General features: G+C 48.4%; 2 protein-coding genes across 5 annotated transcripts in view; both read left to right on the top strand.

Annotated features, from left to right (window-relative positions):
- The window catches only part of LOC140421291 (mitogen-activated protein kinase kinase kinase kinase 4), a 404,363-nt gene extending 368,843 nt beyond the window's left edge, over positions 1-35,520 (top strand). For both annotated transcript variants that reach the window (XM_072505898.1, XM_072505897.1), the window contains 3 exons: positions 11,278-11,437; positions 22,204-22,343; positions 29,058-35,520. In XM_072505898.1, the coding sequence (XP_072361999.1) occupies positions 11,278-11,437; positions 22,204-22,343; positions 29,058-29,141 (384 nt within the window). In that variant the 3' untranslated portion in view covers positions 29,142-35,520. The remainder of the gene's footprint in view (positions 1-11,277; positions 11,438-22,203; positions 22,344-29,057) is intronic.
- Positions 35,521-67,810: 32,290 nt separating this feature from the next.
- On the top strand, positions 67,811-142,866 carry radx (RPA1 related single stranded DNA binding protein). Of its 3 annotated transcripts, none has more exons than XM_072505894.1 (17): positions 67,811-67,912; positions 70,141-70,805; positions 74,883-75,025; positions 86,302-86,494; positions 94,450-94,558; positions 97,711-97,802; positions 97,899-98,021; positions 102,960-103,073; positions 105,561-105,728; positions 113,622-113,779; positions 115,056-115,237; positions 117,330-117,398; positions 117,513-117,587; positions 130,519-130,616; positions 132,729-133,019; positions 137,718-137,906; positions 142,514-142,866. In XM_072505894.1, the coding sequence occupies exons 2-17, from the start codon at positions 70,166-70,168 to the stop codon at positions 142,636-142,638; spliced, it is 2,769 nt and encodes a 922-aa protein (XP_072361995.1). In that variant the 5' UTR covers positions 67,811-67,912; positions 70,141-70,165; the 3' UTR covers positions 142,639-142,866. The 3 variants fall into 3 exon arrangements, with proteins under 3 accessions (XP_072361995.1, XP_072361997.1, XP_072361996.1); XM_072505896.1 differs by having other exon boundaries at positions 67,812-67,912; positions 70,163-70,805; XM_072505895.1 differs by having other exon boundaries at positions 67,816-67,950.
- Positions 142,867-144,179: the final 1,313 nt, after the last annotated feature.

Raw genomic sequence — 144,179 nt, 5'->3', positions numbered from 1 at the left:
AAAAGCGAGTCGGCTGCTGGCCCACCAGCTTCGTAAGAGGATAGCGGCGAGGGAAATAGGGGGAGTTAGGGATGAAACGGGAACTACGGTGCAGAGTGCAGGGAAGGTAAATGAGGTGTTTAAGACCTTTTATGAGAGGCTATATAGGTCCCAACCCCCGTAGGGAAAAGAGGGGATGCAACAGTTCTTGGACCAACTAAGGTTCCCGAAGGTGGTGGAGCAGGAGGTGGCAGGTCTGGGGGCGCCAATCGGGATGGATGAAGTGACTAAAGGGCTGGGGAACATGCAGGCAGGGAAGGCCCCGGGACCAGACGGGTTCCCGGTGGAATTTTATAGGAAGTACGTGGACTTGTTGGCCCCGCTGTTGGCAAGAACCTTTAACGAGGCCAGAGAAGGGGGGACTCTACCCCCGACAATGTCGGAGGCGACGATATCATTAATCCTGAAGCGAGATAAAGATCCGCTACAATGCGGGTCATATAGGCCTATTTCGCTCCTGAATGTAGACGCCAAGTTGCTGGCAAAAGTGCTGGAAATGAGGATCGAGGATTATGTCCCAGGGGTGGTGCATGAAGACCAGACAGGGTTTGTAAAAGGGAGACAACTGAATGTTAACGTGCGACGGCTGTTGGGGGTGATAATGATGCCCCCAGCGGAGGGGGAGGCAGAGATAGTGGCAGCGATGGATGTAGAGAAGGCATTTGATAGGGTAGAGTGGGAGTATTTATGGGAGGTGCTGAGGAGGTTTGGGTTCGGGGAGGGGTTTGTCAGTTGGGTTAAACTCCTCTGTGGGGCCCCAGTGGCAAGTGTAGTCACAAATTGGCAGAGATGGGAGTATTTTCGGTTACATGGGGGAACAAGGCAGGGGTGCCCTCTGTCCCCATTACTGTTCGCGCTGGCAATTGAACCACTGGCCATAGCGCTGAGAGACTCTAGGAAATGGAGGGGGGTGGTTAGAGGGGGAGAGGAACACCGAGTGTCACTCTTCGCAGATGACCTACTGCTGTATGTGGCGGATCCTGTCGAGGGGATGACAGAGGTCATGCAGATATTGAGGGAGTTTGGAGATTTTTTGGGATATCGGCTTAACATGGGGAAGAGTGAGCTTTTCGTAGTACACCCCGGGGATCAGGGAAGAGGGATAGACGGCCTGCCGTTAAGGAGAGCGGAAAGGAGCTTCCGATGTTTGCGGATCCAGGTAGCCAAGAGCTGGGGAACTTTACACAAACTCAATCTGACACGGCTGGTGGAGCAGATGGAGGAGGATTTCAAGAGGTGGGATATGCTGCCGCTCTCATTGGCGGGCAGAGTGCAGGCGGTCAAAATGATGGTCCTCCCAAGGTTTCTTTTTGTGTTTCAATGTCTCCCCATTTTGATCACTAAGGCCTTTTTTAAGAAAATAGATAGGATTGTTATGAGTTTCGTGTGGGCAGGGAAGACCCCGAGGGTAAGGAGGGGTTCCTGTAGCGCAGCAGGGACAGAGGGGGACTGGCGTTGCCGAATCTGGACGATTATTATTGGGCCGCCAATGTGGTGATGGTTCGCAAGTGGATGAGGGAGGGAGAGGGGGCGACGTGGAAGAGGCTGGAGATGGCGTCCTGTAAAGGAACGAGCCAAAAGGCGCTGGTGACGGCGCCGCTACCGCTCTCCCCGAAAAGGTATACCACAAACCCAGTGGTGGCGGCAACCTTAAGGATCTGGGGGCAATGGAGGCGACATAGGGGTGTGACGGGTGCCTCGGTGTGGTCCCCGATCAGGAACAACCATAGGTTTGTCCCAGGAAGGATGGACGGAGGGTTCCAGAGCTGGCATCGGGCAGGAATTAGGAGATTGAGAGATTTGTTTATCGACGGGATGTTTGCAAGCCTGGGAGCGCTGGAGGAAAAGTTTGAGTTGCCCCCGGGGAATATCTTTAGAAACATGCAAGTGAGGGCGTTTACGAGGCAACAGGTGAGGGAATTTCCGCTGCTCCCGACACAGGGGATCCAGGATAGAGTGATTTCGGGGGTCTGGGTCGGGGAGGGCAAAGTGTCCGAAATATATCAGGAGATGAGAGACGAGGGGGAGGCGCAGGTAGAGGAGCTGAAGGGAAAATGGGAAGAAGAGCTGGGGGAGGAGATTGAGGAGAGTCTGTGGGCTGATGCCCTAAGTAGGGTAAATTCCTCTTCCTCGTGTGCCAGGCTTAGCCTGATACAATTCAAGGTTCTACACAGAGCACACGTGACGGGAGCGAGGCTGAGCAGGTTCTTCGGGGTGGAGGACAGGAGCGGGAGGTGCTTGGGAAGCCCGGCAAACCACACACACATGTTTTGGTCATGTCCGGCACTGGATGAGTACTGGAGGGGAGTGGCAAGAGTGATTTCAAAGGTGGCGAAGGTCCGGGTCAAGCCAGGTTGGGGGTTAGCTATATTTGGGGTAGCGGATAAGCCGGGAGTGCAGGAGGCGAAAGAGGCCGATATTCTGGCCTTTGCGTCCCTGGTAGCCCGGCGAAGGATCTTACCCATGTGGAAGGAAGCAAAACCCCCCGGCGTGGAGGCCTGGACAAACGATATGGCAGGGTTCATGAAGTTTGCGTTGAGGATCGGTTCAGGGGTTCTCCAGGCGGTGGCAACCGTTCCTTGACTATCTCGCAGAACGTTAAGGGAAAATAGATCGGCAGCAGCAGCAGCCCAGAGGGGGTGGATGGGGGTGGGGGGCAACCTGTTTGTTCTGGTTGGGGTGGAGGGGGGGAGCACTATTTTTTGTTACTTTGTTAGTTCACTATTTTATTTATATTATGTTATCTATTAGTTATTGCGTTATCTTTTTTGTTGATTTGTAAGGTGGAAAAATTGTGTTTGAAAACTTTAATAAAATATATATTTTTTTTAAAAGGAGAGTAGTACTACTCAGTAGAGTAGATGTGTGAAGAGATCAGGGGCGGGATTCTCCGACCCCCTGCCAGGTCGGAGAATCGCCGGGGGGGGGGGGGGGCGGGGGGGGCGTGAATCCCACCCCTGCCGGCTGCCGAATTCTCCGGCGCCGGAGATTTGGCGGGAGCGGGAATCGCGGGAGCGGGAATCGCGGGAGCGGGAATCGCGCAGCGCCGGTCGGTGGGCTCCCCCCGCCGATTCTCCAGCCCACGATGGGCCGAAGTCACGCCCGTTCTATGCAGGTCCCGCCGGCGTAAATTGGAGTTGGTCCCTTACTGCGGGACCTGGCGGCGCGGGTGGGCTCCCCGCGGGGTCCTCGGGGGGGGGGGGGGGGCTTGGGCCGATCTGGTCCCGGAAGGTGCCCCCACGGTGGCCTGGAACGTGATCGGGGCCCACCGATCCACAGGCGGGCCTGTGCCGTGGGGGCCAGATGCAGCCGCTGACGCTCCCGCGCATGCGCGGACCTGCGCCGGCCAGCGGAGTCCCTTCGGCCCCGGCTGGTGCGGCGCCAAAGGCCTTCCACGCCGGCCGGCGGGGCGCAAACCACTCTGGTGCCGGCCTAGCCCCTGAAGGTGCGAAGTGCTTCCTGCCACTTCACTGCGCCGTTTCTGCCCGCCCTGCCGATTCCCGGAGAATCCGTCAGCCCCTAAGAGGTTCATTTAGGAGTTTTTCCTTGTACTGGTGTGGATGCTACCTCCTACCCCCGCCCCCCCCCCCCCCCCCAACCCAACCCCCTCTCGCACCCCGTCCTCTGACTCTTCCACTCCCCTCCCTTCCCCCCCCGCCCGAAAACTAGTATTATTAACTATATTGTGTTGTCAAGACTAGAAATGAGTACTGGTGCTGACAATGAATCAATGCATATTCAGTCATGTGGCATTTCTCTGCCCACTACTTTATCTTAAACAGGTAAATTTTTCATTGAATTAGTGGCAGAGGAATGTCACACGATGTATTTAATTGAAACTTTCTGCATCTCCAGTGCTCAGTAGCAATCAATATTGACTATCGAAAGCAAGTGACTGCTTGTACCGCACTTCCTTTTAACAAATTCTCGCACTCTGTTAATGTTTTGCAACGCACAAAGGATGCTTCACTGAATTCATTAAGGGTTTGTCCCGTTCTGTCACTGTGCACTGTGAGAAGTGAGAATTTGACTCACTCCCACTCGTGCCCTGTAATTAACTTTCTTTAACACATCAATGTTCAGCTTGCAAACAGCATGTGGGAACCAAAACTGTGTTTTTAGAAACTCCATGCTGAATGTGCAACTCCCGCTCACATATTATGACCATTTTATCTTCCCAAACTCCCTCTCCCACTCCCCAATTCTCTAAAATGCCTGCCACAGATACATAGGAAGAGACATTGGCCATTCAGCCCCTTGAACCTGTCCTGCCATTGAATTAGATCATCGCTAATCTTCATCTTAACTGGGCTGATGGTGATATAATGGTAATATCAATGGACGAGTAGTCTAGAGGCATAGGGTAATGCTTTGTGATCTTGGGCTTATCTCTCAACACAGAAGCTGGTGGAAGTTGAACTTAATGAATAAATCTGGAATTACAAAGCTAGCCTCAGTAATGGCAACTACTGTTGTAAAAACCCATCTGGTTCACTGGTGACCCTTTAGGGTAGGAATTCTGCCAACCTTACCTGGTCTGGCCGGCAGCAATGTGGTTGGCAGTTACTAGCAAAGCACTGAGTTCAAGGGCAATCAGGGAGGGGCAACAAATGCTGGCCTTGCCAGCAACACCTACATTCCAATAAAGAGGTAGCATTGTTGCTTCACAGCGCCAGGGTCCCAGGTTCGATTAATTCAAAGGAATAGACAACAGCAACTTGCCATTATATAGCATCTTTAATGTAGGTTAGGTGGATTGGCCGTGCTAAATTGCCCTCAGTGCCCAAAGGGGTTGGGTGGGGTTGCTGGGTTACAGGTGTGGGCTTAAGAGGGGTGCCCTTTCCAAGGGCCGGTGCAGACTCCATGGGCCGAATGCCCTCCTTCTGCACTGTAAATTCTATGTCTATGGAACATTTCCTGAAACAATTCATCAGAGGGTTAGGAAGCATACCTTGGCACCAAACCACATAAGGAGATAATCTAGGTGGGCAAAATGTAATTTTAAGAAGTGTCTTAAAGGAGGTGGAGAGCCGAATAGTTTAAGGAAGGAACTCCAAAGCTTTAACTGTATTTGATGTTGCATTGAAGTAAGTCTCGCTGTTTTGGTGCAGGAAGTTGATTTTCCATTGAATACCAGGCTATTCGTTTGCAATTCATTTATTCGGAGAAAGACGCTCATCAATAACTCAATTATCCAGTAATTGAGCATGTTGACTACATTCATCACAGGAGCATGAGTAGGCCTTTCAACCTTTCAAACCACCTCTGACATTCAGTGAAATAATCGTTGCTAGTTCTCTTCAAAGCGATTCACCCACCTGTGCTTCACATTCCTTAACTCTGCCCATCTCGGCTCAGTTGGTAGCAGTGCCCCTGTTAGTCGGACGGTTGTGGGAACAAGTTCCTTTTCTGAGACTTTCATAGATTTCATAGAATTTACAGTGCAGAAGGAGGCCATTCGGCCCATCAAGTCTGCACCGGCTCTTTGAAAGAGCACCCTACCCAAGTCCACACCTCCACCCCATCCCCATAACCCAGTAACCTCACCCAACACTAAGGGCAATTTTGGACACAAAGGGCAATTTAGCATGGCCGATACACCTAACCTGCACATCTTTGGACTGTGGGAGGAAACCGGAGTATCCGGAGAAAACCCACGCACACACACGGGAAAACATGCAGACTTCGCAAAGACAGTGACCCAAGACAGGAATCAAACCTAGGGCCCTGGAGCTGTGAAGCAATTGTGCTAACCACTATGCTACCATGCTGTCCCTTGAGCACACATTCCGATGAAGTACTGTGTAGTGGGAGGTGCTGTCAAAGAACAAAGAACAAAGAACAAAGAAATGTACAGCACAGGAACAGGCCCTTCGGCCCTCCAAGCCCGTGCCGACCATGCTGCCCGACTAAACTACAATCTTCTACACTTCCTGGGTCCATATCCCTCTATTCCCATCCTATTCATGTATTTGTCAAGATGCCCCTTAAATGTCACTATTGTCCCTGCTTCCACCACCTCCTCCGGTAGCGAGTTCCAGGCACCCACTACCCTCTGCGTAAAAAACTTGCCTCGTACATCTACTCTAAACCTTGTCTCTCTCACCTTAAACCTATGCCCCCAAGTAATTGACCCCTCTACCCTGGGGAAAAGCCTCTGACTATCCACTCTGTCTATGCCCCTCATAATTTCGTAGACCTCTATCAGGTCTCCCCTCAACCTCCTTCGTTCCAGTGAGAACAAACCGAGTTTATTCAACCGCTCCTCATAGCTAATGCCCCCCATACCAGGCAACATTCTGGTAAATCTCTTCTGCACCCTCTCTAAAGCCTCCACATCCTTCTGGTAGTGTGGCGACCAGAATTGAACACTATACTCCAGGTGTGGCCTAACTAAGGTTCTATACAGCTGCAACATGACTTGCCAATTCTTATACTCAATGCCCCGGCCAATGAAGGCAAGCATGCCGTATGCCTTCTTGACTACCTTCTCCACCTGTGTTGCCCCTTTCAATGACCTGGGGACCTGTACTCCTAGATCTCTTTGACTTTCAATACTCTTGAGGGTTCTACCATTCACTGTATATTCCCTACCTGCATTAGACCTTCCAAAATGCATTACCTCACATTTGTCCGGATTAAACTCCATCTGCCATCTTTCCGCCCAAGTCTCCAAACAATCTAAATCCTGCTGTATCCTCTGACAGTCCTCATCGCTATCCGCAATTCCACCAACCTTTGTGTCGTCTGCAAACTTACTAATCAGACCAGTTACATTTTCCTCCAAATCATTTATATATACTACAAACAGCAAAGGTCCCAGCACTGATCCCTGTGGAACACCACTGGTCACAGCCCTCCAACTAGAAAAGCATCCTTCCATTGCTACTCTCTGCCTTCTATGACCTAGCCAGTTCTGTATCCACCGTGCCAGCTCCCCCCTGATCCCGTGTGACTTCACCTTTTGTACTAGTCTACCATGAGAGACCTTGTCAAAGGCCTTACTGAAGTCCATATAGACAACATCCACTGCCCTACCTGCATCCATCATCTTAGTGACCTCCTCGAAAAACTCTATCAAGTTAGTGAGACACGACCTCCCCTTCACAAAACCATGCTGCCTCTCACTAATACGTCCATTTGCTTCCAAATGGGAGTAGATCCTGTCTCGAAGAATTCTCTCCAGTAATTTCCCTACCACTGAAGTAAGGCTCACCGGCCTGTAGTTCCCTGGATTATCCTTGCTACCCTTCTTAAACAGAGAAACAACATTGGCTATTCTCCAGTCCTCCGGGACATCCCCTGAAGACAGTGAGGATCCAAAGATTTCTGTCAAGGCCTCAGCAATTTCCTCTCCAGCCTCCTTCAGTATTCTGGGGTCGATCCCATCAGGCCCTGGGGACTTATCTACCTTAATATTTTTTAAGACACCCAACACCTCGTCTTTTTGGATCTCAATGTGACCCAGGCTATCTACACACCCTTCTCCAGACTCAACATCTACCAATTTCTTCTCTTTGGTGAATACTGATGCAAAGTATTCATTTAGTACCTCGCCCATTTCCTCTGGCTCCACACATAGATTCCCTTGCCTATCCTTCAGTGGGCCAATCCTTTCCCTGGCTACCCTCTTGCTTTTTATGTATGTGTAAAAAGCCTTGGGATTTTCCTTAACCCTATTTGCCAATGACTTTTCGTGACCCCTTCTAGCCCTCCTGACTCCTTGCTTAAGTTCCTTCCTACTTTCCTTATATTCCACGCAGGCTTCGTCTGTTCCCAGCCTATTAGCCCTGACAAATGCCTCCTTTTTCTTTTTGACGAGGCCTACAATATCTCTCGTTATCCAAGGTTCCCGAAAATTGCCATATTTATCCTTCTTCCTCACAGGAACATGCCGGTCCTGAATTCCTTTCAACTGACACTTGAAAGCCTCCCACATGTCAGATGTTGATTTGCCCTCAAACATCCGCCCCCAATCTATGTTCTTCAGTTCCCGCCTAATACTGTTATAATTAGCCTTCCCCCAATTTAGCACATTCATTCTAGGACCACTCTTATCCTTGTCCACCAGTACTTTAAAACTTACTGAATTGGGGTCACTGTTACTGAAATGCTCCCCTACTGAAACATCTACCACCCGGCCGGGCTCATTCCCCAATACCAGGTCCAGTACCGCCCCTTCCCTAGTTGGACTGTCTACATATTGTTTTAAGAAGCCCTCCTGGATGCTCCTTACAAACTCCGCCCCGTCTAAGCCCCTGGCACTAAGTGAGTCCCAGTCAATATTGGGGAAGTTGAAGTCTCCCATCACCACAACCCTGTTGTTTTTACTCTTTTCAAAAATCTGTCTACCTATCTGCTCCTCTATCTCCCACTGGCTGTTGGGAGGCCTGTAGTCAACCCCCAACATTGTGACTGCGCCCTTCTTATTCCTGATCTCTACCCATATAGTCTCACTGCCCTCTGAGGTGTCCTCCCGCAGTACAGCTGTGATATTCTCCCGAACCAGTAGCGCAACTCCGCCTCCCCTTTTACATCCCCCTCTATCCCGCCTGAAACATCTAAATCCTGGAACGTTTAGCTGCCAATCCTGCCCTTCCCTCAACCAGGTCTCTGTAATGGCAACAACATCATAGTTCCAAGTACTAATCCAAGCTCTAAGTTCATCTGCCTTACCCGTAATACCTCTTGCATTAAAACATATGCACTTCAGGCCACCAGACCCGCTGTGTTCAGCAACTTCTCCCTGTCTGCTCTGCATCAGAGCCCCACTGTCCTTATTCCCTAGTTCTCCATCAATGCTCTCACCTTCTGACCTATTGCTCCCGTGCCCACCCCCCTGCCATACTAGTTTAAACCCTCCCGTGTGACTTCAAATGTCTTCAAATGAGACGTCAAAATAAGGCCCCATCTTCCCTCTTAGACACAAAAGATCCCATGGCACTACCTAGTGTCATGTGAGGGTACCTTTAAGACATGGATGTTTAAGCAATGTACCTTTAAGAAAACAGTGATGTCAGAGAGTGGGTGGAGCTGGGCTTTAGGTCAGCCATTTTGGCAGGATTTTAGTTTCAGTTTAAAAACAGCTTGTGGGTGTCTGTGCGTTTCCAGAGAGCTGCAAGTTTTAAAAACAGCTCGTGTGTGTCTGTGTTTGCAGTGAGCTGTGATGTCTGCCATAAAAGACCATCTCTGGATCATTTGGGTGATTTAAACTTATAATAGTGAAGCCTTTAACCTGATGTGATTTTGTTTAAAGGTGTTAAGTCTCTTGGAAGTTTGAAGGAACATTTTAAGGAATTATTTACTGTTGCAATATTTTCTGAGTTATCTTTGAAGTAAGGGGTGTTAAGAGATCCAATGTTTATTGAAGATGTTAAGTTGAGTTCATGGAATAAACAGTGTTCTGTGTTTGAAAACCCACGTGTCCATAATTGTAATCCCACACCGAGGGAACAAGCCGTGTGCTCGGAAAAGCAACAAATCCATTAAAGGGAGACGTTGGTTGAACTCCATGATACATTTTGAGGTTCTGAAAACGCCTCGCCCATAACACTAGCCTGGAACTTCTTCTCTATATCTTGATCAATATTATCCCTCAACTAATGTCACTAAAACAGGTTATCTTGGCCGGGATTCTCCGCCGGGGTGATTCTCCATTATGCCGGCGCCCGGGGGTTTCCTGGCGGCGTGGGGCTGCCCACAATGGGAAACCCCATTGGCAGAAATGTGGCGCGGCGGGGCGGAGAATCCCACCCATAATCATGAGCACATTGCTGTTGGTGGGATCTCACTGTGCAAATTGGCTGGTGCATTTCCTACATTACAACAGTGACTCCATTGACTGTAAAGCGCGTTGGGCTGCCTTGAGCTTATGAAGGGTGCTATAAAAATGCAAAAATGTTTGCTCTTTTCTTACCTGAATAAGATAGCTCCAATTGATCCAGCATCTGCAACCTTTTGGGTGAGGAGAGTTCTAAGTTTCTGTCTACCCTTCTTGTGAACAGAGTGCACACTGTTGCTTCACAGCGCCAGGGACCCGGGTTCGATTCCCGGCTTGGTTCACTGTCTGTGCGGAGTCTGCACGTTTTCCCCCGTGTCTGCGTGGGTTTCCTCCGGGCGCTCCGGTTACCTCTCACAAGTCCCGAAAGACGTGCTTGTTCGGTGAATTGGACATTCTGAATTCTCCCTCAGTGTATCCGAACAGGCGCCGGAGTGTGGCGACTCGGGGATTTTCACAGTAGCTTCATTGCAGTGTTCATTCCAGCCTACTTGTGACAATAATCGAGATTATTATTTTTAAGTGTCTCCTGGCTTTCGTTGAATGGGCGAACTCTAAGTTTCAGATTCTGTCCCACTTGCTGTGCCATAGGGGAAATCTGCAGTAAGGATGGTAAATGAGAGTGTGTCATTGCGTCAGGTGAAAACATTGATTTTGCCGAATGGAGCAAGCAAGGGACAAATCTTTGCACTGTCTCCGGCCGACTTAGTTTGCTACTTGTACCACACAGCGCAGACAGAGTGGAAGAGTTAATTTTCCCCGTGTGCACTCAGCACAGATTGTGCAGCACAATTGGCTGAGGCGGAATGATTCGTCGATCTGCCCTCCTTATTACCAGGGTCCCCACTTGGCAGCCTGGCTGCTTCATGAGGTTCTAAAAATAAAGCACCCCCTCGGTGCCTTTCATGTTGCACAGCATGCAGCTTGCGGGGCCTGCTCTGGTGACAGGGTATATTGTTTTGGGAATCACCTGATGGAGAGCAAGCCTTTATTAAAGCTGGCTCACTGTCGAGTGTTCCAGTTTTGTTTGGAAGCTCGGCGATTGACGTTCAGGCATTCTCCTGCCTTCCTCACACACTTACCTCATGAGAATAACGAGGCAGCGGATGAAAATTGCCCTCCGACTGTGGATGCCGGTTCTGATGCTGAGGATAGTAGTAGCTGAAAAATGGGCTTCTGGTGGCAGCTTAAACACACGCAGCCTGGCAAGTAGAGAAAAATAAATTGGGTCTTTCTACAACCCTGTTTGCTGCAAATGAGACTTTGTTTTTGAAAAAACATTCATATTTGAGTACCCAAATATGAGGCTTCATTATTGTAACACGCTTGTGAATTCTAATGCCTGATATGTTGTGGTTCTCTCTCCTGTGTGACCAATGTTTTTTTTTAGCATGAGTGCATTTGCTGTGGAGAAATGTTTCTGGCTAAATAGTAATGTTTTCACGTGAACCTTCGTTCAGATCCAGGGCTGCATTCATCCGCATGCAATTGTTATCCTTCCGAACACTAATGGGATGGAGCTGTTGGTTTGCTACGAGGATGAAGGGGTCTACATAAATACCTACGGTCGGATCACCAAGGAGATGGTCGTGCAGTGGGGGGAGATGCCCACCTCGATTGGTATGTGTACACTTTCCAGCTCCTGTGACAGTAAAAGTGTTTCATTTCCCGGCTTCAGTGCTGCCTGATTTCCTAACATCTGTTTCTGTCTCAAAAATCAGTTGCTGACTCGTGCGAGGAGATTTCAACTGAGTACCGACTGAATACCTGGCCTTGTATCTGTCCACAGACTAACTTCTCTCCCCACCCCCCCTACCCAGATCAGCTTAAGTTATGCATTTTCATTTCATCTCCCGCATGCTTAAGAATATTTTGAAATCTGGATGGGCTCCTGTCTCTCACTTGCCAGGTTTATAATAATAATTTATTGTCACAAGTAGGCTTACATTAACACTGCAATGAAGTTACTGTGAAAATCCCCTAGTCGTCACATTCCGGCGCCTGTTCGGGTACACTGCGGGAGAATTCAGAATGTCCAAATTACCTATCAAGCACGTCTTTCGGGACTTGTGGGAGGAAACCGGACCACCCGGAGGAAACCCACGCAGACACGGGGAGAGCGTGCAGACTCTGCACAAGCCGGGAATCGAACCTGGGACCCTGGAGCTGTGAAGCAACACTGCTACCCACTGTGCTGTCACGCTGCCCAGGTTTCTCCTGAGGTAAACTTCTGTTTATAGAGCTGTAGTGCACCTAGGTTCAATTCACCGCGTGTCCACCCATGAGTCAGAAAACTGAGGTTTCCAGCTTTACCGGCCCGAGATAGGTCAAAACGTTTGCTTGCCTGGCTTTTCCTACCAGATCCCATGGTGCAGTGTTAGATGGGGATAAGTAGTTTGTGAACAAAGATACATAACCTGGCTTGGCGCACAAATGATTCTTTGCACATACATTGTGAGTGGGACAGTGGTCACTGGCGAGATGAGCTAGAGTCTTGAATCTGTCTGATTGGACGCATATTCCTTGGCTGCACTTTAATTGCAGTACAAAACATTGAAATAAATGAAGCTATCTCGCAAAACGACAATACAAATGGAAAATGCTGGAATACATTCAGCAGGTCAGCATCTGGGCAAAGAAAAACAGGGGCAACTCATCAAAACTTTCAGCAGTGGGCGAATCAAGGGTTATGGGGATAAGGCGGGAGAGTGGAGTTGAGGGGTGGGATTCTCCCATCCGGCAGCAGAGTGTCCACGCCGTTGCGTTTCATGACGGCGTGAACGGGCCGCTGGGAGTACCGTAGGGGCCAGCACGGCGCTGGAGTGCTTCACGCCGCTCCAGCCTCCCATCCCGGCGTGAACTGTGCGCCGCGGGATCCGCGCATGCGCAGTGGTGCCAGCGCCAACCCGCGCATGCGCGGTGGCCTCCCTCAACACAAGGCCCCAACGCAACATGGCGCGGGAGTTCAGGGGCTGGCGCGGAAGAAAATAGGCCCGGGGAGCGAGAGGCCAGCCCGCCGATCGGTGGGCCCCGGCCACAGGCCACGCCCTATCAGAGGCCCCCCTCGGGGTTGGAGCCCCCCCCACAGGCCACCCCCCCCCCCGACCCTGCGCGCAGAGTTCCCGCAGGCTGCGACCAGATGTGGACGGCGTCGGCGGGACTCTGTCTTTTTAGAGCGGCCGCTCGGCCCATCCGGGCCGAAGAATCAGCGGCCTGGCCGCGTAATAGAATCGCGTGCCGCCGTCAGGGCGGCGTGGCCCGGTTGCGGGGATTCTCCAGCCTAGCCCCGGGCTGGGAGAATCCGGCCCGAGGAGTCCCCTATCAGATCAGTTATGATCTCATTGCGTGGCAGAGCAGACTCGATGGGCCTGATACCAATCAATCCAGTCAAAATGGTAGTTAACAAGAACTGTGGTTTCAAACAGCTAGAATGTGCCCACCAGAAGCTTCTCCCGCACTGAGAGGCTGTCCCGGATCGATGGGTTATATACCTTCTCAGAGGGGCGGAGCCACAGGCGGAGCCAACAACAACATCAACACAATAACAGTAACAGTGAGTAAATACAATAATATATACAACAGCCATACGTGGCTCACCACAGGGTCAAATGGCCTACTTCTGCTCCTATGTCTTATGGTCACAGATGATTCCCGTCGAACCTGCTCTGCCACTCAATACAGCCATGAGCAGGGAGTTGGCTTAATGTCCTGGTCAACTTCCATCCCTCAACCTGCAAATACATCAACTCGTCACACATTTCATCCGCAGTTTCTGAGCCCTTTCTGTGTATAAATTGGCTGCTGTCTTTGCCTACATTACTACAGTGACTGTACTTCAGAAGTAATTCATTGGACTGTGAAGTGTTTCCTGAACATTCGACAAGAGCAAGTCGTAAATGTCGTTAAGTGTCCCAACAAAACACAGCGCCCTCAATGGCGATATGAGGGCAGATGACCAAAAGCTTAGTCAAAGAGGTGGGTTTGAAGGAGTGACTTAAAAGAGAAGAGAGAGAGCAGAAGGTAATTCAGTAGTTTGGGGCCTGGTGGGCTGATGGCACAACTGCCAATGGTGGAGCCCTGCTACATTTAGAAAAGGTGCTCTATAAAGTGCACACAGCCTTTATTTGTTATCCCCTCGTCGCCATACCGCATAAGGACACAAAATTAAAGATTCTAGAGGGGCTTGACAGCATAGGCACTAGGAGGTAGTTTCTCCTGGGGGAATCTAAAACACAGGGCACAGTCTCAGGGTAAGGGGTTAATCAAGTCGGGCTGAGATGAGGAGGAAATTCTTCACTCAAAGGGTTGTGGAGTTCTCTACCTCCGAGGGTTGTGGAAGCTCCATCGTTGAATATGTTTAATGCTGAGGTAGACAGAATTTCGTTTTCTCACAGACTCGGGGGATATGGAGATCAGGCGGGAAAATGGAGTTGAAATCTGAGGTCTGTCATGATCGCATTGAATGGTAGAGCAGGATCGAAGGGCCGAATGGACTGCTCCTGCTCCTACCCCTTACACTTTCATCATAGAACTGTTACAGCGCAGAAGAAGGCCATTCAGCCCATCATATCTGTGCCGGCTCTCCATAGTAGCAATTTAGCTAGTGTCACTCCACTTCCTTTCCCCCGTAGCCCAGCACATTCTACCTTTTCAGTATGTTTGCACAAATATAGTTGCCTAATAATTATCATTATATTTTGCTGTAGGTCTCTTTTCATGTGTCCTAACATTGTACTGCTGGTTAGAAACTCTGTGACATTCTCATAGGATGGGAATAGAGGGATACGGACCCAGGAAGTGTAGAAGATTTTAGTTTAGACGGGCAGCATGGTCGGCACAGGCTTGGAGGGCCGAAGGGCCTGTTCCTGTGCTGTACTTCTCTTTGTTCTTTGTTCTATTTGCCAGCAATATTGCTCTTTGGTTCCAGTTCTGCTCAGAATCATAGAGCACGTAACATACAAACATACAAATGAGGAGCAGGAGTGGGCCATTCGGCCCCTCCATCCTGCCCCGCCATTCAATACGATCATGGCTGATCTGATTGTGACCTTAACCCCCATCTTCCTGCCTACCTACATGACCTTTCACCCCTTTGCTGATCAAGAATCCAACTAACTCTGCCTTAAAAATATTCAATGACTCGGCTTCCATCACCTTTCCCAAGACTCCCAGCTGCCTGATCGAAAAAAAATATCCTCACTTCTGACCTAAATGGGCGATCCCTTATTTTTAAACAGTCATCCCGAATACTAGGTTCTCCCACAGGAATATGGGCAGCATGGTAGCATAGTGGTTAGCAGTATGGCTTCACAGCTCCAGCAATGGTTCGATTCCCAGCTTGGGTCACTGTCTGTGCGGAGTCTGCACATTCTCCCCGTGTCTGCATGGGTTTCCTCTGGGTGCTCCGGTTTCCTCCCACAAGTACCGAAAGACGTGCTGTTAGGTAATTTGGACATTCTGAATTCTCCCTCTGTGTACCCGAACAGGCGCTGAAGTGTGGCGAATAGGGGATTTTCACAGTAACGTCATTGCAGTGTTAATGTAAGCCGCCTTGTGGCAATAAAAATTATTATTATTATTCCAAGAGGAAACATCCTCTCCACATTCACCTTGTCAAGATTCCTCAGGATCTTATATGATTTAATCAAGTCACCTCTTACTGTTCTAAACTCCAGCAGATACAAACCAAGCTTGTCCAATCCACCATTCTGAATATTAATGTAGTAAATCTCTGAATTACTTCCAAAACATTTACATCCTCCATTGAATAAGGAGACCAATACCGTACACAGTACTTCAGTTGTGGTTTCATCCAATGCCTTGTACTTAATCATAGAATCCCTACAGTGCAGGAGGCCATTCGGCCCATTGAGTCTTCACCAACCCTTGGAAAGAGCACACCCAAGTTCCCGCCTCCCTCCACCCCGCACTGTCACCATGCCACACTTATAACTTAAACATAACCTCCCTACCTTTGTATTCAATTCCCCTCACAAAAAATGACAACATTCTATCATGTTTCCTAATACCTGCTGCACCTGCACTCCGCTAGCCTTTATGATTCATGCACCAGACCCCCAAGGTCCCTCTCTATCTCAGGGCTCTGCAATCTCTCACCATTTAGATAAAATGTTTCTTTTTTATTTATCCTGCCAAAGTGGACAATTCCACACTTTCCCACTTTGTACTCCATTCGCCAAGTCTTTGCTCGCTCACCTAACCTATCTGTATTCCTTTGTGTGTCCCCATCACATCTTACTATCCTACCTATCTTTGAGCAAATTTGGTAACAACCCCTTGAGGACTGAAGCAGGCCATTCGGTTTGTCTTGTTTGTACTGACTCCATGAAACAACTATCCAATCAGTCCCACTCCTCCCAGCTCTTTCTCTGTAGCCCAGTAATTGTTGACCTGTCTGTGTCGAATTCCCATTTTAAAGTTATTGTCTAATCTGGGGCGGGATTCTACCCTACCCGGCGGGGCGGGGGGTTCCGGCGTAATGGAGCAGCGGGAACCACTCCGGCGTCGGGCCGACCTCCGCACCTTTAGGGGCCAAGCCCTCACCTTGAGGGGCTAGGCCCGCGTCGGAGTGGTTTCCGCTCCGCCGGCTGGCGGGAAAGGCCTTTGGCGCCACGCCAGCCGGTGCCGAAAGGTCTTTGCCGGGCGACGCATGCGCGGGAGCGTCAGCGGCTGCACAGGGGAGGGGGTCTCTTCCACCTCCGCCATAGTGAAGACCATGGCGAAGGCGGAAGAAAAGGAGTGCCATCACGGCACAGGCCTGCCCGCAGATCGGTGGGCCCCGATCGCGGGCCAGGCCACCGTGGGGGCACCCCCCGTGGCCAGATCGCCCCGCGCCCCCCCCAGGACCCCGGAGCCCGCCCACGCCGCCTTGTCCCGCCGTTCAAAAGGTGATTTAATCCACGCCGGAGGGAGAGGGTTGACAGCGGCGGGACTTCGGCCCATCGCAGGCCGGAGAATCGGCGGGGGTGGGCCCGCTGACCGGCACGGCGCGATTCCCGCCCCCGCCGACCGGTGTGCCACGATTCCCGCCCCCGCCGAATCTCTGGTGGCGGAGAATTCGGGACACGGCGGGGGCGGGATTCACGCCAGCCCCCGGCGATTCTCCGACCCGGTAGGGGGTCGGAGAATCGTGCCCCTGTTTCCACCACTGTTTCATGCACTGCAGCCGGGCAGCCCGTGGTCATCTGGGACTATGCCGATTTTACTTATTGCATCTTAGAACATCATAACTCACTGCGTAATTTGTTGTTGATCAAATTAGGTGATGACACAGTTGGCACGGCAACGATTCATGTACTTTGAGAAAAAAATAGTAGGGTTTCTAGTTGTGGAGCAAGTTAGTGACACTGATGCAGAAATAACTCAGTGACTCATTGAGTCTTTGATTTATTTTGTTTATTTCTTCCGTCTGTCTTCACTGTCTGTATCAGTGGGATACAGTGATACTGTCTGTATCAGTGGGAATTCTCAGTCGACTCGCAAGTATTTACCACGGGAATCAAATTTTAGCTCCTCGTTGTTCTGCACTTTAACTGTTGAAATTTCTGGTCATACTCTGTTCACCCAGAAGGACCATGATTGGCAACCACTCTTTACCCTTGGAATGTGATGTGACTAAAGTGGTTTGCCAGGGCACTTGTGAAGATAGTTAAGAATCAGCATTGGGTTTGCGATCGGTCACGCACAGGTCAGACCAGATAAAGGTGGCAGATTCCCTTACCTTAAGGACATAATATGCACATTTGCACTTTTTATAATATATTAACGAATGCTTTGCAAAAGCCAAATACTGCATATTCTGGAAATCTGAAATAAAGGCAGAAAATGCTAGAACCGCTCAGTAGTTCAGTCAACATCTGTGGACAAGGAAAAGCTAACAATTCGGGGCGATGACCTACTTCTGTGTCTTGACCCCATTCAAATTTTTTGACTCCATTTCCTGCCCAGCAAATGGCCAGATTGCGAAGCTGACTGGGAACAGGGCAAGGAATCCTGTAGATAGGACGCAGCATCTGGGAATCCTTGGGACCATCTATGGCTATTAGAGAGGATTGGTGGGGGTTACACACAGGGCATGGCACAGAGGATGGGACCAATTGCAAGGAGGTGAGATTACAAGTGGGGAGAAGAGTTTGTGAGGTGACTGGGAGGGCTGGGGGGGAAGGAGAGCTCCCATTGTGAGAGGTCCCAGGGGTGGGGGTGGGGCGGGGGGTGGGTGGGGGGGGGGTGTTCTGAGTATCCAGGGGTGGGGGATTCCACGAGATCACGGGAAGCGATCATCAGATCATGGAGCCTGGTAGTTTGAGGATTTTAGAGGTGCGATATTGGAAGACCGTGGGAGCTTTGCTTGAAGGGTTTGGCGGGATGCACTCTTGCTCCTTCTGGCCCACAAGCATTGCTATAAAAACATTCACTCGCTGAATCCAACGGTTCTTGTCTCCCTTCAGTTGCTGAGTCCTGACAAATAGGTGCTGGAGGTGTTAAATTTAAATTGCTGAAATAATTACTGACCTTCTCAGGAACAGGTTCCTCCTCCGAGCCCAAACCAGCCATGCTTAAACAGGACATAGTCACGTTTCCATTAAATTGGGGTCAAAGGTTCCATTTTTAACAACTTAACCTCCCTCCCCAACACTGTCCCGTTCATCCAACAGGCAGTGGAATTACTCCTGTGGTCTTCACTTCAATGGAATCAAATGCTGCTTACCTCTTGACAACACTTTATAAGCTTGAAGGTCACTATAAAGTAGCAATTAAACCGATTTAGCGCTGATCTTTTTCAAAAAACAAAAACTAATGTCTCACTCCATATTTGTAACCCCTTATCCCTGGTGAATATACCCTCACACATTCCTTCTCTCTGCTTCCTACAGGGAGTGTCCATTCTCTAGTCAATAGAACCGTCAACCCAGGCTGTCTGCACTTTTGATGGCCATCTCTTGTCCAGGATTACAAAATTACATTAAATATATTTTAAGTTACAGGTCCTTGTTCAAGAAGTTTTACTCAAACATAAACTTCCAGATAAGTGCACAATGACATACATCATCTGCAACGTCTCGATGGCCACAGGTTTTACTCCATTGTCACAATATTTGTAACGATTTAGGTATCAGAATGTCAGTCATATTCCTGGCAAAGGAATTGGGGTTTTTTTTTTTGCATCTGTTAGTTTTGTCTGATGTCTAATATAAGAGATGATTGTTGGTGTGAAGGAAAGCTGCTGGATTGGTTCAAGGATAGACATGATGGTGGATTTTCAGATCTGGGACACAAGAACTAAAAATACCAATTTATATTAGTCTTGTATACTTAAATCTTATTGACCTATTCATTATTTAGCGATATGAATGGACAGAATTTGAGCCACAGGGAAATTAAAATGTAGAGTGAAACCAAGCGGATTTTATAGTGTTACATTCCTCTCTTCCTTGATCCATTAGAGCAGTGTTTTTCAAATATTTTTTCCCGAAAGTCTACTTTTACCAACTGGCCGACCTTTGGGATCCACGTCACATTCGCGTACCCAGTCTATCCTAGTGTTTTGGAATCTAAAGTTTTCTTGCCCCAGGCAATGGAGGAGAAGAAAATCATCTCGTCTTCCTGTTCCTAATCACTAGCCAGTACCCCCTGGTGCATTGAGCTTACGTCAGCATTGACTGAGGACAGCATTAGACATGCCTGTGATGTCCTCCCATTTATAAAGGTTCACTCTCCAGCGTCACACATGAAGAATAGTTACTCATGAGAGATACTGGCGAGCCACCAACAATTGTGGACCTGCATTCATCGCTGGACACTGCCCCAAGGGGAAAAAAAGTGAATGAAGAAGACTGAGGAGAGGAGAACAAAGAACAGATATCACTGGGAGAAAGCCGTATGTGGTTCTTGCAAATGAAACAGCCATAATTTTGAAGATAGTGATGTTGAAATATTGATTTATTATTGGCTTAATTGCAATTCAATTACTTGACGCACGTTTATTCAACTTCAAATTATACAATTAGAAACAAGTTCATCAATATTGATGAATGCTGACAACACTAAAACTGACCCACAGAAAACTGATAAACTAAACGTTCTGGTCGTCATTAATCAGACAAAATGGACATTGAATAAGATTTTCTTAGATATTCAATTGTCGCATCATGATAAGCTCATGTCTCCCCAGCCAGAGGACATGCCATTGCAGTCACTTCATGGAGGCTGTTGGCTCCAATAATGTAGCACTTGCTGCAATGGCAGCCAATTCCCTCCCACTGAACGTGGGTCCATGGCGTCGCTCACACACGCGCTGATGGTCCCTCAGCAGCAGCCAGACTGCAAGAGGATCTGCAGAAAATCTTCAAGCTATTTGTCTGCACAGAGACATTGCCTTGGATATATTGTCGTCATCACTAACAACACAACAAACACAAAGACACACGGGGAATCCTTGTGTGCTCCCTCACTGAGGGCTCTGATGTACTCTGACTCTTGAGCTTGCCGGTGAGTTCTCTGATCACCTTCTGATTCTTCACGGACTCTTTCTGCTGCAAAATGGTCTCCCGGAGGGGCAGTATGGTCCCCTTGATGTCGTCCATCCGACAACTGTCCTGCATCATGGCAGAGCACATGAGGTCCATGTCCCAGGAGTTGAACTGCAGATGGACCGCATCTGGGTGAAGTCTTGGGCCACAGCTTTGGCCAAGAGTCAGAAAGTCATAGAGTTGTACAGTGCAGAAAAGGCCCTTCGGCCCAAGAAATCTGCACTGACGATAATTACCCCTAATCTTGCACTATTCCCACTTACCAGCACTTGTCCCATATCCTTGAATGTGATAGTATTCCAAGTTTTTAAAAATTAATTTACATTAATTTTAAATGGTCGTCGCTAGTTAGGCCAGTATTTATTGCCCGTCCCTAGTTGCCCTTCAGAAGGTGGTGGTGAGTTGCCTTCTTGAACTGCTGCACTCCCTGGGGTGTAGGTACATGCACTGTGCTGTTAAGGGGGAGTCCCAGGATTTTGACCCAGCGACTGTGAAGGAACGGCGATATATTTCCAAGTTGGGGAGTTGAGTGACTCGAAGGGAAAGCTCCTGGTGGTGGGGTTCTCGGGTATCTGCTGCTCTTGTCTGTCTAAATGGTAGTGGTGGTGGGTTTGGAAGTCATTGTCTAAGGTACCTTAGTGAGTTACTGCAGTGCATCTTGTAGATGATACACACGGCTGCTGCTGTTCGTCGGTGGTTGTGAGATTGAATGTTTGTGGAAGGGGGAATAATCAGGCGGGCTGCTTTGTCTTGGATGGTGTCAAGCTTCTTAAGTGTTGTTGGAACTGCACACATCCAGGCTCGTGGGAAGCATTCCATTACACTCCTGATTTGTGCCTTATCGATGGTGGACAGTCTTTGGGGGGGTCAGGAGGTGAGGTACTCGCTGCAGGATTCCTAGTCTTTGACCTGCTCTGGTAGCCACAGTATTAATATGGCTAGACAAGATCAGTTTCTGATCAATGGTAACCCCCAGGATGTTGATTGTGGGGGATTCAACGATAGTAATGCCATTGAATGTCAGTGTCATTGATGGCCAATCCTCTCTTGTCAGAGATGGTAATTGCCTGGCTCATGTTTCAAGTCCTTGTCCAAGAGCTTTTAAACGGTTGTGAGGTTTCCAGCCACCACTACCTTCCCAGGCAGTGCATTCCAGATTCTCACCACATGGACAGCAGCAATTCAAGAAGGCAGCTCACTACTATCGTCTCAACTCCAATTTAAGATGGTCAATAATTGTTGGCCTTTTCAGTAAAACGTGTAGCCTGCAAAGGAAGACCAAGCAATTTAAAAATAAGAAAAGGCACGTTGCCAATGTAATTAAAATTCGAGATCTGCTAAGGGCCAAAATTGGTTGGGCACAGAGATCTGGGAGGGTTAAAGAGCTGGCGGGGGTTACGGAGATCGGGATTTGTCCAGCAGTATTCCTTTATAAGTCACATAGTGTACCAAGGCTCTCTGTCAAGGGACCACACGTTATATAAGGTGCTGCGGAAGACTGTCTCCTTTGGTATGTCCCTGGTCCCACCCAGTATGAATAACTGCAAGTCACGGCTCGGTTAATAGCACTCTCACCTCTGAGTGAGGAGATTGTGCTACTCTAGGAATTGAGGCTATGAATCAAGGCTGACACTCCGATGCAGCGCTGAGGGAGTGCTGCAGCATTGCCTTCAGGATGAGGTGTTAACCGGACGCCTGTTCTTTTTCACTGCCTTTCATTTTTGCTCCATCAAGGAACAAGTGAAAGAAAGTGGAAGGAAATTGATTCTTTTGTGAAGAAAGGAGAAAGACATTCTGATGGCACCAGGGATTGACTCTTTTCCTTTTATCTTGTAGCATATATCCAATCAAATCACATAATGGGTTGGGGAGAGAAGGCAATCGAACTTCGTTCTGTGGAGAGTGGACGTCTTGATGGAGTGTTTATGCACAAAAAAGCGCAGAAACTGAAATTCCTGTGTGAAAGAAATGACAAGGTAATCACCAGAATCTGCAGTGTTATATTCATGTATGAATGTTTGTCACATTGCTCTCAGGACTAGCGATTTCCAGAGTTCACTCATTTAACGAGCGGCACTTTAATAGTGTCTTTTTGATACTTCCTGCGAACTATTTACTATCACTGTGTTCTCACCAAGGACTCGAGGGTACTCTTAACCTCCTTCCCATAAGCCTTGGGTCGAGTTCATTGGGCCAACGCTTGTTGCTCAAGACAGGACCTCAAAACAAGTTATAAAAACAGGAAAGCCCTGGAAAGAAACCCAAAACACCTGCTGAGATGCTGCTGCACTTTTCCGTTCTCCCTTCATATTTGCAGAATCTGCAGTATTTTGCATTTCGCTCAAAACCAGCCTAACTTAGCCATTTATCCTAATGATGTTGTGGAGCTTCTGCAGTTCCATTTTCCTGCATAATGGAAGAATGGTACCGGGTGTCATGATATTCAAACACACACATCATGATAGACACACCAACAGACAAATCAGAACACACAACACCACAACCAATGACAGAAAGATATAAAAGCACAGACACGACCCCTGGTGGTTAGTAAGAGCTGCAGAGGAGAACCAGGACAGAGCTATTGCCAAAGACACTCAGGGAGACAGCACGTGCAGAGTATCCAGAACGAACTGTATTATAAGAGTTATAATAAAATAGAGTTGTACCACATACAACTGTGTTGGCTCATCTGTGCACCAGAGCACCCAACACCACATGGTACAGGAGTGGATCGATACCTGCCGGCATACCTCCGTGTACACAGACAACCAGCAGTGCCCAGGCATGATGTACGAGCTCCCGGTTCCGCAGGCGCTCCAGTGCGACGGCGACCTCCACGAAAACTGGCGGCGATTCCGGCAAATGTTCGAGTTGTTCCTGGCGGCAGCTGAACTCAAGGACCTGGATGATAAGGAAAAAATTGAATTTCTCCTCACCGTCGCCGGTGCAAGGGCAAGAGCAATGTTCAGAAGGTTCAGGTTCTTCAGGAGGCAGCAAAGGCACGATTACCAGGCAGTCATGGACAAATTCGCCAAGTACTGTGAAGAATACGCAATCCAATGGGGACTTAAAGGTAAGAAAAGCTGCAGTACTCACCTCGTGGCTGGGATCCCGGAGCCCGAAATCCCGGGCCTGAGAAAAGGCTGGGTCGAGGTCGGCGGCCATCTTGCTAAAGGTATAACGCTAGCACAGTTGCGCGAGAAGTGCGCAGAACCGGAAGTTTCGTTTGCGCATGCGCAATATGGTGCGCATGCGCAGTTAAGAAAACGGCCATCGGTAAAGGAACAGCGATCTGAGCATGCGCAGTCGCTTCCTACGTGCTACATACCGAGCGACAGGATGTCAGAGGCCCCAGACTGCACCAATTTAAAAAGGAAATGTCCCAAATCCAATTTAAAAGGGAAACGTCCCAAATCAAAAAAACAAAAATCTGTTAAAGCTGTAAAACAACCTTCCTTCACCTGGAATGACAGCACAGTGCCGCAAATTGACCCAGGAGATGAATTTTACCTCCGAAGAACCCTCCGACAAGCAGTTACCTACGCACAAGCCGATGATTCCGACCTTGAATACTTCGATGACGATTTTTACAGTGTTTCCGGACCTCGCGAGCCCAATGATAGCTCCGTGGTCCTATATGACTATGACTCGGACGAACCTTTCGTGTTGCACATTGGCGGCCCCCACATTGAATCCGACGCAGATGCGGATTCATTTTTCGGATTTGAGGATCTTCAACCCAGCAGATATGACGTTCCAACTTATCAGTACCGGATGATGCTGCAGCCTGACATTAACAGACAGGGAGCGGTGCAAGCACACGGAGAGTGCCCTGCTGCCACACAGAGCGTGGTCCACGTCCCGCTCAAAGTTCCCGACTCTATGAAAGACGACATGCAAGACTCCAGAGCGCAGTCCTCGCATGAACCAGAAGTGACTCCAGTGTCACAAGCCTCCACAGAGAGCTCGTGGACGGACTCCACGATGGAAGGAACGCAAGACTCCAGAGCGCAGTCCTTGCAGGAACAAGACCATGAGGGTCTAGCAACCTCTCCTGACCAACCAGCGGCAGACGATGCAAGTCTGCCATGCTCCCGTGAACAGCAAGAAGGCTATAACAGCCTACCATGCTCCACTACACAGCAGCATGACCATGACGGTCTCTCATGCTACAATAAAGGGCACAGCGCTGAAGACTGTTCAAGCCCAACTGAAGACAAGCCAAAGGAATCGCCTCGTCCAAGCCCGAAGAAAAAAGGTTTATGCGCTGACCTTCAGGATCATTGTAGCCGAACAGAGATTAATAATGCAGCACGGCCACAGAAGGATGCTGAGGATTTGCTAACGAAATTAATTGAATGTTTAGCTTGCAAGGAGCAGACTGAGAATTGCCAGTGTTTTAGTACGGATCGAAAAAATGGACAAGACATTGATCCTCAGGTAATGGAAATAACACAACCTGAATCATATCTACAGCAGGGACAAATGTCTCCCTTCAACACAATGCCGCAAAATCCCAACTTCGGAGACCAGCAGTTCGTCAGTAATGACTCTTCAAACCTGGAGGGGAACATTAATTGCATTGAACCTATACACACTCCACTGATTATTGAGCAGAACATTGGAGCAAGAATCCTGAGGACACCGACATCGAGTAGCCAGATAACGAATTTAAAACCCACAGCAGTTTCAAGTGAACCAAGTGTGCTTTCCACTAATGGTGAAGATGCAGATAAGGTCGACCCGATTATCCATTGTACCACACTAACCCTAGTGATTAAGCAGTTATGTATGGGGAGTATAATGTGGGCAATTGAGAACAGTAAAAGAGAGACTGTGACCATGCCAGTCCCAGCAAAATCAGACCCAGAGACCATGAAGGCATGTACATTAAACAAAGTTACATATGAGGTACCTGAGAAGAAAAGTGAAACGGAATGTTCTTTGGAAAATGGTACAATGTCGATAGAAACAGTGGATCCTGTATTCGAGACCATACATATGGGAGAATTTGGGGGTAATAAACAAGGTTCTGCAATGTCTGGGGGAAGATTTAAAGTTCCAAAGAAGAAAAGCCCAAATGAAGGACAATGGCAAGACAATGACAGTCCACCGACATGGTGTGCACCACCAGATGAAAACTCTGACAATTTACCCAACCCTAGTGAACAGCAAGCTGCTAATGACGATCTATCCACGGGATGTGAGACGAGTGACGACAGCATCCCACTTCCCATGCAAAAGGTGCAAGGTGACAGACCTCGCCTAGTGCGTACCGAGGCACTCAACGATCACGGTGGGACCACTGACGACTGCGGTGGCGGCGCACCGCTTCCACCCTCGATGGCTCGAGCCTCTCCACTGGTTGGTGCATTCCTGCATGTTCCGACTCCAGAAGTGCAGCTTCAGGGAATCTCGGCTGCCTCCAGTGAACCTGTTGGGACTCCGGACGGGGGGCATCGACGGAAGGCAGACCGGACTCCAGATGGGGAGCAGCCAAGCGCCGACTCTGATCTGCGCACGCCAGACCTTGCTCCGGACGGGCGGTGCCGCGGCCTTGGTGATGGCACGCTCAGGGTGACGGCAGATGCCACGGCGACAGGGAATGGATCGCGTGGCAGTCCCACTGGGTCGGCAGTGGCAACCAGCACCGGCGGTCCAAGATGGACACACCAACTCGCGCCATCGCCAGACGTTGATACGAGCAACAATTCTCTCTCCAAGGCGACATGCTTCGACGCTTCTCTGCGGAGTCGCCCTTCCGGCACAGCAGGTGGCTGGAACCAGCGTACACGGTCTTGGCCAACTTCCACATCTGGCACAGTCATCGCCTTGCATGATATTAGTGATGGTGCTACTTCGATGGCAACGACCCATCGGCTACAAGATGCCGTCCACCACAAACATAAAAAGAAAACAGACTCCACCTTGTTCCTGGCATGCAGGGCGGATGGATTGGTGCGTAGGCGCAATCAGCGGGCTTTGTGCCGCCTTCCACGCTCGCAACTGCACCGTACGCACACGCCGGATCCTCCACTGGTTCCCAAGGATGACTTCGTGGAGATGCCACGGATCATGCCCCTTCCATCGCCACCAGAACCAAACCACAGCCAGGGCACCACTAACAAAGATGTTGAATGTTATATTTGCAAGAATGAAAAAAACCAAGCACTGCATGAAGTACAACAAATGGTAAAGTAGAGACTTCGGCAACAGCATCACCTCCAACAGTCCAAGGTGAACCAGTGTGACCCCAAATCTCCACAGCTGAACCGGCTTGAGGACCAGCCCATTCTTGAGGCGGTCACCCATTAGACTGGACTTATAACGCTGTTAATACGTTCAAAAAGTCAAACACTTCTGTATTATAACCTGTTGTTGTTTATTGTTCCAGATATCGTCTGACCGGACCAATGTTCAAGTTTTTTTTTTCTCTCGCATCCAAGTTTTGTTATGGTACAACCTTGTTAGTGTGACGCACCCGACATCGCCCCATGTAAATAGTTACGTCATAAACACACGCTGTACACAACACAAACGCACACTCTTAGATGCACTCACTACACAATTATATTTATAACCACGTAGGCACTTGTCTTTGTAAAAAGGGGGGATGTCATGATATTCAAACACACACATCATGATAGACACACCAACAGACAAATCAGAACACACAACACCACAACCAATGACAGAAAGATATAAAAGCACAGACACGACCCCTGGTGGTTAGTAAGAGCTGCAGAGGAGAACCAGGACAGAGCTATTGCCAAAGACACTCAGGGAGACAGCACGTGCAGAATATCCAGAACGAACTGTATTATAAGAGTTATAATAAAATAGAGTTGTACCACATACAACTGTGTTGGCTCATCTGTGCACCAGAGCACCCAACACCACACCGGGGTTTCGGGACTTAACTTACGAAGGGAGATTATAGTGAAGCTAGGATTGTTCTTTCTGAGGTAAACATTGGCAACGTGAGATTGAATTGGGGTTTTCAAGTTATGAGGGATTTAGCTCGACTGGATAAAGAGAGATTGGGAAATGAATCGGTGGAGTGGGGGTGGGGCAGTGCAAATTTATGATGATTGGCAAACGAGCCAGCGGAGAACTGAGAAGAATCTTGTTTACGCAGTAAATTGTTACAATCTGGAATGTGCTGTCTGAAAGGATACAAATTCAGTTGTAACATTAAACAAGGAATTGGATATACACTTGAAGAGGGAGCATTTTCAGGACAATAGGGAACGAACAGGGGATTGGGGCTAATTGGTAGCTCTTTCAGACAGTCAACACAGGCACGAGGGGCTTAAGTAGTCTCGTTCTGTGCTCCATGATTCTATAACATGAAAGTTTTATAAAAATGCAATTTATCTCTCACAAAGATAGCATATCAATTACAACAGCAACAACTTGTATTTATATATTGCCTTTAATGTAGTGATTAAGCCTGATATAAATATCCTGGGTTGGTTGTATATCCATATACGATGCGGACAACAACCATTCTTTAATGGGTGCTGTGATACTTGACAATTTGATTAACAATCCCCAATGATTGAATTATAATGGGGCGGGATTTTCCGGTCATCCCCACCAGCGGGATCTTCCTGACCCACTGACAGCATCCCCCCTCCCCCCACTGGAAGATCCCGCTGCTGGCCCGTGGTGGGCTGCCTCCACCACCGCCTCTGCCAAATACAACACGGGGGGGGGGGGGGGGGGGGGGGGGGGGGGGAGAATGCCACCCATGGTGCACAGGTGAGCAGCAAGTTGAATAGATCTACAGTATGTTTTTTTTTAATTCTTTCCTGGGATGTGCGCATTCCAGAATTTATTACCCACCTCGAATTGTCCTTGAGAAGATGGTGTTGATAGTTCCAAGTCAGGATGGTGTGTGACTTAAAGGGGAACTCTCAGATGGTGGCATGCTAATTGTGCCCATTTATACGTCGGGGCATCAATCCTAATTATACAGGGGGCTGGATTCTCCGTTTCAGGGACCATGTCCCCACGCCGTCATAAAATCTGTGGCCTTTCATGCCAGAAAAACTGGCATGAAAAGGCTATTTATTCACAGCCCTGCAGGGGGCTAGCAGGGGCCAATCGTGAAACTAGCAGCTTCAGTTGCAGATACGGGCCCCCACACTTCCGGGTCAGAGGCCGCACATGCGCTTGGCGGCGGCCTCCAGCGGCAGCGCCGTGTTCCATGGTGGACTCAGACCGCGGAGCTGGACCTTCTAAATAGTGCTTCCGATCGGCCGCGTGCCCGACCCGGACCGCCCACCCAAAAATAGCCCGCCCCCCCCCCACCGTGGCGGCCGCGGACTGAGTCCACAGTATCCCGAGTATCCCGAACGGCAGGACCACATTAGATCCACGCCGTCAGGACTTCGGCCGGTCGGGGGCGGAGAACGGCGGAGCGGGCCTCTAGCAATGGCCGCAGGTAGGTGATACGCAGCGCAGCGTACTCTCTTCTCGTACGCCGCTTTTTGGGGCCTGGAGAATCGGGGAACCGGCACTGGTCCCGATTCCATGCGCAACAGTGGATTGTCCACCCCGGCGCTGGACGCGTTTGTGGTCTTGGGGTGCGGAGAATCCAGCCCAGGATCTCTATCAAAAGTAGTTCAGCTGCTTAACTGGCTCTGATTATTAACACTCTCTCCTTTTTCCTTCCCTTTTAGGTGTTCTTCGCCTCATCCCAAACCGGTGGAAGCAGTCAGATTTATTTTATGACACTTGGTCAAAACACCCTCTTGAACTGGTAGCCTCTGGGAACCTTAAGAACACTCTGTGCAAGTTCAGTTGCCATGAAGTGACCACCTTCACCTACTCGCAGTCCCATTGGCACACACTGCTCTCGACTAGTCATGGCCGTCTTAAGAGCAGCTGGTCTTCCATCTACAGCTGAGGCCGCAGCTGGGCACAAGAGCTTGCCATCCGTCTCGCCCATGAGTAAAACTGGTTTCTGTAATTCTACTGATTTACATTAGGGCCATTGTAGCATATTGAAAATATATTACTGTACTGTTCAGCAAAAAGGTAGCTTAGTGTGCCAGCTGTTTGCACATATACACATGCACAAGGTCCTTTGCACATCCCTGACTTTATCGCCTACTTTCTCGACAAGTGACAACTTCCAACATTTGACCCCAGTATTTTGTGTAGGCGGTATTTTAAATGGGTTTTATGTCAATAGTACTGTTATTAAGGCAGCGATGTACTGTATTTTGCGTGAAAATAATTCTCGAGCAACTTTTTCGATGGGACTTTCTGACCCCCCTCCCCCACTGACATCCACAGCTCTGCAACTGCTTGGCCTCTTGATAACATTGGAGTAGGCCAGTCAATCAAAAGCAGGCTTTTTTAGTGACACTCACCCGAATGCAGTGAGGGAGATTTTCAACATGTTGCCTGGGTGCAGAAGCACCAGGAACCAGAAGTAGGCCATTGAGCCCCTTAAACCTGCTTCATTATTCAATTAGATCATTGCTCATCTCCATCTCAGTTCCATGTTCCCGCATTTTCTCCATGTGCCTTGACACCCTGACCCAACAAAAATCGAACAATTTCCATCTTGAAAGCTCCAGTTCACCCCCAGCATCCACTTTGGGGAAATTAATTCCAACTTTCTGTCGCCCAGTGAGTGGAATTTAAAGCTCCCAGTAGGAGTAGGCTTGGAGGCTGATTAAAGCCCTTACGGGTCACTTAAGGGCCTCATCCCATCAATGCAGATATTCTACAAGTGACTGGCAGAGTCCACACCACCTGGGCAAACTTCCGGGTGAAGCCAGGCGGGCATGCCCGCAGCCTGATGGGAGACTCTCCTTCTCGGGCATTCTGTGCCCAGCAGAGGGAGTCACCAGTGGCAATTCAGGGGTCTCTGGGAAGAGAATCCCTGTGTGCTTTTCACCCACACACTCCGTTATATCGCCAGGGCCTCCCTGTGGCGCTGGGAACCCCGAAGACAGACAGCAGGCTGCCTGACTGGGACTTAATCCCAACGGGACTCCAGTAAAAGGCAGGGACGGAATTTGGTGGATGGATCGACCCATCACTGCGATCATAAAATTCAGCCCAATGTGTGATTTCACTCTTGGATGGTCTGGCTCGAGTTTTCAGGTTATACCCCGATATCCTTAACTTACTCCACCAAATGAAGCAGTTTCTTTTTAGCTAATCTAACAACTTTTAAAAACATTTAAACATCGCAATCTGACGTACGGGTCAGCCAGTGGAAATTTAAATTGGGCGGTCTCAATAGCAGGCAATCAATCCCCAACATCAGATTGAAGCCCATGTAACAAGTTGAAAGTCTGCCCTCAGGTTTTTGAGAAGGGTTTCAGTATTTTAGCAAGGGCTACAATCTCCCATCGCCTTGCCATTGTCCAACGTTAACGTGCATTTCAGTGCAAAATTATCCCACGAGGGATTCCAAACATTTTGGATCATAAATGCTTGGACAGGGATACTGGTAAAGTTCTGGCAAGTGTGCAGAAGAATTCACTACTCAATCCAGGAGAGACATTCCGTTTTACCAGAACCTTATCAACACATCCTTCCCTCTCCAAGTAATGTTCAGAAAAATTGTCTCACTGCTTTCCAACAATTTCATTAAGCAACCCTGATATATATTCTGATATTTTATCTTGTACGTACGATATAGGAAAACGTGGTGCAAGATCGCACCTGATGAATTGGTTTGAAGGGTGAAGCAAGGAAACAAAGCAAAGAGATTAGTGCACTTTTTTGTCAAGGGGTGGTGCTGTTAACCTGATGTCGCCCCTATTGGGGGGTTGCACATGTACACTTAGTGGCACTGAAGCTGTGTTTGACAGATGTGTCTCTGATTATTAGTCCTCATTCAGTGCCAATTGTTCTACTGATATTAGCAATAGCAGCAGTTTTTATAGGTTCTGTAGCCGTTTCTCCATTCCCCACGAACCCACAGGGATAATAACAATGAACAAGCCTATTAACAGCAAACCCCATAATTTCCATGGACTTCCTTTGCTAAGCTTCTGGCTTGCTTTGTGGGGCGATCACCAGTGCTCATTTAGTTGCTGAATTTGTCAAAGGATCTCGCAAAATGAAATGCACAAGTTCCCTTTTTTTTTAAAAAAAGAAAATGAAAATGACTTCTGAATACCATGACAGCCATCCCACGTCAGTTTGGAAAGCAGGAAGTGCTAAAAAATATACAGTACATCTTGTGAAAGATACACAGGCAAGCAGTAGCATTCGTAAAATGGATTAAGGAGACCTGGTTTAGCCAATGTGTAGTGAATCCAACAAGCGAGGGCAGGTGGTTCCGCACTTAGCTTTTGGGGTGAAAGTGGAAGGGGTTTCAGCTGGAGAACAGTTTGGTGGAAGTGATTATAACTTAGTTCGATTTAGGGTAGCCAAATCATAACTACATTTGCAGATGGTATAAAAATTAGCCACGTGGTTGATATTGAAGAAGAAAGCAGGAAGATATCAAAGGTCTTGTGTGATGGGCAGAAAAGTAGCAAATGGAACTCAATCCAGAGAATTGTGAGGTAGTACACTTGGAGGAGGGTAACAAGGCAAGGGAACACACAAGAAATAAGCATGATACTGAGCGGTCTAGAGGAACAGAGGGACTTTGGAGTGCACAGATCTTGAAGGTGGCTGGGCAGATCGATAAGGTGGTCAAGAAGGTGTACATTAGCCGAGGCATGGAATGAGGGTCTGGAGGTTATACTGGAATTATATAAACCACTGCTTAGGCCACAGCTGGAGTATGCCGTTCTGGTCATTGTACAATCGGAAAGATGTGGGGCGCAATCTACCCATCGCTTCCCGCCTGAACGGGTGCGCACACAGCCAGCAGATGCCGGGACAGACCTCACCCAACGTCCATTATGCCGCGCGAGATCTAATCAGATCTCGCGAGGTATTGTGATCTGTGGGCAGGACTCAGTCACGCACAGCCAGATCTAACCGGCTCCCAGCATCTATCGGCCTCCCCAGGGAGACCCCAGACTGGCACCAAATTAGTATTAGTCCCGCAATTGTGGACTGGCACCTGGGCAGTCTTCCAGGCCATTGGCGGCCCTTGGGTGCCCAGGGAAAGGAAAAGGTGGCCCGCTGACTCTCCCCCAGGCACCTTGGCACTGTCACCCTGGCACTGCCAAGGGTCGAGCCCTGAGTGGGGTCATGCCTATGTAAGGAGGGATGAGCGTGGTATGAAGGGTGAAGGGCGGGTATGAACTTCATATACTTGGTTAAATATGATTCCCTCCGGAAGGATGGGGTTAGTGAAGGGTGGGAGTCCTGGAAAGGGGGGGGGGGTGCTGAAAAGGGACGTGGGAAAACCTGAAAAGGGGAAGACGTCAGCGACCCCATCTGAGAAGCTAGTCTGGCCAGCGGATTCAGCTCCCCCGTGAAAACAATTCTATGGGCTTGCCCGGAGCAAAACTCGCCAGGGTCCGAAAAAGTGACTAAGTGTGGTTAGATAGCGGTGCGGAACTCACCGTTCGAGCTGGGGAGAACTTCCCAAACAAACCCGCCTGAAATGACACTTCCGAAACTTTTCCTTTAGGTCGCGCATGTGAAAGCATGAGAGAGGGTGCAGAGGAGATTGACAAGGATGTTTCCTGCGCGGGAAAATTTTAGTCATGAGGAAAAATTGGATAGGCAGTCTTTGGAACTGAGGGGAGGCCTACTGAAGTGTTTAAAATTGTGAAGAGTTGAAGTGGTGTCGATGAGAATGCCCTATTCCCCTGGTTAAGAGGTTCATGAGGATATGAGGTGGATTTGAGGGAAATATTTTTACCTAAAGAGTGATGAGATTAGGAACTTACTGCCTATGATGTTGTGATCCCTCACGTTTTACAAAAATGGATTAATGTTTCAGGCTTTAGATGTGTCTGCTATTTTACTTACTTTCCTGCTTCTGATACCTGGGAGAAATATTACCACTGTTCAGCAGATGACTTGACCTGACTATCCAGTCAGGTACAGCCTGAAATATCTCCTACACATTTGCCTCATCCCACCCTCAGTTTAAAAAAAAATGTAATCACAAATCTATGACCCATGGAGTTTAGAACACTCGCCTGAGAAACAAATAGAGCAGGAAACAAAAGAAAGAAATAGGGAAAAACGAGAGGGAAATGCGAAAAGTGACAGAATAAGGAAGAAAGAGAGCACACTAGCAGAAGAATATGGGGCAGGGCTTTGCAGGGTCAGTTTTAATGCTGGGAGCAGTGTTAGTTGCTTTAAGGTGGGACTTCTGCCCTTTCCTCAGGAGGACGTCCCTCTTGTAAAACAATCAGAGGGTCGTCAGCTCTGCAGCGCCACCGTAAGTGGTGGTTATTGCTAGGACTGCAGGCAGTCCCCAGTGCACCTTTGTAAGTCCGTGGTCGGGGACATCAGTAAGTGCTTTGCAGGGCCAGGTTCGAGAGGCTGGGAGGGGAATCACCGTGGCCAGGGAAGGGCGGGGTGGAGGGGGGGGTGGGGAGCCTGCAAAGGAAAACCCCCTTCCTGGTCTGACAACAGCCCACGCAACTAAAGCTGTCGGACCTCCCACACGCAGTGAGCCTCCATCCATTGAGGCCACTTAAGGGTCTCAATAGGCCAAAGGGCAGGCGCCACTTGGCGCCTCCTCCACACTCACTGGAAAATTTTAGACAGTTTGGGGGATGGGTGGCTAAGTGGCAGGAAGGCCATCCACTGCATTTTACACACCGCTGTCTTCAAATCCGCCAAGGTAGGGAACATAAAACCTAGCCAATTGTGTGAAACAAGTAGAGCCAGAATGACCAAGAAAGATTCGAGCTGAGGGAGAAAGAAATGTTCAGAGAAAGAAGTGAGCAGAGAGAGCGAGAGAAAGAGTTGGGTAGAGAAAGAGAGAGAGGAAGTGTTGAGACAGTAATAAAGGAAGAAAAAAAGTGGAGAGAAAGACAAGGATAAAGGAATGGACCAAAAGAAAAACAAGCACACGTGAAGAAAAAGGAAAGAGCACAGATTTAAGCAAGCAATGTGAGATTGGAATATCAGTGAGGTATAATGGAAGATGAGTTATGAGAGAAAACTAGAGGAAGATAAATTAATCAAAGAGAATGAAATACGGGGAGTAATATAGTCAGATTGGAGTTTTAATATACATCTTTGAATTATAGTCACAGTTTCAGCATCTTCATATTTTTATTGGTGAATTTGCACAAGTAGATATTGGACAAGGCAGGAGAGATGAAGGGCAGGAAGCGAAAGAAGAAATCTCTTTTGACGCAACCGCACATTGTTCATTCTATGGATCTCATTCCCAGCACAAATTGGTTTTATCTGTCACCAAAGAACAGACTGCAGAAAAAGGCTGTCTTCTTTGATGTCAAAGGATGAACTGATAATTCTGTGCTGTTGTTAAATCTGACTTCACTTCAATCAAAGACTATTATTGTGCTTGTACCAGTGCGGGTTCACATTTCAACTATCTACAGTAATCTTTCTTCCTTACCTTTTCCCAGACTTAATATTTTTTCTTACATTTTTAATTTATTCATCTTATTCCCTCTCAAGTTTTGCAATTGATTAAATTTCAATTGGCACCCATGCATGAACTCCACATGTTCTGAAGTGAACAAACTGAACTCTTTTGTGCTTCAATATGTATCCTAAATTATCCTTTGAACTGATACACTGATCAGAGGAGATCATTTTCCACTGTTCATCTCCTCATTAGATCAACCCTTGGTCTTCCTTTCTGCAATGATTACACGCCAGTAACATCCTCGTATTTCTCTGTGACACCTTCTCTCTGACTTCAATATACTTTCTGCTTCAGAACAACGCTGCACACAGTACTCCAAATACTGATTAATTACCTTGCTGCCTCAATGTCCTTGATCTAAATCTTGAGTTCTTCTTACCCTTCTTATGGCTTTTTCCATATCTGCTTCTCAAGAACAATGTTAGGTATATGCCTAGATCTCTCGGTATCTCTACATCATTGAGATTATTCTAATTCTATTCACAGTTCTCCTTTCCCAATATGTGCTAACTTTGCAATTATCCTTGTTGAACTGCATTTGCCCCTTGTCTACCCACTCTCCTAATTGTCATCAATCTGTGGACAGAGTCCAGTCTGTGGGTGTTTGATTCTATAATAAAATAGGAATAAGAGCGCTGTTATCACAGATTGCTTTCATCAGATTGAGGTCGCGTGATTGGCTAAATTGAATGGCGTGCTTTCAATTTCGAATCTTTGGGGTGCATAGTCAATGAGGATACTTAAAATTATTAATCTAATATTCTGAACTGCACAGGCACCAGGGAAAATTCCAAATCTTGCCTCTAGAATTAAGGCCTCAAACTCCACTTTTTTTCATGTAGCTGATCCAAGCAGGGAAACATCTTAAAATTCAGACGGGCCCCAAAGCAATGGGAGGTAAATTTCATTTGGGGCTGTCGTTCACAAGGACCCAGCCACATACTATTTATCTCTCCTGGTTTTCAATCCAACAACGTACCCTACATTGTAGCAAAGTGCGTTTTGGAAATGTCGCAAGAACATTTCAAGAATCCTATTGACCCGATTTTCCCTCAGAATCATTATGACGCAACTGATTTTTTTTTTAAGTTGCAGCCACGCAGAGTATACAGTAGGAAAAGATGATACTTGTTCATTGGGAGGCAAAATCACTAATTATTAGGGGCTGGTTTAGCACAGGGCTAAATAGCTGGCTTTTAAAGCAGGCCGAGGCAGGCCAGCAGCGGGAGTTCAATTCCCGTCCCAGCCTCCCCGAACAGGCGCCGGAATGTGGCGACTAGGGGCTTTTCACAGTAACTTCATTTGAAGCCCACTTTTAACAATAAGCAATTTTCATTTCATTTCATTTTCAGTCTACAGATAGGAATATTGCAGCTTCAAAATGCTGAAAACCATCACGATTATTAAGGGCGCATTCCACTAATTAGTGATGCAGTGGAAACTACTGTCAGTGATATTAATGACAAGATTTCTACATGGGAATCCATCATCTGATATTTTGATGGCGGCATAAGCCTTTGCAAATAATGAGCTAATGCTTACGGTTAAATAGCAGATGAAAGGATGCAGACGAGTTCAATTGAACATTTGCGAACTCCGTATTTCAGTATTATTACCTCTTATCTGGGAGCGAGACTTTCTGCACAGCAAGAATGGCTAAGGCCTCACTCCACTGACCTAAGTGTGGCAGAGGTCACACAGCTCTGGTCTGAGGTCAGCCAGACCACCACAAATCCCAGCGGCTAAGTCACGTGCGTGACCACCCCAGCCTGGCCCTATCCACCTTCTTTGTAACCAGGCAAGAAAATCATTTTTTTTTTTTCCATTACCCACTGGAGCCATTCTGCCAACACGAGCAAAAATTGGCAAGTCATGTTGCAGCTGTACAGGACCTTAGTTAGGCCTCATTTGGAATATTGTGTGCAATTCTAGTCGCCACACTACCAGAAGGATGTGGATGCTTTGGAGAGGGCACAGAAGCTGTTTACCAGGATGTTGCCTGGTATGGAGGGCATTAGCTATGAGGAGAGGTTAGATAAACTCGGATTGTTTTCACTGGAACGATAGAGGTTGAGAGGCGATTTGATAGAGGTCTACAAGATTATGAAGAGCATGGACAGAGTAGATAGTCAGATGCTCTTTCGTAGGAGAGTCAAGTACTGGGGGGCGTAGGTTTAAAGTGTGTGGGGAAAAGTTTAGAACAGATATGCGAGGCAAGTTTTTTACACAGAGTATGGTAAATATATGGAACGCGCTGCCTGGGGAGGTGGTGGGAGCAGGTACGATAGTGGCATTTAAGGGGCATCTTGACAAATATATGAATAGGTGGGAATGGAAGGATACGGACTCCATAAGTGCACACGGTTTTAGTTACTGCAGGTACCATGGTCGGCGCAGGCTGGAGGGCCTAAGGGCCTGTTCCTGTGCTGTATTATTCTTTGTTCTTTGAGCCATCAACCTATTATCCTGATGGTCAGGTACCCCACGGCAAACCTAGACCGAGCTTGCGCCAGAGTTCGACAGGCATAGATCTGTGTTGGAGCATTACAAGGGCAGAAAGGAAAAAAAATCCCTTCGAGGCCCAGGAGCTACATCCACCTTGAGCCCCCCACACTTTGATATGTTGGGGTGGACGGGTGGAGATATACAATCCATTTGTTTGCCATTCCCCAAGCCAATTAAAGGCCATCTAAGTGAAACAGAATTGGTTCCACTCCAATTTTCCTGAACCCTCACCTGGAGGAATACAAATGAAGTCCCAATAATTCTGAAGCCTATCAAGATAATTAATTAACTGCAAGGTCCAAAAATACGTTTTACGAATGTTTTAAATAGAATTCCAAGTATTAAATGCGTAAATCAATCTGCTGAACTCAGTGGATTGTCTCTGCATTCCAGGCCTGATATTTGGTGTTGTGAACTCCCAAGGCATCTGCTTCCTGTGCCAACTGCAATTTTTGGTTTACAAGTCAAAAGTTCCCAACAACCATTTGATAGGCAATTTAGCACCAAAGGTGTTTGTTTTTCAAATGTTTTCCGCCTATTTCTAGTTCTGCAAATAGCATTCCATCATTGTACAATTTCAACAATTTTTGCTTGGTGTGAGAAGCTAACAAATCCTTTAAAATGAAGGGTTTTGTGAAATTTCACTTCTGCAAAGAACTAAATAAAAGTTGGCTGTGAAAGCACTTTAAAGGAACAAGTCAAAGTACAAAGATTTTTCTAACTGTTGAGAGCCAGCATTGCAAGTTAGCAATTAGGGATAGTCTTATTTTTCAATCTGTAACTATGCACTTGAATTCTTTGTAGCTCTTAGAATGGCTAGGCCATTAATTTCTGAGGATCACAGTTCTTTGCAATGCCCACAGAAGGATATTGAGAATGGTAATCGCGTTTCCAGTTTGATCCAAAACTTTTAAACAAGACCTAAATCTCTGTAAGTCTTTGTGACCTTATCTTCCACTCAAGGCACGATCTAAATGGAAAGTCACCATGATAGTTCATTAAGTTTTTGTGAATACTTTTCAAATCTATTTTATCCTTCTTACTGTGGCACTCCGTGCTCACACGGTTAGATTGCCTGAGTGGCCTGGGCACTGATTGTCTGCTTTTCCAGCATGCCTCCCTGGTGGTGTGATCTCCTCTGTCCTTGCACCCGACCACCCTCCCACCTGACACGCTCTCGAGCAGAAAATATGCACTCCTAACCCTGGTGGACATCCATTCTCGGAATCATTTAAATATACCTGACAAGCTTCCCCAATGTAACCAAGGAGAGGAGGTAGAAATTTCCTGATGTGTTGTTAGCTTGTGAGTCAAACAGCGTTGGCATCGCGCTCCGTGGCTTGCTGAATTACACCCTTTAAAATTGATTGGATTTGTTGCAGCCATTGTTGCTTTGGGCCAAAAGGCAGAAAATACATCTGATGTACTTCCTTCGTTTCAATAGGACCGCAATATTTACCGCCACACGTGGACAGACATCGCTTCCGACAGGAAATAGGCAAGTTAAAGATGGGTGGGAGCGTAATCCGGATGTGTTTCCTCCTCTCGCTCTGTTCTGCTGAACAATCTGTAAGGGGAGCTGGAGAAATCCCGTTCAACGCCCTTTTCGTACAAAACCTTTAGACAAATGACAATATGAAATGGGTGTAGTTTACATAAATTAAAAACAGTGTGGGCTTTACACAGAAACTGTAAATCTGTGGTGACATTTTACCCTCAGAATTCTTACGGCAATTCAAGTTAATAAAGTGAGAGAAGGGCGTGCAATGAAAATAATGAAAATAACTTGAATTGCGGCTTGTTAGTCTAATTCATAGGAGTTGAAAAGAATTGTCCTTGGGGGCTGCTTCGATGCATAATTTAGAGCCTCATGCACCAAACGTATTGTTTAGATTAATGTTGCCATTAATGTTCATCGTCTTTCTTGGTGAGATTTACCCACGTGTAAGACAAGCGTGTGAAGAACGCTTAACGTTAAATTTTGAAGATGCCAAAAGTATAGGGCCTGGTCCTCATAGCTTTTAGTTAGGATTCTCAGAACAAATGTTTCCATGTTAACTCAGCAAACTATGGTCTTATCACTAATTTTTGACTCAAATAATGCCAGGTCCAGCTCACTGCTGGGCACCCCAGGCTGGATTCTTCATTGTTAGGACTATGTCCCCACGCTGGCGTCAACTGTGCAGTTTCACGCCAGAAAAACCTCATGAAAGAGCCACAAATTCCTAGCCCTGCAGGGGGCTAGCAGGGACCCGGTATAGATCTAGCAGCTTTTGCTGCAGATACTGGCCCCCGCACGTCCGGGTCAGAGGCCGCGCATGCACACGGCGGCGGCCTCCAGCGGCCGTGCCGTGCTCCATGGCGGACTCAGAGCGCGGAGCTGGACCCTAAAAATACCCCCCCCCCCCCGATTTGCCGCGCGCCCAATCCTGTCCGCCTGTACAAACATTTCCCGGCCGCGTATAAGCCCCCCCCCCCCCCAATGCCCTCCGATCGGCCCACCCCCGACCAGGGCGGCCGCGGCCACCCGAGTATCTCGATCGGCTGGACCACATTACATCCACGCCATCGGGACTTTGGCCGGTCGGGGGCAGAGAATGGCGGAGCGGGCCTCTGGCAATGGCCCCAGGTAGGTCCTAGGCGGCCCGCAGAATCAGGGAACCGGCGCCGGTCCCGGTTCCATGTGGGAAAATGGATTCTCCACCCCTGCGCCAGCCGCGATTTTGGGTGCGCAGAATCTAGCCCCCCATTTTATTTCCTTATTAAATTCTCCTTCACTCCAATTATTATTTTTGCGACAACGCAGAATCGCCGAGCAGAAACTTATAGCCAGGTTCCGCACACATGAGTGCAGCCTCAACCGGGACCTGGGATTCATGTTGCATTACATTCATCCCCCACCATCTGGCCTGCGAAATCCTACCAACTGTCCTGGCTTGACACAATTCACACCTCTTTAACCTGGGGTTACCCCATCTCTGGATCTGTAAAGATTTAATCACCTGCTAATGGTCGCATTCCAAGCATTGTTTGGCATCTTTGAATCTGTCTATATATATGTTTCTGGGACATATCTCTTCATTCACCTGAGGAAGGAGCTGTGCTCCAGAAGCTAGTGTTTGAAACAAACTGTTGGACTTTAACCCGGTGTTGTAAGACTTCTTACTGTATTCCTCTTTTAACACTTTTCGTCAGCATTAATGCTTTCTTCCCGTCTTCCATCCCTGACGCTTCCTGCCATCAATCTTTGTGCCTTCCCCACATCACACCAGAACTTGTAGCTTCACTCCAGTTCCTGCTTGTCTCTGCCCTCCCATTCTTCGCGGCGCCCCCATTCTTTCCCACATGCACTCCCACTCCAAGCAACCCCCTCCGCCACACTCAGCGTGACCATTGAGAGCCATCTTCCCAGTGTTCCCGATGAGTACTCTGACATCCAGCAGCCCCTGCCACTTAGCACAATCACGCTCTTCCATCCCAACCCAAGATCAGTCTTGGACCACACCAATCCCACAGGGTCCACATGCCAACACCACAGAACCACATGGTTAACCCTTGATTCCTCAGCACAATTCTTGTTCTGTCTGCCAGCGCATCTACATTCCGAAACATCGTCCTATCCTATTCCTCTGTACGCTGGCCTTAAATAAAAGGCAAGCGGTAAAATTAACAATGTCATGAATATGCAGTTAAGGCAGCAGTATACACATTCCATGAATAGATACACAGAGTCTTGAAAGTTAACCTGTAAAAACCACTAATACTATCACAATGCTGTGTAATAAAAATGCAAGTTAACTTATTTAATCATCAGCCCTGACAAGACATTGTATGACACATGAGGTAGAACCACATACCCTTCAACACGGTGTGACAATCCACTCATTCCTGTTTAGAACGATTCAAGATGTGCGAGAAGCACTTTGTATTCTCAGTGAGCATTCATCTTAAACGAATGTGACTGCTTTTTGTTATTTTCGCAAATGAAATTTACTTGAATAAACATGAATCCGATATATTTGAAAAAGTTGCTTGTGGTGGTGTTGATGTTGACAGTTTTAACATTATGCCTATCTATCCGGACTTACGGAAAGGATACTTTCATTTTCCATAGCAGGTTTCTCCAGAGATTTGAAATCCTCAATATTGTATCAAAATGTAGATTAGATTAGCGTGTAATAAGACTTTAAGATGTAACATAGTCCTGGAATTTCTATTCATTTTGTTTCCCGCTCTCTTGTGAATCAATGAAGTCCTTGCTTCAGAACATCTGTGTTTCTGTTCAATAGCTGAAGCATGGCAGGATGTGATTCGAATGCTTCCAATCAATTATCCGCTAACAATCCAATCAGACTCAATTTGTCAGCTAAGTTTGAGCATGAGATCTGGGCCAGGCACCCTCTGGAAGAGCTGAGTGGATGACCCACGGGTGCCCAGCTGCCGCTCCTCCGCCTGAAAGCCCCTGCATGTCTCCTTGAGGGGAAGTGGAATCTGGAGGGAGGTGGAGGTGCCCGTCCCCCTCACATGCATCTACTGCAGACTATCACCCGTGGTCCGTGTGCCTCACCGGCAGAAACTGCTGGATTAGGATCTCAATGGAGTCCGCCATCCTCCCCACGGAGACTTCCATGCATGCACAGGTTGGCACCACTTCATCTGGCAGCAGGCGGACAGACTCCTCCACCTCGCGAGCCACCCTGTCAGGGCTTCTGACACTTCTGCCTGATGTTCCCCAGCCCCTTGTTACCACCCCCAGCATCTCTTGGAAGGCCGATTCCAGAAGCCTGTCATCAACTCGAACCTCGCAGGTGCCTCTTCTACACTTGGGAGTTGCAGTCCAGTGTACTATGGCCATCTCAGCCCACTATCGCTGGGAATGGTGAACCAATCCAGGCAGGGTAAAGCCAGCTATCAGAAACCTGAACTTCCCACTTAAAAAGTTGGGACTTCCTCAGGACCTCCCAATACACATCAGCGACTTGGGTTGACTCACTCGCTGCTCCCCATATCAGAAGATTCCGGCCAATTTTTTCAGACAGGCAATCATCATGGCATGGAGGAATTTTAATCTACATGTCGATTGGTCAAACCAGGTCAGTCAGGGCAGCCTTGAGGAGGAGTTCATAGAATGTATCCACGATAGTTTTCTCAAATAGTGTGTAATGGAACCTACGATGGAGCAAGCTATCCTAGATCTAGTCCTGTGTAGTGAGACAGGAATAATTAATGATCTCATAGTTAGGGATCCTCTTGGAAGGAGCGATCACAGTATGGTTGAATTTAAAATACAGATGGAGCGTGAGAAGGTAAAATCCAGCACCAGTGTCTCGTGCTTAAATAAAGGAGACTACAATGGGATGAGGGAGGAGTTGGCTAAGATAGACTGGGAGCAAAGATTTTGTGGTGGGACAATTCAGGAACAGTGCAGGACTTTCAAAGCAATTTTCCACTGCTCAGGAAAAGTGTATACCAGTGAAAATGAAGGACTGGAGGAAAACGGATAAGCAGCCATGGATATCTAAGGAAATAAAGGAGAGTATCAAATTGAAAGAAAATGCAGACAAAGTGGCAAAAATTAGTGGGAAACTAGAGGATTGGAAAATCTTTAAAGGTCAACACAAAGCCCCAAAAAAAGTTATTAAAAAAAAAAGTAGGATAGATTGAGAGTAAACTAGCTCAGAATATAAAAACAGAGAGCAAAGTTTTCTACAAATATATAAAACGGAAAAGAGTGGCTAAGGTAAACATTGGTCCTTTAGAGGATGAGAAATGAAATGAAAAAATGAAATGAAAATCGCTTATTGTCACAAGTAGGCTTCAAATGAAGTTACTGTGAAAAGCCCCTAGTCGCCACATTCCGGCACCTGTTCGGGGAGGCTGTTACGGGAATTGAACCATGCTGCTGGCCTGCTTTCTGCTTTCAAAGGCAGCGATTTAGCCCTGTGCTAAACAGCCCCTGTCAAGGGGGATTTAATAATGAAAAATGAGGAATTGGCCGAGGCATTGAACAGGTATTTTGTGTCGGTCTTCACAGTGGAAGACACAAATAATGGGGGCAATAGTAATTGCGCTCGTCATAATTTATCAAATATCGCTGGACTCAGGTGGTTCCAGCAGATTGGAAAACAGCAAATATGATGCCACTGTTTAAAAGAGGAGGTAGATAAAAGGCGAGTAATTATAGGCCGGTTAGCTTAACTTCTGTAGTGAGGAAAATGCTTGAATCTATCATTAAGTAAGAAATAGAGAGACATCTGGATAGAAATTGTCCGATTGGGCAGATGCAGCATGCGTTCATGAAAGGCAGGTCATGTTTGACTAAGTTAGTGGAATTCTTTGAGGACATTATGAGCACGGGGAATCGGTGGATGTAGTTTATCTGGATTTCCAGAAGGCATTCGACAAGGCGCCGCACAAAAGGCTGCTGCATAATATAAAGGCGTATGGCGTGACAGGTAATGTATAAGCATGGATAGAGGATTGGTTAACTGACAGAAAGCAAAAAGTGGGGATAAATGGGTGTTTTTCTGGTTGGCGATCAGTGGCCAGTGGTGTGCCTCAAGGATCAGTGTTGGGTCCACAATTGTTTATAATTTGCATAGATTTGCACTGGAGGGGGTGCAGCGGAGATTCACTAGGTTGATTCCAGAGTTGAGAGGATTAGCTTATGAGGAGAGACTGAGTAGACTGGGACTATACTCATTGGAATTTGGAAGAATGAGTGGGGATCTTATAGAAACAAATAACATTATGAAGGGACTAGATAGGATAGAAGCAAGGAGGTTGTTTCCACTGGTGGGTGAAACTAGAACTAAGGGGCTCAGCATCAAAATAAGGGGGAGCAGATTTAGGACTGAGTTGAGGAGGAACTTCTTCACCCAAAGGATCGTGAATCTGTGGAATTCCCTGCCCAGTGAAGCTGTTGAGGCTACCTCGTTAAATATTTTTAAGGCAAAGATAGATAGATTTTTGAACAGTAACAGAATTGAGGGTTATGGTGAGTGGGCGGGTGAGTGGAGCTGAGTCCACAAAAAGATCAGCCATGCTCTTAATGAATGGCAGAGCAGGCTCGAGGGGCCAGTTGGCCTACTCCTGCTCCTAGTTCTTATGTTATTATGTTTATAGTATATGACTAAATTACCCAATATTAAACTTACATTGGACACTTGTTAAAATTCATTGGATTTTGGCGTCGCCGACTGGGTCAGCATTTATTGCCCATCCCGGGGGGCATTTAACAGCCAACGACATTGCTGTTGTTCTGGAGTCACGTGTAGGCCAGACCAGGTAAGAACGACAGATTTCCTTCCCTCAAGGACATTAGTGAACCAGATGGGTTTTTACGACAATCAACAATGGTTTCATAAACTTTAAGTTCCAGATTTGACTTGAATTCAAATTGTACCATCTGTTTGGTGGGATTCTAACCTGGGTCCCCAGAGCATGACTCTGGCTCTCTGAATGACTAGTCCAGCGACAATACCACTGCCTCCCCCATTACATTAGATGCATTAGTACCTTCATTATGCAGATTTACTATTTAGGATTGGATGAAATTGTCAGGTAACCAATCAGGATAACTGCTTTAAGTTGTGAGGCAGGTCGGCACCGAGCTACATTCCAGTGTGAAACACATATTATCATTGGCTGCATAATTCAGTTTCCTGGCAACCTGAAATCATGTTTTTCAGGTTCAAGACCTACTTTTATTTTTAACCCAGGTTAACATTCTCAAGAAACTTTGAAATTGTTCCAGAGCTAAGTTTACAATCTTGACATTTTGCATCATTGTTTATCAACCAAGACACATTCAAATACCAGTTATACAACCTCAGCTGGCACAGAATTACATTGCTAGCTGCCACATGTCCTGTACATCATGGGGCATAGATTGATGAGTCATATTGCAGCCCAACGAGATGAATTCCATTGAAGTTAATAGTTGAACTCGCACAGAGTGTCATTGTAATTTTAATTACATAACCTGTGCAAAGGGGAATTCAAAAATGAGTCACATATTGTTATACCTCCTCTTGTTGCTCTAATCATCCTGAGTGATAATGTTGTAAAATACCATTTTGTGCATCATGAGAATGGATTTTGACTATGCTTCAGCCAGTGTGAATTAAAACCTGTACCCAAGGGAGATAAAGAGTATGTGTGTTTTAAAGGATGCAATAACGATTTAATTACAGTTTTTGGGATTTTCAAAGCTTCATCAACAGGTATGAATCAAAGCTTGAAGAAAAGCAAAATACCGTGGATGCTGGAAATCTGAAATAAAAACAAAACGTGCTGGAAAATGTCAGCGGGTCAGGTAGCATCCGTGGAGCGGATCAAAGTAATTGTTTCAGGTCGATGGCCTTGCATCGGGACTGAAGAAAGATAAGTTTGCTGACTTCCAGTTAGAATATTGCACCTCTGCCTCTACTGTACAGTTTCCAATTCTCTTCCCGCACTTTGGTGGACTTTCACCTGTTTCCATAGCTGGTAATTCTCGGAACAAGTCACTAGTCTGTTGGACAAAGCTTGAGGGGATTTGTGTTGGCACTGTTATGTTCTGTGTTGTGGCCATGGTAAAGATGTACACAGATCATCTAGATCTTTGACTAGTAATGAACATGTGGGAACATTACTAACAAACTATAATACAAATGGGAACGAGCAAGGGAATTCTCCTGCAGCTACTTTTAATGCAACCGGCCTCTAGTATGACTTACTACCAACTACCAGATCTCTGAAGTCACATGGTGGATCTCTACTGTGACCCGCTAGTTGGAGGTTGTATAGATAACTATATACATTAATAGATAACTATATGCATTACTGTACATAGGTATATCCCCACAGACACGCTCAACTGTTTGACCACATTATAAGCGCACCTTCCTTGACCATCAAGTCCTGGGGTGGGACTTGAACCCGGAGCTTCTGGCTCAGAGACAGGGACATTACTGCCTGTGCCACAAGACCTCCTCTACTATACTGTGCTGCATGCAAAATTCAGTTGTTGTTCCACATGCAGTATTTTATGTGAAATAGAGAAAACAATTAACTGAGCGAATGGTGTCTGGGAGGCAGGATGCAAGTTATGGTCTTACTCATGAAACACTGCAGAGTTTCTGGACCCATGACCGAAACCGTATTAAACCGAGTCTCCTGAGAGTAATAGGATTATTTCTCCAGAAAAATGCAGTGAGTGGAGGTTTGTCACAAATTACGTACATAAAATCAAGGCCAGACGTGATTGACAATAGAATGATCCAAACATCACTGCTTTATCTGGGATCTATGTGCTGTCGCTATATGCAGCCAAATGAAAGAGATGATTGTTAAAAAATACATTAATGTTCATACTTATTACTCATTGCAAATCATTGTATAATTAGCTCAGACTTTGCAGTCACTATTACTTAAATATAAATGATAGCTCATTTAAACCAACTTAGGTTTTGTCAATTGAAAATCTAGGCTTAGATTGGCACGGCGGCGCAGTGGTTTGCACTGCTGCCTCACGGTGCCGAGGACCCGGGTTCGATCCCGGCCCCGGGTCACTGTCCATGCAGAGTTTACACATTCTCCCCATGTCTGCGTGGGTCTCACCCCCACAACCCAAAGATGGGCAGGGTAGGTGGATTGGTCGCGCTAGATTGCCCCTTAACTGGAAAAAAAATAATTGGGTACTCTAAATCAATTTTTTTTAAAAGGAAGATCTAGGCTTTACCATGTCCGTCTCAGGAAATGAACTGATCCTAAATCTTCCTGTTTGTAATGTCAGTGATGATGTATCAACCAAACTCACTGACCAAATAGCATATTGTGGGTGGACATTAATGGGCATTCACCTAATTGTACAAGTGTGAAAATGTGATATGGCATCACCCACATTAATCAGTTCACTTAGAAATGAGCACCCAACGTCATCCAAAAATTAACCATCTCACTGGTCAAGACAAGTCCAAGTGTTCTGTCACTTGTAACTTCAGAGTGAATGCTATCAGTGATACTCCATTATTAAAAGGGTCAGATTCCAGCTCAGGCACTCTGAGCAGGAAAGTCTCATTGAGAATTACCTTCATTTTCAAGTATAATATAACATGACTGTTCCTACGATGGGGCTGTACTAAAAACTGTCAGATGTCAACCATGTTTTTCGCAAAAGCAATTGCAAAGGAATAATTTTCTCTGCATCCCTCGTAGGAACATAAGACATAGGAGTGGGTACTGGCCATGCAAACCATTTATGATTCATGCACAAGGACAGCGAGAGTGAGCAACTTGGGTTGGAAACAACTGTGTTTAACTTAAAGGGAATTGCAATGAAGTGAGGATGGAGTTAGTTAAAGTGGATAGGGGGGATAGATTAGCGGGACAGATATTTAAGGAGGTAATTCATGACTCTCAGCAACAATATATCCCAGTAAGAAGGAAAGATTCTAAGAGAAGGATAAATCAACCTCGGCTAACCAAGGAAGTTAAGGAGAGTATTAAGTTGAAAGAAAAAGCATTGAAGGAAGCAAACGTCAGTGATAGTCCCAAAAGAACAGGATACATTCAGAATCTGGTAAAGGAGGACTAAAAAGATAATAAAGAGAGAGAAAATAAACTACAAGTCAAACTAGCGAAAAATGTAAAAACCAACAAGAGGTTCGTTAAATATATAAAAAGGAAGAGAGATGCCACCGTGACCATAAACCTCTTGTAAAATGAATCTGGGGAGATAGTTATGGAAACAAGGAAATGGCAGATAAAGTAAACAGATATGTTGCTTCAGTCTTTATGGAAGATACATTGAACATTCCATTAAAACTAAAGAATATGGGGGAGGAATTAATTACCATCACTACAGTATTAGACAAACTATTGGAGCTAAAGGCAGATAAGCCTCCTGGCCCTCATGGCTTCCATCAGGAGCCTAAAAGAAGTAGCTGCACAGATAATAATCTTTATTGTCACAAGTAGGCTTACATTAACACTGCAATGAAGTTATTGTGAAAAGCCCCTAGTCGCCACATTCCGGCGCCTGTTCGAGAACACGGAAGGAGAATTCAGAATGTCCAAATTACCTAACAGCACGTCTTTCGGGAGCTGTGGGAGGAAACCGGAGCACCCGGAGGAATCCCATGTAGACACAGAGAGAATGTGCAGACTCTGCACAGACCGTGACCCAAGCCAGGAATTGAACCTGGGACCTGGCGCTGTGAAGCAACGGTGCTAACCATGCCACCAGTGGATGCATTGGGCTGTAATCCTTCGATTCTGGAGAAGTACCAGAGGATTGGAAAACTGCCAATGTGACACCCTTATTCAAAAAGGGAGGGAGGCAAAAAGTGGGTAACTATAGTTCAATTAGCCTAAAATCTATTGTTGGAAAAATATTGGTATCAATTATTCAGGAAGTAATAGCACATTTGGAAAATCATAATCTAATCAAGCAAAGCCAGCATGGCGTCATGAAGGGGAAATAGTGTCTGTCTTATTTATTAGAGTTTTTCAAGGAAGTCTCAACCAGAGTGCATAGAGGGGAACCAGTAGATGTGTTGCATTGGGACTTCCAGAAAGCGCTCGGCGGGGTACCTCACAAAAGATTAAGTCATAAGATAAGTGGCATGGATAGAGAATTGGTTAATGGGCAGGAAACAGGGACCAAGAGGCTCTTTGTCAGGTTGGTGACCTGTAAACAGTAAAGTTCCACAGAGGTCAGTGCTGGGACCACAACTGCTTACAATTTATTTTAATGACTTGGAGAAAGGAAGCAAATATACTATAGCCAAATTTACAGATGGCACAAAAGATAGGTGGAAAGGCAAGTTGTGAGAGTGATATAATCAGTTTGCAAATAAATATTGATAGGTTAAGTAAGTGGGCAAACATTTAGCCAATGGAGTATAATATGGGAAAACGTGTATAATGTGGGAAAACGTGAAGTTGTTCATTTTGGAAGGGAGACTAAAAGAAGCGAATTTTATTTAAATGGAGAAATACTGCAACACAAAGGGACTTGGGGGTACTTGTGCACGAAACACAGAAAGCTCACAAAGAGGTGCAGCAGTAATCAGGAAGGCTAATGGAATGTTGGACCTTATTTCAAAGGGTTTGGTACACAAGAGTAGAGAGGTTTTGCTGCAACTGCACAAGGTACTGGTAAGTCCAAATCTGGAGTACTGTGAGTAATTTTGGTCCCCTTATTTAGGAAAGATATTGGGTTGGATTCTTCGCCGCATTGGGAACTCCACTACCAGCAGAGGGCGGCGGAGAGTCCAGAGTCGGGCAGAAAACTGGTCCGTTGTCCGGCGGGGATCGCATTCCAATGCTTCAGCCCCTGCTGGTACTGGGATTGAGGTTTGTGCCCTGCACCAACATGAGGATCCAAGTGAATCCATTTTCATACTGTTAACAGGCCGGGCACCATATTCTCCCGGCCCGTGTGATTCTTCAGATCTCTGGGCCAGGAATCGCGTGAGCGAGATTTGGTGCCGGTCTTGAAAAATTGGCCCTGATGCTGTGGACCCCATGAAGGGAGTTGCCCTCAAAGTCTATCAAAGAGCCACCCTCCCACACACAATGCAAGACTTGCCCACCCCACCCCCTCCAGAGACCCCATAATTAGAGAGACCCTCACCAGAGACCCCTTAATTAGAGAGACCCCAAACAGGGACCCCCCATAAGAGAACCCCTGCCTGGAAGCGCCCCCCCCAATAAGCAAGAAACTAACAGAAAGCACTTAACTGTCTTTGATGTGGTCCAGGAGCTGTCAGTTTAGCTAAATATTTATAAACATTGGGTGAGATTTATCGGCCTCATTGCTCCCAACTGGGTGATGCAACAAGGTCGTTGAATTACATGAGAAGACTCTTGCGAGATTTGCAACGTCGAAATGCATCACAAGACTTTGTTAAAACTGTCGGCCATTAGAGAATCCTGCCCAACATCTTCAACGTCCTTAGCACAGTTGGTGCATCCTGCTCGGAGAACCTCTCTTTTCTGAATGGAATGTATCTGCTAAGAGTTATGAAATATCCCCCTTAATGTCTGACACTGTTAATCTCCAATCTCACCTTTAATCATAGTGTTCCAGTTCACTGCATCCAACTCTGTCTTCCAACTTTTGTCATTACCTTTATTTAAGTTTAAGACATTAGTTTCAGACCCAAATTTCTCACCCTTGTGTTCTGATCACTCTTGCCTAGATGATCCTTTACTGTGAAATTATGAATTAATGCTATCTCAATAAACATTCTCAGGTCCAAAGTTCCACAATTTGGGTCCACAATTTATTCTCAGAATCTGTCCCGAATGTACTCTATAAACTCATCCTCCAGGCTATTTTTAACAATCTGATTTGTCCACTTCACGGAAACATTCAAATTGTCCTGTATTAACTTTGGGGCAGGCATTGATTTCCCTGTTACTTAAGAAAGATAAGGATCCGGTGGAGTGTGGGTCGCATAGGCCCATATCACTTTTAAACATGGACGCAAAGATATTGGCGAGGGTACTGGCTGGTAGGCTAGAAGAGTGCCTCCCGAAGGTGATAGGTGAAGATCAGATGGGGTTTGTGAGAAGGAGGCAGCTCTTTTCAAACATTAGGCGGGTATTGAACGTGGTTATAGTACCGGCAGAGGGGAAGGAAACAGAGGTGGTTGTGGCATTGGATGCTGAGAAAGCGCTTGACCGGGTAGAATGGGGGTACTTGATGGCAGTTCTAGAGCGGTTTGTAATTGGACCCAGATTTGTGGACAGGGTAAAGCTATTGTATAAGGAGCCCGTGTCCGCACAAATAACATCAGCTCAGAATACTTTCCTCTCCACCGTGGGGCTAGGCAGGGATGTCCTCTGACTCCCCTGCTGTTTGCACTTGCAATTGAGCCATTGGCCATCGCATTAAGAGGGGGTATGGAAAGGGATAGTGCGGGGGGGGGATAGAGCATAGGGTGTCCTTATATGCCGATGACTTGTTATTATACCTGTCGGAACCAAGTGTGTCAATAAGGGGAATACTGGAGATTCAGGTGTTTGGGTCTTTCTCGGGGTACAAATTAAATCTAGACAAGAATGAATATTTTGTGATGTCTTGACCAAGGGTGGGGGCAGGGGTGGGGGGCTGCCATTCCGTAAGGCAGGGACTCACTTTAGATATCTGGGGGTGCAGGTTGCTTGAGATTGGGGGGGCGGCTCCATCGGTACAACATTTCTAGTTTGGTGGGGAGGGTGAAAGCTGTTCTGGCAAGGTGGGATGGTCTCCCTCTGTCATTGGCGGGTCGGGTACAGGCGGTTATAATGAATGTGCTGCCGCGATTCCTGTTTATTTTTCAATGCCTGCCGATTTTCCTGCCAAAGGCATTTTTTAAAGAGGTTGAAGGGATGATTACCTCGTTCATATGGGGAGGGAAGGTGGCCAGAATTAAAACGGTGCTACTACAGAGAAGAAGGCAGACAGGGGGTTTCGGTCTTCCAAACCTGATGTATTATTTACTGGCCGGCGAATGTGGAGAAGGTACGGAGCTGGGTCAGAGAGGTTGACTCCCAATGGGTCAGAATGCAGGAGAGCTTGGGTAGGGGGTCGGGATTGAAGGCGTTTGTGGTGATATACATCAATGTAAGCACACAAAGGGTTAATGTACATACACTACACCTAGCTAGACACTAGAGGGAGCACCAGAGACATGACACACAGACCGTCAACCAATAGGTCAGTAAGATAGGACACGACCAATGGGCATTCACGATACACACAGAGGTGACACTACCACAGGAGGGCATTACACCAACCCATGTATAAGGACACAGCACACATGCTCAGCCTCTTTCCAGTGGAGACACTCAGTGAGTACAGACACAGGGTTGATTGAACATCACACCCACCACATGGATTGTAGCAGACTGGTTAGTCAGTCTGAGTAGTTATAGCAGGATTAACAGGAGAGTCGAATCCAAGTAGGAGAATCGTTAACAGTAATAAACGTGTTAAAGCTATCTCCAAGTCTGAACCTTCCTTTGTCAGAGTGCACATCAAGGAAGCAGCTTATGCTACGTCAAGAGCATAACCAAACAGCACTAATGACAGCGCCGCTCCCGGCGGCCCCGGGGAGATACTCAGGGAATCCGGTAGTAATAGCTTCATTGAGAATTTGGAGGCAGTTTCGATAGCATTTCGGGTTGGGGGCAGGGTCAAGGGAAATGCCGATTCGGGGAACCATAGATTTGAGCCAGGGAAGTGGGATGGAAATTTTCGGAGATGAGAGGAGAAAGGAATTAGGACACTAAAAGATTTATTTCTTGGGGGTCGTTTTGCGGGATTTAAGGAGCTGGGAACGAATTATGGGCTGGAGCAGGGGGAAATATTTAGATACATGCAAGTTCGTGACTTTGCCAGAAAGGAGATACAGAGCTTCCCAGTAGAGCCGGCTTCCACATTGCTGGAGGAGGTGCTGACGGCAGGGGGACTGGAGAAGGGGGTAGTATCGGCGGTTTACGGGACTATTTTGGAAGAGGAGAAGGCACCGCTGGAAGGGATCAAGGCAAAGTGGGAAGAAGAGTTGGGAGAGGGTATGGAGGAGGGGTTCTGGTGTGAGGTGCTCCAGAGGGTGAACACCTCCACCTCGTGTCCGAGGTTGGGGCTGATACAGCTGAAGGTGTTATATAGAGCACACCTTACAAGGGTGAGGATGAGCCGGCTCTTTGAGGGGGTAGAAGATGTGTGTGAACGTTGCGGGGGGGAGGGGGGGGGGGGGGCTGCAAACCACGTTCATATGTTTTGGTCCTGTCCAAAGCTGGAGGATTACTGGAAGGAGGTGTTTAGGGTAATCTCTAAAGTGAAACTGGACCCGGGCCCTCGGGAGGCCACATTCGGTGTGTCGGACCAGCCGGGGTTGGAAACGGGCGCGGAGGCAGATGTTGTAGCCTTCGCCTCATTGATCGCCTGAAGGCGAATCCTGTTAGGATGGAGATATACCTATGCACTTTCGAGAATTCGATCACATCGAACATTAGGGGGGTCGGGGGCTGGGGAGGAGGGGGACTGTGTGTGTTAATGGTGACTATGGGTGATTCCTGATTCCTTTTTGTCATTTGGTTATGTTAACATGCAGCCAATGTTTGGGGTTTGGTGGGAGGATGGGATCGTTGTTATTGATATGGGGATTGACATTACATTTGTTACTGATTATTGTTTATTGTTGGGTGTAAATTTGGGAGAAAATGTGAAAAAGGAGAACAAAAAATATTTTTTCAAAATTGGCCTGTATTATTGCAATTCCCTTCTTACAATCCCCCATAGTTAAGAACATCGGAACATAGGAGTAGGCCATTCGGCCCTTTGCGCCTGCTCCGCCATTCAATAAGGTCATGACTGATCTAGTTATGGACTCAATGTAAGTTTCCTGTCTCTTCCCCCCCCCCCCCCCCCCCCCCCCCAGCTCCCACCATAACCCTTGACCCCCTTGTACATCAAAAATCTGTCTAACTCACCCTGGAATAAATTCTGGGGGATAAAATTCCAAAGAATAAGCATCTTACATTGTTTCCCCTAATTCTAGCCCCCCCCCCCCCTTGCCCCCAGCGGAAATATCTTCCCAGTATCCACCTTATCATATCCCCCCAGCGGCTTTTTAAAAATTAATTTACGTGATGTGGGCGGCCCCGCTGGGCCTCCATTTCTTGTCCATCCCTCACTGCCCTCCATTTCAGGGGCCACTTGAGAGCCCACCACATTGCCGTGGATCTGAAGTCAAATGTAGGTCAGACCAGGATGGTAGATTTCCTCCCGAGATGGGATTTTAACAACAATCACCAACGGTTTCATGGTTATCATTCGGCTTTTGATTCCAGATTTGTATCTGCTGGAAAATCACGCCCTTTAATTCTGTCCTTTCCCCTTCCCTTCATCCTATTTGCTGCTGCGTTATCTTATGTTTGTCAGGCATTTTGCTACCTGTATTATTGTCTTGTCCTTTAATGTGTTTGTTGCGATCAGATGATCGCTCCTCATTTGACAGCAACAGGTTTTATTCAATATTTGCCAATTCGATGAGTGTTTACCTGTTGACATGCCATCGCCATAAAATATACAATTAGAATAGTTTACTTGAGTTTTGAATTAGAAAAGAGGATAGTTTTTATTGTACTTAACCCAGTCAAAGTAAAACAATTAAAAGATGCTGTGACTTACACACACACACACACACACACACACACACCACTGTAGCACAGTGGTTAGCACTGTTGTTTTCCAGCACCAGAGGCCTGGATCCAGGTTCGATCCCCGGCTTGGGTCACTGTCTGTGCGGAGTGTGCATGTTCTCCCCGTGCCTGCGTGGGTTTCCTCCGGGTGCTCCAGTTTCCTCCCACAAGTCCCGAAAGACGTGCTTGTTAGGTGAATTGGACATTCTGAATTCTCCCTCTGCGTACCCGAACAGGTGCAGTGGTGTGGCACTAGGGGATTTTCACAGTAACTTCATTGCAGTGTTAATGTAAACCTGCTTGAGACACTAATAAAGATTATTATTACACACACACATGCACTGTGAGTGGGTGGGGGGGGTAGAACTCTCTCAGGGTCTTCTTCCTTCAGCGCCTCAGCTGTTTGTCCCTTTGTGGTGAATGTATTACGACAACCATTCACCACTGTATTACATTACATTACATTGTACTATGTTGATGCCCTTGTGGGCTCCACCTATAGACCATTGTATTACATTACATTACATCGTATCATGTTGTGCCCTTGTGGGCTCCGCCCCTGGCTCCGCCCCCTCGGAGGAGGTATATAGATCTGCTGCCCGCAGGCGGCTCACAGTACAGAGCAGTCGCAGGCAGGCACAGTTCTAGCTGATTAAAACCACTGTTCACTTCAACTCTCCGTCTCTTGTGAATTGATGGTCACATCAATTTAATCAGCTACAACATCGCGATGGAAGCAGCCCTCAAACCTGATCGACTGGAACTCAACCCACAGGCCGCTGAAGCCAAAGGGATTTTTTCGCACTGGCTCCGCTGTTTTGAGGCCTACCTCGCCGCCTCCTCCTCGCCCTCCGTCACCAAGGAACAGAAACTGAGCCTCCTCCACGCCCGGGTGAGCCACAGAATCTCCATGCAGATCGAGGAAGGGACCACATATGCAGACGCGGTTGCGATCCTGAAAAGTCAATACGTGAGGCCGGTGAACGAAGTGTTCGCGCGGCATCTCCTCACCACTCGCCGCCAACGCCCCGGGGCATCGCTGGAGGAAAACCTACACGACCTGAAAGTACTCGCGCGAAGCTGCAATTACAAGGACGTCACGGCCTCACAGCACATGGAACTCGCCATCCGGGACGCCTATGTGGCTGGAGTCCAGTCCAACTACGTCAGTCAGCGCCTGCTCGAAAAGGGCGCCCTCGACTTAGAAGATACGGTAAAACTATCCACCTCCTGAGAAGTAGCGTTTCAGAGCCTCGACGCTTTCCCCTCCGACCACGCGACTCCCTCGAGGACACCTGACCAGAGGGTGCCCCAGGCCTGTGCCGCGTAGCTGCCCGCCCAACCCGGGGGAGCTGCCCTGCTATTTCTGCAGCCAGCACCAGCACCCCAGGCAGTGTTGGCCAGCTCGGAACGCAACCTGTAGCGACTGCGGCAAGAAAGGACATTTTGCCAAAGTTTGCCTGGCCAGATCCAAAACTTCTAAATCACAGGCCCAACTTTCACAGGACTCACAGGACCGCAGACCCCGCAGCGTGGCTGCGTGCCTGCCCGGCTCCGCCCCCTCCGGGCGCGTCATCTGCCTCGTCCTGTCCGTGGGGGCAGCCATCTTTGACTCTACCCAACACGTGCGTCTCATGGGGGCCGCCAGCTTGGCCACCATCTCCCACATGGCCCGCCATCAGCGACTCATGGGGGACGCCACCTTGGCCACCATCTTCATCGCCGCCTGACACGTACCGCCATCTTCGCCGCCATCTTCATCGCCGCCCGACACGTGCGACCGACGGGGGCACCCATCTTGGTACCACCCCACCACCTCCGACCACGCCGGCTACCCGCAACTCTGCGCGGTCACACTCGACCAGTCACGCCCCAAGCGCCTCAGGAACTCGATGATGACCGTCTGGGTCAATGGGCACAAAACGCCCTGCCTGTTTGACTCCGGGAGCACGGAGAGCTTCGTACATCCAGACACGGTAAGGTGCTGTTCTCTCCAAATTTCCCCCGCATTTCAAAAAAACCTCCCTCGCTTCCGGATCGCATTCAGTGCAGATCCGGTACTGTGTCGCGCACCTCGCGATACAGGGCGCCGAGTATGCCAATTTTAAACTATATGTCCTCCACGATCTCTGCGCTCCTCTCCTGTTGGGACTGGACTTCCAGTGCAACCTCAGGAGCTTGACCCTGAAGTTCGGCGGGCCCCTGCCCCCGCTCACCATATGCAGCCTCGCGACCCTAAAAATTGACCCGCCCCCCCCCCCCCCACTTCGCAAACCTCACCGCCGATTGCAAGCCAGTCGCCACCAGAAGCAAGCAGTATAGCATGGAGGACAGGACATTCATTAGGTCCGAGGTCCAGCGTCCCTTGCGGGAGGGGGTCATAGAGGCCAGCAATAGCCCCTGGAGAGCTCAGGTGGTGGTCGTCAAGACCGGGGAAAAGTTCCGGATGGTGGTTGATTACAGCCAGACCATTAACCGGTTTACGCAACTCGATGCGTACCCCCTTCCCCGGATTGCAGACATGGTAAATCAGATCGTGCACGACTGCATGTTCTCCACGGTGGATCTGAAGTCTGCATACCACCAGCTCCTAATCCGCCCAGACGACCGCCACTACACGGTGTTTGAGGTGGACGGCCGCCTTTTCCATTTCCTCCAGGTCCCCTTTGGCGTCACGAACAAGGTTTTGGTGTTCCAACGAGCGATGGACCGAATGGTGGACCAGTACTGGCTGCGGTCCACGTTCCCGTACTTGGACAATGTCACCATCTGCGGCCATTATCAGCAGGACCACAACACCAACCTCCGCTAATTTCTCCAAACCGCCCAAAAACTCAACCTCACCTACAAGGAGAAATGCGTTTTCCGCACAACCAGGCTAGCCATCCTCGGCTACATAGTGGAAAACGGGGTCCTAGGGCCCGACCCTGACCGTATGCGCCCCCTCCTACAACTCCCTCTCCCTCACTGTCCCAAGGCCCTGAAGAGGTGCCTTGGATTTTTCTCCTATTACGCCCAGTGGGTCCCCCAGCATTCGGACAAAGCCCGCCCACTATTTAAGGCCACCCTCTTTCCACTGGCAGCCGAGGCCCGCCAGGCCTTCAACTGCATCAAGGCGGAGATCGCCAAAGCCGCGATGCGCATGGTGGATGAGTCCATCCCCTTCCAGGTGGAGAGCGACGCCTCAGAGGTCGCTCCCGCCGCCTCCCTCAACCAAGCAGGCAGACTGGTAGTGTCCTTTTCACGCACCCTCACCACCTCCGAAATTCGACACTCCTCGGTCAAAAAAGAAGCCCAAGCCATCGTGGAAGCCGTGCGGTACTGGAGGCACTACCTCGCTGGTAGGAAGTTTACCCTTGTCACCGACCAACGGTCGGTTGCCTTCATGTTTGACAATACACAGCGGGGCAAGATCAAGAATGATAAGATCTTGAGGTGGAGGATCGAACACTCCACCTATAACTACGATATAGTATTTCGTCCTGGGAAGATCAACGAGCCCCCAGATGCCCTGTCCCGCGGTACATGTGCCAGCGCGCAAGATGACCAACTACGGGCTATCCACAATGACCTCTGCCACCCGGGGGTCACCCGGCTCGCCCATTACATCAAGGCCCGCAAACTGCCCTACTCCACTGAGGAGGTCAGAGCTATAACCAGAGACTGCCAAATCTGTGCGGAGTGTAAACCGCACTTCTATCGACCGGATAAGGCCCACCTGGTAAAGGCAACCCGGCCCTTTGAACGCCTCAGTATCGATTTCAAAGGGCCCCTGCCCTCCAATAACCGTAACACGTACTTCCTTAACATCATGATGAGTTCTCCCGCTTCCCGTTTGCCATCCCCTGCCCCGATATGACCACCCCCACTGTCATTAAAGCCCTGCATAGTGTCTTCACCCTCTTTGGTTTCCCCAGTTATGTCCACAGCGACAGGGGCTTGTCGTTCATGAGCGACGAACTGCGTCAGGACCTGCTCAGTAAGGGCATCGTCTCGAGCAGGACTACCAGTTATAACTCCAGGGGAAACGGGCAGGTGGAGAGGGAGAACGCGATGGTCTGGAAGACCGTCCTACTGACCCTACGGTCCAGGAATCTCCCAGTTTCTCAATGGCAGGAGGTCCTCCCCGATGCGCTCCACTCTATTAGGTCCCTCCTTTGCACGGCCACAAACCAGACCCCTCATGACCGCTTGTTTGTTTTCCCTAGGGGAGCTACCTCAGGGGCCTCGCTTCCGCCCTGGCTGATGACATCGGGTCCAGTCCTCCTCCGAAAACACGTTCAGAGCCATAAGACCGACCCCCTGGTAGAGAGGGTCCAGCTTCTGCACTCCAACCCACACGATGCATACGTCGAACACCCTGATGGCCAAAAGATTTTTCAATAAAATATATATTTTTTTAAAAAACCCTGATGCCCGGCAAGATACCGTCTCCCTCCGGGACCTGGCGCATGCAGGCTCCACCACCACTACCACTACTGCATCCCCCACACTATGTCCCGTCCAACCTCCCATGTTCAGCGCCCCCACCCCTATATGGTTACCGCGCTCCCTCACACCCGCCACACCAGTCCACAGGAATGAAGCTCTGGAAGAGCCGCTCGCGGAGTCCATGCCTGTACCCGCTCCGGACCCACTTCCACAGCCACCCGAAGCGGCTGCCTGCCCAATCACCCAAATGTGATCATGGCTGGTGTACTCCAGTTACCTTGTGTAGCGCACAAAGACTCCGAGAGACGAATGAGTGAAGTCGATGAGGCTTTATTAAGCGTGACTGTTCCCCCGCAGTTCAGTAGTAGACTGCCTGCGGGGGAGGACTCCTGGTTCTTATACTCCGCCTTCAGGGCGGAGCTAGAGGTCAACGGCCAACCAGGACCCGGGTTCTGTCAGCCAATGACATCACGGCTTCACAGTCCCACATGACCCCTAATGCATACTACCACATTCACCCCTTGTTAAAAATGAACCCGGCGGGGTGATGCTTCGCATGGTGGTAAGGGTTTACAAGGCTGGTCCTGGGAGGAAAACTTTTGCATGTTATTACAGTATGTACAAGGTTTTTTTTTTGAACTATTTACAGTAATCGTCAGGAGAAAAAGACAAAATGTTCTCGTTAAAAGTCCACATATTGTAGTGTTAGATCGACGCCACGAGTCGGTCGGGCGGTCTGGTCGTCCGTGTCGATCGCCTCGGCCCCGGTGGTGGTGGTAGTGCTTGTTCCGGTGTTGTCGTCTCCGGGAGCCTTACGGTTTCAGCTTAGGCTTCACTCCTGGTCGGGCCTGGGAGGAGGACCGATCCTCCTGGGAAGGGGGCGGTCGCGGGGTGCGGCGGTGGCAGGAAGGGGGTGATTGGTGTCGGGGGGGGTGTGTGTGTTGCCGGCGGGCGCCAGATCTCGCAGGGAGACCGTGTCCTGTCGGCCGTCGGGGTACGCCACGTAAGCGTACTGCGGGTTCGCGTGAAGGAGGTGAACCCTTTCGACCAACGGGTCCGACTTGTGCGCCCGCACATGTTTTCGGAGCAAGATGGGTCCTGGGGCCGCCAGCCAGGTCGGCAGCGACGTTCCAGAGGAGGACTTCCTGGGGAAGACAAGGAGGCGCTCATGAGGCGTTTGGTTAGTGCTGGTACACAGTAGTGACCGGATGGAGTGGAGGGCGTCCGGGAGGACCTCCTGCCACCGTGAAACCGGGAGGTCCCTGGACCGTAGGGCCAGTAGGACGGTCTTCCAGACCGTGCCGTTCTCCCTCTCTACTTGCCCGTTCCCCCGGGGGTTGTAGCTGGTCGTCCTGCTCGAGGCTATACCGTTGCTGAGCAGGAACTGGCGCAGCTCGTCACTCATGAAGGAGGACCCCCTGTCGCTGTGGACGTATGCGGGGCAACCGAACAGTGTGAATATGGTGTTCAGGGCTTTAATGACTGTGGCCGCGGTCATGTCAGGGCAGGGGATGGCGAATGGGAAGCGGGAGTACTCGTCCACCACATTAAGGAAGTATGTGTTGCGGTCGGTGGAGGGGAGGGGTCCTTTGAAATCCAGACTAAGGCGTTCAAAGGGGCGGGAAGCCTTAATCAGGTGCGCACCATCCGGCCTGAAAAAATGCGGTTTGCACTCTGCGCAGATGTGGCAGTTCCTTGTGACTGTACGGACCTCCTCCAAAGAGTATGGGAGGTTGCGGGACTTAATAAAGTGGTAGAACCGAGTAACCCCCGGGTGGCAGAGGTCCTCGTGGAGGGTTTGGAGGCGGTCAATTTGTGTGTTGGCACATGTGCCGCGGGATAGGGCATCGGACGGCTCGTTCAGCTTTCCGGGACGATACAAGATCTCGTAGTTGAAGGTGGAGAGCTCGATCCTCCACCTTAAGATCTTGTCGTTTTTGATTTTGCCCCGCTGTGCATTATCGAACATGAAGGCTACCGACCGTTGGTCCGTGAGGAGAGTGAATCTCCTGCCGGCCAGGTAATGCCTCCAATGTCGCACAGCTTCCACTATGGCTTGGGCTTCCTTTTCCACTGAGGAGTGGCGGATTTCTGAAGCGTGGAGGGTCTGGGAGAAAAAGGCCACGGGTCCGCCCGCTTGGTTAAGGGTGGCCGCTAGAGCTACGTCGGAGGCGTCGCTCTCGACCTGGAAGGGGAGGGACTCGTCGATGGCGCGCATCGTGGCCTTTGCGATATCCGCTTTGATGCGGCTGAAGGCCTGGCAAGCCTCTGTCGACAGAGGGAAGGTCGTGGTCTGTATTAGGGGGAGGGCCTTGTCTGCATACTGGGGGACCCACTGGCGTAGTATGAAAAGAACCCCAGGCAGCGTTTTAGGGCTTTTGGGCAGTGCGGGAGGGGAAATTCCATGAGGGAGCGCATACGTTCGGGGTCGGGGCCTATTATCCCATTGCGCACTACGTATCCCAGGATGGCTAGCCGGTTGGTGCTAAAAACGCACTTGTCCTCGTTGTACGTGAGGTTCAAGGCTTTAGCGGTCTGGAGGAATTTTTGGAGGTTGGCGTCGTGGTCCTGCTGATCGTGGCCGCAGATGGTTACATTGTCGAGATACGGGAACGTGGCCCGCAACCCGTGTTGATCAACTATTCGGTCCATCTCTCATTGGAAGACCGAGACTCCGTTTGTGACGCCAAATGGGACCCTTAGGAAATGGTATAATCGCCCGTCTGCCTCGAAGGCTGTGTACTTGCGGTCACTTGGGCGGATGGGGAGCTGATGGTAGGCGGACTTGAGGTCCACGGTGGAGAAGACCTTATATTGGGCAATCCGATTGACCATGTCGGATATGAGGGGGAGGGGGTACGCGTCTAGTTGTGTGTACCTGTTGATGGTCTGGCTATAGTCTCTGATCATCCTTTGCTTCTCCCCTGTCTTTACTACTACCACCTATGCTCTCCAGGGACTATTGCTGGCCTGGATTATGCCTTCCTTCAGTAGCCGCTGGACTTCGGACCGAATGAAGGTCCGGTCCTGGGCGCTGTACCGTCTGCTCCTAGTGGCGACGGGTTTGCAATCCGGGGTGAGGTTTGCAAACAAGGATGAGGGCTGAACCTTGAGGGTTGCGAGGCCGCAGATAGTGAGTGGGGGTATTGGGCCGCCAAATTTGAAGGTTAGGCTCTGTAGATTGCACTGGAAGTCTAATCCCAGTAATGTGGGGGCGCAGAGTTGGGGAAGGACGTAGAGCCTGTAGTTTTTGAACTCCCTCCCTTGCACCGTTAGGGTAACTATGCAGAAGCCTTTGATCTGTACGGAGTGGGATCCTGCAGCTAGGGAAATCTTTTGTGCGCTGGGACGGATGGTCAAAGAACAGCGTCTTACCGTGTCGGGGTGGATAAAGCTCTCCGTGCTCCCAGAGTCGACCAGGCATGGTGTCTCTTGCCCGTTTATCAACACCGTTGTCGTCGTCGTCTGGAGCGTCCGGGGCCGTGCTTGGTCCAGCGTCATTGAAGCCAGCCGTGGTTGTAATGGTTGAGCGTCTTCTTCGAACCCCGTGGAGCCGTCGACGCTGGGGTCCGTTGTTGCCGTCCAAGATGGCGTCGGGGGTGAACAAGATGGCTGCCCCCATGCATCGCACATGGCTGGGGGATCACAAGATGGCGGCGTGGTGGACAAAATGGCCGCCCCCATGCGTCGTACAGGTCTGGGGTGGTCCAAGATGGCGGCGCCCCTCCTCCCCTCGTGGTGGCCGGGACCCAAAATGGCGGCGCCTGCGGGTCGCACATGGGGCGCTGGGGGCGTTGGGGAGCGTTAGGAACACGCAGGACTCCCTCTTCTCTGGGGACAGCGGTGGCCGGGACCCAAAGTGGTAGCGCCGGCGGGTCATATATGGGGCACGGGGGGGGGGGGGGGTTGGGGAGCGTAAAAGGCGTGCAGGGCTCCCTGTTCTCCGGGGAGAGCGGTGGTCGGAACCCAAGGTGGTTGCGCCTGCGGGTCGTACATGGGGCGCTGGGGGGGTTGGGGAGCGTAAAAGGCGTGCAGGGCTCCCTGTTCTCCTGGGACCACGGCGACCTCCCGGGACCGGCACACAGCCGCGAAATGGCCCTTTTTCCCGCAGCTCTTACAGATCGCTGCGCGGGCCGGGCAGCGCTGCCAGGGGTGTTTCGCCTGGCCGCAGAAATAGCAGCGGGCTCCCCCGGTGCGACTTGGCGTTTGAACCGTGCAAGCCTGTGGGGTGTCCGGGGGGGGGGGGGGGGGGGTGGGTTTGTCGCGACGGGTGCGTACGGAGCCCAATGGGCTGCCACGCGGTCGGGGCCGTAGGCGTGGGTGTTTCGCGCGGCCACGTCTAGGGAGGCTGCTAGGGCCCGTGCCTCTGAGAGTCCAAGCGACTCTTTTTCTAAAAGTCTTTGGCGGATTTGGGAGGAGTTCATACCTGCCACAAAAGCATCGCGCATTAACATGTCCGTGTGTTCATTTGCGTTCACCGGCGGGCAGCTGCAGGCCCGTCCCAAAATTAGTAGCGCGGCGTAGAATTCATCTATCGATTCTCCGGGACTTTGCCGTCTCGTTGCGAGTTGATAGCGAGCGTAGATCTGGTTTACTGGGCGAACATAGAGACTTTTTAGTGCTGCGAACGCCGTCTGGAAATCCTCTGCGTCTTCGATGAGAGAGAAAATCTCCGTGCTTAACCTCGAGTGCAGGACCTGTAGTTTTTGGTCTTCTGTGACCCGGCCGGGGGCCGTTCTGAGGTAGGCCTCGAAACAAGTCTGCCAGTGCTTGAAAGCTGCTGCTGCGTTCACTGCGTGGGGGCTGATCCTCAGGCATTCCGGGATGATCCTGAGCTCCATAGTCCTTTAGTCACGCTTAATAAATTGTAGCGCACAAAGACTCCGAGAGACGAATAGAGTGAAGTTGATTAGGCTTTATAAGCGTGACTGTTCCCCCGCAGTTCAGTAGTAGACTGCCTGCGGGGGAGGACTCCTGGTTCTTATACTCCGCCTTCAGGGCGGAGCTAGAGGTCAACGGCCAACCAGGACCCGGGATCTGTCAGTCAATGACATCACGGCTTCACAGTCCCACATGACCCCTAATGCATACTACCACACCTTGGTTAGACCATGGCTGGGAACTCCTGTCTGAGCCAGGGCGCCATTGTCCAAGTCATTATGTTAAATACTTTTTCTCCAGCCAGTTGAGTACTTGGATAATTGTCTGAAGGTATTACTAATGTGATATTTTGAAGCATGTATATAAATAAATAGGTAGAATTTGTGTATTTAGGATATTATACTTTAGAATTGAGAAAGTGGACACATATTAAAGTATAGCCATTTTTACCCAGAAGCTTTTAACTTTATACAAGGCCATTTCTTGTTGATAGCTTTGGTTTCAACAGGTGTTCAAAACGGCCCTTGTCTGTACCACACACAGAATAACACCAGCGCCTTTCAATTTCTCTTCACACCAACTAAGATAAGAATCAACTGTAAAGCCATTTTCAAAGGAATTTTAAAAGCTTTTATAATGGCATTATCCCACCTTGTTTATTCAGGAGTCAGTCTTAAATATTATCTCAGCAACTTTAAAAAATCTATTCTTCTATAAAAAGTTTAAAATCACATATATAGAAATATAAACAATTAGAGGTAAACGGGGAAAATATCAAGGACATGTTTTATAACACGAGGACCATATTCTGGCTCACAGCGCGAATAATAAAACCATTTTAACAAAAGAAATAACAGAATAATCAGGGCACATCTAAGAGGAAGAGTTAATCAAAGAGGTAACTCCCATTGCCATTTGTAATCTAGTTTTGAAAGGTCGAACTATTCAGTTTCCTTTCTGAACATAAAGGGCGGGATTCTCTGACAGCTAATGCCAAAATCGCAGCAGGGCTGATTTGACACCAAATCGCAATGCTCCAGCGGCGTCAATGCATTCCAGAGCGCACGTACAGTAGACACAATTTGCATATCATGAGCGGGCCTGACCCAGTATTCGCCGGGGCCTCCGCGATTCTCCACCTCCGATGGGATGCATTAAAAATCATGAAATCGGCATTGTGGCTGCTGAGGGAGAGAGAGGGGGCACAGAAAGTGTCAAACATCCCCATAGTTTGCTGACAGTTGTGCCGCTGGCCCGGGGGCTTCTGCCAAGGCCGGGGGAGTAGTGGGTGTGGCCAAGAGTTGGGCTGCGGCGTCTGGGTGGACGGGCACGGAGCACCGTTTCCGCAGCCTGCAAGGCAGAAATGGGGCTGTGCACGCTGCTGACTGCCCACTGTGAACTTAGAGCCATGGGTCATATGGGTGCCTACCCAGCCCCCTACCCCCCAACCCCTGCCACCCCGGTACCCTCTTGCCCCAGCTAACCCATTAAAGGGATGAGCATGCTCCAGCTCAACCAGGGCCATCTTCTTAGCTGGGATGAGGGTGTGTGGGGAGAAGGGTGCCCATATGCAGAAGGAGCTGTCGAAGGAACCTTGGTGACTTGTTTCAGTGTTGTAGATGGTAGACATAGCTGCAATTCTGTGGTAGTGGTGGAAGGAGTAAATGATTAAGGTGATGGATTTTTTGAAAAACATCTTTATGGCATGTGGGCTCCGCTGGCTAGGCCAGCACTTGTTGCCCATCCCTAATTGCCCTTGAGAAGGTGGTGGTGAGCTGCCGTCTTGAACCGCTGCAGGCCATGTGGCTGTATGTGGACCACTGTGCTGTTAGGGAGGAAGTTGCAGCTGTTGCCCCAGCGAGTGAAGGAACGGCGATATATTTCAGGGTGGTGAATAACCTGGAGGGGAACCTCCAGGTGGTGGTGTTCCCATGTATCTGTTGCCCTTGTTCTTCTAGATCAGGCATTGTCAAACTCGGGGGCGTGACCCGCGGGTAGGTCACGGGCGGATGTCGGGAGGGTCATGGAACCGTCCGTCGTGGCGCTTCCGATCGCGCAAATCTGTGCACAACAGCCACAGCAGCCGGCTCTTAATAACGCCGGCTGCAACCGGCCTTCAAAATGGCCGCGATCATGTTAAAAATTTGCGGCCGTACTGCGCATGCGTGCCCAATCATCGGCGCACATGCGGAAAACTATGCGCATGCACGCTGATGATCGGGCATGCATGCACAGTGCGGCCTCTTTTTTTTTTAAGCAGTCACAGCTTTTGTTTTACAAGTTCGAAGGGGGTTTATTCATTTATTTTAATCCATTTAATTTTTATATTTTTCATTTATTTTATTCATTTTTTTTTTAACAAGTTCGGGGAGGAGGGTTTATTTGATAAACTCTTACAGGAACAAAATGCAGAACTTTGGACAGATTGAGACTCCATACTTTCCGTCACCAGAAGGCTTCACCTTCATCCAACAGGTTCCATTGGAGGAGCGTGTACGAGGACCAAAGGGACCCAAAACCATTTCTTCCATTTTTGTCAGCAGCAAACAAGGTAAGAGAAAATGGTGGGTCGCGCAGGTCGGCCAGCGTGGGTCGCGAAGGTAGGCCGACGTGGGTCCCAAAGGTTGGTCGGTTCGTAAAAATAGCTCCCGGAAAAAACGTTTGAAGAACACTGTTCTAGATGGTAGTGGTCGTGGGTTGGATGGTGCTGTCTAAGGAATCTTAGTGAGTTCCTGCAGTGCATCCTGTGAATGGTACACACGGCTGCTACTGTGCATCGGTGTTCGAGGGAGTGAATGTTTGTGGAAGCGGTGCCAATCAAGCGGACTGCTTTATCCAGGATGGTGGTTAAGCTTCTTGAATGTTGTTGGAGCTGCACTTATCTGGGCAGGTGGGGAATATTCCATCACACTCCTGAATTGTGCCTTTCAGGTTATGGACGGGCTTTACGGAGTCAGGAGGTGAGTTACTCATTGCAGGATTCCTAGCCTCTGACCTGCTTCCTAGCCACAGTGTTTATATGGCTAATTCAGTTCAGTTTCTGGTCAATGGTAACCTCCAGGATGTTGATAGTGGAGGATTCAATGATGGCAATGCTATTGAATGTCAGGGGGCAATGAGGTGTCAAGAGGAATGCTTTGTCCTGGATGGTGTTGAGCTACTGGAATGTTGTTGGATAGACATTCATCCAGCGAGTATTCCATCACACTCTTGACTTGTACCTTTGGTGAACAAGGTTTGGGAGTTATGCAGTTACTCTGCAGAAATCTGAGCCTCTGACCTGCTCTTGTAGCCACAGTATTTACATGGTTGCTCCAGTTGGTTGCATTTATATAGTGCCTGTAACCGAGTAAAACGCCCCAAAAATCCGCAGTCACAAAGTCCAACGAGCTATTTGTTTTCATACGGCAGGACTGGACCCTTTCATTCAGTTTTGTCCAGTTTTACACATTGCCATTCCTGCAGTCCTCTCTCATCGGGCGCAGAAACTAACCGGTCCAGTTCAGTTCAATAGAAATGTTAGATTCCCCTTGTAATGTGAATCGCACATCAAACAGTTCAAACCGAAACTGAAGCCGACTGTCAACCTCTCAATCTCAATAAGAGCGAGCACACTGCAGCCGGGCTGACACTGGAAAGAGTGGGAGTGACACGCAATCAATTTGTTACATTTTAAGCTGAAGGAAAAGTAGCAATTTTAGCAGATCAGATGGAATATCATCCTTTCCTGAAAAGTCGGTCAGCGAATGGCTTTGCTGGATGAAAAGAGTCGCCGACACTCTGGCAAACTCACCCATCCCTTTAAGGGGAGTCTCTTTAATACCATTTGTGAGGTCACGGGTTCCAGTCATTTGAAACATTGTGGGCTGGGCAGCCATTGGTTCAGGCCGGATACATTCAGTTACCTCGCTGGGGATTGGCTCAACCCACACTTCCGCCATTCTGTCAAAGGGAAAATACAGCGACTGGGACGTTAAAGAAACAGAATCAGTTACAGCAAAACTACTGGAACAATTATCCCAGATTGTGAGTTACAGTAATATTTCCATCAGATTTCGCAGTGTGTGAGTAACAGTAACATCTCCATCCTATTGCTCAGTGTGTGAGTTACAGTAACATTTCCATCCTATTACTCAGTGTGTGAGTTACAGTAACATCTCCATCCTATTCTTCAGTGTGTGAGTTACAGTAACATCTCCATCCTATTCCTGTGTGTGTTACAGTAACATTTCCATTCTATTGCCCTGTGTGAGTTACAGTAACATTTCCATCCTATTCTTCAGTATGTGAGTTACAGTAACTTTCCACCCTATTCTTCAGTGTGTCAGGTACAGTAACATTTCCATCCTATTGCTCAGTGTGAGTTACAGTAACATTTCCATTCTATTGCTCAGTGTGTGAGTTACAGTAACATCTCCATCCTATTCCTCCGTGTGAGAGTTACAGTAACATTTCCATCCTATTGCTTAGTGTGAGTTACAGTAATATTTCCATCCTATCCCTCAGTGTGTAAGTTACAGCAACATTTCCATCATATTCCTCAGTGTATGAATTACAGTAACATCTCCATCCTATTGCTCAGTGTGAGAGTTACAGTAACATTTCCATCCTATTGCTTAGTGTGAGTTACAGTAACATTTCCATCCTATCCCTCAGTGTGTAGGTTACAGTAACATTTCCATCCTAACCCTCAGTGTGTAAGTTACAGCAACATTTCCATCATATTCCTCAGTGTATGAATTACAGTAACATCTCCATCCTATTCCTCCGTGTGAGAGTTACAGTAACATTTTCATCCTATTGCTCAGTGTGTGAGTTACAGTAACATTTTCATCCTATTGCTCAGTGTGTAAGTTACAGCAACATTTCCATCATATTCCTCAGTGTATGAATTACAGTAACATCTCCATCCTATTGCTCAGTGTGTGAGTTACAGTAACATTTCCATCAAATTCCTCAGTGTGAGTTACAGTAATATTTCCATCCTATTGTTCAGTGTGAGTTACAGTAACATTTCCATTCTATTGCTCCGTGTGTAGCAGTAACATTTCCATTCTATTGCTCAGTGCGTGAGTTACAGTAACATTTCCATCCTATTCCTCAGTGTGTCAATGACAGTAGCATCTCCATCCTATTCCTCAGTGTAAGTTCAGTAACATTTCCATTCTATTGCTCAGTATGTGAGTTACAGTAACATTTCCATCCTATTGCTTAGTGTAAGTTACAGTAACATTTCCATCCTATTCCTCAGTGTGTGAGTTACAGTAACATTTCCATCCTATTCTTCATTGTGTGAGTTACAGTAACATTTCCATCCTATTGCTCAGTGTGTCAGGTACAGTAACATCTCCATCCTATTCCTCAGTGTGTGAATTACAGTATCATTTCCATCCTATTCTTCATTGTGTGAGTTACAGTAACATTTCCATCCTATTGCTCAGTGTGTCAGGTACAGTAACATCTCCATCCTATTCCTCAGTGTGTGAATTACAGTATCATTTCCATCCTATTCTTCATTGTGTGAGTTACAGTAACATTTCCATCCTATTGCTCAGTGTGTCAGGTACAGTAACATCTCCATCCTATTCCTCAGTGAGTGAATTACAGTAACATTTCCATCATATTCCTCAGTGTGTCAATTACAGTAACATTTCCATCCTATTACTCAGTGTGTGAGTTACAGTAACATTTGCATTCTATTGCTCAGTGTGTCGGTCACAGTAACATCTCCATCCTATTGCTCAGTGTGAGTTACAGTAACATTTCCATCCTGTTGCTCAGTGTGTGATTTACAGTAATATTTCCATTCTATTCCTCAGTGTGAGCTACAGTAACATTTCCATCCTATTCCTCAATGTGTGAGTTACAGTAACATTTCCATTCTATTGCTCAGTGTGAGTTACAGTAACATTTCCATCCTATTCCATGTGTGAATTACAGTAACATTTCCATTATATTACTCAGTGTGAGTCACAGTAACATTTGCATTATATTGCTCACTGTGTTAATTGCAGTAACATTTCCATCCTATTGCTCAGTGAGTTACAGTAACATTTACATTATCTTGCTCAGTGGGAAAGACAGTAACATTTCCATCATATTCCTCAGTGTGTGAATTACAGTAACATTTCCATTCTATTCCTCTGTGCTCCAGTAACATTTCCACTATAATGCTCAAAGTGTGATAATTGCATTTATTGTTCTCTTATTAAAATTTCATTGCTCAGGATGTGTTTTCATCTGTTTCTCAACAGTCGATACTTCCTTGCTGTTCAGGAGATGTCGACAGCGTTGTCTGACTCTTCTATCCCCAGTGTTTGCCTTGACGGCGCAGCGGAAGAAGGAACCAGCTCGTTCATTTTGTCCCTTTTGCATCAGCTCATTTCCCCGAGCGTCCTGCAAGCTGTTCATCCTGACAGTGCTGAACTAGTGGCGGTTGTGACCGTGCAGCGGTACTTGGGAGAGCCTGGGAATGAGAAGAAACCCAGACCAGGTTCCTGTTACTTTTACGATGTGACTGTGAGTGATGGCGTTTCTCAAGTAAAGTGTTACCTGGCTCCTGACCTGAACCCCCTTGTGCACCGGAACCGTCTGAAGGCTGGCAATGGAATTCACATCACCCGCTGCAGCCTGGTGTACGATGAGAAGAGGCTAAACCATTGTTTCCTGCAGATTGAGGCATTGGAGCTGGCAGCTCCTGAGAGTGCTCTCACCTTGAGCATCCCCGTCTTGAGCACTGAGTCCCTACACAGCCTGACTGCATTCCAGAGAGGAAGGGACCTCCTGCGGACTTTACAGGTGGAAACCCCCTTGAAAGGTGGAAAGATTCATTATTTGCCATTGTGGAACAATAATGACCCCTATGGTGGAGAATGGAATGGCCCAAAGAGTCCACCCTTTCCAAATGTCTCACTTGGAGGTGAGCTGTTCTTTGACTTGAAGCTTAAGATACAGAATATTGTTGTTGAGCATGCTGTCCTTTATAAAATTGATAACTGAATTCGGATTATTCCTTCATTTTTTTGCTTTGCATGTGTTTGGGCACCTCGATTTGACAAGCGAGGCAGTGCTGAGGTCTCAGAGAACAGGCTACCATGTTTCCCTCATGTAGTTGGGCAGCCCTGGGATTTGCGGAAAGCCAACCCAGATTTGTTAAGGTTGAGTAATAGAATAGAATCCATAAAATCCCAACAGTGTAGAAGGAGGCCATTCAGCCCATTGAGTCTTCACCGGCCCTCCAAAAGAGTACCCTACCGAGGCTAACTCTCTGCCGTATCCCCATAACCCCACCAAACCTGCACACGTTTGGACACTAAGGGGCAATTTTCAGCTTGGCCAATGCACCTATCCAACACATCTTTGAACTAATTGGCCCAAATTTCATTGCTGAGTTTAGTAACTTGAGGATGCCGGTGGTAAATGGACATTAATTTATTGAACTATTTACAGAGCTCTGCTTAAAGCAGCCAATGGTGGGGGCCTTCTGCACCATTAGGCCTGCGTCTGGGCTTCCGCCTGATGAGGGTCTGGGTCAGGTGGAGTTTATCGATTTGACGATCGTTGTTTCCTGGCTGACTGCCGGAAAGTTACCACTGGGGCCTCAGCCGTAATACGCCGTTGTCTGTTGGAAGGATTCCCTCTGCATCCATGTCGGATTCGGAGTCATCCTCTGCACTGGGTGTTGTGACTGGGACGGCTGGGTCTCCAGGCGGAGGTGCGGTTCCAGTCGGAGACGCCAGTACTGCCGGTCGGATGTTGAGCTGTGCGGATTCCTGCTTCATCAGGTGGTCCAAGTGTTTGCGGTGGACCTTCCCTCGAATCCGGACCTTACAAGAAAACGAACCCGTTTGTTGCAGGACTAGTCCTGAGAGCCACAATGCTCCATCACCAAAATTCCGAGCGCTGACCACATCCCCAGAGTGAAATATGTGCCCAGGCCCTCAAGTCATGGTGGTTTTTCTGTGTTTCCTGTTGCGCCCCAACCTTTCTGCCAAGACTTGGAAACGTCAGACTCAGCGGGTTCTGAGTCCATGGCCCATCAATAGCTCCGCCGGGGTGATTCCAGTTCTCACATGGGGCATTGTGTAATAATTAAAGGGAACCACGCCAGTCATGTGTCTATCAACCCTGTGGATTGCTCCTTTAAGCCTTTCCTGAAGATCTGGAACGCCCTTTCTGCGAGACCATTGGAGGAGGGATGTTCTGGAGCAATGTGAACATGCTGATGCCCTTCCTCTTCATAATTATGATGAATTCGTCATGAGTGAACACCGTCTCATTGTCCATCACCAGGACCTCAGGGATTCCATGAGCGTTAAAAATGGCCTGGAGCTTCTCTATCTTGGAGGCCAACCCACACACCTCTAGCCACTTTGAGTGAGCATCCACAAGCACGAGGAACATGGACCCCAAAAACGGTCCCACAAAAGACGCATCTGGGAATATGCATTGGGTTCCCGGGCATTGCCAAGGATAAAGGGAGGCTGCTGGTGGGAGCTTCTGATGCTTCTGGCACAGTGGGCATGACCCTTTCGATGTCCCTATCGATACCGGGCCACCAGACATAACTGCAGGCCAACATTTTTATATTAGAAGCTCCTGGATAGCTACTGTGCCGGTCCAATAGCAGAGCTTCCTGACCCTGTGGGGGATGACCACGTGGGCTCCCCACACTATGATGCTGTCTTCGACACTGAGCGAAAGGCTGTAGGGTCTGGAATGGCCTCCTGTTTTCGTGCCGCTCAACAGCGTGGTGAAGCTTCACCAATCCCGGGTCTTGCTGTGTCCACCTGAGCAGCTGACCATGAAATTGATAGTCGCAATTACCTCATCAGCCGCAGGTGGGGACGGGGCAGGAGCAGACAGCTGGGGGTGCCTACATGAACAATTTGCGTGCCCAGGCGGTGTTGGAATGAATACTCGTACACAGTGAGCAGGAGCGCCAAACGCTGGATCCTAGCCGATGTGATTGGGAGGGTTCCTTTGTCCTCCCCGAAGAAGCCGAACAGCGGCTTGTGATTGGCTACAATGACAAAATGTCGCCCATACTGGTGGAACTTTTTTATCCCAAAGATCACTGCCAAACCCTCTTTCTCTATCTGAGCGTAAGGTCGTTCTGCGTCCGCCAGAGTTCTCGAAGCAAACGCGATGAGGCGTTCCGTGCCGCTGCCTATCCGCGGGCTCGCACCGCCCAGTGCTGTAGGGGGAAGCATCACATGTCAAGATTAGGGGCCTTCCTTAGGACAGCACGGTGGCGCAGTGGGTTAGCCCTGCTGCCTCACGGCGCCGAGGTTCCAGGTTCGATCCCGGCTCTGGGTCACTGTCCGTGTGGAGTTTGCACATTCTCCCCGTGTTTGCGTGGGTTTCGCCCCCACAACCCAAAAGATGTACAGGTTGGGTGGATTGGCCACGCTAAATTGCCCCTTAATTGGAAAAAATGAATTGGGTACTCTAAATTTATTATTTTAAAGGATTAGGGGCCTACCGGATCATAACGTGCAAAAAGCTGCTTGGAGAACAAACGCTTCTTATCAGCCTCAAACGCTTTCTTCTGCCAAGGGCCCCAGCAACACTTTCTCAATAGCATGTGGATTGGAGCCAACAGAGTGGCCTAGTTGGCGATGAACGTTCCATAATAGTTGACTCGGCCTAAAAACGACCAGAGCTCAGTGGTGATCTTCGGGGTGGGGGGCCCTTTTTTAGTGCCAGCTTTATCTTCCACTGGGAGTAGACCATTACTGTGTCCGCTGTAACTGAGATAGGTCACTGCTCTAGCGCGGATCACACATTCGCTCCTCTTCAGCCAGGCACCTCCATGGGAAAAATGCCGGAGGACTTCCTGTAGGTTATCCATGTGCATCCCGTGATCAGCACACAGTCCAAATAGACGGCCACCTTCGATAGGCCCTGCAAGATGTTCTCCATCGCCGGGGCCGATGAAACTCCAAACGGGCGGCGGGTGTACTTAAACGACCCCTGATGAATATTGATGGTGGCAAACACTCGAGATTCAAAAAGGCCATTACAGAGAAACAACTTTTCCTGGTGAGTGAATGCTGAACAAGAAAACATACCCTTGAAATTAGAAATAGGCCAGTTAGGAGTGAAATAGTGACATCAAAAAACGCTTTCTCACCATGGGGAATGGAAATCTGGAACCAATCTCACAAAACACTGAACGGTGGGTCAACTGAAATTTCCAAGACTGAGAGGGATAACTTGAGGGTATCAAGGCATAGGGCGGCATGGTGGCACAGTGGTTAGCACTGCTGCCTCACAATGCCAGGGACCCGGGTTCAATTCCAGCCTTGGGTGACTGTGCGGAGTTTCCATGTTCTCCCCGTGTGTGCGTGGGTTTCCTCCGGCTGTTCCGGTTTCCTCCCACAGTCCAAAGATGTGCAGGTTTGGTGGATTGGCCATGCCCCTTGATGTCCAAAAATGTGTGGTCCCCTTATTACTCAAGAGCCTCTAACCCCTGAAGAAATTGTGGTACCTTGTCACTAGGTTTCCTCCAATTCTGCGTGCACACTTTTATTTGCCCACAATCTTTTATCAACGTCTGTAAGGCCATGAAAACAATATTGATAAAGATTCGGCTATCCACCATGTTAGAGACCTCCCCGGAAATTCAACTCGATTGGACACAGGCGTCCTTCCCTTTGCTCAGCCATCGATTGATTCTTGGCCCAGTCATTTTGGAACCGGTCACTGTCAACATTGTGGAGCAGTCTCCCCGCTGGTTATAATTGGAAAATGATGGAAATACACACAGCAGATCAAACAGTCGTCTGTGGAGAGAGGAACAGAGTTAATGGGCGGAATTTTTCGCCGGTTGGATTTTCCAGTCCTGCCAAAGTCAGTGGAGTTTAGATCGGCCAGAAGGATTTTCTGAACCACCCTCCACTGCAACGGTGCCGTAACGTACTGCCCAGGTTTCAGGTCAGTGACTTCTCACTCGACAAAAGCTAATGTTTCATTCTCTTCTGATTTCTGACAGGTTTTAGACTCATTTCCCTCCAGCTATTGGCAATGACCTGGAGAACGAAACTTGAATTTCCACATCTGCTGGTACGAATAATGCACAAATCCAGGTTGCGCTATTATGGGAAACCTGGAACAAAGGTGGACTTTCCTTATCAGGTCAGTGATCTCGGATGTCTGCCCTCCCTGACGTCCAGAGGAGTGGGAAATTCTGATCCAGCGCTTTCATCATTTGCAGTGCGCTGCTGGCAGCAATTAAAGTTCGCGCCGTTGGTTACTTTTCAACCCAAATCATTTAGAGGAGACGCAGGCCTCATTTTAATACAGGCAGGAGGAGAGGTTGGATATGTTCACGTTGACCGGGGGTGGGTCCTGCCAAGCTTAGCGGGGCCACATTTGTGTCCGGTAGCTTTGTCTTCCACCCGGCTGCTGTCCGGATGGGTGGGATCACCAGCAGAAGGAGCAGGGGCACCCACGCCGGCCGGCCCTAGAAATCAGGAGAGGCTAACGGGAGGAGGGACACGAGGGAGGTTCCGGGATAAGCATTCACGCTCATCCTCTCGAACCTTCCCTAAACCTCTCCACCTCTCTATCCCTCTTGCCTCCTTTCATTCATAGTTTCCTCGGCATTTACCGCACAGAAGGAGACCATTCAGCCCATCGTGTCCACATCAGTCAAAAAGGACCTGACAACACTAATCCCGATTTCCCACGCTTGGCCCATAGAGTTGGAGGACATGGCAGCGCAAGTGAATATCTGAATACTTCTTAAATGTGAGAAGTGTTTCTGAGTCGACCACTCTTTCAGGCAGTGAGCTCCAGACTCCCATCATCCTCTGGATAAAAAAGTTTCTCCTCAACTACCTGCTTAGCCCTCGACCTCTTACCTTAGATCTATGCCCTCTGGTTATTGACCTCTCTAGTAATGGAAAGAGGGCATTCCCATCTATGCCCCTTATAATCTTAGCCACCTCTATCAGGTCCCTTCTCAATCTTCCCTGCTCCAAGGAATGCAGTCCCAGTCTATCCAATCCCTCCTCATAGCTCAGACCCTCCAGCACAGGCAGCATCCTGGCAAATCTCTTCTGCAACCTCTCCAGTGAAATCATATCCTTCCTATGATTCTTTGTTTCCTTTCCTTTCCTTCCTTTATTCCTTCAAACCTGCCTCTTTGACCAAGTTTTTGGCAACCTGCCCTGATAATAATAATCGCTTATTGTCACAAGTAGGCTTCAATGAAATTACTGTGAAAAGTCCCTAGTCGCCACATTCCGCCGCCTGTTCGGGGGGGGGGGGGGTGGTACGGGAATTGAACCCACGCTGCTGCCTTGTTCTGCATTGCAAGCCAGCGATTTAGCCCAGTGTGCTAAACCAGAACGCGTAGCTCGCTAGCTAACACTTTAAGACGCTCCGGGCACGATTCAGGTGCACCGGGTGAATAGCGGGAGAGGGCAAAATCGAGATTCGCCGCGGGCTCGAACTATTTTGCGATTCACCCCTCCCTCGCCTGATGGTGAGTTGCTGATCTCTCCCAAATATGGCCTGAATATCATTAACATTCATTTGCATTAATGTCAATCTCAGTAACGAGATTGAGGTTGAATGCAGTGGCCTCCTGGAATTACCCTACTCCCCAGCACAAAAAACTCACCGGGGCGACAATTAGCAAACCTGGTGTAATGGCTACTGGGGGGAACTGAGGAGGAGAGTAGTCATTTCAGTTTACCAGCATACAGCACAAGAACACCGGAGCTGATGCCCCAGTGCTCGGGGAGGCGGGGGGGGGAGGGAGAAAACCCCTGGGTGGGGGAACCCTCAGTGGGGTGGTCGGGGGACTGAAGCGTTCCAGGTCAAGGGTCACCCCTGGGCTGACTGGCGGGGGGGCGGGGTGGGGGGGGGTTGGGCTGAGGGGCTTTGCGTCTGTGAGGCCTTCAAGCCATCTTTAAATATGTGGAGATCATAACAGGGGCAACCCCAGCTGCAGCCTGTCTGTCCCACCAAACACGCCCAGGACAGACCCCTACTGCGGCTTCTATCTTGACATTTATTTCACTCCCTTTAACTGTGAACAGCCTCCAACTTCACAGCTGTGAAGGCTATTTCAAATGAGGAATTTGCCTAGTTAGTTGTGAGAGCAGTTCACAGCTGCAGGTTGTGTTTGCTGCTTGCACCTGCTAGTGGCTGCAGATGCCTGGAGGCTGCTGTTGCTGTTTCCTTCCTTTTCTGTAGCTGGAAAGAAGGACAATGTTTTCTATGCTACCTGGCTCCTGGAACACTGGGCTCAGGGGGGGACGTTTGAGTCCAGAAGGCAATACGGTTCGAAACAAGAAGATGCTGCGGGACCTGATGCGCGACATTGTTTCACCTGTTGAAGAAATGCTTTTGCAGATTACTGATGCTTTTGTTGCTGGTGTGGTGACTGCTGCCTGTAACTGGCACCTTACCATGGGTCAAACACGCTGGAAGTCAAAGGATGTTCAACTGCACCTTGAGCGCCAGTGGAATGTGTGGATGCCAGGATTTGGTTCCGGTGAGATTGGGCCGTGTGGGAGGGGCCTGCACAGCTGCGGCTCCTGGACGGAGCGTGGCACTGATACGTGGAACAAGACACATGTTGATGGACAGATCATTTCTACGACAAAGTTCTGGACATGATAACACAGTCTCAGGCATATCCTCCGTTTCTGTCGCGGAACCTGCGAGGGGTGGCACTGTGTGTTTGGTTTTTTGTTTGTGAAAATGAGCTGATATAACATTGTATTGGCACCAATATCGAACGGTGACGTTACCTTGTTGAATGGTTAGTGTGATATTTGGATCATTACGTCGTTGATTTTCAAATCTTTGTTACTGTTGGCCGTTTAATTAGCAAAATATTCTCAACTCTCAAGTGCCTCCTTGAAGACACATGTGCCATGTCTCAAAGGATGATTAGTGCATTGCATGTCCAGCAACCTTTGAAGCCTGAACAGTGGGCCTGAACTTTAGGAGCATCAGCAACATAGAGACAGCTGCCAACAATCAAACACTTAGGAACAGGGCTTCAGCACTGGGGATCCTCTCGCAGTCGAAGGGTGAGTGTGTGGATGAGCGATGGGCAGCTGAGCCCTAATGTTCCCGGCTGAGATATGGGGGCTCGAAGCTCCTGATGTGGCTGGGGGTGAGTGTGCTGAGGAAGGTTTGCCAGCATAAGTGGAGGGGGCTTGGTGCATTTGAGGGTCCCGGGGTGGAAGCCTGAACTGATTGTCGGTAACCCTCCTTCTCCAATTCCTTCCGGATGAAGCTTCGTTTGCTGGAGTTGATCCCGCGGAGGCTGCCCTCTCATTGCTTGTGGCAGCCGAGGTGGGAAACCGCCTTAGAAAGCAGCAGCGACAAGGCAGGCTGGAGGCGTCACCCCATGCGCAGGAGGAAACCGCACACCCTGAAGACCCGGCTACCCACCAGGCTGAGGAGGGAGCCAGAAGGGGCGGCCAGTGACGGCCCATGGTGTACAGGTGTCGCTGGTCATTCAATGAGCTGACGGACACCATGTGCCGCAGAAGACTCCACCTCAGCAGCGAGACAGTGCGGACATGCAGGAGGAGGGGGAGCCCACCCGTTTCCAGTGGCCATGAAAGTCACTGCAGCCCTAAACATTTATGCCACCGGGTCATTCCAGGGCTTGAGTCACAGTCATCTGCCCACAGGTGCACCCATGTGGTGATGGATGCTCTGTATGCCCGAGCATCAGACTATATTACCTTTGAGCTGGACTAGGCCCACCAAAATATCCAGGCTGCAGCATTTGCCGCCATCGCCAAGATGCCCCAGATCCAGAGGGTGATCGATGGCATGCATGTCACCCTGCGAGGACTGGGTCATCAGGGAGTGCCCTATATTAGCAGGAAGTGGTTCTACTCCCTGAATATTCAGATTGTGTGTGACCACTGCCTCCGAATCATGCATATGTGTGCCCGCTACCCTGGGAGGGCTCGTGACAGCAAAGGGCCGACATGCCAGGAGGACCAGGGTGGCCCGCACCATCTCCAGAGGTTGTGTCTGCCAGCTCAAAAACCGACCCTCCCTCCATCCCACCTCCACCATCACACCATCCTCTCACCGACTTCATCATGCCATCCTGTTCTGCCCGCTGCCCTTGAGATGCACTGGTGTCGGGAGTGGGGGATTCGGAAGAACTGGAGGCCGCCGTAGTCTCCTTGGTGGCAGGCCCCGGGTTGGCCTCCAGTGCTCCCTCCTCCACATCAGTGTCTGTAGGGCCCTGGGGGACTCCATGGGACGGAGGGGCAGCTGGAGTGAGCTGCAGAGGCCTCTGAGTCATCTGGCTCTGCCAGTCCTGGCGGCTCCCCATTGTCTGCACCATGATGTCGATGCCCTCAGCGATGGTCCTCAGTGACTGGGCCATGGTCTGAGGTGCCTCAGCAATGTCCATCTGCATCTGGGACACATCCCTCAGTGACTGGGGCATGATGTCGAGACCCTCAACTATAGTCATCACAGACTGAGCCTTGGACACCACCACTCAAGATGCTGGCGTCGTGCTCCAGGTTTTCCACTGCGGTTGCCTACCAGTGTTGGCCTCAGTGCCACGCATTGTCGGCACCATCTCCGGCAGCCAAAGATTTTGGGACTCCAATTGGCCTTGCTGTCACTGGAATGTCACGGACACACCCTCCTGAATCTCACGGATCTGTCCTATCATCTGCATCAGCTCTGGGGGAATCTTGTCCAGAGGCTCGGCATGTGGCTGGGACCCAGCTGGGTCCTGGGATCCAGCAGACCCCCAACTGCTGTCTCCCCATGAATGTTCCTGCCTCCACCTGATGTGCATCAGTAACTGCGTAGTGCTCACCAGATTGTTCCCCAGAAGCCTGTCCACTAATGTCGCCCATCGAGATTCTCACTGGTGGAAGGTGCGGGTGCTAGCTGTGACGCCTCGCTGGTGGTCTCCTCGTAGCTCTCCTCTGAGGTGGTCTCTTAGATGGCAGGGGGAGGAACGTCTCTGGATGACCCGACATCATCAGGTGGAGATCCTGCGAGCGAATGGACATGTGGCCAGTGAGAGGGAAGGATCATTTTGTCTGATATGAACAACTCACTTGAGACAGGTCATCTGTGTGAAGGGGCAGTGGATCCTCACCTCTCTGGCTCAGGACAACCTCGCTGTCGGTGACTGCTCTCTCCATGGACAACCCCGTGATTTCCATGGCCCATTCCTCATAGGGGGTGAGGACTCAGATCTCTAGTACTACGCCCCTCCGTCTTGGCCCCTTCCCACAAATTATCAACTGTCTTCTGCGGGAACAAAGAGAGGGCATTGGGAGCCGCACGCTTGATGGGTCGGGGGTGTCTATGACAGGCGGCATGCATGGGCACCACAACTGGACATGGAGGGGTTGTGCTGGTGGTTGCCAGGGGGTTCTGAGGAACAAGCATGAAGATCGGATTTGGGGGTGGGTTGGGAATTTGAGCGGTGGCAGGTGGAACTACTCGCGAGATAGGCGAATCAGATGGCGAGGGAGCCAGTAATGTCGACAATCTTGCGGGGCTGATTTTTGGCACAGAGTGCCGTTGAATACGGACTGCGATTTTGCCCACGCAGCCGCCACCAAACGCATACAAAACCGGACTTTGAAATGTTTCCATTGAATCGCGCCCTGCATAAATCCAGTTGTTCTGAAACACAAGAGAGTGCTGAAACAGCAACTTAACCTTGTGGATCCGGCAGCTCTCAGCTCCCTTTAACTGCTGGCTCCCCTGACATGTGCGAAAACCATCAGCTAACTTGCAATTGTAATGGTGCTAGAGAAGCCTGATTTAAATGTGTTAATGAAAATCCTGCCTCTGCACAGCTGGACACCTGGCCATCCTAATATCCAAATTGTCTAACTAGTGGCAGGTTCATCCTGTTACAGGGAGGGCCATGTGTTAATGCACAGATTAGTAAGTCTAAGCACGAGATTGTCGTGTATGTAATGTCCATAATTTGCTTTTAATTTATCTTCAAAAATTTTTTAAGGGGGTCGCGATGGCGCCAAGGGTCGGGGGGCAGCCTGTGGGGTGGGGAAAAGCGCCCCTTCGCCGGGGGGCCTCCAATGGGGTCTGGCCCACGACCGGGGCCCACCGCTCGCCGGGCCGGCCTCTTCCTCTTCCCCCCCCCCCCCCCCCCGCCCCCCCGGGCCTACTTTGTTCCGCTTCCGGCCCCAGAAGCCCCGCGCCACGTTGCGTCCCCCACGCATGCGCGTTTTGGCGTGGCCCATCTGCGCATGCGCGGGTTGCCGCAGCACCCATTTGGCGCCGGGAAGATGGCTGGAGCGGTGTGAACCGCTCCAACGAGGTACTGGCCCCCTCAGTAGTCCCCGTGCCCGTTCACGACGGCGCGAACACTTAGTCTCCATTTTGGAGAATCGCGCCCCTTGTGTTGCCCAGTAATTGGGGTAACAAAGAACAAAGAAATGTACAGCACAGGAACAGGCCCTTCGGCCCTCCAAGCTCGTGCCGACCATGCTGCCCGACTAAACTACAATCTTCTACACTTCCTGGGTCCGTATCCCTCTATTCCCATCCTATTCATGTATTTGTCAAGATGCCCCTTAAATGTCACTATCGTCCCTGCTTCCACCACCTCCTCCAGTAGCGAGTTCCAGGCACCCACTACCCTCTGCGTAAAAAACGTGCCTCGTACATCTACTCTAAACCATGCCCCTCTCACCTTAAACCTATGCCCCCTAGTAATTGACCCCTCTACCCCGGGGAAAAGCCTCTGACTATCCACTCTGTCTAGGCCCCTCATAATTTTGTAGACCTCTATCAGGTCGCCCCTCAACCTCCTTCGTTCCAGTGAGAACAAACCGAGTTTATTCAACCGCTCCTCATAGCTAATGCCCTCCATACCAGGCAACATTCTGGTAAATCCCTTCTGCACCCTCTCGAAAGCCTCCACATCCTTCTGATAGTGTGGCGACCAGAATTGAACACTATACTCCAAGTGTGGCCTAACTAAGGTTCTATACAGCTGCAACATGACTTGCCAATTCTTATACTCAATGCCCCGGCCAATGAAGGCAAGCATGCCGTATGCCTTCTTGACTACCTTCTCCACCTGTGTTGCACCTTTCAATGACCTGTGGACCTGTACTCCTAGATCTCTTTGACTTTCAATACTCTTGAGGGTTCTACCATTCACTGTATATTCCCTACCTGCATTAGACCTTCCAAAATGCATAACCTCACATTTGTCTGGATTAAACTCCATCTGCCATCTCTCCGCCCAAGTCTCCAAACAATCTAAATCCTGCTGTATCCTCTGACAGTCCTCATCGCTATCTGCAATTCCACCAACCTTTGTGTCGTCTGCAAACTTACTAATCAGACCAGTTACATTTTCCTTCAAATCATTTATATATACTACAAAGAGCAAAGGTCCCAGCACTGATCCCTGTGGAACACCACTGGTCACAGCCCTCCAATTAGAAAAGCATCCTTCCATTGCTACTCTCTGCCTTCTATGACCTAGCCAGTTCTGTATCCACCTTGCCAGCTCACCCCTGATCCCGTGTGACTTCACCTTTTGTACTAGTCTACCATGAGGGACCTTGTCAAAGGCCTTACTGAAGTCCATATAGACAACATCCACTGCCCTACCTGCATCAATCATCTTAGTGACCTCCTCGAAAAACTCTATCAAGTTAGTGAGACACGACCTCCCCTTCACAAAACCATGCTGCCTCTCACTAATACGTCCATTTGCTTCCAAATGGGAGTAGATCCTGTCTCGAAGAACTCTCTCCAGTAATTTCCCTACCACTGAAGTAAGGCTCACCGGCCTGTAGTTCCCTGGATTATCCTTGCAACCCTTCTTAAACAGAGGAACAACATTGGCTATTCTCCAGTCCTCCGGGACATCCCCTGAAGACAGTGAGGATCCAAAGATTTCTGTCAAGGCCTCAGCAATTTCCTCTCCAGCCTCCTTCAGTATTCTGGGGTCGATCCCATCAGGCCCTGGGGACTTATCTACCTTAATATTTTTTAAGACACCCAACACCTCGTCTTTTTGGATCTCAATGTGACCCAGGCTATCTACACACCCTTCTCCGGACTCAGCATCTACCAATTTCTTCTCTTTGGTGAATACTGATGCAAAGTATTCATTTAGTACCTCGCCCATTTCCTCTGGCTCCACACATAGATTCCCTTGCCTATCCTTCAGTGGGCCAACCCTTTCCCTGGCTACCCTTTTGCTTTTTATGTACGTGTAAAAAGCCTTGGGATTTTCCTTAACCCTATTTGCCAATGACTTTTCGTGACCCCTTCTAGCCCTCCTGACTCCTTGAACAAAGAACAAAGAACAAAGAAATGTACAGCACAGGAACAGGCCCTTCGGCCCTCCAAGCCCGTGCCGACCATACTGCCCGACTAAACTACAATCTTCTACACTTCCTGGGTCCGTATCCTTCTATTCCCATCCTATTCATATATTTGTCAAGATGCCCCTTAAATGTCCCTATCGTCCCTGCCTCCACTACCTCCTCCGGTAGTGAGTTCCAGGCACCCACTACCCTCTGCGTAAAAAACTTGCCTCGTACATCTACTCTAAACTTTGCCCCTCTCACCTTAAACCTATGCCCCCTAGTAATTGACCCCTCTACCCTGGGGAAAAGCCTCTGACTATCCACTCTGTCTATGCCCCTCATAATTTTGTATACCTCTATCAGGTCGCCCCTCAACCTCCTTCGTTCCAGTGAGAACAAACCGAGTTTATTCAATCGCTCCTCATAGCTTATGCCCTCCATACCAGGCAACATTCTGGTAAATCTCTTCTGCACCCTCTCTAAAGCCTCCACATCCTTCTGGTAGTGTGGCGACCAGAATTGAACACTATACTCCAAGTGTGGCCTAACTAAGGTTCTATACAGCTTGCTTAAGTTCCTTCCTACTTTCCTTATATTCCACGCAGGCTTCGTCTGTTCCCAGCCTTTTAGCCCTGACAAATGCCTCCTTTTTCTTTTTGGCGAGGCCTACAATATCTCTCGTTATCCAAGGTTCCTGAAAATTGCCGTATTTATCCTTCTTCCTCACAGGAACATGCCGGTCCTGACTTCCTTTCAACTGACACTTGAAAGCCTCCCACATGTCAGATGTTGATTTGCCCTCAAACATCCACCCCCAATCTATGTTCTTCAGGTCCAGCCTAATACTGTTATAATTAGCCTTCCCCCAATTTAGCACATTCATCCTAGGACCACTCTTATCCTTGTCCACCAGTACTTTAAAACTTACTGAATTGTGGTCACTGTTACTGAAATGCTCCCCTACTGAAACATGTACCTCCTGGCCGGTCTCATTCCCCAATACCAGGTCCAGTACCGCCCCTTCCCTAGTTGGACTGTCTACATATTGTTTTAAGAAGCCCTCCTGGATGCTCCTTACAAACTCCGCCCCGTCTAAGCCCCTGGCACTAAGTGACTCCCAGTCAATATTGGGGAAGTTGAAGTCTCCCATCACCACAACCCTGTTGTTTTTACTCTTTTCAAAAATCTGTCTACCTATCTGCTCCTCTATCTCCCGCTGGCTGTTGGAGGCCTGTAGTAAACCCCCAACATTGTGACTGCACCCTTCTTATTTCTGATCTCTACCCATATAGCCTCACTGCCCTCTGAGGTGTCCTCCCGCAGTACAGCTGTGATATTCTCCCTAACCAGTAGCGCAACTCCGCCTCCCCTTTTACATCCCCCTCTATCCCGCCTGAAACATCTAAATCCTGGAACGTTTAGCTGCCAATCCTGCCCTTCCCTCAACCAGGTCTCTGTAATGGCAACAACATCATAGTTCCAAGTACTAATCCAAGCTCTAAGTTCATCTGCCTTACCCGTAATACTTCTTGCATTAAAACATATGCACTTCAGGCCACCAGACCCGCTGTGTTCAGCAACTTCTCCCTGTCTGCTCTGCCTCAGAGCCACACTGTCCCTATTCCCTAGTTCTCCCTCAATGCTCTCACCTTCTGACCTATTGCTCCCGTGCCCACCCCCCTGCCATACTAGTTTAAACCCTCCCGTGTGATACTAGCAAACCTCGCGGCCAGGATATTTATGCCTCTCCGGTTTAGATGCAACCTGTCCTTATATAGGTCACACCTGCCCCGGAAGAGCTCCCAGTGGTCCAGATAACGGAAACCCTCCCTCCTACACCATCTGTTTAGCCACGTGTTTAGCTGCTCTATCTTCCTATTTCTAGCCTCACTGGCACGTGGCACAGGGAGTAATCCCGAGATTACAACCCTAGAGGTCCTGTCTTTTAACTTTCTGCCTAGCTCCCTGAACTCCTGCTGCAGGACCTCATGCCCCTTCCTGCCTATGTCGTTAGTACCAATATGTACAACGACGTCTGCCTGTTTGCCCACCCCTTCAGGATGCCCTCTACCCGTTCGGAGACATCCTCGACCCTGGCACCAGGGAGGCAACATACCATCCTGGAGTCTCTTTCACGTCCACAGAAGCGCCTATCTGTGCCCCTGACTATAGAGTCCCCGATGACTATTGCTCTTCTGCGCTTTGGCCCGCCCTTCTGAACATCAGAGCCAGCCGTGGTGCCACTGCTCTGGCTGCTGCCGTTTTCCCCTGATAGGCTATCCCCCCCGACAGTATCCAAAGGGGTATACCTGTTCGAGAGGGGGACAACCACAGGGGATTCCTGCACTGACTGCCTGCCCTTTCTGGTGGTCACCCATTTCTCTGCCTGCACCTTGGGTGTGACCACATTTATATAACTGCGATCTATGACCCTTTCCGCCACCTGCATGCTCCTAAGTGCATCCAATTGCTGCTCCAACCGAACCATGCGGTCTGTGAGGAGCTCCAGTTGGGTGCACTTTCTGCAGATGAAGCCATCCGGGACGCTGGACCTGCCACATCTCACAGTCAGAGCACAGCACCCCTCTAACTGACATTGCGTCAGTTAATTAATATTAAAAGTTTTTTTTTTAAATGTATATATTTTTTTTTTAATTTCAAAGTTACTGTTAACTATCTGTTTCCTAGCACTAGATTTCTAATATAAATGCGAAAGCTAAATATAGTACTCTCCGATCTCTGGCTTACATACCCCTCTAAATTATAATTAAGTAATTATGTTTAAATAGTTACCAATGCTTAATTTTTTTAGTTTAGTGTAGATTCCCAACCAGCCACTCAGGTCACAGCTTTTCTGTGATGTCACTTCAGTTTCCCCCGACACACACAATTTGAAAAAGGTATAAAAGTAAAAATGAGTAAAAATCACTTACTTACCTTCTGAGTGTCTTAGATGTTCTCAGGTTCTCTCCCTGACAGAGACTGCTCGTCCTCCTCCGAACGAATACCTACAGTACAGATGGTGGTGCACTTTCTGCCCCATGGGCTATGCTTGTGTATAAGACTTTTTCTTGGCTTTCATTGCAGGCCTACCTTGAAGTAGCTGATCAGTCTGGTATGATGCCACTGGTCCTGTGGAACTCCTTGTGCCCTGAATGGTACCAGTCCCTGCACGTTGGCACCGCCCTACTGCTGCACCATTACTCAATTAAACACAGTTACCAGATGAGAACCTGGGCCACTCCATGTGACCCACAGATAAAGAGGCTTAGAACCGTAGGTGAGAATGCTACATTCCATTTTGTCTATCAGACATACAGTGAGTATTAACAAGTATTATTCCGCTACGCATTTATATTGTTTGTTCTGTGAGCACAGAAACCACCAAGCTGATCGCTTGATTAACCTCAGTGCCCATTAGTACCTCATCATGACTTTGGTTATTTCTATCTTTATTTATCTCACTGATTACTTCTTTCTCTCGCCCTGGCCTTACCTTTATCTAACCAAATCTATCTCTTTTTAACTTTGTTCCATCTCTTGTCCTGCCTCCTACTTCTCCCTCTTGATCCCTGTCCATCAGCTCTGATTCTTTCCGCTTCAATTGTCTTCCTCCCTTTCTTGTTTCCCTTTGCTTTTCTCTTTGTCTTTTTCACTCCCTCTCTCTCTTTGTGCTGGAGTAATCTTTGCGCTCTCTCGTGCTCTCTCTCTCTCATGCTCTCTCTCTCTCTCACGCTCTCTCTCTTTCTTACGCTCTCTCTCGCTCTCTCTCTAGTGCTCTCTCTCTCACACGTTCTCTCTCATGCTCTGTCATGCTAGTGCTCTCTCGCACGCACTCTCTCTCGCGCTCTCTCTCGTGCTCCCTCTAGTGCTCTCTCTCTCGCGCTCCCTCTCTCTCGCTCTCTCTCTCTCTCTCGTGCTCCCTCTCTCTCTGTCTCACTCTCTCTCTCTCTCTCTCTCTTGTGTACCAGGAACCTTGCTGAAAAGAGAGACTTGTTGCTGAAGCTTTTCATATTGCACTCATCAGGACGATTGCAAGAATGCAAATTTCAAACAATCACAAAAATTTATACCACAAGAAAAGAGGGTGGTGATTGGTTTGCAAGTGAAGAAGGAGGCCATTCGGCCCATCGGGCCTGCACCAGCCCTTGGAAAGATCACTCTACCTAAGCCCACACCTCCATCCTATCCTCGTAACCCTACCTAACCTTTTTTTTTGGACACTAAGGGCAATTGATCATGACCACTCCAACTAACCTGCACATCTTTGGCCTGTGGGAGGAAACCGGATCACCCGGAGGAAACCCACGCAGACACGTGGAGAACGTTCAGACTCCACACAGACAGCCATCCAAGAACAAAGAACAAAGAAAAGTACAGCACAGGAACAGGCCCTTCGGCCCTCCAAGCCCGTGCCGACCATACTGCCCTACTAAACTACAATCTTTTACACTTCCTGGGTCTGTATCATAGAATCATTGAATTTACAGTGCAGAACGAGGCCATTCGGCCCATCGAGTCTGCACCGGCTCTTGGAAAGAACACCCTACCCAAGCCCACACCTCCACCCTAACCCCATAACCCAGTAACCCCACCCAACATTAAGGGCAATTTTGGACCTAAGGGCAATTTAGCATGGCCAATCCACCTAACCTGCACATCTTTGGACTGTGGGAGGAAACCGGAGCACCCGGAGGAAACCCACACACACACGGGGAGAATGTGCAGACTCCGCACAGACAGTGACCAAAGCTGGGAATCGAACCTGGGGCCCTGGAGCTGTGAAGCAATTGTGCTGCCCTCTATTCCCATCCTATTCATGTATTTGTCAAGATGCCCTTAAATGTCACTATCGTCCCTGCTTCCACCACCTCCGCCCGCAGCGAGTTCCAGGCACCCATTAACCTCTGTGTAAAAAACCTTGCCTCGTACATCTACTCTAAACCTTGCCCCTCGCACCTTAAACCTATGCACCCTAGTAATTGACCCCTCTACCCTGGGGAAAAGCCTCTGACTATCCACTCTGTCTATGCCCCTCATAATTTTGTAGACCTCTATCAGGTCGCCCCTCAACCTCCGTCGTTCCAGTGAGAACAAACCGAGTTCATTCAACCTCTCCTCAGCTAATGCCCTCTTTTGTAAAGGCCCCGAAGAATCCAGCACGAGTTTTAAGGATACAAAATAATAAAGTTTATTTACTATAACAATATATACATAGTAGTAGCAGTAACTTCCCTTGCTACCTTCTCCTTCCTCCTGGTTCCTGGACTGGCCAGCTGATTTATAGTAGGAGTTTCTCCGCCCCCCTCATTGGGGAAGTTCATACTCCCATAGGATTGTGGGATAATCATTAGTCCCCAGCCAATCGTCAGTAGGCAGGTTATAACATCCCTCCCCCCCAAAGTCCAAGGAATCCACCGTAGGCCCTGGCGAAGGAAGGCGTCAAACTCGTTTGGCCGCAGGCCGGACGCCATTTGCACGCGGCGCTGGATCAGGCGGCGTATAACGAGACGGAGACCGGCGCTTCCGTGATGAACGGCGCGGTTGTACATCCACGGCCTGTGGACCCGAGGATTCCCCCTCTGATTCAGCCTGTGTCTCCATCTCGGAGTCAGAGTCTGCTGCCTCCGTCATGTCAGCGTCTCTGTCCCCATTCGGTCCCGTCATGACCTGCGCAGGCTTTGAGTGAGGCACCAGTGGAAGATTTGGAGGACTACCTTCCCTTGTTTCTGGTCTTTGCCGCTGTTGAACTGAGCTCCGGGGGCGGGGAATCTTTTGCGGGGATGATCTTCTGGACCGGACGTGGTCTACATGTTTTCGCTGGAGACGACCCTGGGCTTGCACTTGGTACGATATAGGGCCCGTTTGGCGAAAGATTACCCCAGGAACCCATTGGGCACCACCAGCAAAATTCCGCACGAATACTGGGTCACCGGGCGCAAACTGCCGAATCGGACGATGCTGAGACAATCCCGGTCCCTGCCGTTCTTGTGTGCGGCGTACTTTTGCGCCAATGTCCGGGAAGACCATACTAAGGCGGGCGCGAAGTCTCCGGCCCATTAGGAGTTCTGCGGGAGCTACCCCAGTCACTGTATGGGGGGTGGTCCTGTACGTAAACAAAAACCGAGCCAGTCTCGTGTCCATTGATCCGGAAGACTGCTTCTTTAGGCCTCTTTTGAATGTTTGCACTGCACGCTCTGCCAACCCATTTGAAGCCGGGTGGTAAGGGGCAGTGCGGATATGGCGGATGCCGTTCATCTTTGTAAACCTAGCAAACTCCTCACTCGTGAATGGAGTGCCATTATCCGTGACCAGCACCTCGGGGAGGCCATGCGTACTAAATGATAAACGCATTTTTTCAATTGTTGCGCAGGACGTTGTCCCTGCATCTTATGCACCTCCAGCCATTTGGACTGGGCGTCAATTAGTAGGAGGAACATGGATCCCTGAAAAGGGCCTGCGAAATCTGCATGTAAGCGTGCCCAAGGCCGCCCTGGCCATTCCCAGTGATGTAGGGGCGCGGCCGGCGGAAGCTTCTGATGCTCCTGGCAAATGGAGCAGTTTTGGGCCACCTTCTCAATGTCGGTGTCGAGGCCTGGCCACCAGACATAACTCCGGGCCACATTTTCATCTTGGTCACGCCCGGATGCCCATTGTGCAAGTCTGATAATATCAGCTCCTGGCCTTTTTCCGGGACAACCACACGCGTCCCCCACAAGAGGATGCCGTCTTCCACGCTGAACTCTGACAGCTTGGAGGAAAATGCCCGTAACTCGCCTGGGAGCTGTCTATGCTGCCCACCATACAGGACTATGTGCCGAACCTTTGACAGGACTGGCTCCGTCTGGGTCCACTCACGGATCTGTGATGCCGTGACAGGCAAGGTGTCCATAAAATTTAGGGTTGCGACCACCTCACCGGTCGTGGGGGTCGACATGGGGCCGGTCGATAAAGGCAATCGGCTCAGTGCGTCGGCATTTGCTATCTGCGTACCTGGTTTGTGCTCCAGAGAATACTCATATGCAGCAAGCAACAAAGCCCAGCGCTGAATCCGTGCAGAAGCAATGGGCGGTATCGGCTTATCCTCTCTGAAGAGTCCCAGCAGGGGCTTATGATCAGTCACGATAGTGAAATGGCGGCCGTACACATACTGGTGGAAGCGTTTCACCGCGAAAACCACTGCCAGGCCCTCCTTCTCGATCTGCGCGTACTTCTTCTCCGCTGCAGTCAATGTGCGGGAGGCGAAAGCTATCGGTCGCTCGGCCCCGTTCTCCATCTTGTGGGACAGGACAGCCCCAATACCATACGGGGATGCATCACATGTGACGAGCAAAGGCTTTCCCGGATCATAGTGGGTTAGTAACCCAGACGACGACAATTGTTGCTTTACCCGCCGGAAAGCGGTTTCTTGCGGCTGACCCCAAACCCAGGTGTGATTTTTCTTTAGCAGCAGGTGTAAGGGGGCCAGCGTAGTTGCCAGATTGGGGAGGAACTTCCCGTAATAGTTTACGAGACCGAGAAAAGAACGAAGATGCGAAGTGTCAGTCGGGGTGGGGGCATGTTGAATTGCACGCACCTTCTCTGCGACGGGGTGCAGACCCTCGCGGTCCACCCGATAACCTAGGTAGACTACTTCTTTTGCCTGAAATACGCACTTTGTGTGACGTAAACGGACTCCAGCCTCCGAAAGGCGTTTAAGGACAGCCTCCAGATTTTCCAAATGCTCTTGCTCCGACGTCCCTGTAATCAACACGTCATCTAGGTAGACAGCCACACGTGGTAAACCTCTCAAAATGCCCTCCATAACACGTTGAAAAATTGCGCAGGCAGAGGATACTCCAAAGGGCAACCGTGTATATTCATACAGGCCCCGGTGTGTGTTAATTGTTACATATGGTCGGGAGGCAGGGTCCAGCTCCAACTGCAGGTAGGCGTGACTCATATCTAATTTTGTGAATGAGAGTCCGCCTGCAAGTTTCGCATAGAGATCCTCTATGCGAGGCATTGGATATCGGTCGAGTCGGGAAACTGTATTCACTGTAAGTTTATAGTCGCCACACAAGCGAACTGTGGCATCTGGCTTCATTACTAGCACAATTGGTGCTGCCCAGTCAGCAAAACGGACAGGCCTGATAATACCCAAACTCTCCAAACGAGTGAGCTCCCCTTCTACCTTCTCGAGCAAAGCGTAAGGCACTGGGCGCGCCCGGAAATAGCGCGGTGTGGCTCCTGGTTCAACTTGGATACGGGCTACGGCCCCTTTTATTTTCCCCAGACCAGGCTGGAATACCTCTGGGTATCGTCCTAGCACCTCAGTCAACCCTCCAGAAACTGTTTGGAGGATGTGCTGCCATTGCAACCGCAAATGGCGCAACCAGTCCCGACCCAACAGGCTGGGCCCATGGCCACGCACTACGATAAGTGGGAAACGCCCCTCCTGGCATCCATAGACAACAGGGGTCATTGTAGTTCCTGCAATGTCCAGTGGTTCCCCCGTGTAGGTGGCCAACCTGGCCTGTGAGTCAGTTAGTGTAAGGGTCTGTATACCCTGCTTGATGCGGTCGAATGTCCTCTGGGCGATCACGGAGACCGCTGCGCCAGTATCCAACTCCATCTCCAGCGGGTGGCCATTGACCCGTACTGTCACCTTAATGGGGGCCACACGGGGAGCTGCCACACAATGCAGCTGCAGGCAGTCGTCCTCCGTCTCCACGTCCTCAGGAGTGGTCGCCGCAGGTTCATCCACATGGAAGGTACGGCCTCTGGGCTGGTCCCAGTTACGGCCCCTGGGCTGGTCCCAGTTTCGGTCGGAACGACGGCGCCTCTGGCGTTCCCAGGACCGCCGTCCGCGACGGGGTCGGCGCCTACAAGTCTGACACGGACATGGCTCCTCATCCATTGGCTCTGGAGAAGGCTCCCTTCGGGGAGGAATGTCCGATGGCCACTGGCGTCGGTCTGGTCGTTGCCTCGCCCAAGGTACCGCAGGAGTGCGGGGGGACGTTTTTGGGCGGAAAGGGTTTCGCCCCAAGGCATGCACTTCCATTCCCTGTAGCTCCTGTACTCCTCGCTCTGCGCTCTCTCGGGACAAGACTATTTGTATTGCCTGTTGAAAAGTCAATGTTGGCTCCGCTAACAACTTTCTCTGGGTGGCCGCATTGTTAATACCGCAAACCAAACGGTCGCGTAACATTTCTGACAAGGTCTCACCATAGTCACAGTATTCCGCAATCCCGCGTAGCCTGGATAAAAAATCGGCAAGGGATTCTCCAGGGGTCCTCTCAGCGGTATTAAACCGGTAATGCTGGACTATCGTGGACGGGGTTGGGTTAAAGTGTTGCCCCACTATATTCACAAGTTCGTCAAACGTTTTGGTGTCCGGCGCAGCTGGGTACGTAAGGCTCCTAATCACCCCAAACGTATGCGGCCCGCAGGCGGTGAGCAATATGACCACCTGGCGCTCGTTTTCAGTGATATTGTTTGCCCGGAAATAGTAACGCATCCGTTGCGTGTACTGGTTCCAGCTTTCCAGCGCAGCATCAAAAACATCCAAACGTCCGTACAGAGGCATGGTATAATAGAAAACAACTTCCAACCTGTATCCAACAAAAATCCAGGGAGGTGGCTTCAGCAGTGTAGACAGCTATTCACTTTTACCTTCGTCGCCAGTTTTGTAAAGGCCCCGAAGAATCCAGCACGAGTTTTAAGGATACAAAATAATAAAGTTTATTTACTATAACAATATATACATAGTAGTAGCAGTAACTTCCCTTGCTACCTTCTCCTTCCTCCTGGTTCCTGGACTGGCCAGCTTATTTATAGTAGGAGTTTCTCCGCCCCCCTCATTGGGGAAGTTCATACTCCCATAGGATTGTGGGATAATCATTAGTCCCCAGCCAATCGTCAGTAGGCAGGTTATAACACCCTCCATACCAGGCAACATCCTGGTAAATCTCTTCTGCATCCTCTCTAAAGCCTCCACATCCTTCTGGTAGTGTGGCGACCAGAATTGAACACTATACTCCAAGTATGGCCTAACTAAGGTTCTATACAGCTGCAACATGACTTGCCAATTCTTGTACTCAGTGCCCCGGCCAATGAAGGCAAGCATGCCGTATGCCTTCTTGACTACCTTCTCCACCTGTGTTGCCCCTTTCAGTGACCTGTGGACCTGTACACCTAGATCTCTGTGACTGTTAATACTCTTGAGGGTTCTACCATTCACTGTATATTCCCTACCTGCATTAGACCTTCCAAAATGCATAACCTCACATTTGTCCGGATTATACTCCACCTGCCATTTCTCCGCCCAAGTCTCCAAACGATCTAAATCCTGCTGTATCCTCTGACAGTCCTCATCTCTATCCGCAATTCCACCAACCTTTGTGTCGGCTGCAAACTTACTAACCAGACCAGTTACATGTTCCTCCAAATCATTTATATATAGAGAATTCAGAATGTCCAAATTACCTAACAGCACGTCTTTCGGGACTTGTGAAGGAAACCAGAGCACCCGGAGGAAAACCTCGCAGACACGGGGAGAACGTGCAGACTCCACACAGACAGTGACCCAAGCCTGGAATTGAACCTGGGACCCTGTGAAGCATCAGTGCTAACCACTGTGCTACCGTGCCACCCAATTGTGCTACCGTGCCACCCACTGGCAGCCCACGGCTATGCCTTTGAACCCGGGTCCCTGGCACTGTGAAGCAACAGTGCTAATCATTGTTGTCACTGTGTCGCCCATTATTGCCTTTGAGAATGCAACAGGGTGCTATCGGCTCCTCAAACTCCTGGGTAATTTTAAAGAGGCACAAGGCTGGAACATATTCCTTCATGTGCAGAGAACGGGTCTCTGCGTATGAATGTCTGCCACTTATAGCAAGTGTAAATGAGCTAATTTACGACCTTGCTGTGTGCAAATTAGCTGTCACTTCTCCTGCATTAAACAGCGGTTGCACTCCAAAAATACTCAGTTGCTTGCAAAACCATTTGAGCCACTCTGCAATCATGATAGGCGCTATATAAATGCAAGCCTTTGAGTTGGATTTGTCTATGCAGAGCGAGAGTAAATGTACCATGCATTGAGCAAGCTCTGACTTTGTGGTTCTCTCCATAGCTGAATTTGGTGCCGCTCCAGAAGGGTACTGGGTCTCCGAGTGCGCAGATCCCCGCAGCTCTTGAGGGAATGTTTATTTTTGTGCCGCCCCATTTACATTCTGCTGGATGTGATTTCAGAGATCTGCCTGAATCCACGGGATCCTCGCGCAGAAATCCAGATTGTGCCAACCGAGCAAGTCAAAGCAGAGTGGAAGTTGCCTGACATTAAGTACAACTTCATCACAAGGTACTCTTCCAGTATTAGATTCTATTTGACATTGACTGACATTGCACCTTGCTGAATGCGTGACGCCATACCCTTGTTTTTTTATGTTTCCAAAATTGCGGTAAAACTTAACAATTAGCCGGTTGCAACGCAGTCTGCAGTGAGATATGGTCACCCTCAAGTTATAAATTGTTATGTGGTGTACCTGGGTTTAAAGAGATATCTCCCTTTAACGTCTAGATGTGACGTGTCTTCTGTTCATTCAACAAGCTGCATTTATTTTGGAGATTGTTTCCGTGCTGGTCCAGAACGTTATCCAGTGACCATTTTCTGCCTTTGCCCGTTCTTCGTCCTGCTGTCACATCTGTCGTGTGAGAGTGCCTTTAAGAAATGGGTGTTTATAAATGGGTGTGTATAGAAGTATCTGTAGTGAGAGTCCCTTTAAGAAACGGGTGTTTATTACTGCAGTGATGTCAGAGAGTGGGTGGAGCTGGGCTGTCAGTCAGCTTTTTACTTTTGTTTTAGGCTATTTGCCGCAGGGTGTGTTTTAGTTTCGTTTTCAGAGCTGGATAGCTGCAGTCACAGCCACAAGGTGTATGAATCTCTCTCTGTAATCATACAATTTACAGTGCAGAAGGAGGCCACTCGGCCCATCGAGTCTGCACCGGCTCTTGGAAAGAGCACCACACCCAAGGTCAACACCTCCACCCTATCCCCATAACCCAGTAACCCCACCCAACACCAAGGGCAATTTTGGACACTAAGGGCAATTGATCATGGCCAATCCACCTAACCTGCACATCTTTGGACTGTGGGAGGAAACCGGAGCACCCGGAGGAAACCCACGCACACACTGGGAGGATGTGCAGACTCCACACAGACTGTAATCTAAAGACTGTAAATCAATCCTGGTGATTTAAAACTAATAACAGTAGTGACTTTAACCTGATGTGCTTCTGGTAAAAGGTGTTTTAAGTCTTATGGATGTTAAAAGGAAAGCTTAAAGGATTACTTAGTGTTGTATTCTTTGGGGGTTGTATTTGAATTAATGGTTGCTAAGATGTTCACTGTATGTTTTAAAAAGGTGAACTTGAGTTCATAGAATAAACACTGTTTTGCTTTAAAAAATACTTTTCCATTTCTGCTGTACCACACCTGTAGAGTGGGCCGTGTGCTCCCCATACCACAACTATTAAAAGTTGTGGGTCAGGTGAACTCCGTGATACACTTTGGGGTTCTCTACACCCTGGCCCATAACACATCACAGTCTGCCTAGCTGGAGTGGCAGAATTTTAATGAAAGAGGTGAACAGTCCTGGCACGTACGGATGAAGCAGTTAATGAACATTATTCAAGTGGCGCCTCATTATGCCCTCAGGATCACAATACTGTTACAGCACGCAAGGAGACCATTCAGCCCGTCGTGTTCATGTCATTCCCCCGCCATCTCCCTGTAGCCCTGCCCATTGTTCCTTTCAGATAATATTCCAGTTTCCTCTCAAAAGCCTCGACTGAATCTGCCTCCACCCCACTCACGGGCAGCGCACGCCAAATCCAAACCACTCGCTGCGTGCTTCGCCATTGCTTCTTTTCTCAACTGCCTTAAATTTGTGCCTTCTCGTTCCTGATTGTTTAACTTCATGAGCAATTTGCCCCTCTCTGCTCTGTGGCGGCACGATGGCACAGTGGTTAGCACTGCTGCCATGCAGCGCCAGGGTCCCAGGTTCAATTCCGACCTCAGGTGACTGCCTGTGCGGAGTCTGCACGTTCTCCCCGTGTGTGCGTGGGATTCCTCCGGGTGCTCTGGTTTCCTCCCTCAGTCCAAAGATGTGCAGGTTAGGTGGATTGGCCAGGCTAAAAATTGCCCCTTAGTGTCCAGGGATATACAGGTTATGTGGGGTTACGGGGATAGGACGGGGGAGTGGACCTAGGTAGCGGTGTTCTTTCAGAGGGTCGGTGCAGACTCGATGGGTCAAATGGCCTCATTCTGCACTGTAGAGATTCTGTCCAGCCCACTCATGATTTTGAAGACCTCCGTCAAATCCCTCTCCTCTCGACCTTCTTCTGCAAGGAAAGCAGGCCTAAATTCTCCAATCTACCCATGTAACTAAAGTTCCCCAACCTTAGAAACATTCTCATGAATCTTTTCTGCAAGAATATCCCAAAATGTTTGACAACCTGCCTGTTTGCAGTGTCGTCATTGCCGCTACGTGGGCAAACTTTGCAGACATTGTATGAGCAGCAAGGCCTTTCAAACAGCGAGTGGAATAATTGGTGTTGTGTTTGTTACGGGTGACATATCAGACAGCCTCCTGATGTTATGGGCCTTACGGGGTAGGGATGATTATCTACAGAATACGAGCTCCCACGATAACAATACTTGGCTTTGTATAAATAGAGTCGGCCAGTAAGGCACCAACTCGAGAAGACCCAGTAGGGAACTACTGGAGCTGTAAATAATAGTTATTGGTGACCTGTATGCTCCTGGTTGAGATAGACAGATTTTTAATCAGTGAGGGAAGCAGGTTTACGCGGATAAGGCGGTGAAAGTGGAGTTGTGGATCACCACATCAGATCAGTTGTGATCTCATTGAATGGCAGAGCAGACCAGTTGGGCCGAATGGCCTACTTCTGTTGCTATATCCTATGATCATATGGATCTTCTACGCCCAGCAGAACAGGCAGCTGGGGCCTAACGCATCTCCAACCCAGGCCACTTCTGACACTGTTTGCCATCCTGGGCGATTGCTTAGATCCCAAACTCTATAGTGTGGTGGTTGCGTTGGCAATAATTTGCGACCAGCCTTTCTTCTCAATGCCCTCGCCCGCTTCTCAACTTTACCTCGAATCAACGTTCTTTTGTCAACCTTGGCATTGACTTTTACACACTATCAAACTCTTACACAGAGGAGATATCCTTTCATTAAGAGATAACAGTTGTTGCTGCGAACTGGGCCCCTTATTAGAAAATTTACTGCCAGGCCAATGGCAATTCCGTCTTTGTTGTGTCAGTGATATCAGGATATAATGAACCACTAAAGACGTACCACTAAACATTTCACTGTATTGAACTACACCCGCCAGCGATCTCCCCAGCTCACTGTATTCTGGCAATAACGCAATCCATTCTAGACGTGGCCGTGAGGGATGTTTCACCTTGATTTCTCTCTTTAGACTGGAGCTGGATAAACGGCCACATGGTTACACGTGCGATGTCATCGGAATCGTCACCTTTGTGGGAAGATGCCAAAGAATAAGACGGGAAGGTAATCTTTCAAAGCTCCGAAGATGGGAGAAATACAGCTTTGTGACAATAATTAAAAGTCTGTTTAACTTGCTTTCCCCCTTTCTTGTGGTTGCAGATGGCAGCGGGAATTTCTACCTGTACCGCTGGGTTCATGCAGTAGATGGCAGCACCGAGCAACCGTTTATCCTTGAAGTGTTTGCAACTTCCCAGCCAGAAACATTTCAACAGATTCACCCAAGTAAGTAATGTTTTGCCTTTTGGTAATTTGATTACTTAACTAACCCGATTACCAACAAGAGCAACGCACATTTCTATGGTACTTTAACAATAACTTGCATCACCCTTGACACAACAGCGTGTATTTATCTAAAAGTGAAATAGTGCGGATGCTGAAACTGCGGAATAAAGACAGCTAATAGTGAATCTTCTCAGTTGATCGGCCAGTATCCGTGCTGAGAGAAATAGGGTTAATGTTTCAGCTGGGTAACCTTTCACCAGAACGGGATAAAGTTTGAGGAAAGGGCTTTCTCTCTCCACAGGGGTTGCCAGACCTGCTGAGTGTTTCCAGTATTTTCTGTTTGAACTGGTATTTATATATTATCTTTAATGGGAACACAGGAATGTGAAGGTGAGGCAGGGTTGCACGTGGGAGAGTCGAGGCTTGTATAGTCTTGACGAGGTTAATTTCACTGTACCCAAAGAATGTGATGATAACTGATCCTAACTCAGTGGAAACCTGTACAATAGTCATAGAAATTTACAGCACAGAAAAAAAACCTTCTACCCATCGCATCTATGTTGGTCAAAAATGACCACCCAACTATTGTAATCCCAGCACATGGTCTACAGCATTTTGTAACATGGCATCGCTGGTGCACATCTAAATACTTCTTCAATGTTATGAGGGTGTCTGCCTCCACCACCCTTTCAGGCAGCGAGTTCCAGACTCCCACCCTCTGGGTGAAAAGGTTTTTCCTCACATTCCCTCTAAACCATCTGTCCCCTGACCTTAAATCTACGGCTCCCTGGTTATTGATCCCTCCACCAAGGGGACAAATAGCTGAGATTATAAATTGTTGGACTGAAATGAGGAGCGTAAATGAGAAGAGAACTCATTGTTATTTTTTGCTTCAACACTGCAGAGGTGGTAGGCAAATTCAAATCTCACAAACCAGCAGGAGTCAACCGTTCGCACAGAACACTGAGGCACATGTAATTTAGGGGCAGAAGTAGGCCACTCGGCCCCTCGAGCCTGCTCTGCCATTCAACGAGATTGTGGCTGGTCTGATTTGAACCGCAACTCAACATTCCTGCCTCCCCCTCCCCACAGCCTTTCACCCCCTCGTTTGTCACAAACCTATCTGCCTTTGGTTTAAGGGTTTTCCACGGCCCTGCCTCAACCACCTTTTTGAGGAAGAGAGCTCCAAAGCCTCACAACCCTCCGAGAGAATGTTTCTCTCCTGACCTCTGTCCAAAATAGGCGACCCCTTCATTTGAAACAGTGACCCCCCCCCCCCCCCCCCCCCCCCCCCCCCCCCCCGAGTTCTAGGTTCTCCCATGCAGCCAAGCTTGGACATGTGACACACCAGCCCCGTCACAAAGTAATCGCGCAGGGAGCAGAGTAGGGACGTGGAGAACAATTTTTTTAAGAAACGGAACAGCACGATGGTACAGTGGTTAGCACTGCTGCCTCACAGCACCAGGGACCCGGGTTCAATTCCGGTCTCGGGTGACTGCCGAAGTGGAATTTGCGCATGTGGAATTTGAGCATTCTCCCCATGTCTGCGTGGTTTCCCCCGGGTGCTCCGGTTTCCTCCTACCACCTAGAGATACGCAGGGTCGGTGGATAGGCCATGTTAAATTGCTCCTTAGTGTCCAAAAGGTCATGTGGGTTTTCAGGGATAGGGTGGGGGAGTGGGCCCAGACGGGGTGCTCTTTCGGAGGGTCTGTGCAGACTCAATGGGCCTCCTTCTGCTCTGTAGGGATCCCGTGATTCTAATGTACGATGAAGCAGGCATCAGAGCCTGAGGAAGCTAATTGGGCAACAGAACATTAATAATCTCAGCGAGCAGCTAGACCGTCAGTAGCTAGTATCAGTGAATTAATAAAATTACAGTCCATGCCCCCTAGGTTTCCCGAGGTCTTGCATGCAAAAGGCAAGGCTGACTCTCCAGTCCAGTAGTGAGGGAGTGTGCAACGTCAGAGGTGGTGTGTATCCAGATCATCTGTTAAATCAAGACCCCATCTGCTCTGTGAAATTGCCATAAGATTCCAGGGTACAATTTTGAAGAAGAGCAAGAGAATTATCTCCAGTGCTCTGACCGATATTTATCTCGAGAAATGGGTTGTCTGGTCATGATTACGTTGCTGTTTGTGGGAGCTTGTGGCACACAGATTGAGTGCTGTGTTGCCTACGTTACTCCACTTCAAAGCAAGCAGGGTATAAAGTGCTTTCTAGAGAGCCCTGTGATCATGAAAGACGCTATATAAATGCAAATCAATCTTTCTTATTTCCATGCAACTAATTCATTAACCGGTAAAACAGCAATTCACTGTTTATCCTTTCAAACACCGTGCACGGTTTTGGAAACTCCGATCTCGTCCTTCCTTAGGTCTCTCTGTTCCAGTGAAAAGAGACACAGTTTTTTGACCCTTTCTACACAATGTCAGTTCTAATCATGAGTGAATCTTCCCCTACTTTTTCCATAGTTGTAAACTGCCTCCTATGATGGGAGGCCCTCCGAGCCTAGCAGTATTTCATCTGTGGCCTGACCGAGATCTTGCACAAATTTGCCTTGACAATATTTGTTTTATATTCAGGGCCCCATCTGTAAACCCACATTCCCATTCGCCTCTTTCTTTGTTACCTTTCCTACCTGCATTGGGGAGACAGTGGCACAGTGGTCATGACACTGGACTAGTAATCCAGATGCCCAGGCTAATGCCCTGGGGACCCGAGTTCAAATCCCACCTCCGCAGCTGGTGAAATTTAAATTCAATTACTCGATCTGGAATATGAAGCTATTCTGGGTGTGACCATGGGCTATCGTCGATTGTTGTAAAAGACCATCTGGTTCATTATTGTCCTTTAGGGAAGGAAATCTGCCGTCCTTACCTGGTCTGGCCGACATGTGACTCCAGACCCACAGCAATGTGCTTGATTCATAACTGCCCCTTGAAATGACTCGCAAGCCAAGGGTTGTTATGGATGGGTAACAAATGCTGGCCTTACCTGCGACACCCACATCCCATGGAAGAATCCCATGGGCGGCACGGTAGCTCAGTGCTTAACACTGTTGCTTCGTAGCTCCAGGGACCCGGGTTCGATTCCCGGCTTGGACCGCTGTCTGTGCGGAGACTGCAAATTCTCCCCGTGTCGGCGTGGGTTTCCACCGCGTGCTCCGGATTCCTACCACAAGTCCCGACAGATGTGCTGTTAATGAATTGGACATTCTGAATTCTCCCTCTGTGTACCCGCAGAGGCGCCGGAATGTGGCGACTACGGGCTTTTCACAGTAACTTCATTGCAGTGTTAATGTAAGTCTACTTGTGATACTAATAAATATTATTATTATTATTAGAATAAAGTGAAAGAAAAATTCTTTAGTGTCTGCACTGCTAGATCTCTTGAACAGCATGTATAATAAGACATGCCTTTTTAAGTAAATTTCCCCAAAACGCACCACATTTCTCTGCATTGAAGTATACCCACCAGCAACCTCCCCAGTCCACTCTCCTCTGCCACCATGTGCATCCCTCCTCGAGTCTGTCACTAATGTGGTCACTCCCGCCTCATACTGTGAGGTCTGTGTAGCAAACTCTCCACCACTCCATCCTCCTTGAAGACGCCGATGAAAAACCCACCCCTTTGGCCCCGCTTTTGATTACCCATCCCAGTAATTATTTCTTTGGGTTAGTGTCATTCGAAATATGGTCCACGATCTTGCGATGTGCCTTGGGACATTTTACTGCCTTAAAGGCACCAGATAAATGCAGGTTCATGAAGGTGCTTAGAACCAGAAACATGAACCCTGACCGACAAGTGCTGAATCTGTGAAAGGTGAGTATGAGCCTATACGGACATTGAGAAAAAGGGAGTTTTGTTTTTTGAACTTTTGGCCCATACTCCATAGCCTGAATGCAGGAGAGGTGACAGCTAAATTTGTAGTGGCATTGACTTTAAAATTAGTATTGAAGTCAAGTTAGAGAAAAGCAACCTACCGCCTGCCTCGGCATATTCAGTTGAGGTTCCACCTACCCCACAAGTCAACATAAAATATCCAGTGTCACCAATTCAAAGGAGAACAGATGAGTAATTCTCGTGTCTTGGCCAATAACTATCCCTAAAACAACATTAAAAAGAATATAGATTATTCAGTCACTGCCACATTAGTGTTTGTAGGAACCTCCTGCTGTCATGGGAGTATTCCTTTCAGAAATGTTTTTGTCTTATCACATGGCTTCAATGATGTCATCATGTGGGTGGAGTTGGGCTGTGGCTCTGTGGGTTTCACTTTTGTTTTGAGTTTGGACTGGTTTTGAACTGCACAGGTTGTAAGAAGCGTCTCTCTATCTTCATTTTAAAAGCTGTTTCCAGACTGCTTGATAACTTAAAAGAGATGATTGCTTTCTGGAAGCAATTCAAACCTGCTGTTTGAAAAGGGGAACAGAGTATCACTAACGAGTCCTGTACCAGTAAGAATGCCATGTGCTGGGCCACACCTTTGAAAAGAGGGTTCTGGTTTTACTTGGATTTTGTTATTGAATTGGAACAGTTAAGGGGGAATTCATTTGGGGTTAGACATAGATTACTGTAGCTGTGTGAGGTCTTTGTGTTTGTAATTGATAAAAGTTCTCACTGTGTGTGTTTATACAAATGTTAACTAAATTCTTAGAATAAAGCTTATTTTTTAAATTAAAAGCACCTAAGAACTCTGTTGAATAACACCTGAAGGGCAGGCTCTTGTGCTCAACCTAGCCAAATTCAACAAACAGTTATAGATCAGGTGAACTCCATATTATACTTTGGTGTATTCTAAACCCTGGCCCATAACACTGCGGTCAAATTGGCCGTCCCATTTCCTTTGTTCCGATCCTCACCAAGCAGGCTCGTGTTCCTGGGGTGCTGTGTACAAGGGACTCCATCCTCTTACGCATATGTATCTTTTCCTCACAGTGACCTACTTGGTGTGTACCCAGATGAGGGTAGTCCGAGAATTCCGACCTGGTGGAACAACTACCAGTGTTCCTTACCTCACAACCTCCAACGAAAGTCAGATATCTATCTCAGGTGGGTTATGTAATCTTTCATCTCTGTGCCGAGACTTGCGGCGTTTCAAGACTTTGGCCCGGCATGTAGCTGTGCCTCTTTTCTCTGTAAATTCTGTCTTGCTCTTGGGTGTGGGGGGTTGGGGGGGGGGGGGGGGGGGGATTGTTTGCTCCTCAGCCCTTAGCGAATCTGAAACCTGCCAATACTGTCTCTAAACTGTGACTCATTATTCTGCAGCGGTGACTATTTTAATCAGCCTCGGTTCAGAGTGATTTTATACTGTCCTTTGCACAGCTCTGCTGTCCAGCTAGTGCAGCACACAGATATTAAAAATAAATGGCCGAGCATGAATAGAACCCTGTAATTTAATCATAGGATTCAAGTGACTCACAATTCATTTGAGCTTCCCTCTGGTGGGGCCCTGTTGTCATTTGAAACCTGGAGGAGTAAATTGTACACTAATTATTCCCATTCATCATCAATCCTTTGTGTTTCCAGAAGGCTGATCTCCTGTTCAACAGTGAAGTTTTAAAACCGTGAAATGCACCAGTAAAACAGCAGTGCAAGCCTAAGGAATTAATCACTTTGGCTTGACGTTTTGCCTGCCTTGGCGAACCCAAGTAATTATGTGTGAATAATTATCCTCCGTTGATTATATCCTTCGCCCCCTCCGATTTCTTATCCACCTGCTGCTCCTTGGTGACTTGATCGGAAAATGCAGCGTTAGTTTCCATGTGGACAATACCCAGCTTTACTCAACACCACCTCCACAATCCCTCCTCTGTTGCTCCTTGTCTGACATCCAGTACTGGAAGAGCAGAAATTACCTCCAATTAATTGTTGGGAAGACCAAAGCCATTGTCTCTCTACAAACTCGGTTACCGAGCTCCCCGTTCCACCGCTCTCCTGGGCAACTGTCTGAGGATCAGCCACATGCTCACAAACTTATTGTCAAATTTGATCCCAAGATGACCATTTAACCATGCCATTGCTGAGATATCTAATTCCGCCTCGGGTGGCATTGCCTGACTTGACCCCGACCTCCACCTGCTGCCAAAGTCCTCATCCATACCTTCATCATCTCTGGATTCTCCTATCACAACAAACTCCCAGCTGGCCTCCCATGTTTACTCTCTGTAAACTTGGCTTCATCCAAAGCTCTGCTGCCCACATTCTAAGTCGCAACAGTTCCCTTCCCCTATCGGCCTTTGTGCTCGCTGACTTACACTAATTCCCAGGACATGCAACACCTTTTAAAATTTGCATCCTTGTTTTCAAATCCCCCAAAGAGCCCCCCCCCCCCCCCACTCCCCCCTCCCCATGTTGCTCTCATTCTGGCCTCGAGCAGCACGGTAGCATAATGGTTCGCACAATTGCTTCACAGCTCCAGGGTACCAGGTTCGATTCCCCGGCTGGGTCACTGTCTGTGCAGAGTCTGCACGTTCTCCCCGTGTGTGCGTGGGTTTCCTCCCACAGTCCAAAGATGTGCAGGTTAGGTGGATTGGCCATGCTAAATTGCCCTTAGTGTCCAAAATTGCCCTTGGTGTTGGGTGGGGTTGCTGGGCTATGGGGATAGGGTGGAGGTGTGGGCTTGGTAGGGTGCTCTTTCCGAGAGCCGGTGCAGACTCGATGGGCCGAATGGCCTCCTTCTGCACTGTAAATTCTATGATTCTATGAGCTTTTGTGATTTTAATTGCTTCGCCATTAATCACTCGGAGTATTCAGCTGCCTGGGCCCTCAGCTCTGGATTCCCCTCTTTGCCTCCTTTCCTTTATTTAAGATGTTCCCTAAAACTTGCCTCTTTGATAAAGTTTTTGACCACCTGTTCTGATATCGCCTTCTGTGGCTCAGCGTCACATTTTGCTTGATAATCCTCATGTAAAATGCTTGGGGTGCTTTCTTTTGTTAAAGATGTCATATAAGTACAGGTTGTCGTACAAGTTGCTGGTTGGTGTCTCTTACAGAATCTCACAGAACATAAAGAGACTATTCAGTCCATTGTACGCTTGTTGGCCCTTTGAAAGAGCTATTAATTTAGTTCCACTTTATCCACAATGTCCTTTTGAAGTCTGTATCCAAGTCACTTTTGGAAGTTACTATTGACGCCAACATCGCTTCAGATGGTGTACTCGAGATCAAAATTTGCTAAATAAAAGAAAAATAATAAAATACTCACCTCGTCCTCACTTCTGCCTATCGTGAAAGAGTTACTCTCCTGTCAATGGAAACAGTATCTTTCAATTCAAATCCCCTCATAATTTTGAGCTTCTCTATTTAAATCTATCCTGAACTTTCTCTGCTCCAAAGAGAGCAATCCCAGCTTTCCCAGTGTCCCCGTGTCACTGAAGTCTCTAATCCCCAGTACCACTCTCGTAAAGCTCCCCCACATCTTCATTGTGGCAAAGGGGAAAATGTTTGTGGGGCTTTCAAGTTCTGCAAGCTTCAAAGCTGTTATTACACTGATCTCCTTGGATTCATTCTGGCGACACACCTCTTGCTGATTTTCAGGACGTCACAAAGGCCAGCCGTACACGCAGAACGAAAAAGTACAGGGCTTCATACGGTGGATCAAAGGGCAGCAGGAGAAGGATGTGATGAAGAGGTCTGTAATTGGCGGCTACTATTCCTACCCTCCAGCCCCGAACCTATTTCAGGATTACTGTAAAAATCTTGATGGTAAGACTTGCTGCACGTGCAACTCCTTTGCACTGTCTGGGACTTCATATCATACAAAATTAGCCTTATTAAGGAAAATGTGAAAGAGCAGAGTTTTAGCACAGTTGACCAAGTGGAACATCCATCCGGGCTGCTCTCTGTGTATCAGCAATCTTCCTAGCAGAGCTCATGTAATAGGCAAGGGGTGGGGGTGGAGTGGAGGGGGAGGGTTGTGAATTTTGAAAGGATGTGCCCCTACACTGCAGATGTCCCAGAATCTCACTTTTGGATTGTAAAGAATAGTCAGACAGGTTTTCTTAGGGTAAACAAGTCACAGGTCAAATTTGTTGAAATTAATTCCCAAATTTAAATAAAAATTGGATGAATAGTAATCACTATTCATACGTTGCACATACTGGTACAGATGGCAGAGTGAGGATAACTTAAGGATTTTCTAGTTGGTGAAGAAGATGAAACAAAGGGATACATGATGAGCTGTCCATTGGTTGGCCTCTATGTCGTGATTCCTCCTCGTGGTCATTCTGCTCCGTCGTCTCCCTGGTTAGAGTTGTATTGAGCATTTCCACATTTTCGTCCCCAGAAATCTTGGTTTGCAGTCGATCTCTCTTCTCACGATGGTTACTTTGCAAATCCAGGTCAATTCTTGAGAAAGAGAGATTGAGCAAACAGTTTTTGCAGCTTGATTTCAATACAGCATTCTGATCTCAACTTTGCTTGGTAACGTAGTGCCTTAAAGCATCCTGCTGGCCGTATATTCCAGGGAAGTTACATTAACATGATATGAAGGGAAATGTTTAATCCGTGTCTGCTGCCGTCAATGTTGTCAGAACAGGTCATTGCGTTTTGATATCTCGGGCGCGATCTGACGGTAAGGTTTCTAAGTGTCATTTGTGGCAGGTTATGCTAAGAGCTTCCTGTCGGTTCTGCCGGCGCGTTCGCCACCGTGATCTAACCACACTTGGTCACTTTATGTGGATCCTGGGGAGTTTCTCACCGGTTTAGCACACAGTAAGTGCGCAATTTAACCAAGTGGGAACTATGTTTCATAGAGAACGCGTTTAGCCACATATTTCCCAGCACTTGCAGCGCAAAGAAACACAACGCTATCTAACATGACTCTGGTTAGATTCCCTCAGCGGGCTATGCGCAGCTGAGAAAGGCACTTAGTCCAGTGTCTCCCACTGAGAAGCCTCGCTCGCAAAACACCTTAGTGCAGGGAGAGATCGGGACGCCATTTTTAAATGTCACAATGCAACCTCTTGAGGCACAAATATGGACAGCATTGTGGGGCACCCAATGCTAATCATCTTCACCCTCAGCCATTTTTAGAAAATTCATGCACAGGGTGTGGGTGTTACCAGTAAGGCCAGCATTTAATTTCCATCCCTCACTGCGCTTTGAGAGGTTAGTACAGCACGGTAGCACAAATGGATAGCACTGTGGCTTCACAGCGCCAGGGCCCCAGGTTCGATTCCCCGCTGGGTCACTGTCTGTGTGGAGTCTGTACGTTCTCCCTGTGTGTGCGTGGGTTTCCTCCGGGTGCTCCGGTTTCCTCCCACAGTCCAAAGACGTGCAGGTTAGGTGGATTGGCCACGCTAAATTGCCCTTGGTGTCCAAAAAGGGTAAGAAGGGTTATTGGGTTACGGGGATAGGGTGGAAGTGAGGGCTTAAATGGGTCGGTGCAGATTCGATGGGCCGAATGGCCTCCTTCTGCACTGTATGTTCTATGTTCTAGTAGTGGGCTACTTTAAAAAAAAAAAAAAAAAAATATTTATTAAAGTTTTTTAACACAATTCTTCTCCCTTACAAACAATAACCTCCCCCCCCCCCCCCTCCCTCGTAACAAAAGAAAAACGAGAAATCGCGCAGAGCAAGATATATACATGGCAACATGATATATTTACACAGCTTTGTACACTGGCCCTCACCCGTACGTGCCAGTTTCCCCAATCCTTCATGTTATCTCTTGCTCATCAACCCTCCCAGGCAGTCCCCCCTTCCCCCCCCCCTCCCAGGACGTCCCCTCCCAGGACGTCCCCCCCACCCCCCCCAAGGTTGCTGCTGCTGCTGACCGACCTTCCTCTAACGCTCTGCGATATAGTCTAGGAACGGTTGCCACCGCCTGTAGAACCCCTGCGCAGACCCTCTCAAGGCGAACTTAATCCTCTCCAACTTTATGAACCCAGCCATATCATTTATCCAGGCCTCCAGGCTGGGGGGTCTTCGCCTCCTTCCACATTAGCAAGATCCTTTCCTTCGCCGGGCTACTAGGGACACAAAGGCCAGAATGCCAGCCTCTTTCGCCTCCTGCACTCCCGGTTCGTCCACTACTCCAAATATTGCTAGCCCCCAGCTTGGCTTGACCTGGACTTTCACCACCTGAGATATTGTTCCCGCCACTCCTCTCCAGAACCCCTCCAGTGCCGGGCATGACCAAAACATATGGACATGGTTCGCCGGGCTCCCTGAGCACCTTCCACATCTGTCCTCTACCCCAAAGAACCTACTCAACCTCGCCCCCGTCAAGTGCGCTCTGTGGACCACCTTAAATTGTATCAGGCTGAGCCTGGCACACGAGGAGGAGGAATTAACCCTACCTAGGGCATCAGCCCACAGACCTTCCTCGATCTCCTCCCCCACCTCCTCCTCCCATTTACCCTTCAACTCTTCTACCAGCGCTTCCCTCTCTTCTTTCAACTCCTGGTGTATTTCCGACACCTTGCCCTCCCCGACCCATACACCCGAGATCACCCTATCTTGAACTTCTTGTGCCGGGAGCAACGGGAATTCCCTCACCTGTCACCTCACAAAAGCCCTCACCTGCATATATCTAAAGGCATTTCCCAGGGGTAATTCGAACTTCTCCTCCAGTGCCCCTAGGCTCGCAAACGTCCCGTCGATGAACAGGTCCCCCATTCTTCCAATCCCCGCCCGATGCCAGCTCTGGAACCCCCCGTCCATCTTCCCCGGGACAAACCGGTGGTTACCCCTGATCGGGGACCTCACCGATGCTCCCATTGCACCCCTGTGCCGTCTCCACTGGCCCCAGATCCTTAGCGTTGCCGCCACCACCGGGCCCGTGGTATACTTTGTCGGCGAGAGCGGCAGCGGTGCCGTCACCAACGCCCCCAGGCTCGTTCCTTTACAGGACGCCATCTCCATCCTCTTCCATGCCGCCCCCTCTCCCTCCATAACCCACTTGCGGATCATCGCCACATTTGCTGTCCAGTAGTAGCTCCCCAGATTTGGCAGCGCCAACCCTTCTCGGTCCCTACTGCGTTCCAGGAACCCTCTCCTTACTCTCGGGGTCTTATTCGCCCACACAAACCCCATAATACTCCTGCCTACGCTCTTAAAAAAGGCCTTGGTGATCACGATAGGAAGGCACTGAAACACAAACAGAAACCTCGGAAGGACCACCATTTTGACCGACTGCACTCTACCCGCCAGCGAGAGCGGTAACATGTCCCATCTTTTGAAATCGTCCTCCATTTGCTCCACCAACCTCGTCAGATTCAGTTTATGTAGGGTCCCCCAACTCCTGGCTATCTGGATCCCCAGATACCGAAAGCTCCCCTCCGCCCTCCTCAGCGGTAGGTCCCCTATCCCTCTTTCTTGGTCCCCCGCCTGTAATACAAAGAGCTCACTCTTCCCTGCATTGAGCTGATAGCCCGAAAACGCCCCAAACTCCCTTAGAGTCTGCATGACCTCCACCATCCCCTCCATTGGATCAGCCACGTACAGCAACAGGTCATCCGCATATAGCGACACCCGATGCTCTTCTCCCCCTCGGACCACCCCCCTCCATTTATTAGACTCCCTCAATGACATGGCCAATGGTTCGATCGCCAATGCGAACAACAGGGGGGACAGGGGGCACCCCTGCCTCATCCCTCGGTACAATCAAAAGTACTCCGACCTCCGCCGGTTCGTCACTACACTTGCCATCGGGGCTCTGTAAAGGAGCTTAACCCAATTGATAAACCCTACCCCGAACCCAAACCTATGCAGCACCTCCCAGAGGTATTCCCACTCTACTCGGTCAAAGGCCTTCTCCGCGTCCATAGCTGCCACTATCTCTGCCTCTCCCTCCTCCGATGGCATCATTATCACGTTTAAGAGCCGCCGCACATTGGTGTTTAGTTGCCTGCCCTTTACAAATCCCGTCTGGTCCTCGTGGATTACCCCCAGGACACAGTCCTCGATCCTCGTGGCTAGCACTTTTGCCAGCAACTTTGCATCCACATTGAGGAGCAAGATCGGCCTGTACGATCCACATTGCAGTGGGTCCTTGTCCCGCTTTAGGATCAAAGAAATTGTCGCTTCTGACATTGTCGGGGGCAGGGTCCCTCCTCGCTTGCCTTATTAAAGGTCCTCACCAGTAGTGGGGCCAACAGGTCTGCGTACTTCCTGTAGAACTCCACCGGGAATCCGTCCGGTCCCGGGTCCTTCCCCGCCTGCATGCACCCCTAACCCTTGCTCAGCTCCTCCAATCCAATTGGTGCCCCCAAACCAGCCACCTCTTGCTCCTCCACCCTTGGGAATCTCAGCTGATCTAGGAATTGTCTCATCCCCTCTTCCCCCGCTGGGGGCTGGGATCTGTACAGCTCTTCATAAAAGGCCTTGAATACCTTGTTTATTTTCGTCGCACTCCGAACCGTGACTCCCCTTCCATCTTTGATTCCCCCTATTTCCCTCGCTGCCATCCTCTTACGGAGCTGGTGTGCCAGCATCCGACTAGACTTTTCCCCATACTGGTAGGCGCTTTCCTCCACTGTGCCTCCGCCTTCCCTGTGGTCAACAGGTCAAACTCCGTCTGGAGCCGTCGTCTTTCCCCAAGTAATCTTTCCTCAGGGGCCTCTGCGTATCTCCTGTCCACTCTCAAAATCTCCCCCACTAACCTCTCCCTTTCCATACCCTCTGTCTTCTCCCTATGAGCCCTCAGTCCCTTTAAGTGCGCGAACACTCGAGCCCTCTTCACCGGCCCATTCAGGCCCCTCACATTCCACGTTATCAGCCGGATTGGAGGGGCTCTCACCCCCCCCCCACGCCCCGCCGACTAGCCATCTCCTTTTCTGGGCCAGTCCCGTGTCCACGCCTCCCTCACCCTCCAGTCCCCCAGAGGGGGGACCCCCGTCCCGACCACCTCTTCTGTGTCCCATTCCCTTTTGGCCAGTGCAGCAGCAACCCTCCCCCCCCCCCCCCCCCCCCCCGCTAGACCCCTGTCTAGCTTTTTTGCTCCCCCCATGTCACTCCCGTAAGTCAGCTGACGCCTGCTGACCACGGCTTCCCCCGCCGTCCCATTGACCTCCCCGCGTGGGAGTCTCCCAATCCTTCATTCCCCTTCCCGCCTTTCCAAAGCCCGCTCCACCCCCTCTGGCGCAGCTCCTGTCGCGGCCTTGTCTCTCTCCCCCAGCCCATGTAACATTTCCTGTGCGTGATTGACCCCCCATATACAACAACCATCACACATCAAACCCCAAAACATCCCCCCCACCCTCACAAACCCTCAGTTAGAGTCCAACGTTTCGGCTTGTACAAAGATCCACGCCTCTTCAGGCGTTTCGAAGTAATAGTGTTGGCCCTTGTATGTGACCCACAGTCGCGCTGGCTGCAGCATTCCGAATTTCACTTCTTTCCGGTACAACGCCGCTTTGGCCCTGTTGAAACCCGCTCTCCGCTTTGCAACCTCCGTGCTCCAGTCCGGGTATATTCGGATCTCTGCATTGTCCCACTTACTGCTCCGCTCCTTCTTGGCCCATCTCAGGACCCACTTTCTGTCCGTGAACCGGTGGAACCTCACCACCCTTGGCGGCTCATTTGCCTGGGGCTTCTTCGCAAGCACCCGATGTGCCCGGTCCAACTCCAGCGGCCTCGAAGGGGCCTTCGTGCCCATCATCGACTCGAGCATCGTGCTCGCGTATGCCCCGGCATCAGCCCCCTCCACTCCCTCAGGGAGCCCCAGGATTCGCAGATTCTTTCTCCTCGACCTGTTCTCCAGGTCTTCGAGTCTTCCCGCCCACCTCTTGTGTAGCGCCTCGTTCTGCTCCACTCTCACCGCCAGGCCCACGAGCTCGTCCTCGTTCTGACTGACTCTTTTCTGTACCTCCTGGATCTTAGCTTCGTGGGCCTTCTGGGTGATCCCGAGTCCTTCAATTGCCGAAAGCATAGGCGCCAACATCTCCTTGCGCATCTTCTCGCGCTGCTCCTCGAAGCAGCGCTTGATGAACTCCTGCAGCTGCCCTTTGTCCCTGGCCGCCGCCATTTTGTTTTCTTTCCCTCGCTTCTCCCGTTGCTCCAGTGCCGCTCCTTTGGCCGTTACACTTCTGGTCCGTTTCATAGAAGTTGGAGGGGGACCTCTCTCTTCCCTTCCCCACGGGCTGCATCAAAAAAAAAAGTTCCGTTGGGGACCTCTAACGAGCCCGAATGTCCGTGGTAGCGGGAGCTGCCGAATCGTGCGGCTTAGCTCCGCATAGCCGCAACCAGAAGTCGAGAGGGAATCCTTTTGGCAGTGTTCGCTTCACCAGTCTGCCCCAAAAGGTCTATGGAAACTCCTGAAAAAGGTCTGGGAGTCCGTTCCAGACGGGAGCTGCCGAATGCGCGACCTACTCCTCCATGGCCGCCACCGGAAGCCTCGTCCCTGCTTCTTCAATGGCCTTGGTAGATCTTTTCACAGTTGTTCCCTCTGCTGCTAGAATTCACCTTTGATAGAGTCAAGTCAGATTGCAGCTTTAAGCTTGCCCTTCCTCCGCCTGCATGCTGGAAGAGGCCCTGTTTATCCTGTTGCAGCCAAATCTTTTACTGTTTCTGCCGGGTCTGGTAGCCAAAAGACATAACATTCCTGGGGGACACTGTCAGGGGAATGCTGCAGTCTTCTTCCCACACTGGGAAATGTCAAACAAATGCCGTGGGGGCCCTGTAAAAGAGCCCAAAGGTCCGTTCCAAGCGGGAGCTACCAAATATGCCACCTAGCTCTGCATAGCCGCACCCAGAAGTCCCGTGGGCTACCTTCTTGACAACTGAGAGACTAGCTAGACCTTTTCAGAGGCAGTTCAGAGTCAGCCACATTGCTGGGAGTCACATGTCGGCCAGACTGAGTAAAGACAGCAGATTTCCTTCACTAAAGAATACCAGTGCAGATCGGGTTTTATGGCAAAAGTGTAGCCTTGTGGCCACCATCACTGACACAAACATCTTATCCCAGATTTATTTAATCAATTGAATGTAATTTTCCCCAACGGCAATGGTGAGAATTTATCTGGAGTCTTAGTCGAGGCCTCTGGAATACTGAAATAACAAAAACTGCTGGACAGGATCAGCAGCTTAGGCAATGTCGTTGGAGCGATGAAACAGAGTTTCCTCTGGATTATTAGTCGAGTAACATTGTCACTGTGCAACCATTCCCATTTATTATCATTATAAAAATGGTTACTTGTGTTGTCAAATACATTTAATAAAGGCATAATTTTTGATAGATAATTCCTTGATAAGAAACCTGACTGAATCCTGCCACCAACGGGAATGGCCAGGATTTTCCCACACAGCAGCAAAGCCTGGTGTCCGGTGGGAAAAGTGGAATTAAAGCGATCAAAGGCAATGGTAGCTTTCTCCGCGACATAGCGCAGCACGTTGGAATTTAAAAAGTTCGAGTCATGGGTTCCACGGCATATCGTTAGCAGGGTGGCTCCCGATTAGCCCACCAACTTAGAAGCGCGGCGATCGGGGCGCCTCTTTTAAAGGCAAACCAGAGTGTAATTGTGCTTTTAAGCAGCAAGTCAGGATGTGACTTTGCAGTAGATAATGTTTTTCCTATTTATTTTATTCAATGCTTGGATGTACCTTTTGGGTGTTTGTGGTTTAAGCTCATGTCTGTAATGAGTTTTAATTCTCCAGCCGAGGCTCTCTTCACCTCCGCCAGTGAACTGAAGAAGGAGATTGAAAGTCTGCATTACCGAGAGCAGAGGCGGATTCTGCTTCAGGGAACCATCGCTGCCGCTGGATACATTTGTCACGGAAACTCAGCTGAGAGGCTGGGTGTGGAGCCAGTGCCGGTACGAGAAGTTACCTTCAGTCGCCTCGAGGGCTAGGGTCGTGTCAGGACTTGCTTTTCCTCCAGTGGTATTTTGTGTTACTGCTGTTGACAATCATGTTCTTTCGAATCAGCAAACTGGCTCCCTTTTGCGTAACTTTTCACAGGTTGTCACGGGCTAGACCAGAAGTTATTGCCCAACCCTAATTGCCCTTTAGATGGTGGTGGTGATCCAGCCAATCCAGCAAACTGCTTAGTCCTGGGTGGTGTTAAGCTTCTTGAGTGTTGTTAGACCTGCAATCATCCAGGCAGGTGGGAATATTCCACCACACTCCTGACTTGTGCCTTAAAAATGGTGGACAGGCTATGAGGAGTCAGGAGGTGAGTTACTTTCTGCTCTTGTGGCTTCAGAATTTGTATAACAGGCAAAGTTCAGTTTCTGGCCAATGGTATCCCTTAGGATGTTGATGGTGGAGAACTCGGCGATGCGAATGTCATTGAATATCAAGAGGGGATAGTGAGATCCTCTCTTGTTGGAGATGGCCAGTTGCCTGGCACTTGTGTGCTGCAAATGTTACTTGCCACTTATCAGCCCAAGCATGAAGGTGGTCACGGCCTTGCTGCATATGAACACAGACAATATCTGAGGAGTAGCGAACAGTGCCGAGCATGGCGCAGTCCCTGAAGTCGCTTTCATGGTGTCATAAGTAGTCTTGACAGCACTGAAGCGCCGGCCTATATTGTTCACACACCAGATTAACTCTTATCTCTAATCGATATAGGAAACACATCCTGCCTACGTTGACATTGCTTCCTCTATTCATTGCAGCTTTTATAGTAGGTGGGCCTGATGTTGGCGTGTGATATGTTATAATGGGAAAGGCAAGTGTCTCCAGTTACATGTCACACTGCAAATACAAAACCTCCAACTAGTAAATGAGTTAGCTAGGCCAGCCCATCATTTAATTTTTTTCCTCAATTTTTGAGGGGTTTTTTCCTTCCTCTCTCCCTGCCCCCATCATTTTCAAGTGTTTTAACATTAATTTTCTGCCCGATCTATCCAGGATCTGCTTTGCCCATCCAAGCGGCTGCCTGATTACTATTTTAGCTCTGGGCCGTAGCCTGCCAACCTTCTACCAGCCCAAACTCTGTTGGGTCTGGAGCCTGAACATTGGGGCCTACTCTTTTGACATCCTTATTAGCAGGGTTCTTGAGTTAGAAGCACCTTGCCCTGAGGAATTGTTGGCCCAGCTGTGCAGTCAATCAAGTAACCTTAAATTTATTCTCCTCACAAACAGAGGGCTCAAGGCAGAGTGCACCCGGCCCTAGAGCAAGACAACGCTGTTTCAGCCTCATCTTCCGAAACGGTCAGACTTGGGAAAGGTCCAGAGAAAGACACCAATGTGAACAGGCTTCATGTACATCCAGTGAAATATCATCCGAAGCGCTCATCGCCGGTGCTGAATCACTATGCATTAAGGTATTGTACCAGAGAAAAAAGGAGCATTTCTATCTTATTCCAATGACATCTTCTGAAGATAGGACTGTTCTAAGTCCCATCAAGCATTGCTCACGTAGATTTACTGGGTTTCCAACACTCCAGGATTGGCCTGGGGTCTCCCGGAATTGAAGATAATTCTCTGCAGGACACCGCTGCGAGAAAAACCCGCATCAGAGAAAGGAAGGGTTCATTTTTTTCATTTCCTTTCAAAAACCTTGGCTTATTTTTGCAAAGGTATTGAAGCTGGAAGAAGGTTGGTTGATCAGGCAGGATGGTCAGAGGTGAAGGGCCTTGCGATATAACATTCAGAAATACGCCCAGTGTTATGGTCAGGTGGTCATTTGAAAGTTTACCTCCATGATGTGCGTCATTGCTTGCTGGAGGTGCCCCTCCAGTCTGGGCCATCGAAATTCTGAAATCCATTGATGTGATAAAGTATGGGACTGGCCCATTTACGCTCCTGTTGCACCCCCCTTCACCCCCTATCCTCCTTTCAGTGTTGCTTTGTCAAAGAAAACAAAAGAAAGATCCTGCATTTATGAGAACAAAGGAAAGTACAGCACAGGAACAGGCCCTTCGGCCCTCCAAGAATGTGCCAATCATGATGCCCTAACTTTAAAAAAAACCTTTTGCCCTTACTCGGTCCGTATCCCTCTATTTTCTCCCTATTCATTATGCCATCCAGATGCCTCTTAAATGTTGCTAATGTGCCTGCTTCCACCACATCCTCTGGCAGCGCGTTCCAGGATCCCACCTCTCTCTGCATGGAAAACCTACCCCATACATCTCTCTTTAAACTTTCCCCCTCTCACCTTGAGCCTGTGCCCCCTTGTAATTGATACTCCCACCCTTGGAAAAAGCCTCTGACTATCCACCCTGTCAATGCCTATCAATTTGTAGACCTCTATCAGGTCTCCCCTCAGCCTCCGTCTTTCCAGTGAAATAGAATCTTTAACAACCACAGGATGTCCCAAAGTATTTCACTGCCAGTGAAGTACTGATTGAACTGTTGTATTGCAGCCACCTTGCCCACCATGAGGTCTCCCAAACATCAGTGCGATAATAGCTGGGGAGTCTGTTGTTGTGATGTTGATCCATCTCCACATCCTCATAACCCCACCTGACCTGCACATCTTTGGACTGTGGGAGGAAACTGGAGCACCCGGAGGAAACCCACGCAGACACGGGGAGGATGTGGGTCAGACGGTGACCCAAGGCAGGCATTGAACCCGTATTTCGGCCGCTGTGAGGTAGCAGTGCTAACCACAGGCCCACCATACCGCCTTTGTGGAGAGACAAGTCATGTTAACAGGATGAATTGTATCAAAATCCTTTTAGATGCTGAGGTTAAGAGTAACAAAAACAAAATTTAATAAATTGTAGATTGTTGGTAAAATGGTGCTGTTTATTGTCTTTGAAGAAGACAAAATTCAATAAATTCCTGCTACTTTATTGACCCATTATTATGAGTGACACGGTGGACAGTGGTTAACACTGCTGCTTCACAGCGCCAGGGACCTGGGTTCAGTTCCAGCCTTGGGTGACTGTGGAGTTTACACATTCTCCCTGTGTCGACATGAATTTCCTCCAGGTGCTCTGGTTTCCTGCCATAGTCCAAAGATGGGTGGATTAGCCTTGATAAACTGCCCCTTAATGTCCAATGATGTACAGGTTAGGTGGAGTTACGAAGATAGGGTGGGGGAGTGGGCCAAGGTTGGGTGCTCTTTCGGAGGGTCGGTGCAGACTCGATGGGCCAAATGGCAAGGAATGGTGAATTCTGGACTCTATGGATATATATCATGAAATGAAAATGAATGAAATGAAATGAAATAGAATGAAAATCGCTTATTGTCATAAGTAGGCTTCAAATTAAGTTACTGTGAAAAGCCCCTAGTCGCCACATTCCGGCCCCTGTTTGGGGAGGCTGCTACGGGAATTGAACCGTGCTGCTGGCCTGCCGTGGTCTGCTTTCAAAGCCAGCGATTTAGCCCTGTGCTCAACCAGCCCCAGATCATTAAACTGGCAGTCATACTGACCATGAAATTGAATTGCTAACACTTCTCTTTTTCAGGCGTAGGTATCCGCTGCGAGATTTACAAAAGACTTACTGTAGCAAATGGCAAGCGCACAAACCGCTCAGGTAGGTTTACACGCCTTCACCGTTCGTGGTTTGACCTCCCGCTAGCTTTATCGCACACACTCGCTTGCAGTGGCCAGGCAAACTAATGTCTGTTTTGTCATCCTTCAACTCAAGGGAGAAGTTGGCAGAGCCACAGAAGGGCGTGCTGGAAAGGAAGAAGCAAGCTCACAAATCGAGAGCCCTGAAGAGGTTGGTGGACTGCTAACGTCAGAATCTGTAACCAATGTAACGGTACTCCCACTTCGAAGGTATTTGTTGCACGTGAAGTGCTGAGTGGTTGCGCTGAGGCATTGCAGAGACGCAAGTCCGATCGTTTATTTGTGGGAGCAGGGGTGGGCCATTCAGCCCCTTGAGCTTTTACTGTCAGTAAATTTGATCATGGCTGATGACCCAAGCGGTTTCTTTATTGCCCACTTGGAATATGGGCAGTGTTGTAAAAGATGGCATTTGATATCCATCCCCAGTTTCCCTGAGAAAGTGACATTGTTTTTCTGTGTACTGATTGCTTATACAACTGGGTGGTGGGCTGTAGTTAGCCACATAGAGTGTGTCTAGAGTCATTATCCAGGCAGGGTAAGGAATGACGGTTCCCTTTCCTGCCAATGATCTAGTTTGTTTTTTAACGACAATGTCACGGCTCTCATCCTGATTTTAATTCGGAGTTCGCCCACAAATGAACAGCTTTATTGAATTGAATGTCTCAGCTCGCCAGAGAGGTGTTTAAATTCACAATCCCGAGGTTGCTTGTTCCAACCAGCGAAAGTCCAACTAAAAGAGTTTGAGCTGCCTGCAGTTTTGACAACATCTAAACTGCTGGCGGTCTTTGTGAAGAAAGAACATTTACATTCACAAATTAAATTCACAATCTCAGGGAGGTTGCGTTGGCGCTGTAGAAAATACTGGTTTGACCACAGCTAGAGTACCATGCGCAATTCTGGTCGCCACACTGGATAAAGGATGTGATTGCACAAGAGAGGGTGCAGAGGAGATTCACCAGGATGTTCTGATTAGGCTGGGGGCTATTTTCCTTTGAGCAGAGAAGGCTGAGGGGGAATCTGATTGAGATGTACAAAATTATGAGGGATACAGATAAGATAGCTAGGAAGAAACCTTTTCCCTTAATAGAGGGGTCAATAACCAAGGGCATAGATTTAAGATCAGGCGCAGGAGATTTAGAGGGGATTGAAGGAAAACATTTTTTACCCAGAGGGTGGTGGGAATCTGGAACTCACTGCCTGAAAGGGTGATAGAGGCGGGAACCCTCACAACAGTTAAGAAGCATTTAAATAAGCACTTGAAATGCCGTAGCGTACAGGGCTACGGACCAAGTGCTAGAAAATGGGATTAGAATAGATAGGTGCTTGATGGCTGGCACGCAAACACAATGGGCCGAAGGGCCTCTTTTTGTGCTGTAAAACTCTCCATAACTTCACAGCCAATGGAGTACTTTTAGCACTGCTGGAATGTGGGAAACACCACAACCAAATTTGCACACAGCACGATCCAGATCTACTCCCTCGTGAATCCACATAGAATAGAATCATATAATCCCTGCAGTGTAAGGAGGCCATTCGGCCCATTGTTTAAGCACCGGCCCTTGGAAAGAGCACCTTACTTAAGCCCAAGACACCACTCAGTAACCCCACCTAACCTTTTGGAAACTAAGGGGCAATTTAGCATGGCCAGTCCACCTAACTTGCACGTCTTTGGACTGTGGGAGGAAACCAGAGCGTCCGGAGGAAACCCACGCAGACACTGGGAGAAAGTGCAAACTCCACACAGACAGTGACCCAAGGCTGCAATTGAACCCGGGACCCTGGAGCTGTGACGCGGCAGTGTTAACCCACTGTGCCACCGTGCCGTCCTATCATACCCGGCACAGTCCTTCCACTCATTCTGTAGCAGCGAGAGAAAGTCAACAGCACCTCACCCGGCAATCCCATGGACGGAGTAGTCTTGTTTTGTGCTGTAATTTCTATGTAATTGCTGGTATGCCACTCACCGCCCTCCCTACCAGCACTGTGGGTGTACCTACACCACATGGACTGCAGTGGTTCAAGAAGGCAGCTCACCACCACCTTCTGGAGGGCAATTAGGGATGGGCAATAAATGCTGGCCCAGCCAGTAACACCCACTTCCCCCATGATCGAATAAAAAAAACACTAACCTGCCAACTAACATCAGAAAAGATACCAAACAAGTTGATGACAAGAGTCTCGCATTCTACTGTGTCCAATGTAATGCCCCAAGCAGTAGTGCAATTTGATCATTTCTCTCAATCTCCTCTCCAAATAATGTTCCCTAAATTGATGTGAGAGTAACTGCCCTTGACATAAAGGCAACATTGGACCGAGTATGGCATCAAGGAGCTTGAGCAAAACAAGAGTCAATGGGAATCAGTGGGGGAACTCTCTGCTGTTTGGAGTCATACCTGGCACAAAGGGAGATGGTTGTGGTGGTTGGAGGTCAATCGTCTCAGCCCCAGGACATCACTGCAGATGTTCCTCAGGATAGGCCGTCATCTTCAGCTGCTTCACCAATGACTTCCTTCCATCAGAAGGTCAGAAGTGGGGATGTTTGCGGATGACTGCACAATGTTCAACACCATTCGCGACTCCTCAGATAGTGAAGCAGTCCATGTCCAAATGCAGCAAGACCTGGACAATATCCAGGCTTGGGCTGACAACTGGCAAGTTACACTAGCACCACACAGGCAATGACCTTCTCCTATAAAAGAGAAGCCAACCGTTGCACCTTGACATTCAATGGCAGAACTATCACTGAATCCCCCCCACTATCAACTTGCTGGGGGCAACCATTGATCAGAAACTAAACTGGACTAGCCATATTGATACTGTGGCTACCAGGGCAGGTCAGAGTCTAGGAATCTTAGGGCAAGTAACCTAAGCCCCCAAAGCCTGTCCACCATCAACAAGTCAGGAGTGTGATGGAATACTCTCCACTTGCCTGGATGAGCATAGCTCAAACAACACTCAAGAAGCTCAACAGCACCCTAGACAAAGCAGCCCACTTGATTGCTCCCCCTGCCACTAACATTCAAACCCTCCACCATCATTGAACAGTGGCAGCCGTGTGTACCATCTGCAGTATGCACTGGAGGAACTCACCAAGGTTCCCTAGTCAGCACCTTCCAAACACACCACTACCATCTACAAGGACTAGAGCAGCAGATACCTGGGAACCCCATCACCTGGAGGATCCCCTCCAAGTCACTCACCACCCTGACTTGGAAATGTATCGCCGTTCCTTCAATGTCGCTGGGTCAGTGGTTGGCAATTGATAATCCGAGGTGACAAAGCGGCAATTAAGCCCCCTCTGACGTTCGAGCTCTTTATTTACCAAATTTAAAGGTTGGTGCTTACTTAGTAAATCCCCGTGCAAGCAGATGAAAATGGAGATGTTGCTCTCGGGGCTTCAGGGTCCTGGCAAGTTTAGACAGACATCCATTCTGTGTTTCGTTTTGAAATTTATGATCAGCCTCACTTGTTGATCGGCAGAGAATGTCTGTCCCAGTGAAAGCCTAAATCAGCAGCGACTGCAAATCATTGTGAGGGATATTTCCGAGCGGAAGGGCCTGGCACTATTGCTACGGCCTCCAGAGTCTTAATAGTTCTCCTCCCAGGGTGACTCTGACATTTAGCCCAGCAGTGCGAGCGACAGTTTTAATTCGTGCTGGCACCCAACCAGACTTGTCCAGTTACAAAGAGAACCAGGGAGAAAACATCCCAATGTTAAATTTGCTTTATCACAGCTGCCATTTTGAATTCAAGGTGACTTTGATTTGAGTTAAGCAATGTCTTACCAGCTCCATAAATGTAGAAAGAAGGTGAAAAAATGGACCTTGTTGCTGTTAATGCACCAAAAATCCTACTAAATATACTTTTTTTTTTAATTGCCCTATTTATTGCTCTGCAGACCCACGCAGACATGAGGAGAAAATACATAATAGAGCAACACAAGGTTCACAAGGTAAATACATAGACACCGGCATCGGGTGAAGCATACAGGGGTGTAGTACTAATCAGGCCAGTCCATAAGAGGATCATTCTGGAGTCTGGTAACAGCGGGGAAGAAGCGGTTTTTGAATCTGTTGGTGCATGTTCTCAGACTTTTGTATCTCCTGCCCAATGGAAGGAGTTGGAAGAGTGAGTAAGCCGGGTGGGAGGGATCTTTGATTTTGCTGCCCGCTTTCGCAAGGCAGCGGGAGGTGTAGACAGAGTCAATGGATGGGAGGCGGTTTTGGGTGATGCATTGGGTGGTGTTCACGACTGTGTTGCACCAGGCCTCCCACATGGAGTACCAGTGGCTGAATTAAATCCTTCTTTCAGGATCCTGTTGATGACAGCCCATATTCATCGAATTTACAGTGCAGAAGGAGGCCATTCGGCCCATCGAGTCTGCACCGGCTCTGGGAAAGAGCATCCTACCCAAGGTCAACACCTCCACCCCATCCCCATAACCCAGTAACCCCACCCAACACTATGGGCAATTTTGGACACTAAGGGCAATTTATCACGGCCAATCCACCTAACCTGAACATCTTTGGACTGTGGGAGCACACAAGAGAAAATTAAATGACATTTGGCAACACTTTTGCATTGCTCCAGTTTACTGACTCATTAACATTTAGCTTACCCAGTTAATCACAAATGAGATGTCATAAAATCAAAAGCAAGTGGTGAGATCAGATATGAAATGTTTACTGTTTTCCACCTGCAGCGACCTTGAGCTTCTATGGGTTGAATGACATAGTTTGACACTACTTCGATTAAATTCTCACCCTTGTTTTTAGAAGTCCCTTCCTGGCCTTGGATCACTGTGATCTCCTCCAGCCTTTTAACTTTGCCAGACATCTGCGCTCCTCCAATTCTGGCACATTGACCAATTAAAATATTAACTCCTCTCTGCCCACCAGACCCACTCAACAGATTCAGCCCGCTGCCTGTCTCTCTCTCTCCCTTTAAACCTAACTCTTCGCCCAGCCCTGACATCATCATACGTGGCCTGGTCTCAAATTCTGTTTTACATAGAATTTACAGTGCAGAAGGAGGCCATTCGGCCTATCGAGTCTGCACCGGCCCTTGGAAAAAGCACCCCACTTCAGCCCACACCTCCACCCCATACCCATAACACACCAATCCCTTTGGTCACTGAGGGCAATTTATCGCGGCCAATGCACCTAACTTGCACGTCTTTGGACTGTGGGAGGAAACCGGAGCTCCCGGAGGAAACCCACGCAGTCACGGGGAGAACGTGCAGACTCCACATAGACAGTGACCCAAACCGGGAATCGAACCTGGGACCCTGGAGCTGTGAAGAGACAGTGCTAACCACTGTGCTACCGTGCTGCCCATGTTGATTTATTCCTGTTAAGTACTTTGGAATGTTTCATTTCGTTAAAGTTGCTATATAAATGCAGTATGTTCTCATTTAGCGTCTTGGCCTTTCCCGGTTTGGCTTGTTCTAATGCTCTTGAGGGGGTCGAGTGATGCTGAGGACTGGCAATGGGCCAGAATCCTCACATAACGTTCAGTACCACAGTATTGTCTACGCAACTGAGAGACCAGGTTCATATCCAGCTCTGTGAAATAAAAGCAGAAAATGCTGGAAGATATCCAGCAGATCAGGCGGCATCTGTGTGGGGAGGGAAACAGAGGTCACGTTTAAGCATTGCTGACCCTTCTGTCTCTCTCTGCAGCCTGACCTGCGGAGTGTCGCTCCAGCATTTTCTGTCCTGTCAGTTTTCCAGCACGCGCGATGTTTTATGTGGTTGACGTTTAAAGCCCTCAGGTCAGCGAGGCCTGGGCAATGACCAATGTACTTAGCCGTGTCACTCCGCCTCGATGGAACTATTCAGAAAGAATTGGTAAACAGAACATTAAAGCCTTTGGCTAATAATCCCCTGCCCTTTCTTTGCCAAGCAACTTGATTTCTTTAGCTAGGGTGTGATTTGTGCATTTTAAGCGTGGACTACGTATTTGCTTAACATTTATCTGATTGTCTTTGTGGTGCTTCATGACCAGAACTTTTATAGGGAATTAAGGAAGGGAGCCGCACCTTTATTTGTTCAAACTGTAAGTACTTGTGATAAAGCGGAACCAAAGCACTTGCTTCTCAGTTTGTTCCCAAAGGTTCACAATAACAATCGCGTTTTGTTCAAGGGACAGTTTGCAACCCAAAGGCTGAATTACGGTGCAACTTCGGCAGGAGAATTCACTTCTAAGCCAAGTAACCAAGTTAAAGCATGGAAACAATCATGTGGTGGTGGAGACAAAGGTTCAGCGGGTAACAGGGAGGTGCTGGCCAGGGTATTAAAAGAAGGGTAATATTTAAAATAATTGGGACATAGTTTTGGAATTATAATAGAAGCTGAAATATTAGACACTTCATAAAATAAACTTAATGGAGAAATTTGACATCCCGCAAACAAAAAGGTAGTTTTCAGGGCCAGTGAGCCTGTTCAATGATGATTACTTAGAGCACCTTAAAAGCTATAACTTTTTCGAGTTTTTTTTAGAGTAGATTAATAGTTTAAATCGTAAGTGCTTATTAATTCATTTTTATTTGATTGCAGCCTGGTTGGGGGGGGGGGGGGGGGGGGCTTCCACAATGCACCCTGTGGGAGGTGCTGGATCAGTGACCATATTGCCGGTTTCACTGTCATTGCTACTGGAAAATCTGAGCCTTTGTTTTACTCATTTTGATTGAAAAAGTCTCAGTGGCCGAGTTATATGTTAGTGTTTAATATGTGGGGTGACACGGTAGTACAGTGGCTAGCACTGTTGCTTCACAGTGCCAGGGTCCCAAGGTTCGATTCCCTGCCTGGGTCACTGTCTGTGCGGTCCGTGTCTGTTCTCCCTGTGTCTGCGTGGGTTTCCTCCAGGTGCTCCGGTTTCCTCCCACAAGTCCAGAAAGACGTGCTGTTGGACATTCTGAATTCTCCCTCTGTGTACCCGAACAGGTGCTGGAATGTGGCGACTAGGGGCTTTTCACAATAACTTCATTGCAGTGTAAGCCTATTCTTGACAGTGAAGATTATTATTATATTGAATGTGATTACAAACCAGTACATCAGTCCCACATTGCAAGTCCTGACGTACATATCGATTTCATCATGTCAGGTAAGATAGGTTCTTTACTCAGAGAGTGGTTAGGGTGTGGGATGGACTGCCTGCTGTGATAGTGGAGTCGGACACTTCAAGCGGTTATTGGATAGGCACAGGGAGCACACCAGAATGACAGGGAGTGGGATAGCTTGATCTTGGTTTCGAACAAGGCTCAGCACAACATCGAGGGCAGAAGAGCCTGTTCTGTGCTGTACTGTTCTAAGTTCTATAAAGTCGCCATTGTCCAAGTGACCATAGGCTGCTTTCCTCTTTGAGGGGAAGAGCTGACTGGTGTTGATTTAACATGAGGGTCACCACAGCTCGGGCGAAAGGCCAGGTTGAGAAGGCAGGGCCTTCATGAATAACCTCAGTCGGTACGGGTATTGAACCCGCGCTGCTGGCCTCGCTGTGCATCACGAACCAGCTGTCCAGCCCGCTGAGCCAAACTGGCCCCCGTCATGCAAGTACTCCAGTGAGGACCTGAACCATGGTGAAGAAAAGGGCTCATACAGAGACTATTTCAGCAGCTGCATAATTCCTTGTTCAGTTAGCTGAGGAACCATTCCGAGTTCCGCAAGGACAAACACATTCCAACAATTGCGACACTGGAATTTTGTCCCGGTTTCAAATCAAGATAACCCATCCTGTGGGTGGCTTGGACTTTTGGACCACCTGGGAGAACTGCCCAAATAAGCCGACACAGAATCTAGCAGCAGAGGATGAGGCCATTCAACCTATCCTCGCCTGTGACGGCTCTTTGAAAGCGCAATCAAATTCGTCCCACTTTTCTGAGCGTTCCCCAAATCCCTGCCAATTCTTTCCTTTTTCAGGGCATTTATACAGATTCTGTCTGAGTGGTCCTGTTGAATATGTTCCACTGCTCAGGCAACGCATTCCAGATCCCAGCATCGGAAGGCAATCTCGTATTGTCCGTCCTTTGGTTCTTCAGAACCTCCATCGCAGAGCTGCAGACAATCAGGAGTTTGGTTGTAGGTGTAAACAGGACAATACTCTGACTGTTTACATTAATTCCACCATTGAAATCACAATCACAGCTCAGAAGGAGGACATTAGCCCAGTCGTGTCATCACCAGGTCCACAAAGGAGCAATTCGCGTTGTGCCATTCACCAGTATTCTCCCCTTAACCACGCACATTCTTCCATTTCAGAGGGTAATCCAACTCCCTCTTGAATGCCTCGATTGAACCTGCCTCCTCCACACTCTTGGGCAGCGCATTCCAGATCTTACCCGCTTGCTGTGTGAAAAAAATTCCCCTTGTGTGTCTCCATTGCTTCTTTTGCCAGTTGCCATCGACCTGCGCCCTCGCATTGTGAATCCTTTCCGCCAGTGGCAACGGCTTTCCCCTATCCACTCTGTCGAGACCCCTCATGATTTTGAGCGCCTCTGTCAAATCTCCTCCCAACCTTCTCTTCTCCAGCTTCAAAATCAGTCTGTATAAATTCCCAGTATGTACTCTGAATCGCTCCGTTCTCTAAGCCCAAACGATAACGAAAAGGAAGACCTGCGTTTATCTCGCACTATTCACAACCACTGCATGTCCCAAACCCCCGTTTACCGGTTCGCCTGAAAGACAGCACCTCTGACAATGCAGGCTTCCCTCATGGTACATCAGCCTTGATATTTTTCCTTGGGCCCAACCTGTAGCTCAAGAGTGAGCTACGGCTGACATAACTTGAACTTGTATCGTGGTCAGAACTACACGATTCTCTCCTTAGTGAATCCTATCCTGACATGTTCCAATTACACCAGCAACATATTGAAATTACTTATTCTGTAACAGCACCGAGAACTTTGATTTTTTAAAGCCTCAACTTTGATGGTCTACAATCATAGATCTACACAGAACAGAAAGCAGGCCAGTCAACCTATAGTGCCGCTGCTAGCTCTTTGTAAGCGCTACCCAAATAGCCCGCTTATTTTTATCACATGAAATAAATGGGCTGGTAAAAGCATGTCCTTTATAATGCTTGATGAAAATCCATTAGAATGCTTTCATTATTATTAAGTGTCAAATTGGTGTTTGGTGATAAAGCTTTTACGATTCACAGCCAAGCGCTCAATAACAGAGGAAATTATGTTTCTTTTCATGAAAATCCAAAGGAAAGGTTTTAAAGTTTAAAGTGAGATCATCTCGGCTAATTGTTCAAGTAGGGGACGCAGGCAAGCCCAGTGTCAGCTGAATAGAACAAAAAGTGGAGAATGGTAACATTTTTGCAATCTCAAGAGCAGCTCAGAGTCTGGAAACGCTACGGTGAGTAACTCAACTTCTGATTGCCCAAAGCCTGTCCACCATCAACACGGCACAAGTCCAAAGAGCATGATGGATGATTACAGCTGCAACAACACAAGACGCTCGACGCCATCAAAGGCAAAGCTTGTTTGATTGGCATCCCATCCACCACATTAAACACTCGCTGCGTCCACCACTGACACACAGTGGCAAGAGGGTGTACCACCATTAAGTTGCACTACAGCAACTCGCCAAAGCTTCTTGGACAGCACCTTCCAAACCCAAAATGTCTACCACCCAGAAGGACAAAGGAGTGGCAGATGCATGGGAACGCCACCACCTGGTAGGTTCCTTCCAAATCTCTCACCATCCTGGCTAGAACCATATCACTGAGTCAAGATCCTTGAACACCCCTCCTAACAGCACTGTAGGTGTACCTACACCACATGGACTGAGGCAATTCATGGCCACCCCCTCAAAGACAACCAGGGACGAGCACCAATGCTGACCTTGCAGAGGTGCTCACATTCCAGAAAGAATAAAACATTGGCAAGTCATGTTGCAGCTGTATAGAACCTTAGTTAGGCCACACTTGGAGCATCGTGTTCAATTCTGGTCGCCACACTACCAGATGGATGTGGAGGCTTTAGAGAGGGTGCAGAAGAGATTTAACAGATGTTGCCTGGTATGGAGGGCATTAGCTATAAGGAGAGGTTGAATAAACTCGGTTTGTTCTCACTGGAATGAAGGAGGTTGAGAGACGACCTGATAGAGGTCTACAAAATTATGAGGGGCGTAGACAGAGTAGATAGCCAGAGACTTTTTCCCAGGGTAGAGCGGTCAATTACTAGGGGCATAGGTTTAAGGTGCGAGGGGCAAGGTTTCGAGGAGATGTACGAGGTAAGTTTTTTACACGGGGGGTAGTGGGTGCCTGGAACTCGCTGCCAGAGGAGGTGGTGGAAGCAGGGACGATAGTGACATTTAAGGGGCATCTTGACAAATACATGAATGGGGTGGGAATAGAGGGATACGGACCCAGGAAGTGTCGAATATTTTAGTTTAGACGGGCAGCATGGTCGGCGCAGGCTTGGAGGGCCGAAGGGCCTGTTCCTGTGCTGTACTTTTCTTTGTTCCTTCTTTGTTCTTTGTACTATACTGAATGGAAATGGGCAATTGAAGAACCGCTACAGAAAATTTGGTTATCAGAAAAAAATCCAGACTTCTGTTGGTCTGGCAGCTTATCATGTTCCTCAAACAGCACACTGGGCTAAATCGCTGGCTTTTAAAGCAGACCAAGACAGGCCAGCAGCACGGTTCAATTCCCGTACCAGCCTCCCCGAACAGGCGCCGGAATGTGGCGACTAGGGGCTTTTCACAGTAACTTCATTTGAAGCCTACTCGTGACAATAAGCGATTTACATTTCATTCTCATTTTTCAAACATCATCCCAAGTCCATGCCTTACCACAGGTTTCTTCTGCCAGTGACTTTATGTAGACAGTAAGAAGTCTTACAACACCAGGTTAAAGTCCAACAGAGTTGTTTCAAATCATCAGCTTTCGGAGCACTGCTCCTCCCTCAGGTGAATGGAGCAGTGCTCCGAAAGCTGGTGATTTGAATCAAATCTGTTGGACTTTAAGCTGGTGTAAGACGTCTTACTGTGCTCACCCCATCCAACGCCGGCATCTCCACTTTATGTAGACAGAAATGGCAGCCATTTTGCACAGCACAAGACCCCAGAAACATCTATGAAATGAACTGCCTGTTAACCTCTTCGTTGAGAGAGAAAACAATGGCCAGCCCATCAGGCCAACTGCTTGTTCTTCATTAAATAATGCACTGAGATCGTTGACAACATTCTACATTTGGCTATGTAAGTATATGCTGTTGTCTGTGGTGAAAAAGTGAGACCTTCTGCCTGTCGAGGGAGTGCTGTACTGTCAGGGATGCCATTTTTCCAAATCCGATGTTAAATTGGGGCCCTGTCTATCCCGTCAAGGGGATGTTATAGATCCTAAGGCAATAGTTAGTGTATACCGGACCAATATCTGCCTCTTAACTAACATGGCCTTTCATGCTGCAAAATGCCTCCAGTTACTTCACAGGAACTGTCAAAGAAAATTGACATCAAACCACAGAAGGACAAAGGCAGCACGGTAGCATTGTGGATAGCACAATTGCTTCACAGCTCCAGGGCCCCAGGTTCGATTCCGGCTTGGGTCACTGTCTGTGCGGAGTCTGCAAATCCTCCCCGTGTATGCGTGGGTTTCCTCCGGGTGCTCCGGTTTCCTCCCACAGTCCAAAGATGTGCAGGTTAGGTGGATTGGCCATGATAAATTGCCCTTAGTGTCCAAAATTGCCCTTAGTGTTGGGTAGGGTTACTGGGTTATGGGGATAGGGTGGAGGTGTTGACCTTGGGTAGGGTGCTCTTTCCAAGAGCCGGTGCAGACTCGATGGGCCAAATGGCCTCCTTCTGCACTGTAAATTCTATGATATTAGAGCGGATGAAGGAGACTTCGATTAAGATTTTGGATTTACGGAGCATCATAAAGGAGGAAAGAGAGGTTTAGAGAAAGAGCTTTCGAACATCCAGTGGCCATGGGTTGACGCTGATCCCAAACGACTGCATCTGCAATAATGCACTGCTGCGTCAGTGCTGCTCTGCATTGGAGCCTCGATTATCTGCTCAAGTGGGAATTGACATGGTCTGACTCAGAGGCAAGTGTGAAGCCAGTTGAGTCAATCAGCTGCAAACAACTTGACTGATCAATACGAACTTTAAAGAAAGGACAAAGTTGCATTGCACAGAAAATAGAAGCAGGAAGAGGCCCTTCGAGCAGCATTTATATAACACCTGTCATCATTTCAGAATGTCATCAGGTGCTTCAAGACCAATGAAATTGTTTTTTTTAAATTTAATTTGAATGTAGGCACTGTTATGAAGGCAAATGTAGCTAATGTACACAGCAAGGTAATAAATGACCATTACCAAAGTAATCAATCTGTTTCGGTCATGTTGGTCAAGGATTAGATATTGGCCAGGAGAAGATGCCACGGAATCTATAACATCTGCTTGGAGGGGTTAACAGGGCCTCAGTTTATAATAATAATAATCTTTATTGTCCCAAGTAGGCTTACATTAACACTGCAATGAAGTTACTGTGAAAATGCCCTAGTCGCCACACTCCCGCGCCTGTTCGGGTACACGGATGGAGAATTCAGAATGTCCAATTCACCTAACAAGCACACCTATCGGGATTTGTGGGAGGCAACCGGAGCACCCGGAGGAAACCCACACAGGCACGGGGAGAACGTGCAGACTCTGCACAGGCAGTGACCCAAGCCGGGAATGGAACCTGGGACCTGGTGCTGTGAAGCAACAGTGCTATCCACTGTGCTACCGTGCTGCCCAGTTTAATGTTGTTTCTGAAAAATAGCATCACTGACAGTGCAGCACACCCCCAGCAGGCAGAAGGTCTCACTCTTCCACCAACGCAATAACTCAATTTTATATAGCACCTTTAATGTATTCCATTGTCCAACACGCTCATGTCCGACTACGAAGCAAAATGAGGCATCGAGACACGCAAGGCCACAACTGGGCCTTGGCCTGCTGACGTGGTGACAGCGTGTGCTACCACTGAGCCAATGCTGTCACTTAAACACAGGGGGAATGGTTTGTGTCACTGTGACTCCTCCTTCCTGCATTGTTTTAATTTCCAGGTGGTGTTGTGTTTGACAGGGCAGCTACAGTACAGGTGTGTGAACGGGATGCTGAAACAGCAGCGAGCAGCAAAGGACTGCTCCAAAGGACAGAGGAGCCTGTGACAGCTGACGAAGGTATGGCATTTTGTTTAGCCACTCCAAGCGCAAATGAAGCATTGTCTTCTTTGAAGAGGCAGTGCTGCTTCATTGACAGGAGGGCCACTCGGATAGGTTATCTGTCACGCTGCAGCCTCAACAAGACGCCCGTCTGCTTTTGGGAAGGTCCCATCAACATTCCCCCAATTAGCGCATGAATGGGAAATTGGCTCACAGGTCGGAATATGTCACAGCTGAGCCAGTGCGCTATTCGCTCCTGGTCCTGCCTCCTAAACCGTCTCTGTAGGTCTGGACAAAATTCATCCTGTTAACATTGTTTCTGTCTCCACACAGGCAGTATGGTGGCACAGTGGTTGGCACTGCTGCCTCACAACGCCAGGGACCAGGGTTCAATTCTGGCCTTGGGTGATTGTGTGGAGTTTGCGCGTTCTCCCTGTGTCTGCGTGGGTTTCCTCCGGCAGTCCAAAGATGTGCAGGTTGGGTGGATTGGCCATGCTAAATTGCCCCTTAGTGTCCAGGGATGTACAGGTTAGGTTACAGTTGGGGGGGGGGGGGGCAGAGAGTGGGCCTGGGGGGGCGGGGGGGGGGGAGGAGTGGGCCTAGGGCGGGTGTTTCTTTCAGAGGATCGGTGCAGACTCGATGGGAACAATGGCCTCCTTCTCCATTGTAGAAGTTATATATATATATATATATATGATTTGACATGTATTTATGTTTCATGTTCATTTGTCAGTGTTGCCTTCAGTAATTTACTGGTTGCAGGAACTCTCTGGTTTATTGGTAAGCTGGGCATTTCTGGGATATTATGGACAATTGCAGTGACCAGAGCAGCGGGTGATTATTGTGTTTCTATTGAAACATTTTGAACACAGTTAAAAGTTGTCTGCACTATATCATCCAACACTCATTTTAAATGGGTCTCCATCTCTCCCAAAGGTTCTTTGTATCAAAGGTTTTTCCAATGACCAACTAACCTACAATGTAGAGAGAAAATTCAGTTTGTCTTCAAGATCGAGTGCTGGATTCTCCGTTTGGGAGACCATGTTCTCCCACCGGAGCTGAATCACTCAGCTTCGCACTGAGCGACGCCAAGAAGTGGTTCACTGTCCCTCGCCAGGCACAATTATGCATAGCACGGATCACAAGGGATTCAGTCGTGAATCACGCTGTCGGGCCGCCATTTTGAGCAGGTGGCCTGTTAGTGAGGTCCAGCGGGCGGCCTCCTTACCCCTCACAAGTAGGGGCATCCTTTCCCACCCTCACCATGGGAATTGTTTTGTCACCCCTCCTCCCAGAGATTCTCATCAAATACCCCCATCAGACCCTCTCACTAGAGAACCCCAATAACAGGGAACCTTCCATAACAGGGAACTCCCATATCATCAGAGAACACCCATCCATATCAAATAACCCCCCCCCCCATATCAGAGAACTTCCTCCACATACGAGAACCCCCCCCCCCCCCATATCCGAGAACCCCTCCCATAACAGAGAATCTGCAGCAGAGAACCGCCCTAAACAATAATCCCTGCCTGGAAGCTAAAGAGCCGTCCAGGTAGAAACAGTGAAAAAAAATCATTGCTTTTTCACTCACCTGTGCCTTACACCCGCTGCCTCAGACAGATGTCTTGAGAGCAGCAACTGTAATTGAATAGAAAGCCAAAATCACATCCAAGGCTTTAAACCCCCTCAGATCCTTTGATCTGCAAGGCTTCTATCCACTTCAAAGAGAAATAGCTTTTAGTAGCCTGTAATTGACAGCTCTCAAACAGCCAGATATCTGGATTGTTCATTTTCATCTCTCTTCACGCGTGAATGCAACTCAGGTAGCCTGCTTTGAATCTAACCGGAATGTTTATAAACTACCATTGACAGGTCATTACCACATCAAAAGCAGTTAAATGCTTTCTGTAAAAAGAGGAAGTGAACGCACTTTGCTCCTAGATCTTACTTATACATACTGGAACTTGTAGTCTTAGCTGTGTGGTTCTGGAACTGTACTTCAAGAGGAAGAATAATAATCAGATATTTTCTATACATCAGACCACTGTATGGTGATTAAGTGATGTTTCAAAATGAAAGGGGTGCAGGTGAAAGGTTTGATTAGAATGGGTTTATCTCCTGTTTCAGATGATCACAGAAGGTGCAGTGCAGGGACTGCAACTGATGGTGCCTCAGGATATTCGTGGAAAAGTCCTACATGGCCAGAGCTGAGAGAACGTCTGTCAGAGCATTTGCACTTTGGTGAGCTCCTTCCTGAGAGCATCCCACGGAAATTTGTCTATAAACATAGAGACTTCCTCATGCGCCAATGTAACCTTCAGGCTGCAGAGTACAGGCCAGTTACAGCCACCCCCAAGATGGACCTTCAGAGCTTTGCATCGACGCGTAACCACGGCTACTACAATGTGACGATAGTTGGTACGTACAGGTACACAAATAAAAGGAATGAAGTAGACATTGACTGCATGGTAATAATGTACATAATAATAAGTGCTTATTGTCACAAGTAGGCTTCAATGAAGTTATTGTGACAAGCCCCGAGTCGCCATATTCCGGCGCCTGTCCGGGGAGGCCGGTACGGGAATTTAACCCGCGCTGCTGGCCTTGTTCTGCATTACAAGCCAGCTGTTTAGCCCACTGTGCTAAACCAGCCCCTTGAAGGTGGGCATGAAGATGGTCCTCATCGTTTCATTTGAACTGACTGTTTTCATCTGGTGTCAAGGTTGGTTCAGTGGACAGCACTGTCATCTCTGAGTCAGATAGTTGTGGGTCCAGGGGACCAGAAGCTGGGACTATCAATACAGCACTGAGGGAGTGCTGCACTGTCAGAGGTGCTGTCGTTCAGAAGAGATGGTACACCAAGGTCCTGTTTACCTTCAAGTGAATGTTATGCTGGAATCCAGTATGAAGGATGCGATGACAGGGCACTTAGAAATTATCAGTGGGATTAGATAAAGTCAACATGGATTTTAAAAAGACAAATCACGTTTGACAAACCGCCTGGAGTTTTTTGAGGAAATAACTGGTAGCATAGATAAGGGTGAACCGGTGGGTGTGGTGTATTCGGATTTTCAGAAAGCTTTTGATGCAGTTCCACGGAACAGGTTAGTGTGCAAAACTAAAGCGCAGCGGAGGTTCAGCAGACTGATTTCTGGGATGGCAGGATTGCCGTATGAGGAGAGATTGTGTTGGACTGGGCCTATGTTGACTGGAATTTAAAAGAATAAGAGGCGATCTAATTGAAACGTATAAAATTCTGACAGGGCTGGACAGACTGGATGCAGGGATGTTGCTTTCGTTGCCTGGAGGGTTCGAGAACAAGGAGTCATCGTCTCAGGATATGGAATAGGTCGTTTAGGACTGAGATGAGGAGAAAGTTCCTCACCCAGAGGCTGGTGAAACTGTGGAATTCTCTACCACAGAAAGCTGTGGAGACCAAGTCACTGAATATATTGAAGAAGGAACTTGATAGATTTCTAAATTCTAAAGGTGTCAAAGGGGTATGGGGAGAACGCTGGAGTATGGTGTTGAGATAGAGAGTCGGCCATGAATTGCAGAGCAGACTCAGAGGGCCGAATGGTCTACTGCTCCTGATAGGTTTTTATGTTAACGATCCTGTTTTGAAGAAGAGAGCAAGCGTTGTCCCCAGTGTCCTGGCCAATATTTACAACTCAAATACTGTCTTAAAAAAGGACAGTTGATTATGTATTATATAAATTACTTTTTTAATGCATTTATAGTCTGTAATACATTTTTATTGGAATGTTGTAGCGATCAAGTCACCGATCATTTTGTTTCTAATCTATAAATCATAAAGGTGATTGTAATGTTCGGTTGATGTCACATTTATGAAATTAGGTCAACTAGACAAAGGCATTGTTACTAAATGCAGCTATGTTAGCACCAGAGTCGAAGCCGAATTTGGCAACTCAGATTTGTCTCGTGTTCCTCACGTACGTAAAGGTGTTGGGAAAAGAGGGGGAAAGTGATAGACACCCAAACAGGAGGGGTGGGGGTAACAAATGTTGAATTCTTTACCCGTCAGTCTGGCCTCAATAAAACTCGAGATGGATTTGTAGGCATAGTATTATTTATTTTTAACCAATTTGCAAGTCTGACTCGCTTCTCAGGGACACAGAACCAGTCTCCTGGATCCCTTGGAAACGAATGAGGTCGGAGACAAAGGGATCTCTGCAAATACATTCAAATGGCATCAAGTTTCACATACACGATTCCCATAGGTCATCCTATACCCCTCCTGACCTGGCCATACATCCTAATTGGCTCACTTCTCATTCCTTAACCCTGGGCCTCTTGTTACCCAGCATCCTTTTCTCCTCCTCTACCAGAGACCCCTCCCCCCTTCCTTGCCATGCTTTCTGAAATCCTTTGTCTGTGAACTCACTAGAATTAGACTGGCCTCTATCTACATTACTGTAACTAATATATTTAAACTAACTATTTTGTATCACATTCGTCAGGGGTGGAGGGGATGGGAAATGGGTTCAGAGGGTGAAACGCCATCTCCGAGGAAGGTTTTGAAGTGTTGGACTGGAAGCTGGGTAGTCGCACTTTGGAGGTAATTGAGACAGCGAGTTCCATGAAGAAGGTGTCTAGTAGCTGAAGGACAGACAGTGGTGATGGTGTAGGGGCCAAGGAGGTTCAGAGGATCAAAGTGCGAGAGATCACTGATAGGGTGAGGCAAAACAAGGGTTTGGAAACTAGGACAAATATGTTAATCAAATTGAAGGAGCATTGAGCTTCAGTTATAATAATGGAAATTCTAAGTGATTTAACACACTTTACTCAGTAACAAAAATGTGGTTAAACCTATTTTGATTTACATCAAGTCCACAGCACGATGAACACATTCCACCTATTTGGTTTAACTCTCGTGTTTGTGTTTCATCCTTGCCTTCACCTTATTCCAACAGCGTTTGCTTTTATTTATTTTTCCTCCTTCTGCCCATTGATCTGCCCCTTAAATACGCCCATGCTACACCCCACAGCGACTTCCATGTGATGGTGAGTTGCACATTTGTACCACTCTTTGGGTGAAAGATTTTCGCCATTGGTATTCAATTTTTAGTCCCTCACACAAGTGGAAATATTTTCTCTATCTTTGCCCAATTGAAGACTTTTTAAAATGGAAGATGAAATGTAAAAAATTTACATCAAAGAAAGAAGCCATTTCACCCAACACGTCTGCATCGTACCCACTATTCGGTCATTCCTCAGCCTGGCCTTTTCTAGCCAAACGGGTCCTAGCCCAGTTTCTGATAGTTGTAACCCCGCAGTTCTGATGCTTTATTCTTGAAGGTGCAGGTACCACCATTTATATGGTGTGAGGACTCATCTCAAACAGATCACGTGTTTGGATCTTTAGATTCCATTTACAGATATTACAGAAGCTAGGAGTAGCTACGACTGTTTTGCTTTATGTAGCGGGAACAGTGACAAAAGCTAGCCAGTTAAGACGTTAAACCTGGACCCCTGCCTGTTAAAGATTCCCCACCCTCTGAAGAAGCACAGGAGTAGTAATCTCCAGTGTCCCGGCCAGCTTTTATCCCTTCGCCAACATCTCTGAAACAGGCTGTGGAGCTTCCAGAAGTGCAAAGTCCATCTTGTAAGAGGCCTTCCTGTTTATTCCCTTGTTTCCCCTTTCTTTTATTTTTTTACCGTTACATTTTTGATCCATGGATGATTAATGGACACCTGACTTTGAACCAAGCAGTCTGTATCTTTAATTCAAAGATGAAGAATCCGGAAGGTTGTGCTGTTGAAACAGAAGCTGCAGACTGGCCGGCATTAATGACAGAGAGATGGGTCGGGACTTGGTTTGATTGATTCGCTGGTAGCCAGTGGATTGGCTCAAAAGACTGTGCTCTGCCCGGTAACAGGTGGTGATTGTATCCTATTCCACTGGGGTGCTTTTCAGAGCCCCAAGGTTTGAGTTTTGGTTTCAGTTTTGATTCTGGCAGCACGGTGAAAGAAAGATCCAGCTAACTCTCTCCAGAAAGATCCAGCTAATTCTTTCCGGAAAGATCCAGCTAACTCTCTCCGGAAAGATCCAGCTAACTCTCTCCAGAAAGCCACGGTAAGGACAGCCTCTCTCTCGAGAAGGCCTCTGGGTCCCTGAAAGCAAGCCACAAACTGAAAGCAAAGTTTAAACAGAAATAAGGGGCCGTCCAGGAAAAGTTGAGAGTACTGCATTTTTAAACTACAGAGTACCTGAATGAATGAATCTACAAAGAAGATCATTACAGGCGGCAAACTAAAGACTTTAATCTGCAAGTTTGCTGTGAAGAAGAGTGTTGTAAACCATCCTGTGGAACAAAGACTCTTCCCCCACTTATCATTTTCACCCTTTTCCACCCTCTGTGTTTGTCTGCCACGTGTGTGTGTGTGCGTAAATAGAGGGTGGGGCTAGCTAAAGAAGGTATTAGGTATTAACTTGTCGTTAACCAGATGAATTTACTACATATTTCATCAAAATGTTTGTTATAAATAAACAGTAATCGTGTTTACATTTACAAACCTGGTGACTGTAATTATTGGGTAGCCGAGGGCCAAAGACGTTGGGTATTTTAATAAGAATTATTGGTTTATTCACTTGTGTTGTGACTCTGGGGCACGTGGGGCTGGGATTGACCATACACTAGCCCAGGGTGTTGTAACAACCTGAACAGCCAGTCTGCCCTCGGGCAGGAGATCCCATCTCTGCATCAGCTCTTCACATGCCAATCAAAGGTTTGTTGCTGCCTCCGACACCACAGAGGAACATCACATCACACTTTTGCACTTAATTGAGAGAGGAAAAACTGAGCTTGTAATCAAACGATATGCCCAGAGTGAGTTGCCTTCTCTGCTAATATGGCAAAGAGATAACTTTCAAACAGTTTATGAATTCATGCAGAAGCATTTGATGGTACAGTCTCCGGGCTACATGCTGAAATGGCCATTTTCTAGATGGTGCTTATGCCTATTCAGTTTATCAGATGTCTTCAATAGATGCCGGGGTTTGTGGCCAACAGACTGATATGTCGGAATATTACGGATTAGACAAATCATCGGATATCTATCTGTAGTAAATTAAGAATTATTGTTCTGATGCAGGTATGAATCACCAGGCAGCGATTGACGTTGTGTTCCTGCCGGCCATGATGTGTCATGAGAGTCACCGCATGTTGGGTTTATCAGGGGACATTCATGATAACACACTCGCCTCCATTATGGCTCGTGGTTATGTTTGTGACGAACAGGCCACCGATAATAATCAGCAAACACAGCTGTCTTCCTCTCCAGGTAACAACTCAACCAGATCTCAGTAGGGTAGAAGGCTCAGCGTAAATTAATCAGTTGACATTCATCCTGAAGCACTGATGTGCAACACTTCAACCGGATGCATTGAAGTGTTCTTTAGGTGTCGGCCATGGGTCAGTGTTAGCATTCTTTCCTTGGGTCAGAAAGTTATGGATTGAGGGTTATTTCAGAACCGTGAGCACAAAATCCAGGCTGACAAGCCAGGGGATGCTGTACAGAGGTGCCATCGTTTGAAGAAGATTTGAAACCAGGTCCCATGGGCAAACTGGCAGCCTGGCAGTGGCCATGCCATCCTGGCAGTGCCACCTTGGCACCCTGTTCAGAGAGAGACCACCTGGGACCTGCGATTGCCTGGGAACCTCCCCACCAAGTGTCATTACGCATTGTCCACATTTGTGGAAACCAGTGTTAAACGGTGCCATGACGAGGTTTCCCAGGCACAGGCATTTGATCCCGTACCTTGGGAGACTCCGCCGCAGATATATTCATAAGAACTAGGAGCAGGAGCAGGCCATCTGGCCCCTCGAGCCTGCTCCGCAATTCAGTGAGATCATGGCTGATCTTTTGTGGATTCAGCTCCACTTTCCGCCCTGAACACCGTAACCCTTAATCCCTTTATTCTTCAAAAAACTATCTATATTTATCTTAAAAACATTTAATGAAGGAGCCTCTACTGCTTCACTGGGCAAGGAATTCCTAATATTCACCACCCTTTGGGTGAAGAAGTTTCTCCTAAACTCAGTCCTAAATCTACTTCCCCTAATTTTGAGGCTATGCCCCCTAGTTCTGCTTTCACCCGCCAGTGGAAACAACCTGCCCACATCTATCCTATCTATTCCCTTCAAAATTTTATATGTTTCTATAAGATCCCCCCTCATCCTTCTAAATTCCAACGAGTACAGTCCCAGTCTACTCAACCTCTCCTCGTAATCCAACCCCTTCAGCTCTGGGAATAACCTAGTGAATCTCCTCTGCACACCTTCCAGTGCCAGTACGTCCTTTCTCAAGTAAGGAGACCAAAACTGAACACAATACTCCGGGTGTGGCCTCACTAACACCTTATACAATTGCAGCATAACCTCCCTAGTCTTAAACTCCATCCAACTAGCAATGAAGGACAAAATTCCATTTGCCTTCTTAATCACCTGTTGCACCTGGAAACCAACTCATGCACGAGCACACCCAGGTCTCTCTGCACAGCAGCATGTTTTAATATTTTATCATTTAAATGATAATTCCTTTTGCTGTTATTCCTACCAAAATGGATAACCTCACATTTGTCAACATTGTATTCCATCTGCCAGACCCTAGCCCATTCACTTAGCCTATCCAAATCCCTCTGCAGACTTCCAATATCCTCTGCACCTTTTGCTTTACCACTCATCTTAGTGTCGTCTGCAAACTTGGACACATTGCCCTTGGTCCCCAACTCCAAATCATCTATGTAAATTGTAAACAATTGTGGGCCCAACACTGATCCCTGAGGGACACCACTAGCTACTGATTGCCAACCAGAGAAACACCCATTAATCCCCACTCTTTGCTTTCTATTAATTAACCAATGCTCTATCCATGCTTCTACTTTCCCCTTAATGCCATGCATCTTTACCTTATGCAGCAACCTTTTGTGTGGCACCTTGTCAAAGGTTTTCTGGAAATCCAGATATACCACATCCATTGGCTCCCCGTTATACACCGCACTGGTAATGTCCTCAAAAAATTCCACTAAATTAGTTAGGCACGACCTGCCCTTTATGAACCCATGCTGCGTCTGCCCAATGGGACAATTTCCATCCAGATGCCACGCTATTTCTTCCTTGATGATATATTCCAGCATCTTCCCTACTACCGAAGTTAAGCTCACTGGCCTATAATTACCTGCTTTCTGCCTACCTCCTTTTTTAAACAGTTGTGTCACGTTTGCTAATTTCCGATCCGCCGGGACCACCCCAGAGTCTAGTGAATTTTGGTAAATTATCACGAGTGCATTTGCAATTTCCCTAGCCATCTCTTTTAGCACTCTGGAATGCATTCCATCAGGGCCAGGAGACTTGTCTACCTTTAGTCCCATTAGCTTGCCCATCACTACCTCCTTAGTGTTAACAATCCTCTCAATGTCCTCACCTGTCACAGCCTCATTTCTATCAGTCACTGGCATGTTATTTGTGTCTTCCACTGTGAAGACCGACCCAAAAAACCTGTTCAGTTCCTCAGCCATTACCTCATCTCCCATTATTAAATCTCCCTTCTCGTCCTCTAAAAGACCAATATTTACCTTAGCCACTCTTTTTTGTTTCATATATTTGTAGAAACTTTTACTATCTGTTTTTATATTCTGAGCAAGTTTATTCTAATAATCTATCTTAATCTTCTTTATAGCTTTTTTAGTAGCTTTCTGTTGCTCCCTAAAGATTTCCCAGTCCTCTAGTGTCCCACTAATCTTTGCCACTTTGTATGCTTTTTCCTTCAATTTGATACTCTCTCTTATTTCCTTAGATATCCACGGTCGATTTTCCCTCTTTCTACCGTCCTTTCTTTTTGTTGGTATAAACCTTTGCTGAGCACTGTGAAAAATCACTTGGAAGGTTCACCACTGCTCCTCAACTGTTTCACCATAAAGTCTTTGCTCCCAGTCTACCTTCGCTAGTTCTTCTCTCATCCCATTGTAATCTCCTTTGTTTAAGCACAAAACACTAGTGTTTGATTTTACCTTCTCACCCTCCATCTGTATTTTAAATTCTACCATATTGTGATCGCTCCTTCCGGGAGGATCCCTAACTATGAGATCATGAACCAATCCTGTCTCATTACACAGGACCAGATCTAGGACCGCTTGTTCCCTCGTAGGTTCCATTACATACTGTTCTAGGAAACTATCGCGGATACATTCTATAAACTCCCTCCTCAAGGCTGCCTTGACGAACCTGGTTAAACCAATTGACATGTAGATTAAAATCCCCCATGATAACTGCTGTACCATTTCTACATGGATCCGTTATTTCTTTGTTTATTGCCTGCCCCACCATAATGTTACTATTTGGTGGCCTATAGACTACTCCTATCAGTGACTTTTCCGCTTTACTATTCCTGATTTCCACCCAAATCGATTCAACCTTACCCTCCATAGCACCGATGTCATCCCTTACTATTGCCCGGATATCATCCTTAATTAACGGAGCTACACCACCTCCCTTACCATCCACTCTGTCCTTCCGACTAGTTTGATACCCTTGGATATTTAACTCCCAGTCGTGACCATCCTTTAACCATGTTTCAGTAATGGACGCTAAATCATAGTCATTCACGATGATTTGCACCATCAACTCACTTACCTTATTCCGAATACTACGAGCATTCAGGTAAAGTACACTTATGTTGGCTTTTTTACCTCTGTTCTGAATCTTAACACCTCGATCAGTACCCTCTCCTAAGTTATATTTCCTCTTAACTTTTCTCCTAATTTTCCTTGTCGTTGAACCCATATATATCTTCATGTAATAACCTGCCGCATCGATTACCATTAATGTTTTTATTTCCCGTTTTATTCCTTTTAGTATTACTGGTCCTATTCACCGAGCTCCCCTCCGTCACTGTACCTTGTACTGTCGCCCTTTTTGATTTTTGACAATGGCTTCTCTGCCTTACACTTTCCCCCTTACTGCCTTTTGTTTCTGTCCCTGTTTTACTACCTTCCAACTTCCTGCATCGGTTCCCATCCCCCTGCCACATTAGTTTAAACCCTCCCCAACAGCTCGAGCAAACACATCGGTTCCAGTCCTGCCCAGGTGCAGACCGTCAAGTGAGGATAACTCCTCACTTGAATATGCAAATCTTGATCCGCCCAGTGAGGGGGAGATCCAGATTGCGACGTCTCTTGAGATCTAATTAAATCTTCCTAGGCGTAGCGAGTGTCGTAAATCTTTTTACATGCCTCGTTGCGTCTCCTAATCGGACACGACGAGGCCGCACGATCGCGCCCTGCATCGCAGGTCACCAAAACACGCTGTGATTTTTAAAGAATTCTCCTCGTGTTGCTTCTGGTTAGTTTGCCAATTATCTTAAATCTGTGTCCTCGCCCACCAGTGGAAACTGATTTTTCTTTATTTGCCCACCTAGTTCTGAACATGCCTCCATTCACACGTAAAGTGTTATGGGGAAGATTTTGTCATTTACATCCCGTATTCAGGGCTTGCTTGTTATTTTGGACGGGCATATGGACCAACTATGGGCAGCACGGTAGCATAGTGGTTAGCACAATTGTGTCACAGCTCCAGGGTCCCTGGTTCGATTCCCGGCTTGGGTCACTGTCTGTGCGGAGTCTGCACGTTCTCCCCGTGTCTGCGTGGGTTTCCTCCGGGTGCTCCGGTTTCCTCCCACAGTCCAAAGATGTGCCGATTAGGTGGATTGGCCATGATAAATTGCCCTTTGTGTCCAAAATTGCCCTTAGTGTTGGGTGGGGTTGCTGGGTTACAGAGATAGGGTGGAGGTGTGGATTTGGATGGGGCGCTCTTTCCAAGAGCCGGTGCAGACTCGATGGGGATTCTAACTTTACGAAACATGAAACAATCCTTTGTGTCGCTTCCTTGCAGATCAGATCGTAAAGACGGCCGCTGACCTGGACTGTGTGCACGTCATCTGTGTCCTAGATGTGTGCCATCATGGTGGGGACACGTCGGAAGTGATTTTAAACAAAATATACAAAGCGACAGAATGAAGTCGACCCACACCATTTCAAGGACTGCATTTCAACAATATCCTTTTTCCCATCATAGATTCTAGATCTGTCTTTCCTTCTCCAGTAACCGCCCTAGAGTCACTGCATCAAGTTGAATGCTTTCTGGTAAATATTTGCGATAATCGTATATTTTATATAAATTTTCAGCACTCGCTTTGTACATATTCAAACTCTCTGTCTCTCAAATAAATCTATGGATTGAATCTAGTCTCCTCGAATGATCAAAGGCTATTGAGAGTTTTGAGCTGCACCTTCTCACAGCAGTGAAACGTGTTCTGTCTTTACAGGAGCAAGCAGTATGGTTTCTGACAGTTAAAATCAAGCGCTTGCTGTAAATTAGCAGTCTCCTCTTAACGATTCACGCCTCCTTGTTTTGTGGTACCTCTCTGGCGAACTGATTGGGGAAACTAAAAATTCAAGCCTTATAACACATTTATTCTAATATCTGGGCTGGAATTCTCCTGCCGTTGGGAATCTCGATTCCTGGCAGCAGCGCACCTCCGTCTGCAGGTTTTCCGGCGCCAAGGGGTGGTTTCAATTGGAAAACCCATTGACAAGCGGCGGCACAGTGGTTAGCACTGCTGCCTTGGTTCGATCCCGGCCTGGGTCACTGTCCGTGTGGAGTTTGCACATTCTCCACGTGCCTGCGTGGGTTTCACCCCCACAACCCAAAGATGTGCAGGCTAGGTGAATTGGCCACGCTAAATTGCCCCTTAATTGGAAAACAAATAATTGGGTACGCTAAATTTATTTATTGTTCAATTCATTTTTTACAGGATGTGGACGTTGCTAGCCAGGCCAGCATTTATTGCCCTTGAGAAGGTGGCGGTGAGCTGCCTTTTGAACCGCCGCAGTCCATGCGGTGCAGGTACACCCACTGTGCTGTTAGGAAGTTCCAGGATTTTGAAGCAGCGACATTGAAGGAACGGCAATACATTTCCAAGTCAGGATGGTGAGTGACTTGGAGGGGAACTTCCAGGTGGTGGTGCTCCCAGGTATCTGCTCTTGTCCTTCTAGATGGTAGTGGCCAAGGGTTTGGAAGGTATTGCCTTAGGAGCTTTGGTGAGTTCCTGCACTGCATCTTGCGTCAGTGGTGGAGGGAGTGAATTCTAATGCAAATCAAGCGGGCTGCTTTGTCCTGGATGGTGTATAGAGTGTTGTTGGAGCTGCACTCATCCAGGCAAGTGCAGAGTTTAGATCACACTCCTGACGTCTGCCTTGTTGGTGGTGGACAGGCATGGGGGGGTCAGGAGGTGAGTTACTCATCGTCAGATTCCTGGTCTCTAACCTGCCCTGGTAGCCACAGTATTAATGTGGCTAGCTCAGTTCCATCTCTGATCAATTGCAGAATATTGATTGTGAGGGATTCAGCGATGGTAATGCCATTGAATGTCAAGGGGCGATTGTTAGATCATCTCTTGTAGGAGATGGTCATTGCCTGACACTTGTGTGGCATGAATGTGACTTGCCACTTGCCAGCCCAAGCCTGGATATTGTCCAGGTCTTGCTGCATTTGCACA

The sequence above is a fragment of the Scyliorhinus torazame genome, chromosome 5 (assembly GCF_047496885.1).
Source record: "Scyliorhinus torazame isolate Kashiwa2021f chromosome 5, sScyTor2.1, whole genome shotgun sequence".
NCBI classification, from domain to species: domain Eukaryota; kingdom Metazoa; phylum Chordata; class Chondrichthyes; order Carcharhiniformes; family Scyliorhinidae; genus Scyliorhinus; species Scyliorhinus torazame.
This window is presented reverse-complemented; position numbering and strand designations above follow the sequence as displayed.

Bases quoted from the DNA above. Each gene is read 5' to 3' on its own strand.
- radx (XM_072505894.1), top strand. From the start codon at position 70,166: ATGTCGACAGCGTTGTCTGACTCTTCTATCCCCAGTGTTTGCCTTGAC. The intron at 75,026-86,301 runs GTCAGTGATCTC...CTTTCATTGCAG, and splicing joins AGGTGGACTTTCCTTATCAG to GCCTACCTTGAAGTAGCTGA. The intron at 103,074-105,560 runs GTGGGTTATGTA...GCTGATTTTCAG, and splicing joins AAGTCAGATATCTATCTCAG to GACGTCACAAAGGCCAGCCG.